The 139,861-nt window shown below is 53.1% G+C and overlaps 3 protein-coding genes and 1 pseudogene across 5 annotated transcripts; all 4 read left to right on the forward strand.

Moving 5' to 3' along the window:
* Positions 1-6,284: 6,284 nt before the first annotated feature.
* On the forward strand, positions 6,285-18,467 carry ARHGEF37 (Rho guanine nucleotide exchange factor 37). 2 transcript variants are annotated; one of them, XM_032197238.1, is made up of 13 exons: positions 6,285-6,590; positions 9,061-9,278; positions 9,730-9,853; positions 10,062-10,209; positions 11,038-11,237; positions 12,165-12,295; positions 12,837-12,941; positions 14,337-14,447; positions 14,815-15,144; positions 15,489-15,617; positions 15,814-16,009; positions 16,400-16,572; positions 16,929-18,467. In XM_032197238.1, exons 2-13 carry the CDS (start codon positions 9,075-9,077, stop codon positions 17,136-17,138), a joined length of 2,061 nt encoding a protein of 686 aa, XP_032053129.1. In that variant the 5' UTR covers positions 6,285-6,590; positions 9,061-9,074; the 3' UTR covers positions 17,139-18,467. The 2 variants fall into 2 exon arrangements, with proteins under 2 accessions (XP_032053129.1, XP_032053130.1); XM_032197239.1 differs by lacking the exon at positions 16,929-18,467 and having other exon boundaries at positions 15,814-15,989; positions 16,400-16,501.
* A 14,223-nt stretch (positions 18,468-32,690) lies between these two features.
* PPARGC1B (PPARG coactivator 1 beta) lies at positions 32,691-76,098 on the forward strand. Of its 2 annotated transcripts, XR_004253907.1 has the most exons (13): positions 32,691-32,793; positions 60,614-60,787; positions 62,683-62,895; positions 64,750-64,866; positions 65,281-66,430; positions 66,856-66,892; positions 67,206-67,270; positions 67,675-68,434; positions 69,067-69,142; positions 69,884-70,005; positions 70,228-70,382; positions 72,143-74,308; positions 74,712-74,722. XR_004253907.1 is itself a non-coding variant. In XM_032197086.1 (12 exons), the coding sequence occupies exons 1-12, from the start codon at positions 32,710-32,712 to the stop codon at positions 72,244-72,246; spliced, it is 3,057 nt and encodes a 1,018-aa protein (XP_032052977.1). In that variant the 5' UTR covers positions 32,691-32,709; the 3' UTR covers positions 72,247-76,098. The 2 variants fall into 2 exon arrangements, 1 of the variants encoding a protein (XP_032052977.1); XM_032197086.1 differs by having other exon boundaries at positions 72,143-76,098.
* A 30,640-nt stretch (positions 76,099-106,738) lies between these two features.
* SLC26A2 (solute carrier family 26 member 2) lies at positions 106,739-112,709 on the forward strand. The gene is given in 8 exon segments (XM_032197258.1): positions 106,739-107,169; positions 107,172-107,380; positions 109,734-110,126; positions 110,128-110,376; positions 110,378-110,452; positions 110,454-110,778; positions 110,781-110,873; positions 110,876-112,709. Coding segments are annotated over 8 exon segments (2,133 nt in total). The 5' UTR covers position 106,739; the 3' UTR covers positions 111,235-112,709.
* An 11,906-nt stretch (positions 112,710-124,615) lies between these two features.
* On the forward strand, positions 124,616-132,125 carry LOC116495046 (annotated as a pseudogene).
* Positions 132,126-139,861: the final 7,736 nt, after the last annotated feature.

Raw genomic sequence — 139,861 nt, forward strand, 5'->3', positions numbered from 1 at the left:
TGCTTGGCTGTGCCGCTAGCCTGGTGCAAAGCCCAGCAGTGCCTGGGGAGCAGATCACAGTGTAGGTGTGACGCAGGCCTGAGACTTGTCACCTCTCCAGGTGACGTCCCTGTGGCTCTGGTAAGGTCCCCGGTGCCCCTGCTCCCAGTGGGGTGCGGAGCCCTCCAGGGCTGCCAGAGGGGAGGCAGCATGGTGCTGGGCCCTGCAGCAAGCCCTGCTGCTCAGCCTGAAGGAGCAAGGCTCCTTGGGGCTGGCACCCAGCCGTGAGCTGAGATAAGCGATGTGCACCAACCGAAGCTTCCTGGGAGAATCCACAAGTGTGGGACCTGCCTCCCCTCTGCAGGGAGGGAGGGGGAAATGAAAGCTTAGAGGAGGAGAAATGAGGGTTTGATGTGCACCCAAGGCTGGATCTGGGGTGCAGCAGGAGGTGAGGAGAGGAGACGCACAGATGCAGGCTGGAGACAGAGGCGGAAGTGAGCCCTAGCAAAATAACTTTTTTAAAAATTATCTTTTGTGACCAGAATACATGTTGTGGTTTCCATGAATTCCTGGACTCTTTCCCCCTCCCCTGTCTCAAGGACATCACAAGATGACTGTTAACAGCAAATTTGTTGCTTCTGCTAGGCTGTATGTTGCCTGAGAATCCAGAGAGAGCACAGAGGGATGCTCCGTGTCATGAGGCATTCCAAAAAACACTTCCAGAAAAATAACTCCAGTTCATTATTACCAACTCTTGTTGTAACTCTGCTCTGTTAAACCCAAAGGCAAGGGAAACACCTTGTGGTGGTCTGGAGCTGATCAGGAGCACGGCATGAGCAGGGCTGAGCCCGCGGTGAGGAGCAGCCTCCCTGTGGTGGCTCTGCCCCCAGGCAGCCCAGCACGTCCTGAAGGCAAGGACATCAGTGCATGGTGTTCCCGGGGAGCTGCCTTGTGCGTGGCTTCACCTCAGTGCCCAGTGTGGCAAATCCAAGAGCCATGGGGCAGCTCCTCCAGGCCAGTGCCCTGGCTCCAGCTATGGCCACCATCAGGTGATGGAGGAGCACAGTCAGGGTGCAGCAATACTTCCCAGTGCAGTCTCAGCTTCCAACAGTCGTGCAGCCTTCAGGAATTGGTGATGGCTCTCTGTGTTTAATAACTGAGTAGAGTTTTTCCCCATGAATTCATCCTGTTTAAATGCTTTGCATCTGTCACATCCTGTGGCCAGGAGCTCCATGGTTTAACTACGCGTTGAAGGAAGAACCACTTCCTTTTCCTTGTGCTAAACTCCCTGCAGGTAGTGTTAGCTGGAGCCCCTATTCCTGCGTCAGAAGAGGCGGTGCACAGTCCCTCCCATGTCTGCATCACAGCCTCCCACTCATTCCTGCTCCTGGCCATGGAGCATTCCTCATACAGAGGCTGCAGTTCCTTCCCTGCTCCATGTCCCCTGTGGGATGCAGACAGTGGGGATAGCCAGACCTGCACACAGCCTCCTAAACTGTTGGCAATCATGGTCACTTTGCTGTTCCTCCCCTTTCTCAGGCGATTCTTTTTTTTTTTTTTTTTCTTTTTTTTTTTTTTTTTTCTGAAAATCCTAAATCAGGCACGTTTGGGCCATTGTTGCCTGCAGCACTGTGGACTCTGGGCATGCAGCAATTTCTCATAAGCAGTGGCTTTTCAACAGTAACCGATCAGCCAGGCTCTGGAAATTGCTCATTGCCAAATCAATGATTGTTCTTCTTCTTGCCTGCTCCTTGAACAGTCCTGAGCAAAATACTCCTGAAAAAAGTCCTGAAAACATAACTGCAGTATCATATGCCAGCACGGTGTGTGGCAGACCCACGGGAAGCCGAGAGCTCCTGTTACCAGTTTGTTTTCTCTTACAGGCTGCTCTCACACCAGCGAGCCTGCCCCAGTGCTGCATTTACCCCGGCCTGACCTGGGACTTCTGTCCACAGAGCTTCTCCGTGGCTCGTGGATAAGGGCAGATTGCCTACGGGATTTGGGTGTGAGGTAGCATGCAGCATCAGTCCTCCAGTGATGGATGCAGTGGTACAGGAGGAAGGAGACCCTGCTGACAGCCCTTTGGAGAGGATCTCAGCTGCAGTGTGGAGCACGGACTGAGCATGAGAAGCCCTGCAAGGCTGGCAGCCAGGAAAACCTGTTGACTTGAAACCTGATAGTGAGAAGAAAGAAAATGTATCCCTCATTATGCATCGGGGCTCCTGGAGGAAAGAAGGGCACACTGTGAGTGGCGGCTCCCTGCTCAATGCTGCTGACCTTTTGTGTGCTTCAGATCTGCTCTCCCAGCACAGAAATACCTGGGGGCAGACCTCTGGTGTGCTTCCCCATGGGGCAACAGCAGGCTGCCTGCTGCAGTGTGCGATGGCAGAAGGACACATCCCCTGCCAAAGGGCCCCTTCCCAAAACCTGGGACGTGCTGGTTTCCTACCAGCCATGGGGTGGTTGGCACAATCCAAAGGCTCCTCCAAGGCCAGCTGTCCTATGAGGAGCATCAGAGTCCATGCCAGTCCACCCTGGAGCCTGGATGGGCTTTGTCTCCTCTCCAGCTCAGGCAGATGTCTGGGGATTCTGGAGAGCCCTGGAGAACCCCATGACCCTCCTTGGCCAAGAGCGGGATCCGAGGCTTGGCAAAGAGTTTTCCAGCTGGGGCGTAGGCTGGTGAGTCAAGGTGGGTGGAAGAGCTACAGCTGGCACCAGGTACCTGGGTTAGCAATGGCGACATCCCTCCTGACGCTGCCATCGTCACGTGGCCGCAGGGAGGCAGTGAGGTAATTGCTGCTGACGCATGAGGGGCCTCGCTCACAGCCAAGAGACTGACAGTGGGCACTGCCACTTAGGCAGGGAGCAGTGCGTCAGTGGAGCTGGAAGTGCCCCCAGTGGAGATGCCTGTTTCTTCCTGACTGGGCATTTATCTGCTCAAGATCCAAAGGGGAAGCCCAGGTATTGGGTTTTTCTCCTGAAAAGGCTCCGTGGGCTTCCTCAGCCCACTGCAGAAAGCCTGGGGGCTGCCCACCCCATCCCTCCTTCATGGCAGGGCACGGAGCTGGTGGCCTACTGCAAAGTCTTCCCTTCAGCCCCCCGTACCGTGCTCTGGGACACAGCACGTGGCTGAGATTCATGGGCGGGGCTGTGCCCCCAGTAGCACTCAACGCCCCATTTCCAAGGGGAAGCTGCTGTACTTGCCTGTGGTGCAGACACAAGCCCTGTCACATCAGAGACACTCCCAGCTGTGTCAGTGGAAAAATGGATGGAGAGCTGGTACACAAACTGGCTTGGCAGCTTCAAAGGCTGCTCCTGCCTTCCACCCACCCTCTGTGCCTCTAATGAGCAAGAAGAGTCACCTCCTGCAATGCAGGAAGCAGCTACTGCGGTGGCTGTGGGGAAACCGCTCCTGCAGGAGCTTGCCTGAGGAGCGGATGCTGGTGGGACTCCAGAGGCAGCTGATCCCAAAGGAGAAGGTGAATCCTGTAGGGGCGTGCCTCTACTGATCTTCTCGTGCCCTCACCTTGTGCAGGACAGCAACTGCACCCTGGGGTGGGGTGCTGACTGCAGGGTGCTGAGTGAAGGCACGGTGTGCTCTGGGACCCCACGATGGCAGCGTGGGGCTCCGATCCTGCAGTGGGTGGAGCAGGAAACTGTACAAAGTCAGGCAGGGAGAAGATATCAGTTTGATCAGTGTTGCTGATGGATCAGCATAAATTAGCCAAATTTTCTTCTTCCTCTTCTCGTGCCTCCTCACAGCCAGCAGAAGGACGGCAGGGCTCGGTGGGACAGAGCTCTCTGCGAGCCGCCCTGTCCCCAAGCACCATGCACAGTTCTGCATGTGGCCAGGCCAGAGGAGGGAGCTATGGCCCTGCAAACACATCCTGCACGGCTGTGGGGCCACCAGAACCCAGGAGGGACCCAGTGTCAGCATTCTTGATGGGCAGGAATGGGATGCAAACCATGGCCCTTACAAAACAACCCACTTGCTACCTGGCTGACCGTGCTCCCCAGCAAACTGCTACCCTCCACCACAGAGGTACCAGCAAGAAAAGGCCCAGAATCACTGGCCTTGGGAGGGCACAGGGGATCTCAGAGCAGGGAAAGCAATGCAGGGCATTAGGGGTGTGGTGGGGTGAGGGAAGGACCACAGAGGCCAGTGGACATGAAGCTTCAGGCACGAAAATGTTGGTACAGGAGACGGGAGCTGCAGCCTTGGAGAGGCAGAGAGGAGCTGAAACTTCCTCCATGAAGCAGGTCTGTCTGACCTTCACCTTCCTCAGGAGGATTGCCTCATGGGGTTGCCTGCAGTGGGGGAGGAAAAACCCACAGGAATGGAGGCTGAAGCCCACAGCCTGGGAGGAAGCAGGAGGGGCAGTGGCAGCAGTCTGTGCGCAGGGAACTGTCATCCAGCCATCATCATGCTTCTTTTCCTGCGGGCACCAGGCACGTGCTGTGGGGAGATGAGAGCAGGGAGGTGATGGCACAGCTGGGGGCAGAGCAGCAATGGAGATTTCTGCCTCTGTCACCAAAGACACCCTCACGCAGAGCAGGGAAGGAGCATATCATGCAACTAAGACAAACAGAGGCCTACAGCCCATTAACAACCCCCTTAGAAATAAAGAGCTGTCTCAGTTTATTCTGCTCGGATCAAGTTCAGTATCTGCTTATTTTTAGCCTCTCCTCTGCCTCATGGTGGAGGCAGTGCCCTGCTGGCATGAGGCTGGAGCCTACAGCTCCTTTCTGACCGCTGGAGCTAAGGCAATCACTGCCTGCTCGGTGCAGCCTGGTGAGCCATGTGGGTGTCAGTACCAGCAGAAGGTGTGCCCAGCCCTCCTTGCTCCTGTGGTGGATTTAAGTACTGGTAGTGTCAACTGGAAGGGGAAGAAGCAGGAAACGAAATGACATCTATATGGAATGGCATCTATGTGGTTTTTCAGGTGGTGCTTTTTCTGATGACCAGCTAGATACGAAGACCTTTAGCTTCACGTCATTTTTCTTCTCTTCCTAGCACCTTGGCTCGAATCCCCTGCTTACACAGCATACACACACAGTGGTGTTGGAGGCAAAGTCCACTTCCTAACCCTGCAGTGTGGGAGGAAGCTCTGTGAGTAGGACACACCTGCCAGCACATTCTTGAGAAAGCTATTTTTTTCCAAGTGTTTTTGTTTCCAACATGAATGGCTGGCTGATAGCAGTGTGTGGTTGTGAAGTCCTTTCAAGACGGGAAAGAAATCCAAAGAAGAGCAATAATAATGGAGAAAGATTGAATAAAGGAAACACAACCTTCCTGTGCGAACACACTGCTCCAAGCAGAACCTCCTGCCTGCCGGTATTGGACATATCCAGAGCTGTCATGCTTTGCATGGCTAGAAGCTGTGTCTGTTTTCAAAGCAAGCCCTGGCTAACTCACACTGCGTCTGCTGCGTTCCCAGAGAGCCCCCTGATGGCTTTGGCATTCACTGATCAGCCTGAGCTTTAAGGTTTTGCATAGCTGCAAAAATCCCTGCACTCTGAGCTGTCAGCAGCAAACAGCCTTGGAGCGAGATGTCAGTGGGCTGTCATCACCCTGCATGGGGGCATCACCCTGTCCCAGAGCAGCCACTGAGCTCCCAGGTAGCAGAGGGTGTGACAGGGCCGGGCAGTGCTGAAGGTGGCTCTAGGAGAAGCTTCCTGGAAAAACAGGCGTGCAGCGAGGCTGCAGCGACCTGGTGCGCAGCAGCAGAAGGCAGCCCTGCCCTGCTGCTCCTGCCGTACTGTGCTCTCCCATGCGTCTCCCCCTCCAAGCTCAGTGGGTGCGGTGTTTCCAGGGTCTGAAGGCTGGCTGGCCATGAGGACAGAACACACGGGGCTCCTGCAGATCGGCTTAATGGGAGCACCAAACCTGGGAACACACTTGTGCTGGGCTAGCCCTCACCTATTTGCTTTTCCCTTGTACCCAGAGCCAAGCAGTGTCAGCTAGCCCGCTCCCTCGCCTTCCTGGCTCCCCAGGGAGCCCTGGGGTGGTGACAGAGCTGTGACACCTGTCACAGAGCCACCCACATGGAGCCACACAGCCCCAGTCCTGGGCTGGATGGGAGGAAAGCAAGAAGGAAACTGCTCACACCAGGGAAAACAACTCGGCAGCATGGTGGTCTTGCAAGGAAAACACCTGAGCCGTGTTACCAAGCCTCTGAAAAAATGGAGTGGAATTGAAAACGTGCCAGGGGGAACGCCCACTGTGTGAGCCAGTCGGGGCGGAGCGGTCAGCCAGGAATGCTGCCCTGCTGTCCTGGCCCATCAGGGCAAGGGACGTAGCCAGGAGGAGAGCACTGCCTGGCCAGGGTGCCATCCGCACCTGGGAGAGCCTGTGCCAGGCCCTGGTGTGATGAGGCAGCCAGTGCTGATGTGGGCAGAGAGGTGGTGAAGTGCCTCGAGGGGCAACGGCTCTGTTGGACGTGGTATCATTGCATCTGCCCAAGGATGGAGCTGGGAAACTCGTGACAGCGCCGCAATGCTGGCCCAAAGGTACCTGGATGGGCACCTCCCTGCTTCACAGCTACCTGGGCAAGGCTAGAGTCGCTGCTGCAGGGGAGGAGGAGCACCTGTGTCCCCGAAGTCCCAGCCAGGTAAAGCCCTCGCTGCCTGTCTGCATGTGGTCAGTTGTGTGTTCCCGTGTCCGTGTCCCCCCCCGGGTGCACCCCTCGGTGGGGCGGTGCGTGAGCCCTTTCTGCCGTGCGGCTTTTGGGACTCCATGTGCCAACCTGGAGAAGTCCCGGTGCGGCTGTCAGCTCCCCGCGGCTGGGCTGGGGATGAGCACAAGGCTGCGGGAGCTGGCCGTGCATTAGGCTCTGCCTTCTCCTAGCTTGTTTGCAGGGCTGCAAGCACGGTGCGAGCAAAAAATAAATACGTACACATACAAAATGAACATCAAACGCCTGTGGTGGCCAGCTGCGCAGTCTGCGGCACCACTTCCTTCGCTTCTGTTTGCTCCAAGCCCTGCCTGCGGCTGAGCAACGGGGCCCGGACAGGGAGCCGAGGGGATGCCCCAGGCCAGGGGGGGCTCTGGGGGGGGGGCTCTGGGGCGGGGGCCGGGCGCCGGCAGCGAGCTGGGAGCCGGGCACACGGGGCTGCAGGAGCGGAGGCGGCGGGGGGAAGCCTGCGCCTACCGCGGGCACAGCTGCTGCCTGGGGGCTCTGCCCCCGGCCCCCCGAAGCCCCCAGCTCCTGGGGAAGCCGGGACCCTGCCGCGCACCCTCGGCCCTGCCGGGGGCCGGCCCTGGCCGCCCGCGGCCCCCCCCGCCGTGACGCAGCGGGTTTATCATTAACGCCCCCCCGGCAGCGGCAGCGCGGAGCCCGGCGCCAGCCCTTGCCTCGGCCGCAGGTAAGAGCCGGGGGGAGCCGGGGGCAGCCGGGGGCTCCCACCGGCTCTGCTCTGCCCCCCGGGGGCAGGGGGACATTTAGGGTGCCGGGCCCGGGGTGCTGCCGGCCCCGGGCGCTGCGGTCAAGGATGCTGCGGGCCGGCGGGGCACTGGGGGAGGCGGGGAGCGGGGGATCAGCCTGCTGGCAGTCTGCTCGCTGCTGAGTTTGGATTTTGTGCGTCCTCCGGGGTGTCAGATGGAGTGGAGGGGAGAGGTTTCCTCAGCCTGGGAATGATCCCCGGGGATGCTGGTATAGGGACCAGTGATGCCCCAAAGCCCGAGGGAAACTAGCACAGGGCAGCAGTGGGGGGTTGGGGAGTGGGGCTGGACCCTCAGCTCTGCCCTCGCCTCAGTCCCCACACCTGCGTGGCCAGCACCACACAGAGCTCGCAGCCAGCTCTGCCAGCCCCAGCCATTCGCTTGTTTAACGATGTTTGGCGGCATCCCTCTGACTGGGCACCTCCATGGCACCCAGAAGGATGCAGGACCCTGCTCCCCATGCCCCCCTGCAGCCCACGTAAAGATGTACCCGATACACAGGGGGCAGAGATGCCTGCTCACGGGGTGCAGTTCTGTAAGGCGGGCAGAGGTGCCATGCCTTCCCTCAGCGTATGTCCGCTGCCAAGCCCAGGGCTCCTCCACAGTAGCTCTAGGTTTGCTAGGCAGGGGCATCCACGCTACCCAGTGCTCACAGCCACAGCACCCGCTGTTTGCTAGAGCAGACCCTGAGCAGAGGCTCCAGTTTGCCTACAGCCCCCTGCTCCCCTGCAGGTGCCTGGGGCTTTCCGCACCCTTGGGGCCACAGTGTCCTGCAGCTGCATGCCGGGGGCCATGCTGGTGTGGGCTGGGCTGTTTCTCTCTCTCTCAAGGCCTTGTGCCTTGCACTGCCAGGTCACAGCACTATCTGTGCTGCCTTGAGAGCTGCACCTTCCTCCTTGGCCTTGGCACGAAGAGAGGACGTTCCCCAGGAAGGGAAATGCCATGAATCAGCTTCCACTTTTCTTGTTCTCTGTGGGCAGAGGAAGCTGGAGCAGGCACCACGGTGCAAAGCACCAGGGGCTTCCAGTGCCTCTGGCAAAGGCACCCATGCCTTCACCCACTTCCTCCCTCCCCTCCTCTCCCCCCCCAGTAAATCAGTAAATCAGCTCTGCCTAGCACAGAAACGCCTGTTGTTCAGGCACTGCAAAAACACTCTTTGTACTTTGAATAGGACTCTTGAATGCGAGGCAGCACGCCAGGCGCTGCCACAGCAGTATCAGCCAGCCCGGGTGGTGCCAGCGTGGACATGGAGGCATTAAAGCCCCAGACTGCTCTCGGGGCAGGGGGGCAGAACTGGTGCTAGGGGTGCGGTGCGGCCCCCTGCCTGCAGCCGGGGCTGCCCCTGTCTGCTCCCAGCTGCTGGAATTTGGGCACGGGTGCTTGGCAAGTCCTCACCTGCCTCATGTGGGTGCCAGCCCTTGACAGCCAGCCTGCTCCTCACCCGCAGTGTTTTTATGGTTTTATGGTTTTGGAGTATGGCACTGCAGCTTGTGTGTCCTGTGCAACAAGCGTGCATCCCAGAGACGTGCCCGGGGATGTGCTCCCTGCCCTGGTACAGGGCGACCGAGCGTGGGCACCAAGCCAGACCCCGTAGAGCAGTCCCTGCTCAGCCCGTGACCTGGACACACCTGCCCTTGCAGAGCATCCCGCTGGCATGGCGAGCCCCCATGCTGAAGAGCTGCCTGCCGAGGGCACAGCCGACCCCGACGCACACATCTACGAGGAGGTGACGCTCTGCGAGAGGATGGAGCTCAGCCAGCGCCTGGCTGTAGAGGAGCTGATCACTACTGAGGCCAGCTATGTGCACAACCTCCAGCTGTGCCTGTCGGACATCCGGGCACACCTCCAGCAGAAGCAGGTGAGGGGGGCTGTTGGCACCTGTGCTGAGGCTGGGGACTGTAGGGTGAGCCCATCAAGAGCAGTGAGGTACCTGAATCCTGGCAAGGCCAGTGCTGAGCATGGCTCCGAGGTCACCGCCTGCTCACCCTGTCCTTCCAGCCTCCCGAAATGCTTCCATCAGCCAAGGTCCTGGGTTGGACGGTCATCAGGTCTGACCCAGTACAGCCATCCTAAGGCACTAAGTGGTACCTCTGTAATGTTAGAAAGGCCTCATTGTCCTGCTTGGGAGCAAAGCCAGCTCTCAGTATCTCCAAATGCCTCCTGGAATGGAGCATTTCCAGCTCCTCAAATGTCATGAGAGGCAGCTGGAAGGATGCTGGTGCTTGGGAGGGTGGGTGTGATTCCGGGATGCAAGGTCCACCTTCACCTCATTTATTTGGCTTGTTCTGGGGCAACTTTGTTCCCTTCAGCTGCCTGATCTTGACCTGGAAGGACTCTTCTCCAACATTGACGACATCCTTCACCTCTCCAGACGGTTCCTCAGGGGACTCGAGGCCACGGCTGCGCAGGAGCACGATCAGCTGCTGGGCATCAGTAAGTAGGACAGTGCCAAGAGCAGATTCATGCCAGCAGCCCCTCTGCAGCCAGGGGTCTCTGCTGGATTTCTGACCTGCAGAAAGCGAGTGCTTGGGGGCAGCGTCAGGCTCAGCCCAGCAGGGGTGCAGAGCTGGCTCAGTGTGTGGGACAAGACTCCTTCCCATGGGAAAGGAGCAGCCTCTCCAGCCCGGCCCTCCTTCCCCAGGCACCCTGTTCCAGGAGTTCAAAGAGGAGATGGAGACTGTCTACAAGACCTACTGCACCAGCTATGACAATGCCCTCCTGCTTGTGGAGAGCTACCGCAAGGACCCCAGGCTGCAGGAGGAGATCATGGATACCCTGAATGCAACAGTGTAGGTACCTGCTGCCGAGGCCACCACCTCCCTCTCCGTGGTTTGCCTCCTGGCCTTGCCCTTCTAAATAAGCAGCCTTCTCGGTGCCCAGGAGCATGCACCCATGCTGAGTGCAGGACCGTCATGGCATTGCCTGCTGTAGTTGCTGGCAGCCTCTCCTGCATCCTCTGGGACCTGCCAAACTGGCGCTACAGCCTGGGGGTCTTTTATGGCAGACCCCAAAGCAAGGGATGGGGTGGCACACACAGCCCCTGCCTGCTCCTCACCCCCACATTGCTCCCATCCAAAGGGCTGTGCCCACAGAGGGCACGGACTCCCCGGCATCACCAGAGAGACAGGCTGGCCCTAGGGGACTGCTGCTGCCCTGTCAGCACGGTCATGAGCACTGCCAGCAGCAGACATGGCAGCGGAGGAGCCGCTGGGGTTTCCTGCTGCTTGGAGCACTGCTGACATGACTCCTCAGGCTGGTTGTGCAGGAAGGAGGGGCACTGCCTGCACACCCCGTGCCTGGCAGCTGGACAAGCCCAGCACTCTTCGGGGAGGCCAGGAACCCTCCTGGGGCTGGCACTGCCTCCGGGATGGGGGGGACAGCAGCCCCTTGCCAGCACTGCCCAGGGGGGCACAGGTGGCGGGGAGCTGGGGTTCATGGCCAGAAACCCCACTGGGGCTGCAGGCACAGCTCACCTGCAGGTTCAAGGCAGCAAATCTCTCCTGGTGCTGGAGAGGCTCCATTTTCTCCCCAAAATGCTTGCAGAGAAGCATGGAGAAGCAGCAGGGCAGGAGGGCTGCTCTTTCCCATCGGCCTCATGAAATTCCCCTCTCCGCCAGGCCTCACACGAGCGCCTCGGACCTCAGCTTCTTCCTGGTGATGCCGGTGCAGAGGGTCACCAAATACCCACTGCTGCTGGGCAAGATCCTGGAGAACACCCCCGCTGGCACCAGTGCCCACCAGGCCCTCGCCGCGGCCGTCAGCGCCATGGCCCAGGCCAATGCCAACATCAACGAGTACAAGCGGCAGCGGGAAGTGGGTGAGTGGGGGCACGGTTAGGGCAGGATACATGGCACTGGCAATGGACTTGGTGCCCGGGAAGCCTCAGTCCAACCTTAGTTGTGTCCTGGTGTTTTTGCGTTAATTCCTGCTCAAGTCCAAGCTCTCCCTTCCTCTTGCCCTTTGGTGGAGCTGCAGCAGGGGCGGTGTGCCGGCAGCTCTTGGCACTGTGATCATTAAGGGGGCTGCAAGGCACCGCTGGTGCTGCTCAGACAAATGCCACCCTGGCCAAGCTGCAGGAGCAGGGTGGCAACCGGGGGGAGCACAGAACTGGTCTGCCTGCATTCCCTGAGCTGGGGAATTGGGAGGAACAGTCCTGTCCTTGGGACAGGAGAAATCAAGCTCCCCACAAACATGAACTTGCTTTTCTTTCTGGTTTTCATGGTAATTTCCCCGGGGCTGCCCTTCTTTGATGTGGGTTGTGCTTATCCTGTTGATCAGCCCCAGCCTCGCTGCTGTTTGCACCTCACAGTTTCCCTGCTTTGCCAGGCTGCCAAGGATGCTCTTACAACTTTTCCAGCCGTGTCTCATTTTCCCCTCATTCCAGCAGCTTCCAACCAGCTGCCCCAGCATGCACCGAGGCCCCTCAGGCTGCGAGGCAGGGCCAGGACAAGGGACACATCTGCCTGCAGCCAAACTGCCAGCACACAGTGCTTCATCAAACCCAGCATGAGCCAGGTCTGCTGTGCTGGGTTAGATCTGTATCTGCCTGGGCTGTGGGCAGGATTTTGGGTCCCTGCTGTCCTATGAACAATGAACAAAGCACCCTCAGGGTCCTGTGGGTGCTGTAGGGGAGGGCAGTTGTGTGAGCAGCCCCTTTGCCCGTTCCCCTGCAGAGCCAATGCTGGGTCCCCGGGGACGCCTGGCCCCTCACCAACTTTTTTCCCTCCCCACATCATGTCTGCAGCGACCAAATACAACAAGGCCGAGCACCTGACGCTGCGGGACCGCCTGGCTCGCCTCAACACCCACTCCATCGCCAAGAAGACCACGCGTCTGAGCCGGCTCTTCATGCACGAGGCCGGCTTTGTGAGCAAGGTGCGAACCTGCCTGTCCGTGGCCAGCACCCGCTGCCCCTTCCCTGGCTGCTTCTGGCACTTTCCTCCCGTCCCCAAGGGGGGGAGAGCCGAGCCTGGCCAATGCTGACTCCCAGTGGCCCGTGCTGCCATACGAGCCTCTGTCCCACTGCCAAGTGACCTAAGGGTGGCTCCTGCTGCCCCATTGCAAGGGTCAGGAATGCAGGTACAGAGCTTCCTGCCTGCCTCTGTGGGAGCTGCAGATGTTAAAGGGGAGCACCTTGACCTCCAGAAGCCCTGGAGATCCTTGGGCATCCCAGCAAAAGCAAACAAACCCAGTGGCAGGGACCACTGCTTGCAGCTGTGGCATTTTCCCCAGCAGCACCACAACCCCATGCAGTGCCTTGTTCCCGTGTGCATCCCACACACCCCAGACCTTGGCCCTTTTCAAACTCCTGCAGCCCCTTAGGGTCTCCCCCTCCTCATCCCCCAGCTTCATTACCCCTGCCTGAACCCTTCCCTGGCCTGCCTGAGCTAGGGACAAGCTGCCCTGTGTCTTGCAGACAGAGGACAAGGAATATGACAACCTGGAGGAGAAGTTCCAGAGCGTGGCATCCAGTGTGGCTGCGCTGAAGGAGAACGTGGCATCCTACATGGCACATTTAGAGGTAAAACCCTGACCACTTGCAGGGGAATGGCCCCATCCAGGCCTCAGAATGCATTTCAGAGGGTTGCAGAACACTTCCAAGCAAGGAAACAGCAGTTGGAGGTGTTCAGGGACTTTCAGCTCTCAGCTAAAATGAATTGTTGTGCTGGGGGCTTGCACAATATCTGAGGATCGCTCCTGTCCAGGGGAGGTTAAAACAAAGACATTGTCGGCAGAGTTGGGTGTCTATTGGGAGCAATCAGTCCTTATGCTGATCATTACTGCAAGGTATCAAACAGCTGAAAGTGCTAAATGTTGTTCAGCCTGGAAACTCTTGCATTAAGAGGCAGAAGGCAGAAGTGTCCCCAAATCAGGCACGACAGCAGACTTCCTTTTGGAGGTGCCCTGGGTCAATAATTGCTATGATTTTCTCATTGAAATCCCTCAGGGCATCTGAAAGAAATGAAAGTATGAGTGATGGCAAAGCTTGCAGTCCCCAGACACTATTATCAGGAAAATCTCAGGAAATTGCAGAGGGTTCAGAGAGCAGAAATGCGAGGGGTGGAAAGATCTTGTCATGAAAATATTGAGAAAGGTTCCCCAGGTTGGATGGGGACAGAGGAAAATGGGACAGGAAGACTCCCTGGAGCCCAAAGAGTGGGTAAAAAGGACAGAAAACAAGAGGATGGCAATCTGCACACCAGTGAGATGTGGCAGGGTCTGACTGTTCCCCAGGACATTGGGTGTGCCTGGAAACCTGCCTGGCACTGCCCCATGGGGAGCTGCATCTCCATAAGTCACCTGCCTGGCTTCAAGCAGGGCATTAGAGGTCTGCAGACAGGCCTGGCAGCCTGGGAAAGAAGCTGGGGTAGGAGTCATGCTGGGCTTGGATGTTGGGGAAGGTGCCTGCTGTATTTGTGCCATGTCTCTTTCCCTCGGAAAGCTTCTTGCAGCCATCCCAGGGAGTCAATGAAGACATTCCCATACCGCAGGGGTGGCCTGGCCTCTCTCCACACTGGCTGGCAGGGCTCTGTGTATGCCTGTGCCCCCAGCACAACGCAGAGGCAAACCTTGCTTCAGACATTGCCAGGAGCACCTCTGCAGGGTTGGGGAGCAGCACACAGAGCAGTGGTCAGAGCTGCCACCTCCTACTCACAGGGTCAGTCCCTTTTGTATTTCCATCTCCAGTCCCTTCTGTGGCAGGGAGGGCCGCAAAGGAGAGGTCACCTTTCCCATCCCACCCCTCGTGCTCTCCATAAATGCTTTGCACACAAACAAAAGGAAGCCCCAAAGCTGCTGGAGCACCAAACCCACATGTCAGGGTGGCGTGCCTTTGGGAACGTGGGTGTAGGTGAAGGTGGTGGGCTGGTGCTGGGCAGTGCCTGGAGGCCAGCCCCCATCGCTCCCTTCCTTTCAGGCGTTCCTGGTGCCGGCCCCACACAAGCAAGAGCTGCAGATGGAGGAGGGCCCTGCCCAGCAGTACCAGCACCTCGCAGAGCACCTCCACCGCGCTGTTTTCCCCGAGTTTGTGAGTGCTCCTTCCCTGCAGGTCTTCAGGGTCACAAGCAAGCAGTGCCAGGGCTGGCTGCTCCCCAGGGGAAGGGGAGCCAGAAATTGAGGGTGGCCCCAGTGCAGGGAGTGTCCTCAGCAGCAGGCGCAGCCCCAGGGGGCCTGTGAAGCCCTGGTTTTGTGTGGTGGCCAGGGTGACTGCTCTACCAAGGGGCTGCTTTGGCAGGCATCCCACGTGGATGGGAAGGACACCTCGGGAGCTCCACACTCCACACAAGCCCTCCACCCAGTCCCCCAGGCCTTTCCTAATGCACAAGACAGTGCCCCATGCAGACTGCTGGGCCTGCTGGGGTTCACATGGAGACTTGGGTCCTCTTGCCCCACAGAAGCAACGCCTGGACAGGCTGGTCTGGCAGCCCCTCTGCAGCCTCTCAGAGATGCTGGTGGGGCCACAGCAGCTGGTCAAGAAGCGCCTGGACAAGCTGCTGGACTACGAGGAGATCCAGGAGCGCAAAAGCGAGCTGGGCAGTGTGACGTACGATGAGGAGGCTGCCATGAACACCTACCTCGCCATCAATGCCCTGCTCGTGGCCGAGCTCCCGCGGTTCAACCAGCTGGTTGTGCAGCTCCTGGGGCAGGTGCTGGGCTCCCTCTGCGTCCTGCACCAGGACCTGGCTGCGGAGGTCCTGCACGAGGCAGAAAAAGAGCTGAAGCAGGTGGGAGAGGCTTTGGCGTGGGGGCACATGCTGGTGTACGTGCTGAGCCTGACCTCCCTTTGGGCCGTGAGGGCTCTGAGGGCTTGCTGCATCCCCAGCCTGGGTGGCTGGGGGCTCAGGACAGGACCTGGGCACTGCTCCTTTGGGCGCAGCCCAAGGGCTCACAGCCAGAGGGCAGCAGCTCTTGTTGCTGAAAGGGGATGGATCTCAACTGCAAGGTGCATCTTCAGCACTCCGTTCTCTTGCTTTGTCACCTCTTTTCTTCTTGCTCCTTCTCTTCTGACCCTACCCACAGCTCTGTGCGTCCCTACAGGCCCCTCTGACCTCAGGGTCTGTCTTCACAGCTGCCCCATGGCCACATGCCTCTGCCCGCTTTCTGGAGGCTGGTGGAGGACACTCTGCAGCAAGCTGGTGCCCAGCTCTGTACGTTCACCCAGGCGTTTGAGACGGTCACACCGAGCCCTGTGACACAGGTAGGAGCTGGGAGGGGTGTCCTGGTTCAGCAGGACTGAGGCTGCATGGTGCAGGACATCTCCCGGGGGGAGGCTGGCTCAGACAGCAGCACAGGAGGTCACCGCAGCCACAGTGTGCAGATGGAGCATGCACACGGAGCACCTCGGCCTACTGCATGTCTGACTAAGAGCTCGTATGTCTCTTGCTCCCCACCAGCCCCTGACCGCTGCCGAGGAGCGGAAGGTCCTTTCCCTCGTGAGCAAACACGGCCCAGACAAACTTTACCAAGTGACAAGCAACGTCAGTGGCAGCAAAGACTTGGACCTGACCTTGCAAAGGGGACAGATTGTGGCTCTGCTGCAACGCGTCGACACCAAGGGCAACACGAGCAGGTGGCTGGTGGATGCTGGAGGTACTGCAAGCACTGCGGGGAGGCTCTCCCTGCCTTGGCACCAGGGTCAGAAAACAAATCTGAACCATTTTCTCAGCTTGGATGAAGCTGGCTCAGACCAAACACAGCTCTGCTTTGCCAGCTACACATGTAGCCTTTAGCTCTAAACCTTGGGTTTCCCCATTTGTTCCCTGTCGTGGGTGGGAAAGCGGAACCCTGTGCATGCAAACATCCTGAAACCCCTTTTTTGGGGTTTTGTTGCTTGATGTTCCCTAGCAATGGGCCAGTTTAAGCAGGGCTCTTGTGCCATGCAAGGCAATAGCCAGGTTATCCTCCCTTTCTCCTCCAGCTAGCCCTACATGTGTCAGGCAGCAGGGCTGCTTGAACAGTGTGTATGTGCATTTCCTCCAGGTCCCCGAGGGTTTGTGCCTGCTGGCAAACTGCAGCCCTATAGCCCAGTGCAAGGCCAGCAGACCGGGATGCAGATGCCAACCCAAGAGAGTGTCCCAGACAGAAGGCGACATTCATACACATCACCCGAGGCTCCCAGGCCCCAGGTGGCCACGTTCACCCCGGCTTTCCAGGTGAGAGTGGGGGACACCCCCTGGGCTGTTTCTCACGACCCTTCTAGCTCAGTGCTTGTCCCTGCATGTGGGTGGGGATGTGGACCTGCTTTTCCAGCACATGGGATTATATATATGTGTAGCTGTTTGCCTGGCTGGAGTGGCACAGCTGGGATTTGCCTTGCTGGGACCTGCTGTGGACAGAGCAAAGCAAGTTGTGCCTGGTGGGATCCCCACCGTCCCTCCACTGATGGCAGGATTGTGCTGCCCTCTTGGAAATAGCCTCTGTGTCCCCTATAGATCCTGCCCTGCCTGTCCCTTCCCCTCTTGCCTCCTGTTCCCAGCAAGGGCTCCCTCCCCTCCTTCACTTTCCACAGATGGTCGCTGGCTTCTCCTTCACCGCCAGGAGTCCGCAGGAGGTCAGCCTGCAGGCTGGGCAGCCCGTGGTGGTGCTGGAGCCACATGACAAGAAAGGCAGCAAGGAGTGGAGCCTGGTGGAGGTGAACGGCCAGAGGGGCTACGTGCCCTCCAGCTACCTGGTGACAGTCCCTGTCCAGGAGCCCATGGGCTGGAGCGTGCCTGTGTGAGCACCACCAGCCCAGCACCCCAGGGCGCAGGCTTCGTGCTGCTCTTAGATGAGAGCCATCTGCTTGGCACCCGAGGAGCTCCTCACAGAGATGCTGGAGGGGGGTGGCTGCATGGCCCTGGGCTGGGGAAGCAGCAGGATATGGCCCAGGGGATGTGGGCACAGGCACGGAGGTGGAGAGATGTGTTTTGTGCCAATGGGCACAAGGGCTGGAAAGCAGGAGGGTGACATGTCCCATGTGTGTTTGCTTACTACTGGGAGACACAGAGGGAAGGCTCGGGATGGAGTGCCAGCAGGTGGCTGCAGGTTTGCAGGGGTTTGTTGAAATTTGTGTCAGTGGGAAAAGTGTCCCTACGGATGGTGAGATGGAACTGTCTATAGGTAGTTCAGGTCCAAGCTGCAAAGGCTGTAGTGCCACAGAGGGGTGAGGGGAGGTAGCTGGTGCTGCTCATTTTCTCTCCCAGCCCCAAGGGGTGAGCTGGGCTCTGCAGTACCAGCTATTCCTGGGCCAAACCTCAATGGCCATGGGACCTTACCTGCAGGCTCTGTCCCCAGGAGGTACCCTTGGACGTGGTGTGAGGCTGTGGAGCACCAACGTCCCTCACTTCTCCCAGAATATTTCCCAAACCCTTTGCACTCATTCCTGTCCCAAGCCTCGAGCTGCTCCCTCAGGGTGAGCAGAGGGCACAGGTCTCTTCCAGCCTAACCACAAGGAAAAATAAAGGGCATAAGAGTGCCTTTAAATAGCACGGTGAGGACACGCTCTCCTAGGAGGAATGCTCTGGCCAGGCAGGTGGAACATGCTTGTGACCAGGGACAGGGGGATGGTGGGCAGGGATGGCTCCTGGCCAGGCGCCGGGGCCAAGGTTAGGCATTGGAGCAGGGTCATGCCTGTGGCAGATGCTCCCAGCCCGGGGTCTCGCCATGCCCAGGGCTTTGCGGGGTGGCTGCTGCTGCCTGCATCCTGCCCGCTGCCCTGCAAGTTGTTTGGTGCTGGTGCAGCACCGGGGCTGATTCACATCCTGGATGTGGAGGCATTTGGATGGTGTCCACACACAGGGTGTGCCAGCAGGGATCAAATCTGACCTGCTGGCCCCTGGCCTACTTGTTTGTGTGCTGGGGGGTGCACAGTGGTCTAGGCAAGGCCGGTGTGGGTTAAACTTCTTGCTGGCACAGAGGGGTGCAGAGCCCTGGGAGGGTCTGCAGAGCCAATATGTTGGCCTAGGATTGCATTAGCTTCATGAGCATGAATTGTGTGCGGAGCAGGAGCTCCCTTTGTCCCCACAGTGGCCCCAGGCAGCATGCTGCAGACGTGCCCTGCCCCATCTTCCTGGAGACGGGTGGCCCAGGAGAAGCAGGACCCCCAGGACCTGCCAGGAAAGCTGGCTGCAGGGCCAGAGGGGGGCTGAGCCCGGCAGAGTGTGGCCCTGGGGCTGGGAGGTGGGAAGGAAGGCACGAGCAGCGCTCCTGGCTCCTGCCTTGCACAGCCAGCACCTGAATTGTCTAATAAAGTGTGAAATTGCTTTCATGCTCTGCTACCTTTGCTGAGATGGACCATCATTAAGGCACCTCCCTTCCCAGCCAGCAGCCGGCTGCTGCCTATGTCCCTGCTGTCACGGCTCTGCCAGATGAGCCATGGGCTCGAGCTGTGCCTGGCTCAGCCCAGCAGCAGTGCTGTGCCTGCTGGTACCTCCAGCCAGTACTGAGCACCCTTGCCTCCTGCTCAGCCCCTGTCCAGAACATTGCGCCCAGCATCCAGCTGGCCGTGAAACCATGCCACAGCGCTGGGACAGGGGCCGCGGACCCTGTCTTTCCCCCTGCCTGCCCTCTGGATGCCCTTGGGGATGCCAGGAGGTGGTGCTCCCTGTGCCAGGTGCCTGGAGCCCTGCTGGACCCTTGCTCTGGCACTGCAGGAGAGCAGGGCTGTCCCCCCACCGTGCAATGACTGATTACCACCGAACCGCCAGCATGTGAGCAGGGACCATTCGCTGGCCTTAATAGCAATAATCAATCATCGCTCTCCTGCTCCAGGCCTGGCTGCTATGCGAGACTCTCTGGGGCTGGGGGGGCTGCTGGGGGCTGCAGTGATAGCAGGGGGACGTCCCCTGGAGGGGACACAGAGGTCTTGTGGTGGCTTTTCTTCCACTGGGAGGGCAGTCCATGTCCCCTGTGGGAGAGGACACGCCAGCTGCTCCACGTCTGTCCGCCTGGATCTCTGCAACCAGCAATTTTGGAGGGAGGATGGGGCTGTGCAAGAGCTGCGGGGGGCTCCCAGCTTGGCCCCCCCAGGTACCTGTGCCCAAGGAGCTGCTGAGTGGGAGCCAGAGGGAGTCGTGCATGGGATTTGTGCATGTGCAACCTGCAGGAAATGCCAGGCAGCCAAGATACTTTGCCCCAGGGAAAAAAAAAAAAAAAAAAAAGTAATGTTTTCCAGGCACTGATAAAGTTAAACCCTTGATCTGATTAAAAGTTTCCTCCCAAAGGAAAGCTGGGATGGGATGTGCTCGTCCTGGGATGGGACGTGGAGGAGGCAAAGCCCTATCTTAACCTGGGTGCTGTCCCCACCATTCCCCCTGAACCTTCACGTAACCCTATACCCCACGCCGCCTCCCCTTGCTGCAGCTCAGCCAAATGCCACCAGCTGAGGGGAGGCTTCTTGCCACCACAAAGCCAGCCTGTCCCCGACATGACGTGAGCCAGCTGGAGCAGCTGGGCAGCACTGCCCACTGCGTGGCGAGCACGACGGCCCCGCACCGCACTGCACCATGCACCCCTGTCCCTGCTGTGCCCCCACAGCATCCCCGGGCACAGAGCCCCTGGGCGATGGCCCCTGCCCCCCACGTTGGGCTTCCCCTGCCCCTCAGTGTGGGTGCTTCACCCTCCTGGCAGCCACCGGCAGGGCCCTGCAGGCCCTCCCATCCCCAAGGTGACTTTGCTGGTGGGTGAGCTCCTGGGACTTTCCAGAGAGCAGAGGCTGGCGCACGTGGTGAGGGGTGTAGGATGAGCAGGGCACGGTCCTGCTGCGTCTGGCAACAACTGCCAAGCTGATAAAAGGGCAGACCCCACAGCCTGAGGTGCTCCTGCACCCTTGGGTGGCTGCTCACAGCTGTCACAGCAATACGTGGGGCTGCAGCAGCAACCTAAATGCCTCTCAGGGTGTCCTCAGGGTGCTGGTGGCCCCCAGGGTGCAAAGGCTGCTCAGCTGGCTGCTCCCACTGGTGCTGGGGGAATCCGCTGTGCAGCTTCCTGCTGGAACAAACACTGATGGTGGGAGATGGAGATGGAGAAGCTCATCCCAGCATGGAGGGGAACATCCCCAGGCATGTCCCTGCCCCTCCTGACTGAGGACAGCCGTGTCACCCTGCCTTTTCCAGGCTCTGGGCTTTTCACGGGTTGCCTGCTGTGTGTGCACAGCATACCTCCTCCAACCACCCCAATGCAGTGCCAGGAGACATTTCAAAGCCTTCTCCTAGCCACAGGCACCTCAAGGAAAAGAAAAGAGCGGTGTAATTCCCACCTCGCTTCCGAATCACCACAAGCCATCCCAGCTGCTAGACAAACCCAGCACCACCTGCAGCCCCAGCTCCCCTTTAGTACTTAACACGGCCGGGACTTGTGAGCACTCCTTCATTAGCATTCCTCCTCCTGGGGCCTGCACAGCCTGTTCCCAAGGCCGGGATGTTAACTGAATTACTTCCCCCAGCACTGCCGCAGCTCTGGGGACTCCAACACCTCCATGTGCCACCGGGCAGCCTCCGCAGAGCCTGCTCTCACCTTCGGGCAGGAGCCAGCTGCGGCCAAGAAAAATACATCCAGGCAAAGGGAAATCCAGGCTGGAGAGAGGGCGCAGCAGCGAGTCACTGCAGGGATTCAGGAATCAGAGCAAATCAAGCCAAAGTGGAAACCAGAAGCCCAATGGGGCTGGGGGAGCAGGGGGTGCCCCTGCCCGAAGGGGGTGATCTGTGGGGTTTGTGCCCCGTGGACTGCTCCTGACCATGGGTACAGGCTGCAGACACAAATCCCTTCTGTGTGCTCAGCTGGCATCCTGGCCAGCATTTACCTAAAACACACCCTGGGGAGGAAAGGATGGGCGGGGGATGGGGAGGGGGAGGAAGGCTGCCTGCTGTTTGTTTTTACTAATGAAGCCCCATAATCAAATCATTTCAATTTTAATTGTAAAGCCAGCAGGCAGATTTCTGTCTCCAGATGGGACGTGACAGGAATAGTTCAAGGTTGGCCATGTTGTACCACTCCACTCAGTGAGTGCCCGGAGCAGCCCCAGGCAGGGATTCCCACCTGGCCTCTGGTCCTGGGGGTGCAGAGACCACACAAGCCCCCCAGGCATCATTCCCTGCAGTAAAAATAAAGCCTTGAGGAAAAAATGAAATAATGAAATGAAATGAAATGAAATGAAATGAAATGAAATGAAATGAAATGAAATGAAATGAAGTAGGAGAGAAGGGGGTTCCAGCTCATGGAGCTGCTCCTGGGTGCAGATGCTCAGCACTGCTGCCTGGCAGCACCCAGCATCTCCCCTGCTGCTTCATCCCATAAGGGGGAAGCCCAGGGATGGATGCATGCCCCAGGTTGGAGCAGTGGAGGCAGGAGCCATTTCCCCTGCTTCTATCTCCCAGCTTGTTCAGAGTACATGGGATTTATTCGTGGCTTGCACCTAGCACATTGTATGCTTGGATTTGGGGAAAGGAGAAAAAAAAAAAAGAAAAAGGGGGGGGGGGCTTTTTTTTTTTTTTTTTTTTTTTTTTAACTAGCTGCAATGTTAGTCCTCCAGCTGCAGAGAGCTCTGCTCAGGAACTTGGAAGCAAATGACTGAGGAGAGGAAAAAGCTGCCCCACACCTAATAAAACATGTGTCTTGCCCAGCCTCTTGTTTGGGCTCCCTAGGGCTGCTGTGCCGCCCGTGTGGCTCACATGGAGCACAAACACCCTGTGCCCTTCCCAGGGTGATGGCACAGCCATACCAGGGCTGAGCCGAGCTCTTACCAGTGCCTGCTGCTTCTGACTGTGCCTCTCCGAGCTGCTGCCCTCTCCTTGCTCGTGCAGCTGGCAGCATTTCTGAAATCCCCTGGGAGGGCTCTGGGCCCGGGGGGTTCCTGGTGCTGAGCAGCTACCAGCATCCCTCCGGCCAGGCTTCTGCGCTCTTATCTGCTTGCAGTTCTCATGCCTGAGTCATCAGGGGCAGGAACATCAGATCAGAAATCAAGCCATTAACTCACTGAGCAGCACTGGCAAAGGACCTCAAATACAGGCAATGGAGCCCCTGCGTCTGGGGCTCCGGGATGGGGGCAGGATGTGTCCCTCTGGGCCCCCTGCAGCACCCTTGTGTGCCACCACCTCAGCACAGTGCCCCTGGGCTGGGCACATTCCACTCCTGCTTCCCACATGGCCTGTGCATGCCCATCCTGGCTGGGCTGTGAGGGTATGTGCTTCTGTGCCTTTACTCCTCCTCCTCCTCTTTCTCCCTTTTTTTTTTTTTTTTTCTTTTATCTTTTTTTTTTTTTTTTTTTTTTTAAAAATGCACAAGTGGGAATTAAATCAAGGCCACTAAACTCATTCGCAGCAGCAGCCCTGCTGGGCTCACAGGCAACGTGTCCCCACCAGTCCCGTGCCACAGCTACCTGTCCCTGGCTGGGACAGCACCGCCTGCTGGCACCCTGTTGGGGATGGGGACCTTGGTGCGACCAAAGGGACAAACCCACCCAAGCCACGCCACCTGCGAGCCATTCCTCTTCCACGTTGGGATCTGAAAATGCAGCACTTAGCAGCTGCTCAGGTGCCCTGGCTGCTGGTGGCCCAAAGCCCCATGGCATCAGGCTTGGGGCTGGGGCTGTGCTGTCAGAGCAGGAGGTGCAGTGCTGGGGGCTGGCTTGTGGCCACCCCCGCAGCACGGCTCAGCCCTGGGGGATGAGGCCAGATGATGAGGAAGGAACAAGTCTGGGAATGCACCGGCAGCCCCTGACCAGATCTCATGTTCGCAGCAGGGAGCAGGAGGGATGCTGCTCGCAGGTGAGCTTCCCTGAAGATGCGGCTTGTCTGCTGCCCAGGGACAAACCCAGAGCAGTGAGGGGATGGGATGGCTGCTGGGAATTTCAATGCCCGCCTGTGAATGCTGGTTTTGTTCTGTCCCAGACATGGCCATGCTCTGCCCAGGAGAAGCAGCATTCAAATGAAGCTGATCATAGGATTCTCGCCTGCAAATAAAGCTGGTCCAGAAAATCCAGGGAGAAATGGAGCTTGAAAGGAGCCCTGGAGTGGCACCCTGCCCCTGCAGGGCCCTGCCAAGAGTGGCAGCCCTGCTGCAGGGAACAGTGAGTAGGCCTGTAGTGGGTTTACATGGCAAGGTTTTGGTAGCAGGGAGCCATAGGAGTGGTTTCTGTGAGAAAGATCTAGAAGCTGCCCCATGTTTGGGAAGGGCCCCATTGTTTTCCAGATCTGAGCCAATAAGCGATGTTGTTTGCGCCTCTGTGAGAGCATATTTAAGACAGGGAAAAAAATGCTGCGCCAGACAGCAGCCGGGAGTGAGAGAACAGCCTTGCAGGTGCCAAGGTCAGTGTAGAAGGAGGGGGAGAGGTGCTCCAGGCGCCGGAGCAGAAGTCCCCTGCGGCCTGTGGTGAGGACCATGGTGAAGCAGGATGTCCCCCTGCAGCCCATGGAGTACCACGGTGGAGCAGGGTTCCATGCTGCAGCCCGTGGAGGAGACCACGGTGGAGCAGGTGGCCCTGCACCGACGGAGGCTGCCGCCTGTGGAAGACCCCTGCCGGAGCAGATTCCAGGCCGGACCTGTAGTCCGTGGAGAGGAGACCATGCAGGAGCAGGTGACCTGGCAGGAGCTGCTGCCCGTAGGGGAGCCAGGTTGGAGCAGTTTTCTCCTGAGGGATGGACCCCGTGGTACGGACCCATATCTGGAGCAGTTCTGGAAGAGCTGCTGCCTGTGGGAAGCACACGCCGGATCAGTTCATCAAGGACTGCATCCCGTGGGTGGGACCCCACAGCACAGGGGACGAGAGTGACCGAGAAGGAGCGGCAGAGAAGAAGTGCTGTAGACTGACCATAACCCCCATTCCCCCGTTCCCCTGCGCCGCTCGGGGGGAGGAGGTGGAAGAGGGTGGATGGGGGGGAAGGTGCTTTTGTTTTTTTTTTCTTTTTTCCTTTGTTTTCTCACTTCTCTCGCTTGTTAGTAATAGGCAATAAATCTTACTATCTCCTTATGCCGAGTCTGTTTTGCCCGTTCCAATAATTATTGCATGATTTTCTCGTCCTTATCTCAACCCTTGAGCCCTTTTCACATATTTTCTCCCCATTCCTCTTTGAGGAGGGGGAGTGAGAGAGCGGCTGTGGTGGTGCTCGGCTGCCCACTCGAGCGGAACCACGACAAGGCCTCAGGGAGGGGGGGGGGGGGGGGCATGCTCAGCGCCACAGGGACATTGTGGGGATGTGGGGATGTGGGAGCCAGACTGGGCTCTCCAAAGAGCCTCCCACTCCTCTGCACCCCCCGGTGTGCTGTCATCATGGGGCTGGGCCCGGGGAGCTGGTGCTGTGCACATGACCAGCAGGGGTGAGCCAGAGAGAGGAGACATCCAGGGACAACCTCAAGGTAAAGATCTCAGCTTGGTCATCAACCTGGGATAGGAAACTCTGTCCTGTGACCGACCACGGCTCTGGGCAAATGGAGATGCCAACAATTGCCACAGTTTGTGTATTGACTATGCACGCTGTCAAAGCCATGCCTCAAAGAGCTAGATTTGTATGGATAACAACATTTCTTATCACTGTTGCTAATGTGATACCAGTCCATTCCAATCTACGTATTTCCATAATTTATTTTAACGAAGTTTAACAAACTAGTTTACTTTTCAACATTTGTATATGTCCTGTTTGCTCATTTATGCGTGCAACAAATGACATTAAAGCTACTAAATATTTAGAAAATAACAAGTGTATGTAAGAAGTGCACTTGTCATAAAAAAAAAAAAATAATAATAATAAATCAGGTTTTGTCTTCTCTGGCACGTGGAGCCTTTCCCAACACTGGATATTTCCCCCCCTTCCCATGCCACCATCGGGCTGGAGTGGGAGCCCAACCTGGCCACTGCCAGGCCCCATTCCCAGGGAATGCTGAGGGTTGTGACCCCTGCTGCTTTTTTATTTTTATCACCCTGACAACACTGCTGCTTAGCTTGGATTTTATTAAAAGTAAGTTGTGCTGTTAAAGGACAGCCCCACGCTGGTCAGGCCCTGTGGGAGGTGCCCCCAGCCTCCCTGCCCTGCACTCCCTGCCCCTGCTCCCATTCCTGCAGCCCCATCCTCCCAAGCCCAGTGGGGAGATGAACACTGTTTGTCTTCGGGGCATTTGCAGCCTCCAGGTGAAGCTGAGCGAACCTCCAGCACCCTGGGAAAGCTGCTGAAGGCTGTGCGAGGCAGCAACCCAGGTGGGCTTCTTAGGTGGGTACGGTGCGTACATACTGGCATGGACAAGTTTTGGGGAACGAAGCTGTGGTGCAATGACAGAGCTGCACCCGCTCATGGCCAAGGGGACTGTGCTGCGGCTGCTGCCCTGCTGTGACAACCCTGGTTGCTGAAAGCCCTGCAGGGAGTGCTGTTTGCAGCTGTAGGGATGCAGCCCTTTGCCTGGAGCCCAGCCAAGAACCGCTCAACGTCTGAGCCTTCCGCCGCTTCCTGCTTGCAGAGAAGGAAGAGTAATGAGTGAAGTCTTGGGCAAATATTTTGGAAATCAAAAGATCTCACTCTCCGAGCGCCGCTGAGCTTAGTGGCTTTACAGGGGGCAGCGTGCAGTCAGCATGCGGGTCATGAGAGAGACGTGGCCCCTCAGAGCTCCCAGTTCCCTGCTTTGGCAAGGAGGAGAAATTGCACTGCTGCACTCTGCCTTGCTCCATTTATTCCGTTGCCCCCCCCTGCTTTGCCAGCTAGGCCATTCCCAAATACAGCTTCACCCCAGCTCTGATGCTTCCTTCTTATATGTATCAGCATGGCTAATAATAACAGCCCCAAATTCTCCCCGCCTGTCGCTTAGTTCACAGAAATGGTGCTGTGCAGTCACGATGCCTCCATTTGGTTTGTGTGCATGCCCTTCACTGCATAAAACGTGTGGGCATGCCGCTCCCCCCTACCCCAGTTGTGCGACTGGGGGATTTGGATGCAATACCCAAACTCCCAGCTCTTTGCTCCTGGGAATATCGTGCCTGTCCCCATGGCAGGCAAATTAGCTACGTGGCTGTATTCCTTACCTTCCTAATGAGCCGAAAGCACGCAGGAGAGATCAAAATAGCCCCAGCTGACACAGATACCTGTGCAAAGCAGTAGGGGCCTGCACTCACCTTTGTAATTGCATGCTGCATGGCGATGAGTCACCCACAGCACCGCTCGGGCAGGCAGCACACCGGCTGCCTGCCTCCCGCTGCAGCATGCAGGCAGCCTTTGCCTCGCTGAATTTGTCACCGTCTGAGAAAGAGCCGTTCCCCTCCGGAAAGGGGGGTCCAAAGCACAGACAGCGAGTGGTGAAAGCAGCAGGGAAAAGGATGGGAACGAGAGCATCTTGCGGCTTTTGAAGCTCTCCAGGCATTTCCAAGCGTCAAGGAGATGGCGCGAGCTGTGATTTTGCTGCATTATTTCTGTTGCTAGCGGGCTTTGCGCAGTGAGCTGCTGTGTGCATGGGAACTGCTGAAAGCGAGCAGCTCGCAGCCCGGCTGGGGGGCTGAGCATCGCCTGCATGGGAGCAGGCAGAGCCCTGGGACCAGCCTGCACCCTGGCTGGGGTGGGGATGCGGAGCCCCAGGACTGGCCCCTTATCCTGGCACAGCTGCAGGTGAAGCAGCCGGAGAAGGGAGCCGCGTGTCAGCTCACACCGAGCTCCCTCGGCCACAGAGAGCTCCAAGCTCCCCACCCTCCTCCCTGTGGTGCAGGGCTTGGGGCTCCCTCACTGCCAGTGATGGTACTGGCAGGAGGAGATGAATAAATCATTAGCCGGCAAACTTCCACCAGGGAGCTGTGCTGCTGCTTCTCCAGCAGCATGAGCGAAAACCAGGGGAGAGCAGCTATCTCCGGGAGGGGGGTGGCATATTCCCCGCCAGCCTGACTACTCACAGAGCTCCTCTGCAGCTGATTCCATGTATCAAAGAGACCAGGGGAGGGAGGAAGAGGAGGAATCGGTAAAATCAATGAAAGCTTATTTGGTGGGATAAAAGAGCCTGATTTTATTTATAGAGCTGGCTGGAGCTAGTGCTGAGGTGCTGGGAGGGCCAGTCATGCAGACCCCCAGGCCCACATCAGTACCTGCTGCCTCCACACCAGGCTCCTGAGCCCCTGACCACCACCCTCCAAGGGCCCCTGGGGAGGAAGGCAGGGGGGAGGAAGGCAGAGGGCTAGAAGGTGGGGCGAGGAAGGCAGGGGTGCAGGTGCTCAGCAGGGCTGGTGGCACGGCGATGGGGACCTGCCAGGCAGCAGCCGGGCAAAGAGCACCACTGGGGCCATTGGCAGCCCGGCAGGCAGAGCTGAGGCAGGGACAGGGGGGGGAACATTGATGGGACATGACAGACACTGAACGCAGTGTGAGAGCTGGAGTTCGTCGGGATTGAGACAATAAGCACGAGGGACACGCACCATACAGCATAGCTCCTGTTGGCACTGGTAAGCAAATATTCCCAGTGTCACTGCTCCACGAGCTGCTGCAGGGGACACACATGGCGAGCTGCAGCCCAAAAGGCAAGGGGAAGGCCTGGCTCCTTGCATCGGGATGCAATGAGGTCAACCTTCCTGGGGCAGCGGGGTGAGTGGCATGCCCTGAGCCCTATTTAGCTGCCATCCCATCCCCGGTGCATGGTGCTGAGGGCTCTGGAGCAGGGCTCAGCCCCAGCTGCACGTGCTGCTTCCCGCAGCGCTGTGAGTCACCGGCACCGCCACGAGGAGGCCATGAGCATTGTGGTGTCCTCGCGCAGCCCACGCAGCTGGCGGGCAGCATGAGCCACCACACAAGAGCCTTCCCTGCCCCGCTCGGCTCTGCATCTCGCCCCAGGAAATTCCCATCTGTTTCAGCAGCTAATCCTCAAGCCCTTCTTGTTCCTCTGCCACAACGTTTCTCTCTCTGTAGGTTTCCTCTGCAGTAACAGCCTGACTTCAGCTCCATGTGCAAGGATGAAGGTTTGGAGAAGAGCAGGATGCAAAAGTAGGCTGACTGGAGCCAGGCTCTGACAAACGCAGAGCATCTCCATTCCTTTGTCTGCTGCAGGGAAAGAGCTGTAGCACGCAGAGACATGGGGCAGGAGGGACATCAGCCCCTTGTGTGCCTGTACGAGGGCTTTGACGGCGCTCCATGCTGATGCTGCTGGGGGCTTGCAGGCAGTAAGGGGCCACATCGCAGCCATGCGGATCATCCCCTGCACTTCTGCAGCAGTGAATCCTTGCTGGCCGTGAAGCTGTGCAAATGCAAGGCAAGCACAGCTGCTCAGGAGCCATTGGACAAAGAAAGCTCTGAGGAAAAGTGATGCTGGGTCCCTGAGCTTGGTGCCTCCTGCTGAAGTGCAGCACTAAGCCGAGAGCCCGGCCGGGCTTAGGAGGAAAAGCAGCAGAGCTTGTGGAAAGGATCCCAGTGAAGAAACCCAGTGCAAAGTGGGGGCACAGCATTGCCAGCCGCTGCCTGCCCCATGGGGAGCAGTGCCGGCCGCTCACAGCCCGTGTGGATGGAGCTGGCTGCGTGGCAGGGCAGCAGCAGAACCCGGGAGAACTCTCCCACTTGCTGCCCCCAGCTTACCCCACCGCCCCACTGTAGAGCCCCTTCCCCGCTGCCCACCAGGACGGCCACCCAGCCCTGCCCCCCAGCTGGGAGCCCTTAGGCTAGTCCTCTTGGGGCCACGTTGAATTTTGGTGACAAGGAGAGCGTGTCACCAGGCGGGGGGCTGGCGAGGTCCCCTGGGGCCACGTGCCCTCACCTGGAGGAGCCCCATTTGCTGCTGCCCCTCACCCCGCACAGCCCAGGTCCCACAACATTTCCAGATCCACAAACAGAGGCGGCTGAAACCCGAGCCCGCAGGCGGGTGCTGGCACAGCACGGGGTGTCTCCGGGCCAGGCTCTGCTCATTGGCTCTGCTCCGGGTCCCACACTTGGCCTTTGGCAGGTGCAGGGCACACTCAGCCCTCGTCCCCTCCTGACCGCAGGCCCCATGACATGGCTCCCTCTGCACTGCTCTGGAAGGGCATTTGCAGATTTTTGCCTTGTTATATTTTACCTAAGGAATATTGTCCCCAGGCTCAGTGCAGGGGACAGCCCCGGGCTGACACCGGCACAAGGGGACAGCCAGGGGGGGTGCAGCGGCAGGGTCAGCACGCCCAGCACTGCCAGAAGGTTGTGAGGCTCGTCCTCTTGCAAATGGGATTGTGCCCCTTTCTTTGGGGTAAATCAGGAAATCTCTGCTGCCTTTGATTATCAGAGGTGCAAGGACCAAAAATGCCTTTCCCAGCTAAGAGCACCCTTGGCTCTCCCTTCCTGGGTGCTGCTGGTGCTCCTCTGACCATGTCACGGGGTGGAAAATCTCATTTCTCAGGGTTGCTCAGCTCTGTCAGGGGAACTGGCTTGGGCTGCAGGATGCAGCAGTCAGTGGAAGGCCAATCTGCTCAGGTGGCCAAGAAGGCCAACGGCATCCTGGCTTGTATCAGGAACAGTGTGACCAGCAGGGCTAGGGAGGTGATCGTCCCCCTGTACTCAGCTCTGGTGAGGCCGCACCTCGAGTACTGTGTTCAGTTTTGGGCCCCTCGCTACAAGAAGGACATGGAGGTGCTTGAGCGGGTCCAGAGAAGGGCGATGAAGCTGGTGAGGGGCCTGGAGAACAAGTCCTACGAGGAGCGGCTGAGGGAGCTGGGCTTGTTCAGCCTGGAGAAAAGGAGGCTCAGGGGCGACCTTATCGCTCTCTATAGGTACCTCAAGGGAGGCTGTAGCGAGGTGGGGGTTGGCCTGTTCTCCCACGTGCCTGATGACAGGACGAGGGGGAATGGGCTTAAGTTGAGCCAGGGGAGTTTTAGGTTGGATGTTAGGGAGAACTTCTTTACCGAAAGGGTTGTTAGACACGGGAACAGGCTGCCCAGGGAAGTGGTGGAGTCACCATCCCTGGAAGTCTTTAAAAGACATTTAGATGTAGAGCTTAGGGATATGGTTTAGTGGGGACTGTTAGCGTTAGGTCAGAGGTTGGACTCAATGATCTTGAGGTCTCTTCCAACCTAGAAATTCTGTGATTCTGTGATTCTGTGATTTCTGCACATCTTTTTGCTCATAAGACACAGCAGGATCCTGAGCTCTGTCAGCTCTTCTGCTTGCAAAACTCAGGTTTTGATTGAGAAGGAAACTCATGAGCAATTAATAATGAAACTGCACAGGTGCTCTGTGTGCAGCAAGAGAAGTGTGCCCGTGTATGGCAAATATAACATCCCACTCACCCCACTGCACTGAAGTACTGTGGACAGGACATGCTCGACACCACCACGGCATTTCTGCACCCACCACATGACTGACCTAAGGAGGTGGGAACAATACCAGCAGTAACATCTTGACCTCCTTTGCCTCTCTCCTGCAGCTTTTGAAGCCCTTTATGAACTTTATTCAGCCACCCCCTCAGCAGCCCTGGGACATGGGGAAGTGCTGTGATCTCTGTTCTGTAGGTGAAAAATACCAACCGGCACAGGAAAGCGCTTGGACTCTGCAAAAGTCCAGAGCAGTCAAGAGCAGAAGCAGGAGCGTGTGAACACTGCCTTGCAGCCACGTGAGCTACTGTACTTCATCCTCCAGGATCCCATCAAAAGCCCGGGACAGATCCAGCAGCAGGTCCACCTCCCTGAGGTGCCCCCGTCTCACCCCCTCTGGGCTTTCCTCTGGTCCCCCCTTGGCACAAGGGCAGCCTGTCCCTATCCAGTTTCATCAGCCTGCCTGAAAGAACCCCAGGCCAGAGGAGAAATCCCCGAGCACAGGCTGGGCTTTGCTTTGCTAATGCTCCCTGGTGCTGTGGGAAGAACTGTGCTTGCCTGCACTACCAGGATAGAAAAGGTGTTTCTGAAACACAAGGCTATGGTGGCCTGATTTCAAACAACCTTTTACAAGCAATTCCCACAAATAGTTACTTCCCATTTGAGTACAGCTCGTTTAAAAGAAATCACAACATACTTGAACAAGAACCTCACTTTTTGTTCATCAAATTCCTCCTGAAAGACTACTTTTATTGCAAAGCCTTCCTGTCCTGCTTCCCCCCCCCCCCCCCCCCCCCCCCCCCCCCCCCCCCCCCCCCCGATGGGGCAAAACCCCCCATTTTCAGCTCCCTGCAGCGTTCAGCACATGTACCACTTGCAGGAGGGGCTGGGGGGAACAAACCCCAGGTCACCACCAGCAGCATCAACGGGGAATCCGAGTCCTGGTCTGCAAGGCACTGCACGTGCCCACAGCAGATTCCCTTGGGGCACTGTTGCACTGCTTGGTGGCAGTAATTAGGGATGAGGCAGGGCAGCCTGAGGAAGAGCTGCGGGTAGCTTCTCCTTGCTTTCTCACCCCCCAGCAGCCAAGCCGCCCCTGCCTCATCTCTCCCCAGCAACACGCAAACACGCATGGTCTGCTGACATCTTTTGGCACAGGGCTCGGAGTCATTGGGAATACCCAATGTTGCTGCATCACACAGTGCTGACGGCAGGTCCTGAAGCAGAGGGAGACTGCAGGGTTTGGAAACGGCCTCTGAAACAAGAACAAGGCGAGAAAGCTGATGGGCAGCAAGGCTTTTGTGCTGGAGGAAAACCCCCTTCTGTTCAGCCATCGGAGCCCAATGCATCCCTCTCCAACTAGGGCGCTTTGTTTTCCTCAGCTGTTTGGGCATATCAGGATCCTGCAGGCCTGCCTGAGCCACCTGGAGGGCTGTGAGGGGGTGGGCTGTGAGGGTATGGGCCCATCAGGCTGCAGGTGTACACTCGTCTGGCCGCACACCAGCTAAGCCAGGCTGTGCTGCCAAGCCCTGCTCTCTCCCTGTAATTGCTTCGGGTAAGCACACAGAGCATCCACAAGATTTGAGGCCCGCCATCAATATTTCTGAGAGGGCTTTTAGCATCTGCACGCCTCCAAACCTGAGACAGCAAACGATGCACGTGACATGAGCTGCTGGCTGGAGCGGGCTGCGGGGGGAGGGGGGCTGAGACAACAGAGGGGACCCGAAGCCCCCCCGTGCTGCTCCTCACTCCCCGCTTACCCCCAGCCCACCCCGAGCACCTCGGGGCACCTCTCGAAGCCGGCCCCCTGCGGTCCCCCTCCCCGCACGCCTCCCCCCCCCGGCCCGATGCCTGCCGTCGGGCCCCCCTCGTCGCAGGCAGCAGCGCTGCGGCTGCTCCCCCCTCACCCCTGCCGTTCGGGGGCCGCTCGGCGACCTGCCCCCCTTTTCCCCCGTCCCCCCCGCGAGCCCCCGGACCCCCCCGGTTCCCTCCCCGGCTCCTGCGGGCGGGGGCTGCGAACGGCTCCGCCCCGGCGGCCGCCCGGCTCCTGCCGCACGCTCGGAGTCGCCTCAGCCCCTGCCGGCGGTGGAAGATGGCGGAGCCGGGGCCGGACTGCGGCGCCCTGCTCGACGAGGCGCTCTCCTCCTTCGTCTTCAACTACCTCGCCGACAGCCAGGTGGGGGGGAGGGGGCGCCGGGGGGGGGGGGGCAGAGCGGGCCGGGGGTCCCGCCGGGGCGCTGCGGGGATGGGGAGGGGAAGGGGGGTAAGGGGGAAGGGCGCCGAGGTGGTCCCGCAGCGGGACGCCGTCGGGTTTGCTGGGGAGGGGTCTCGCGGAGCGACTCCCCCTGCGCCCCGCTCCCAGCCCCGGCCTCTCGCGAGCCCCTGCGGCGCGGGGCCGGCCCCGAGCCGGGGATGGGGGCGTCGAGGCGGGGGACCCCGGAGCGGCTCCCCCCGGCCCTGCTGCAGCCCCCGCTGCGGGGGGGGGGGGGGTGCGGGGGAGGCGGGAGCCGGGCCGGGGGCTGAGTCATGGGCAGCGGCACCCGCACGCCCACGGGCTGCAGGCTGGGGGGGCCGGGGGTGCTTCGTGCCGCACCGCGGCCACGCCGGGCTCCGGCTGCCTTTTGGACGGAGCTGGGCGTGCAAATCGGCTTAAGGCGCCTTGGCAGCTCCCGCACCATCACGAGAGCGAGCCGGGCCGGCTATAGGGCTCGCATGCTTTTCCATTTTGGGGGCTGAAGGCACCGCACAACGAGCCGGGCGGCAGCCGGAGCCGTGGCTGGTGCCGAGCTCCCCAGCGGGTGTTTCGCAGGCAGATTGCCGGGGCTGGTGCAAGCGGGAAGAGTTTTGTGTAGTTATATATCATCCCTCCAGCCCTTCACTTTCATAACCCCTGATTACAAAATAGCTCCGATTGTGCAGCTAGCACGTTCATCCCAACCCATGCTCTCTCACCAATCCAACTTGGGGATTGCACACAGTGGGGTTATGCGTGTGTGTGAGGAGGGACATCCGGCTCTAATCCTGCTGTTTGGGTGCAAAACAACATCTCCAGGCTTGGTCAATCAGATTTGCCCCTGGTCCATGTGCCAGCCAGAACCAGGAAGGTCTTGCCACCAGCTGGACCGGTGGAGTCCCGGCGCTGCTCCTGGTGTGTGCCAGCGCTCCAGCCTGGCACAGGACGCAGGCAGCTTGGTGGGGGCAGAGTGGCGGGGAGGGTCGCGGGCTGCTAACGAAGAACCGATGACAGGCTGATTACAGAAGAAGGGTCAGGAAGGGTGAGAAGTGGGCCAAGAAGGTTTTGTAAGTGGTTTGTGCCTTCTGATTCGGAGGGATTTATTATTGCTGGGGGGAATGCCGGCTGGAGAAAGGAGGCTGGTTTTGCGAGGTGTCATCCCCGCAAAGTGTTTCAGAAAGGCTGAGCTCCCCCCATCCCAATTACTCTCTAGGCAGGTGAAAGTTCCTGGCTCTGCTTCCCAGCAATAACCTGCCAGTTGTCTACGTCTGTAACGTGAAGTGGAAAGCTCGTGTGACTGCAGCACCTATCTGAAGGGTGGCATTGCTTTGCTTTTTTGTCAGCATTTGACGTTTCAGTCTAGGAATCTTATTCCAAAAGGGGACTGGTAAGGCTGAAAAAGAAATCTTGAGAAGTATCATCCTTCTCTGGTGCAAAACCACCATGTTGTGAATACCCTGCAGAATTTGGGACTGTGAAATGGCTTGCAATGAAATAAGACCATTTTTATGGTACCTCGTGAATAAGGCTGGCTGTGTTTGTTGCCTCCGTTCCTCTCCCTCTCCTGTACCTGCACTATGTTGGAGGAGGCACTGTCCATATGTGCATAGGGTCAGTGCTGCTCTGATGCCTGCTGGTGCGTAATCTTACGAGCAGCAAACAGAGCTGGGCAGGCTGCTGCGGGTTCCCTCAGAAGTGCCATGCAGCCTGGGGTTGTTGTACAGTTGTACGGCGCAGTGGCCACTTTAGATAATTGCATTTCCTCCCTGTCCCCCCTGTGCCCTCAAGGGTTAAAGGCTGGTGTGAAAAGGGAGGAAAAGAGAGGGGAAAAAAAAACAAAGCAAACAAACAAACAAAAAAAAGTGTGATTTGCATGCATTTGCTTTAGAAAGGGCTGAAGTTGTAAGTGTGCCTGGTGCTTGTACCTTAACCTCTGATGAAACTGCAGTGGTGGCTCCAGCCCTGGCGCTGTCACATGCTTTCTTCAGAACTATAAACGAGAGGGAGGCGGGTCCCACGCTCCCTCTGACGTCTCTCCCCATTACTACTGTACTAGCCTCTGCTTACAACTGCCTTGCTAACTTCTCAATGAAGCCCCAAAGCTGCTCCCACATGGTCCCCACTGTTCCAGCACGGGATCAGATTATCCTAAGAGGCTGCAGTGTCAGGAGGCCACAAGATTATGAATGTTACCCAGTTCCCCTGTGGAAATGTTGAGGCAGTCTGCTTCTTCCCCCAGCACCTCTCCTGCTGGGTCCCCGCGCTCCTCCCCGCTGCCTCCTTTCGCAGCAGGGTTAGTGCAAGGCACAGCACGACGCGTGCAGGTGCCTGGTGGTCCCTTCCCCTTGGGAGGGCTCTCGTGGAGACGCACGGAGGTTTAACGTGGGCATTTGCATCAGGTCCTTAATTATCTGGGCTTGTGCTGAGGATGCCTGCTAACCTCTATTTACATATCGAGGGCAGTGATGATTCACGTGGTGCATTGCTACAGAGAGAAAATCAGGGTTCTGCACTCAATGCCTGCTTTTTTCCTGCCACCCTCTTTTCCATTTTAACAGCAACGGGAAGGGATTTTAGTTTGCAGCGGCTTGAAACGTGTCATTTCTGGGTCTGTATAATCCATTTTGTGCAATACCACACCCCAGCTGCCTGGGGCTGCTTTGCCCGGTGGCACCAGGCACTGGAAGGGTCTGCAGCAGCTCCACGGAGGGGTCACCAGCCCCGTGTCCTGCAAGAGGCATCAGCATTAGACTCATGGCTTCAATTTGTTTTAAACCCCTAAACAAAGTGCAGCAGGGAAAACAAAACAAAACAAAACAAAAAAACAACCAACAAATAACAATAGGCTGCTTCTCAGAGAGATGCTTGAAGATCACATGAACTGAAATACTACATTCCCTCTCTAAGTTCCGAGCTTCCTGCTAACAGCTTGATCCGTCGATGAGTGCAGAAAGCATGCCAAGGCCCTGGGTTGCGCAGAGGTGCATCAGGCGTCCTGGTATTGTTAGTAATGATGTGGGTACTGTCCCTAATTTCCGATAGTCCTCACTGAGCAGACTGATATTCTGCTTTTTTTGCATGTGGTGGGATCTGGACGATGGAGGCAGCCCAAGGGCCTGGGCAAAGGCTGCAGCGTGGGTCACAGGGCCCCGTGCCACAGAGGCTGGTCTCCTCTCTGGGGGCAGCAGGTGGGCTGCAGCATGGTGGTGGGCACAGAGAGGGGCTGCTGGTGCTGTTTTGTTTGCAAAGCAGGACCCCCGCAGCCGTGCACTCTGCAGCTTTGGGTACAGGAGACGGAGAGTGTGGTGTGCTGCTGAGAACCACGGGAACTGGAGAAGCAGAGGAAGGAGGGCTGGCCTCAGACCCAGCCCCTTGGCAGAGCCTGGGTTTAGACCTGCTGCTTCCAGCCTTGGATCTGAGCGGGTCCTTCTCACCCTGGCAGGACCCCATGCTGTCCCTTGCCTCCGCCCTGCCTGCACATCCCCTCCCTGGTCCCATGCCGTAATGGAAAGGCACCTCTCCAACAGGTGAATAATTAAGGTCTTAACCTCGTGCCTTAAGCAAAGGGAGCTTTGTGAAAGGCACAGATTTCTCTCCCACATTAACCTTTCCAATGTCAAAAGCCTATTTGTAGTTAGAAACTCTGCTTGCTCCGTCACTTAAGTGCTGTCGGTTGAAAATGAAAAATGTCCCTGGGGCTGCAGGACCTTCTTCGCTTTGAGGAGCAGGGCTCCGTGGCCCCTGGAGCAGGGCTGGGGACACGGACACCTGTGGGGCTCTGACAGCACGTGCTGTGTTGGTGGGGTTGGGACCGGGCTCATGGGAGAGCCCACGGTGACTGTGCTAGCAGGTAGTGTGCTAGCAAAAGCGTGCTGACAAGGATGTGCTTGCCCTAGGGCAGCACCCCTGGGAGCCTGGGAACATCACCCACCGGGGCAGGTCAGAGGTGATGTGAGGGGACTTCCCGTGCTTCTGGGACAACAGCCACTGCAGGCACCACTCCTCCTGCCTGTCTGTGAATCTGGGGACACAGCTTCACCGAGACAAGGGGCACTTCCTGGGCCTGCACGCCCTAGGAGAGCACTGCTGGGCTCTCCATCACCCCAATCACCCCAGGGAAGGGCTGTCCCCAAAGATAAGGCCCTGCTGAGCAAGTGGCAAGAGGAGCCTGCATTTCTCAGAGGAACCCCCTCAGGCCCCTGCTCCATGGCTGAGTCCCGCTCCATGGCAACCCCGCACAGGCTTATATATCTCATGACGCTTTGGCAGAGCGAAAGCAGTTGAGCAGAGGGGGAACTCTGCATGCTGCCTGCATGGGGAGGGCCGTGGGGGCATCCCCAAGAGCAGATCTGGTGGGCGCCTGCTGTATGGGTGCAGGTGAGCGGGCGCCCTGCTGCCTGCGCCACGTGCCGGGGATGCAAGTGCCCATCATCGCCGACCAGAGCTGTAACGAGCCAAAGACTAAAGGTTAAAGTTAATGGCGCGGACAGGGAGGTGAGGTACAGGTACACTGACCTACTTCCAGAATCAGCCACACTGCTGTGCCGTTGGCACCCAGGTAAAGGCTCAGCCAATGTGCTCCCTTCCACTTATCGCTCACTTCTTTTGCTTTTCAGCACTTTTCCCGAGCTCCAGCCATGGGACTGTGCAAATTATTATTTATTTATCATTTTTTTTTAATTAATTGGAGCTTCCAAGAAATGCCAAGGACTTTGCACAGATCTGGCAGTGCTCGTGGTCTCGGCAGTGCTCTCCTCACCTGTCTCTGTTTGGCTGTGCCTCCCCAGGCGGAAGGCAGCGACCAGCTCTGAGCTGCTGCTGCGAGTTGTTGCATTAAGCTGGTTCACCTCAGAATTAAGGCAAGGGAAAATAAAAGCTTGAAATCTCCTTTGGTTCTGTAAGAGCTGGAACATCCCCAGGGGGGTCCCGATGTGGTGTCAGCATCCTGAGTGTCTGCTGGTGGGGGTGCAGAGACGGGCACAGCCTCAGGGGCGGTGTGATGGCCCCATCCAGTAGCCAGACTAACCTTTGATCACTCTTGGCTCCTGGGCAGATGTGTGGGGCTTAGGGAAAATGCTTTGCTTATCTGGCCTCCTGCTGTCCTGAGACAAAGCGCTGGGTGCTGGGCACCTCCCTGGCCTGTACCCGGAGAGACCAGTGCTCTGTGGGGAGGATGTCCCTCGGCACCACGGTCTGCAGGAGCCCAGCGAAGACCCTGAAGCAGCACAGGGGCTGCTCACATCCTCCCATGCGCACCACCCTTTCCTCGTGTACCCTTTCTGTCTGGTGAGGGGCCACGCATGTGTTTCCCCTCTAGCAGGGAGCAGAGGGGGAGACCCTGGGCTGTGGGCTGGGGTGGGAGAGACCCCGGTGACCGCGAGGACTGATGTGACACTTCTCTCTTCCCCTGGGATGCAGTGTTACATGCTTTATGTGGATGTTTTTGTGCTGAGGTGGCTGAGGATGAAGCGACTGCCTCTAGCTCTTGCAGCAAATGTGATTGCAGGGCAGCGGATCTTCACTGCGATGCATTTTCTGAATTCTTCCTCTGCGCCGCTTCTGCACTGAGCATGGGCTGCCTGCAGCGACAGGGAGCACGCTGCCTGAAGCAGCCCCTTCTGCTGAGCCAGCACTGCTGGTCAGACACCTCAGTTCCTGTTTCAGTTTGCAGAAAGTTCATCACTGCTGTTGCTTTGCTTCCCTGGCCGTTGTTCAGGGAGGCTACAGGACCCCGTTCAACCCAGGCAGATGGGGCGGTGGGAGTGGGGGCTGGGATGTTTCATCCTTTCCCCCCTGCCAAAAGCTGCTCTCCCCACCTAGTCCCCGAGGAACCCTCATTTCCTAATTTTCACGCACATCAGGAGCAAGGAAATCCTGTGGGGGGGGGGGGGGGGAGATGGAAGGGAGAAGGCAGGCGGGGATCCGGGTTGGGGCTGCAGCATGGCAGGAGCAGCGTGATGGGCGGTTGGCCGTGTGCTGCGTCCAGCAGGGAGCCCAGCTGCCTCCCGTCGCCTTTCTTCTCCCCCCTCCCGCCCGGATGGTGGGGGAGCTGTGAGTTTCACTGCCTGCAAGTGACAGGTGTGGAGCTGGCGAGGGGACCCAGGGCTGGGGCAGCCCTGGGCAGGCAGAGGTGGGGTGCAGGAGAGCAGCACTGGTAGCAGGCAGTATGCTCCATGTCCCCCAGCTGCGGCAGCCTGCTTGCTGAGCTCATCCTCACTTTGCTTTTTGCCAAAGTGCCTAGGTGGGAGCAGGTTACGTTGTTTTCTTTTATGACGAAAGTGCCCATGTAGCTGTGGGGTGTTGCAGGAAGCACCACAGCGACTCTTTGTGCGCACAGGATTCCACTGGGGCTGGATGCGTGGCTGGCTGACAGCATGCAGCCAGAGGTGTAAAGCGTCGCGCTCACACGGCTCCTGTGGAAGGCCATGCAGGGCAGGAGCTGGCTTTCCTTCCTGCTCTGTGAGCACCAGTGCCATTGCCCATCTGCACCATCCAGGGTGTTGCTGGAAGGAAAGCAGCTGCGGTGTGGCCGGTCCTCGGGGGCTCTCCAGGCTGGCAGCCTGGGTGCAGCCCACCTGTGGGGCGATTTTCTGCCCGACCTCAGCACGAGGGGCCAGAGAGCAAAGTGGGACACGGGGAGCGTGGCAGGGATTTGTACCGGCACAGCCAGCACTGCCCTGTCCTGCCACGCACAGGTTGCACACCTGGCACCCAGCGCCGCAGGGCTGGACTTTGTTCCAGCCCTGGTCTCCTGATTTCCTAGGACTTGCATAGCCTCGGTGCAAATGTTTGCAACTTCCACAGCCCTTTGCTTTCGGCTAGTTAAACTTTGCAGCGCCGCTGGCTCCTTTGAAACCACAGCCACTTAGCTGCTCGCCTTCCCCAGCCCTGCCCACGGGATGTGTGTGCAGCTCAGAGGCATGCTCCAGCACCGCGGTGCCAGCGGGGTTTTTAAACCTGCCCCGGAGCTCCGCATAGCAGGAGCTGAGGACTTTAGCCAGCCAGCAACGTGTCTCCTTGTGAGCAGGCTTGCTCACAGGTGGTCACGACCTAACCGTGCTAATAATGAAAAGAAAAAAATGTAACTGCCTTTCTTAAAAAGGAAGTTTCTGTGTATGTGTGGGCCCCACCAGGAGAATGGCACATGGCTTTTTTTGGGTGATAAAACCAATTACTCAGATAAGAGAACTCGGGTCTTATGAAAACTGTGTGGTTTTCTCAGTCTGAGAGGTTTGTTGGTGCTAGAGCTGTTTTTTTTTTTTTTTTTCTTCTTGCTGTTGTGTCCTTTTAGGAAGGAATATGAAGCCTATTTCTATGTATACTGAAAATGAAAGTACTCAATGCGTGTCCCCAGAAACTCCCGCTGTGCCCGCTACCAAACCCACTGGCACGGAGGCTGCTTTTTGGGTGGCTGCAGCAAACAAAACCCCGGGAGCTGGCGCTGGCCCCAGGTTCAGCTCAGAGTGGAGCAGGGACAGCTGCAGCCCTGCGGCTTTGGGATGAGAGGCAGTGGGTGCACGGGACACGCTCCTGCATGCGGCTTCTCTCCTCGCCAGGCGAGAGGCTTCGGGATGTGGAAGGCGGTGCAGGAGGAAGGAAGCCAGCAGCCGAGCGGGTGGGAGGTCGCGGGGAGCTATTAGGACATGCGCGGGAAAGGAGGGCTGGAGCTGCTTGGTTTGTTTGCTGCTGGAGGTACAGTGCTTGGGGTGCCTCCTCACCCCTGTTCGCTCCTCCCTGTGCTTTCAGTCATGCTGCCGACGGGGATGGGTTCCTGTCCTGGTGACCTACTGCTCACTGCAGGGCCAGGCAGCCATGCTGGAGCCACAAGGTGCCACTTGGGCACGTGGTGAGCAGAGTGGGTCCCAGGCAGGGCGCTGGGGCAGGGTGGGTGCCCTCAGCTGCAGCCCCTGCTTTCCTGCCTCTGCAGCAGCCCGCACTGCCTGCCACGTGCCTGCGTGTCCCTGTCCCAGGGACCCAGCCCAGCTCTGGCAGCACATCCCCGAGTCCACCAGAAATGAAACGTGGGGACTGTCCCCGGCTGTGCTGCTCACTTACAGCACTTTGAGGACCTTTGAAGTTTCTCTCTGTCTTTACGTAACCCGAACTAATTCTTTTTGGAAACAGCCACTCTAGCTCATTTAGATACCTAAACATAGGAGCCTCTCCCATGGGAGGATAGCCCGAGAGGGCAGTGGTGGGGCTGGGAGCTCCGTGGGGCTGTGCTGGGCAGTTCAGACCTCTCCCCATGGCTGCCATAGCTCGCAGCATTGTGGGGCAGCGCCGGGCGGTGGGGAGCAGGCAGCCCACTGGCACCCCAACTGCAGGCTTTCCTCTAAATGCCTCCTCCGTGCCTTTAGAGGCAGGAGCCCATCTATGCCCCAACACGCTGCTTGTTAGCTTTCTTTGGAGGAAGGAGCTGGATTGCAAAACACGTGGAGTGGAGCTCGGCTGCAGGAAAAACCTCTGGTCCTGTGCCACGACGGGGGCTGAGGCACCTGAGGGTGGCAATTCAGGGCCGCTGGAGCAGGGCCCTGGAGCGTGACAGGGGCTGGGCAGGTGGGAAGGGAAGGCAAGAGGAGCAAAGGTCCTTCTGTCCTCAGGTGTATGGGGCACTGCACGCATCAAAGTCCTCTGAGCTCGCTTAATGAAGGATGTGGGATCTGCCCCTTTGAAACGCCAAGCCCAGCACACCTCCCAAGAACCATTTCCCCTTGTCAGGGCTGTCCTCACAGGGCCCTGCTGGTGGCCTTCCCTGCACCTGCGATGAGGGTGCCTGGGGTCCCTCCGCAGGGAGCAGGGAGCTGCCCTTTGTGTCAGTGTCCCAGGAACCTGGAGCACGAGGCACACATATGCTGCTCCAGGTTCTTCATATTGATCAGCACTCAGAGGGACAAGCAGCTGCCTTCTGCCTCCTGCAGGACAGCAGCGGGTCCCTCGGGTTTTGAGCCTTCATCTCTGTGCCCACCACCAGGGCACGAGCTGCCTGGTAGGAGGAGATGGCGTGGGTTTGGAGAAGGCCTCTCGCTGTTTTGGGGATGCCCTGCTCCGCAGGGTGCTGCTTGCTCCACGGACATGGTCCTGCAGGGTGAAACAGGGCAGGTTGCAACTGCATGTCCCCGGTGGGAGGTAGTGGCATGGCGCAGAGGGCTTGGAGTGGCCCCAGGATGTCGGTGCTGCTCCAGCAGATGGCTGAAACCATCGCGCCCTGCTCTGAGGAATACAAATGCGCGGCAGATACAGTTACCCATCCCCGAGAGCGGTGTTAGCTTTCATCTAGATCGATATCCCCGCCTGCCTGTGTCTGCTGGAGCACTCAGTTGGCAACCCAACCCCAGCCATAAGGAGACACCCGCCAAGGCTCTGCTGCCTGCCCCAGCTCCCCCTGTCCGCCTGTCCATCTGCCTCAGCATGCAGGCAGCCAGCACCGACCGCAGCGCCGTGGCTGCGCTGCTGGACCCCTTCATGCGTAAAATGTAATAAATAGGGCCATAAGCCTTTTACAAAGTCTATTTCCACCCTTGGATCTGGGATTTAATGCATGGCTGCTTAGTGAGGCTGAGGATTTCAGGGGTCAGCGGGGCTAATTGCACTGCTGCAGGAACAGGGTGTGCGGCAGGGTCCCGCACACGGCCAGAAGGCGGTGGCAGAGACCTAGGGGGGGGACCTGGGTCCCATCCTGCCCCGTCCCCGCACCAGGGCCTGGAAAGCAGCCGCCACACGTGGTGGCTCAGCAGGTGACCCTGGAGAAGAGCTTCTTGGCAGGCACCAGAGACTTTTTGGGTTGGGGGGAGCTTGCTGCCACCCTGCTGGTCCTGGTTCTGGGTCACACAAGCCGGGCTGTGGTGGCACACGTGTGCTCTGAGGTGGTGCCACTGGGAGCTGTCCCCAGGGCCACCAGGAGCGGCCGAGCAGCTCCGGGGCACAGAACCAGCCTGGTGCCGTGGTGTGGGCTATGTGCCTGGCCAGGACGGGGCTGGCTGTCGGGGAAGGCCATGCAGCATGGGGACAACCCACAGGCAGCACGAAGGGACCCAGATGCCCCCAGGTGGGCTGCTCAGCGGGGCCCTGCCAGCGGCCGCAGCAACTGGAGGTGCCAGCTCTGCTCCATCCCTTCCCGGCTGATCCCCAGCTGATCCCGCCATCTCCATCTCACCAAGTGCTGGAGTCTCCATGGAAACAGGCATGGTGGCAGCACCATCACCCGCAGAAACCGTGCGGGATCCTCTGGCCTGCGCCAGGCTGGCTCAGGGCTGCCAGCCCCCTGCTGCTCGTGCCAGATCTCTGCGGGCTGCAGGATGCTGCTGGGCGCCTGCAGTGCCCCTGCCTGTGCTGTTGTGTTCCTGGAGTTGCAGCAGGGTCTGATCCATCAGGGCCTGCCAAGCCCGGAGAGAGCTTTGAAGGATGCACAAAAAAAACCCACACAACAAAAACAACAAAAAGAAACAAAGTGAAAAGCCCTATAGTATTGCTATTAATAGTTCCTTTTGTCAAAGTTATCTTTAGCAGCTTCGTTCCCACCTTCATTCACAACAGTGATTGCACGGGCCTGATGCTTCTCGTGGGTGCCCAGGTGGCTTGGAGGTAGCCCTCCCTGCCACGGCTGATGGAGAGGGATATCTTTCAGGGCTCATTTTTCCCTGGTGACTGCAGCTGTGAACTCTGCTTTGCCTCTCCTCCCACTTCACCCCTGCCTGAGCTCCCAGGCAGCATGGCTGGGCTGTGCCAAAAGCTTTCTTCCTGGAGTATCCCTGCTGGGAGCCGCAGCAGTGCTGGGGTTGAGCTTGGCAGTGGAGGAGGCAGAGCCCAAGCTTGACTGCCTGGGATGGAGCAGATGTTTTCTGCTTGTATCTCAGGGGGTGTTTTCATCGCTTTCAAGCCCTGGTCCTGCTTTCCCTCCACCATCCATCCTCAGAGCTCCTGCAGGTCCTGGGAGGGCTTTGAAGGTGCTTTGAGGCTTGGTGCCGTTCGGCCCCTGCGGCGTGGCAGGATCTTGCAGCACCTGAGAGGGCAGGGCGGCTTTGTCCTGCTCTTGAACTCCGCAGTCACAGAGCGCCTTGGTTCCTGGCCTAATCCGTTCCTGCGTTTAATGAGCTGCCTCATTAGAGTGTCTTTCCCTAATAACCACCCCTCCAGGTTGGGCGAGAGGCTGCTGATGTTCGCTTGTGGATAACTGGAGGCTGCCGAGGGCCTGTCCAGGTGCTGCTGGGGTGCAGGGTGCTCACCACCCCCCTCCACTGGTGCCTGCTCCCTGCCAGGCACGGTGCTGTGTCTTTTTTTGGCATTGCAGTGAGGCTGTGAAGAGGGGCAGCATCCCCAAGCACCCTAAACTTTGCCCCCCTTGCATTCCAGCCCAGGAGCTGCTCCCAGCTGGTGGCAAAAGCACCCAGCTTTACCAGCCCCAAGCCACCAAGGTGCAGGTGGGGAGGAAGGAGAGGGGGTGGCACACAGGTTGCACTGGGAAAGCCATCTGCCCTGCAGGTGGCCAGACTGGGTATACTGGGTCCAAACTGCCCAGCCACCCAGACAGGCTGGTCTGCAGTCTCCCAAGCAAATATACTTACCTGCTGATATCCCGTACTCGGGCTCCTGGCATGAGCCTGCCAGCCAAAGCCACGCGTGCACCATGGGCCAGGCATGCTCAGCGCTGCAGGCCTGGGCGGGTGCGCTGCCAAACCTCAGTGATAGGGTGCCAGCTCGCTGCCACTGTGCTGGGGACCTTAGGCGGCTGCTTTTGGTAAATGGAAATGGAAATCTCCCTCCCAAGGGCCTGCTCTGTGCAGAGTGCCTGTGGTTTGTGGCAATGGGCTCCTCAGGGAGGCCATCTGGGGGATGTCGGTGCCATCTGGTCCCCAGCTCCATGGTGGCTGCCCCAGTCAGCCTGGGAGCCTGGGGCAAGGGGAGGGTTGCTACAAAGGAAAGGGTTCAGCGGTGCCTCTGGCAATGTGACAGCATTTCACATCTGCCACAGCACGTGCTGAGCAGCCCCTGTGTTGGGGCCATGGTTTATAGGGTGGCGATGATGTAAGGAGGAAGGCGCCTGGTGCTGGCACTGCTTATATTTAGCTGACCCACTTGCTAAGTGGGGGCTGCGCCCTGCGGGACAGGGAAGGTCGGGCATGGCTGGCACTTCTCCAGCAGGATTGGTCCCTGGAGGGGGCAGCCCCACCAGGAAATCAGAAGCAGCACTTCGGTGGGAGATGGGGCACATGGGGTGCTTTCCCGAAAAGTGCCACTGCTCACGCTTGTCCTTGCCAAGCTGGAGGGGACATCATGTTCCCGTCCAATGGCCTCCCTGAGGTCCCCTTGGCTCGCTCCAAGCTGGCGGGGCTGTTGTACCTGGAGAAGGGCAAGTCCCCGAGGTGGGTCAAAGCAAAACACGTGCTGCGGAAAAGGAAATTAATTAGAGGAGCTTTGCTTCACTCCAAGCAACTGGAAAGGCTGATGTTTTTTCTGATGGACGATAAACTGATTGTAATGACAAAACCTCAACAAAAGCAACGCTTTTAAATGCTTTCTTAATTAATAATTCTCAATAATTACTTGACGTCAATGACCAATAAACATTTCAGAGAAAGGAAGTTGCAGTTAAGTGCCGATACCTTTGTTCCTCCAATCACTGCGCCTGGCTCCTCAAAGTCTTGATGAATCCAACAATAAAACCCAGGGAGGGCCAAAGCTGATGTTTTTAAAGGAAAAAAATAAGCAGGAAAAAACAGTCAGTAAGGTGTGTGCATAGGCAGAGGGGGGGACAGCTGAGCAGCCACCCCCTCTGCCCATCCGCGGGGTGGCAGCGCCGAGTGGATGGCCCCAGGGGATCCCCTCTCCTGCCCCTCCGGTGCTGCTGAGCTCCGCAAAGCCCCAGTGCCCCCAGCTTTGCCCCTGGGGTGGGCTCTGGGGGCAGCTTTCCCAGGGGAGCTGGGGTTCGAGGGTGAGCGTCATGTGCCCAATGGGGCCACCTCCATGGCTTCATCTTGCAGGTGCCTGCCATGTGCCTCCTCCTCCTCTTCCTCCTCCCAGCGGTCCATCTTTAGGGCAGCATCTCCCAGGCCCTGCCAGCACGGCCAGCTGCATTTTGTCAGGTGGGGGTCAGGGGAACCCCTCTGCATCTGATGTTGAGCAGAGCCTCGGGAAAATGTTGAGCAGAGCCTGCTGCTCATCCCTGTCGCAGTGCCCCTGGCACGAGCACGGTGCTGGGAGGGTTAATATCCTCCTCCTCCTTCTCCTCCTCCTCCTCCCGGCCTCACAGCCATCTTAAATCCACTGAGCTGGAGACCTGCAGTCCCGTTCCCTTTTACAGTATGTGCCAGCCGGGAGCCCTGCCGGCTCCTCCGTCCCGTCCTGCTCCTTTCCTTCTTTGGCTGTCCCCATGCTGCCTGCCCGGTGCCGCTCCCCCCGCGGGGCTGCGGACAGGGCAAGGGGCGAGGTGCCAGGGGGTGCCGGGGCTGGGCCAGGCTGGGGCAGCAGGCACGGGAGGCGAGCTTTGCAGAGGTTTCTCCTGGATGGTCCCTGCCAGGAGCCAAGAGAGATGCCAGCCGGCATGGCAGCAAGCTGCAAATCCCTTGGCAGGCAGCGGTGACATCCTCCTGTGGGGGCTGAGTCCCCGTCCCAAGGGCCAGCAGGGGAAACTGAGGCACGGCCATGGTCAGGAGCTGCTGGAAGTGCACGAGGAGATAACAGAGTGGGGGAGCAGGCAGCTTTGGGAGCCTTTCACAGCAAACCTGCCCTGGGGGGTCATGGTGGTGGGGCGAGGTGGGGAAACCTGTGCACCGATGGAGAATTGGGGTGAGAACACAAGGGTGGGAGCCCCTCGCAGCAGGGCTGGGGTGCTGCTTGCTGCCTGTCCTGCTCTCCTCTAAGGGAGCCGCCGGATGCGTCCCCATCACTGCTTCGAGCGTGTCCCCTGGCTGCCAAGCTGTGTCTGCCTCCTGCCAACTCTTATTTTAGGGCTGTGTTTCTCAGCTGCTCCTGGCTCCATGTCCCTGGCGCTCGGTGGCCTGCTACCCAAATACCAGCAGCAGCACGAGGATCTGTGGCCCTGCAAGCCCAGGGGAAGCAGGGGAAAGGCCCCGGGGCTGGGGAAGGACGGGAGCTCCAGCCTGTCCCTCCCTCTCTCTGCAGACCCTGCCGCAGAGAAGGGCGAGCACCCCAGGGAGCACGTTTCTGGCTTGCTTGGGTTGTTGCAGGCCTGTGCTCGGGACAGGCCCTGGGCAGGGGAAGCAGGGGGAGCAGCCTGTGAAGGCACAGGGATGTTTCCTGATGTGCTTCTGGCCCTGCGAGCTGTTCCTTCTGGCCGGGGCTTACTTCCCAGCATCCACTCTCCCCCAGAAGATGGACTCCTGCCATCTGCAAGGTCTGTCTGAGAAATGGAGCATTTAAACTCCCCCCTCACCCTGAGGGGGCATGCGGGGAGAACCCAATGGCTTCAAGTTTCCCTGCAGGCTCAAAAAAATGAACTGGGTTGTATGTTGGTTGGAAGATGGTAAAACCAGGGGAAAAAGGGCCAAAGCATATCCCCTGTCTCTGGTTCCCAAGGGGACCCTGACTGGGTGGCTTTTCAGCTTCGTTGCATGAGCTGTGTGGCTTGTCTTGCCTGTCCCTATGGGGGAACAGCCTGGGGTGTGATGTCCTTGTGTCTGGGACCCCGAGCCCATGGGGTTTTGGTGGGGGATCCTGGCGAGCTGGGGACCCAGAGGTGTCCTTTGGCCGTACACTGCGGTCACGGGTCAGGAGATATGGCTGTGACATGCTGGCAGTGGTGTGCCTGGGGGCACAGGTGTCCCCGCGTGCCCCGGCAGCGGCGCGGGATGCCCGGAGTTCCCGTCCTCCTTGGCCCTGTCTCAACGGGACTTGGCGCCAGGAGTGGAGGAGGAGGCTGCTGCAGGCAGCCGGCAGCGCCTCATCCCAGCGGGGCAGGGACGGGCTGGCTTGCAGATCACCCCGTCTCTTCCCCATTCTGCCCCATTTTTCCCAGGTGTTGGGACATGGCAGCAAGTGGGCAGCCCTTGGTGTGGCATTTGGTGGCGCTGGCCAGAGCGCAGCCCCCTGCTCTTGTGCAGCAGCTGGGGACATGAAAGTGTCCCCGTGGCAGGCTGGGGGTGCTGCTAGGGGAGCAGGGCCCAAAGCGTGGTGACAGCCAGCATTTGATGGCCTCCAGGTCTTCACCCCTTGTGCTCTCTGCCAGGGAGTCAAGTCAAGGAGGGTGCAGGTCTCTAGAAAATGCTGGGGGGCATCTCCTTCCCTCAGGGCTTCCTGAAACATTTGCCACAAATGTCCGCTCGCCCGGAGCCCCAGGTGGATGGTGAGTGCAGCCAGATTGAGCGCTGGCATCCTTGGCCGTGCTGGCTGGCAGAGCACACCTGCGTTGCATCAGCAGGAGAGCTGCTGAAACCCTGCTCCTGGGGGCTGGATCAGCATCCTGTGCCGGGTGCCCTGCGTCCCACCGCTGCTCGCAGCAGAAGCCTTTCCCACTGAGGCCATGCCCTCTAAAAGAGGTGCTCGTGCGCCTCCAAACCTCCAGGATTCAGAGTGGGGGATTTGGACCCGCAGCATTTTGCCAGCAAACCAATCCCAGGAGACAGCAGGGAGAAGCCTCGTGGTACGTGTGGTGCTTTGCACCCTGTTTGTCTAACCATGCTGCTCCTCCTGCACCTGCTGCAGGCTTTGTCCTGCACAGCTGGGAGGGATTGTGGGCATATGACCAAGCTGTGCTGCAGAGGGCATCCCTCCCAGGAAGGAACAGCGTTTCCATCCTGCTGTCTGCATGACCTGGGACGCAAATTTCCCAGCTTTCTCCAGTCCTTTGTGGCTCTGCTGCAGAAGCCTGAGCTTGATGGGGCTGCTGGGGTGCCCAGCGGTGGGGCGGTGCCACATTGTTGCCTTCTTCCCTCTGCAGCCCTGGCTGGGCTCTGACAGTGGCCTTGGCGGGCCGTCAGCACAGCATCCTGGCTCCTTGCACCAAATCTAGCAGCAGGCACGCTAACAAATGAGGAGTCTATATTTAGATGCAGTCTGGAGAAGTGTCACGGTGTTGCCAGCAGATTTTACTATTCAGCGCAGGCAGGGTTCCCCGCTCCTCCCGTTTGATGCCACCTTTGCAGAAAAGCTCATAAAGGACACCCAGCACGGGCTGGAAAAGCACCCCAAACAAAGCACCCTCTGTCTCTGGAGCTCGGCACCTGGGGGGGAGGTGTGGAGCTGAGCTTCCCAGGGAGCCTGGCACAGGAGCTGCCTCAAGGCCTGTTTGGTTTTGGCACAAGCCTTATTTTTTTTTTTTTTTTCATGGAAGTTGATGGTAAAGAAACACGTTGCAGGGATAGAGCCCATCTTTGGTGCCACCCCAGCCCGGTATCACCTCCTCCCCCTGCACCGCCACTGCTGCAGCCACGTCTCCTTTGCATCGGCTGGGCTGCAGAGCCCGCTGTGTTTTGTGAGGAGCACTGCAGAGGCTGGCTTTGCAGCACTTCTCCCTCCCCACAACCCCCTGGGGCTCCCCAGATTGGACACCCTTGGCAGGAGGAGCCCGGGGTCCAGGTGCAGCCATGCACCTTGGCGTGCCAGCACCGTGCCACTGACACCATGCGGTGCTGGGCCACATGGTGCTTGCAGCACCAGCAGCCTCTGCCCTGGGGCTGGTGCGAGCAGCCAGGGGATTAGGGAAAATTTCCCTGCTGCTGCCAGGGCTGCCAGGCCCCCACTGACTCAAACAGCAGCACGTGAAGTTCCCGCAATCCTGAAACATAAGGAGAGGCAGCGGTGTTGTGCAAAGCAGGAAGATCTTTGCATGGAGCCAGGCTGCTCCAGGTTTCCTGCCCTCCCGAGGGAACATGAGATTGGTGCTGGGATGGGTGGGACGAGATTTGCACAGTGGCGCTCAGATCCTGGGCGTTGCCCCCGTTTTGCAATGCGGCAGAGGTTGTTTGGAGCAGACGTGGGGTCCTCTCTGCTCCTAGGCTGGGGAGGTAGCAGGGGCAGAGCCAAATGCCAAAGCATTCCCTTGGGGCATGAGTGTGGCTGAGAAACCTTGTGACAGATGCGGCGATGCCTCTTTTGTGGCTTGTGATGTCTCTTTTTCCCTGCACCCCTCCAAACTGCGACTGCAGCAGGTCACAGGGAACAGTTTGCTCAGGTTCCTGTACCCCACCGAGGATGCAGACAGGGTGGGAGACCTGAGCACGGCTGTAATGATGGGCAGCACTCACCAGCAATGTGGCAAGCAGCCCCTTTCCACCTGCGCTGCGCCCTGGGGTGTGTGTAGCCAGAGCTCCTTGCTGCCGGTGCTGTGCCGGTGCCAGCTGCGCATGGACAACCTTTCCTCCACTCCCCCATGGTGCACTCTGCATCGGCAGCACGGGGACGTCTGAGGACACCTCAAGGACTGTGAAACCTGCTGACGGGGCTGCTTCACAGCTGCCTTTTGGTGCCTCCATGCAGCATGTGGAGAGATAAGAACATGCCGTGCTGGGGGCTGGCGACCCCCCGGGTCTGCCCTGGGCACCCAAGGGAGGGGGACACCTCAGTGGCAGGGCACAGCGTGCGGAGCTGGGGGGGACAGAGGCACCAGCAGCCGTTTGGGGAGGAGGAAGGAGGCACCTGACTGCGAGGCAGCCGTCCAACTGGTTGAAACGGCTCCTGCTGCTGTTTGCACAAGCAGGCATGGCATGGCCGGGGCTGGGAACGAGCGGCTCCACCCGGGTGCCCATGGCTGGGAGCCCTGTTTGTGCCAGAGCAATGGATGCTGGGACCGAGGGGGCTGCTTGCTGCGGGGGTGGCGTGTTTGCCCCCAGAATTGTTGGGGTTTTGAGGCTGGTTTTACCCATGGCACAGGCAGGGTCCACGCAGGGTGCCCAGCCTGCTGGTTGGAGCCGCAGCACTGCTCCCCAGGGTGACATTGGAGGCGAAGACAGCTCTGCCCAAGGACACCCAGCCCTGCTCCTGTCCCACAGCCCTGACACAGAGCGGAGGCAGCAGGGAGAGGCGGCTGGCCTCCTCTGAGCAGGAGGTGGATTGGATAAAAGGGGCTGGGTAACTGGAGCTGCTCACATGGCTGGGGAGCTCTGCCGAGCACGGGGACCATTCTGCCTTTATGAAGGTGGCACCTGGAGCAGTCACCTTAAGCCCTGCAAGCCCTACCGTGGGGACACGTGGCTGTGAGCAGGGCAAGCTGCCTGCACGAGGAGCCCCTCGGCTCTCATGCTCCCGGTGTTATTCATAGGGAGCTTAGGACTACCCCAGCCTGGTGGTGGCTCTGGGCTAACACTGGTCCCTGGGCACTGAGCTGCTGGACTTGGCTGTCAGGGCTGGGTCGCAAGGCCAGCCTGCCCCAGGGACCCAGCTTTAGGCTGATCCCCAAATTCACTAGATGTGGGGAATGTCAAAAATGGAGGGGACATGGCTTGAGAGCGGACACAGCAGTGAGGGCGGTGGCACAGGAAATGAAGCAGAAGGGGCAGGGGCAGGTCTGGTTGGGCACCAGTGGTGATGCTTCTGGGCTGTGTCTGCACCAGGCAGGGAGGAGGGGACGGGAGCAGCCCCCAGCAGCCCCCAGCAGCCTCAGTGGGGAGCGGCCGGGCCCCACCTGGCGTTTACAGCTCCCTGTATGCCCGCTGGTGCCTCTTGGGCTGGGGTTTTGGGGAGGGGAGAGGTGTGGTCCCTTGCAGGGGGTAATTTTGAGGAGCGCGGAGCTTTGTGTTTGTGTGCGATTGGCCTCGTTAGCATGCACTCCCAAACAAGCATTTTGCCCTTGGAGGGGTTTTTTTATCTGCAGATCTCGGAGCACTTTCTTGCTGGGGTGAGTCACTTTTCTAGGGGGCAGAGCGGGGAGCACCCGCCCCCCACGGGAGCTCTCCAGGAGCAGCCAGGCTGGCGGCACCGGCCCCAGTGCCCTGCGCCCTCTGCAGCTGCCAGCATCGCTCCCTGCAGAGCCCAAACATGGGGCAGACACTTGCCCAGGTGGGATTCTGCCTGCTCCCGGGGTACCAGCACGGTGCAGACACAGGAGAGGCTGCACGTGTTTGGTGGTGTAGCTCTGGGAAATCCCCGGGCCAAACAGGTTACGCCAGTGAAAGTGCGGCTGGGTGGTGCTGGAGTACACCCGCAGCCAGCCCCGCAGTGCTGGTCAGGGATCACACCTTCACCATCGTCTCGCAGAGCTGTGGTCCAGTCATGGGATACGAGTCCTGTTACAACCTGCTCCATTTCACCTTCCCAGGCCTTGCTTTCCCCTGGTACCAGCTGGCACAGTATCGATGCTGTCCATCAGTTAACAGAGCTGATTGCCCAGCAGGGTTTATGCTCACCTGGAGAGCACCAGCCCCTCTCCAGTGCCTTTCCCACCACTGTTGTTGTTGGTTTGAGCCACACGCGGTGGTGCCAGCTCTCTGCAGTTTGGGGTGCAGCAGAGCCCAGAGGTGTTGATGCCCACACTGTGCCCAGGCTCCCCCCACGACTTCCCTGGAGCACCAGCAGGGTCGTACCACAGCAGGACCAAGCGGTGACCCCGTCAGGTGGTGACACATCTGCTCCGGCTGGGCGCTTTGCAGAAAATGGACAGAAACTGAAAAGGGAGAGTGCAGGGCTGAGGGGATGAGCAAGAGTAAGGAGAGAACCCCCGATTCGGGAGATAGGGCAAATGGGGACCCTGCTCCTTGTCTTGTGGGGGGCCTGGCAGTGCAGGCAGGGCAACAGGCATCCTGCAGAGCAGGGGCAGGAGCCAGCATGGGCAGCGCTGCCTGCTCCCTGCAGCTGGGGGATGCAATGAGGGGTGCAGGGGGCTGGGTAAGGAGGGCTGGGCAATGCGGGCGCTGCCACCCCCGCTGGGATATAGGCCTGGGCACGAATGAACAGGTCTGGTGGGAGGGTGCACAGAGATCAGAGTGGTTTTGCTCTCTCCACAGTGGTTTTCATCCTTAGATGCTTTGCAAGAGCTTCGTTTTCCACATGGGAGCTGGGTACAGTGAGGCTCGGAGGCACAGTGTGCTCCCAGGGGCATGCCAGCCCCTGCTCAGCCCCCAAAACCTGCTCTTAAAGGCTGGGATGTGCCGTGCTGTGCCATGCCATGCCATGGGAAGCCAGCGCCTTCCATCCCTGAGGGTGGCTGGGCATGGGGAGAGGGGAAGGGGGTGTCCTGGCCACAGGTATAAAGGCTTGGAGTGCATACTGGCAAGCGTGCTGGGAGGATGCTGGGGTGTTTGAGCCTGCAGGCAGTGGGAGCAGGGCAAGAAATAATATTGTCCCCTCCTTAGAGGGGGCTTTGGTGACCAGCAGGAGAAAGGGTCCATGGAGGCCCGTTTTCGGTGCTGGGTGTCCTGACCATGGCACTGAGCGTGCCCATGGCAGCGATGTGTTGGGGCCAGAGCTGCTCAGGCTAATGCGGGAAGATCTTCCCTGTGCCTTCTTAACCTGGGCTTGAACCTTCCCCGTCTCCCGCCTCATGGTGATTAGTGCTCAGTCAGTGCTTTGCTTCCTTGTGGTGCCAACGGCAACAAACAGTGGCCATTCTCCTGTGCCAAACCCTCTGGCAGGTGGGAGGGAGGTGTCCCTCTGTCCCCTGCCTGCCACCCCCATGGCAGGATGGGCTGGGGACAGGCTGCCCCAGCATTCCAGCTCTGCACAGGGTGAGACAAGGAACATCCTGCACCGCTGGGCACAGACCTAACAACATGATAGTGCAGGGCCAGGCTGTGCAGCAGCCACCAGATTATCTTTGCCCGTTCCTCAGCTCTGTGTGTGAAGGGCCAGGATTTGGGCTGGCATTAGCCTCAGCTTCCATTTCACGGCTGCGGATCTGCTGGCACAGAGATCAGAATGTGCCGAAAATCTGAGCCCTCCACCCACAGTACAGCAGGACTGCACACGGAGGAAGGGCCCCCCGCTTGCTTCCACCCCTCAGGAGCTGTGAGTTGTGTCCTAGGCCAGGAGAGAAGTGTATTTCAATAATTGTAGCTCATCCCCTGCTGTCCTCACTTCTCCTGCCAATTCCCAGCCTCTAGACAGCAAGCACTGCGGCATGCCACTGGATGGAGAGATGGACAGCTGGGTCCCTCGCCATTTCCCAGAGAACCCCAAAAGCCTCCTGGCTTTTCCACACCACCTTTACGAGTCCCTGAGTTCATGGGTTCCCAGGACCACAGGAGCTGGCATGGCCAGGGGAGCTTCACGAGAGCAACAACACAGACACGTGGCTCTGCTTGTGCCTGTAGTGTGGGCAGCTCCGGAGGCAGCTCGGGAACCCGGTGTGGCATGGGACGGGGATTTGTACCACGTTCCCTGTGGGAAGCATCTCTGGTTTCCTCCCCATGCTATTACTGGTTCAACCTCTCTGCCATTCGTGGTGCGGGGAACCGCAGGACAGTTGCTCGCTGCCTCCTGGCAGGGTTTTGCTCTTCCCCGACTGGAGCATCTGTGAGGGGCTCAGGTGAGTGCGTGGTTCCCATAAAGAGCAGTGCCTGTGGAGCCGAGCTGGTGATGGCCACAGGGGGATACACGAGGGGAGGACATCTGCAGTTCCTAGGGGACAGAGCAGGCTGGAGGAGCGAAGCGGTGGCTGGTGGCCAAGGGGCAGGCAGGGCCGCTCCTCCTCCTGGCCCCCCCGCCAACCCCATCCGACCCAGCAGGGCCCTCCCTCTGCCCACAACCGTCATGTGGCCCCTGGCAGCCAGAGCATCTCAAGAGGAAGGGCTGAAAATAATTGCCTGCTCATATTATCCTTTCAAAAGGCAGGAGTTGCTGTGGTGGGGAATTTTGGTGACAAACAGCCTGGCTCAGGGGCAGCTCCCCGCTGAGTCAGGTGCGCGCCCAGTCCCGTGGCACAGCCTGACCCCCGCAGGCCCCACTGCCCCCTGCCCCCGTGGCCATCCTCAGGGGCAGTACCCACACCACCTGGGCCACCTGGTTGGGCACGCGCCATCTGCTGCTCCTAGTTTTGGTTTTGGGGCAGATAGCATGGAGTTCATTAAAACACTGCGGGGGTTCAGGACTGGCTCTACGCTCTGCCGGTTTGCTCCGTGGGTGTGGGATAAAGTCGTGATGGGGGCCAAAGCTGCCTGATAGTGCACTGCCCTGGACAGGACTTCTGTGTCCCAGCTGGGTGCTGAGCACCACTGGCACCCTGCTGTGTGTGCCTGCGCCGGCACAGCTGGCAGCCTCTGCCCAGCAAAGCGCATCCTGCACGCTTGGCAGCAGCCGCGTCTTCATTAACTGGTGCTGAGAGATGAGAGGCCCTCTTGGGGATCATCCTGTCCTCCACTGCATCTGCCTGCTGCCCCTTTTCATCGCATGGGACAAAATAACCTCCCGGCCTGGTTTGCTGCCTGTGCCTGGTGGTGTGGTGGTGGCACAGGGGGTGATGGCAGTGGTGTGGGGCTTTGGGCTCTGCAGTGCCTGCAGCGCATCCAGGCATGGCAGGGGCTTGAGGTCTGTGCCTATCCCACGCAGAAATGAAGTGGCATCTGCACCCTGAGCCCAAATAAACAGCCGTGGGTGCGGAATTAGCATGCAGCTCTGCAAGCTGCGATGTAAGAATTCTGCTGCTGCCCTTCTTCCTAAACTCGACACACCTTTGTTTGAAATGTTCCAGTACACCTTTGTTTACTCAGGGCATTATCACCACTATCTCAGACTCCTTTCTTCTGGATCCATGTTGTGACTCAAGGATAGTTTACTGCAATTTCTTCCATCTTTGCTCCATATCAAAGACACCTTGGCAAGTTCGTGTTTATTGTTTGTAGTTAAAGTTTAATATTTCCTACTACTCGCATCTCGTGGTTGATCTTAATTATACCCCTCTAATGTAAGACAAAAGTCAGTGAATGAGAACACTTTCGTTGTGCTTTTGGCTACGGCCGTGCCCCAGGCCCTGCGCTGAGTGGCCCAGCGGGTGCCTTGTGCTGCCCACACAGCTTCTGGGCACCTTGCCTGGGGAGAGGGGTGCTGTGCGGGGTGCTGGTGCACCGTGCAGTGCAAGGTGTTGGTGCAGGTTGCTGTGCGGGGCACCAGGGCTCCCCCATGCAGCAGCATAGTTTTTCTCCCGACTGGGCTGGATCAATAAAACAGATCGATATTGATTAAAAAAAAAAAAAAGGGAGTGCAGAGGGCAAAATCCCCTGACCCTAGCAGGGCAGTGAGGTGTCGCAAGCCCTGTGCAGAACCGGGAAGATGGGTTCTGCGCTCCTTGCCCCCCCAAAGGTGCTGTTGTGCAAAGTCCCCGATCTCTCTGCCCTGCAGCTCTCCTTTCGTCCCTGTCCCAGGGCCAGGGCTCTGCAGGGAGAGGTCCCATGGGGACCCCAGCATGCTGCCTATAAATATCTCGGGGTGCCGAGGGGTGGCTGGGCCGCAGGCACATCCTGACACTGTGCCTCCTCCTTCAGAGTGACATTTTGTCAAATGCCATGGGGAGGGGGGCTGCTATCTGCAGGCACACGCTCCGGTGACCTTCACAGCTCTGGCCAGGTGCCTCCTTGCTGTATTTGCGCTTATTTATAGCTCTCTCCTCCATCCATCCCCACCTCTGCCCCCTTCCTGGCACCGATGGGGAGCTGCCTACCGCGTGCCGGCACCTCTTATCGGGGGACAGCAAGGGAGCCGGCACATCCCCGCGTGTGACAAGGAGCTGGTGGCAGCTTGGGGACAGGGAGAAGCTGGGTTTGGCGCGAGCTGCAGGGTGCATGCCGGGGCATGGCCAGAGCCCCCCTCGCCTCCCTGCCTCCATGCTGGGACCCAGGGCTGCACACCGGAGCATCAGACATCCGTCCTACAAGGGCCATGGCACCAGGGACAGGTGGCCCTGGGACAGGGGGCAGCCCCTTGCTGCCTGCCCAGTTCACCCCAGTGAAACAATCGCACAGTGTTTGCCTCCCCGCTTGTCTGCAATCCCCATTTCAAGCAGTCTGTAATTACGGATTTCCCTGATAAGCCCATATGGCTGCCTCCAATACCCCTGCCCGAGGATTTTCATTCTTTTTTAGACACAGACTCGGGATGAGGGCATGGAGCGGGAGGCTCCACACCTGCACCTGGCAGGCAGTGGGGCCAGCACTCCCTGAGAGTTCTCTGCATTTTCTCACCAGTTTGAGCTGCAGCCAGGATGCCATGGGCTAATTTGGGGCTCTGCCTCCTGTGTGTGGATGTACATTTATCCCTTAATGCCTTGAGCAGGCACTTAGTGGTGCGGAGGAAGGAGGCTGCTCGTGGGGTGAGTCACGGCCTTGCTCCTCCGCAAGGACGCGGCCTCTGCCCCTGTCCCTTGGCCTCCCCAGGCAGCCCCTGTTTTCCTTCCCTTTTTGTTCGCTGGGTGCAGGGAGCAACGAAGTGGCAGGTGAGCGGCAGGCCGATCACACAGCATCCCAGGGACACAGATACAAGCAGCGGCACAAATCTGGCCTTACAGGCTTACCTGAGATTGAGTTATTGAGAGGCTGCTGTGCCCCGTCCAGCTGCGTCTCTGCGCTGGCAGCCTTCAGAGGCCACCCCTCGTGCAGCCTCGCTGAGCACAGGAACGGGCTGCCCACCTGTCCCCTGTGCCTGGAGCTGGGCTGCAGAGCTCTTGGCTGCTTCTTCAAGGGGCTGGAGGCAGGAGCCTTGTAGAGAAGGGCAGTTCCTACCCGCTCCATCCCGGGGATGAGGAAAATCTCTGCCACAGCCCAGCTGCAGGAATGGTTCACTGGTGCCATGCACAGCAGGCGGGGGACCTGCAGGGCTCACCGCTGTGCATCAAGGGGAGCTGAACTGAAGAGCAGGGTGAGATGAACTCGTCCTCATGCTCATCATCCGCCAGCACCTACGCTGAGCACCGCAGGCACCATCAGACCGAGCCACCTCGCTGGGCGGCTGCTGGGTAGGACTGTCCTGGGGGCATGCCGGCCCGGCCCCAGCCACGCTCACCAGCAGCTGGTTTAGCCCATGGAGCCCAAGTTCACGTTGAAAAAGAGGAAAACATTTCCTGTCTCATGAATCCAATATTTGAATTAGAGCTGGGCTCACTTCTATGCAGAGATAAGACCTACACATGCCCATGCTGGGGTTAGTGTGGCTCCAGCACAGAGGGAGCTTTCCAGGGTGATATCCCACCCGCTGGCCCCACGGCAGCAGGAATTCATGGCTGAGCTCTACCAGGTCCCCTTGGAGGTGCAATAGAGGTGCTCCTGGGATGGCCAGCACCACAAGGACACGAAACAAGCACAAATCCACAAAACGAGCAAAAAGCCTCGGTGTGAGTGAGGGTGCTTGCCTGCTTCCTGGGGCAACCCTCAACGGAGGCTTCAGCTCCCGTGTCCCCAGAGGGTGCAGGTGAGGGGCATGGGGTCCCCTCGCAGCCCTCGTTGGCAGCAAGGTCGGTTGGAGAAGCTGCAGAGCCCCCGGCAGCTATGGCCACAGCCGTGCTGCAGTGCGCACAGGCCAGGTGTCTGGGCTGGAGGATGCCTCCGAATTTTTGAGTGTGTCTCCATGGGTATTTGCTGGCTGCACACCAAGAACCCAGGGCTGATCTTCCTACAAACTCCCGAATAAAATTAGAACAAAAGTTCACTCCTCTCCCAAGGCAGCAGGAAGTGGAAAGGGTGGGAAAACGGAGAACTGGAGCAGATGAGTTCTCGTGCCCACAGCAGCCCCACACTGGTACCGCACTGGCAGTGTCAGCATGTGCTCCCCTCCCGTGCTGCTGGCCTGAAATGAATCCTCCCAGCCGAACAAGTGGTGTGGGGATGCCCTGCCAGGAAGGAAGAAGGTGGATTTTGGGGGTGCTCCTGACCTATGTGAGCCAGGAATCCAGGAGCATCCACGGCCGGGCACTGCCTGGGGACGCCGCGAGCAGCAGGGCACAGTGGGGACACTGACCCCAGTGCCTGCCTCCAGTGTGCCCAGCCAGGGCAGCCCAGCAGCGTTGGTTTGCAGGAGTTTATTTTTACCCAGCCCTGTTGCCAACGGGGACGTGTCACATCTGTGGAGTTGATCAAAAGACGTCCCAAGCACTGCTGTCAGCTGCTCCTTGTGATCTCAGTATCAAGATCTTTTCCCTTGTGGCATATCAAAAGGAGCAGGAGGATTTGACTGCTTTGCTATTTTTAATTGAACACACACACACACGTTTATATATGTGTATGGCTTTTCTAAAAATAGAACCCTTTGCCTGTGTTCCCATGGGAAGATTTGGGGAGAAGGGGGAGCCAAAGTTGTTGCAGGATGTTTTCTGGGGCAGGTGCAGGAGCTGGGGAAGGAAGGGAGGAAGGAGGCACAGCAGGTAACACACGTGCCTGGGAGAGTAGAGGGCACCGAACGTGTAGTAGCAGGGCTGGCTGAGCTGGGCTGAAGGGAGATCTGCATCCCCAGACTTGGCAGCGATGAGAACTGGGACCTTTCATCCCACTGCACATGCTCTGAGCACCCAGTGAGCAAAAATTTTGCTGGGAGGGGTTGAAGACCCCAGTCTTGCTGTGCACAGGACCATCCTTTGGGGGGACACCAAGTTCGTCATCTATGATCCTCAATTATCCCAAGGGGAAAAAAAAAAAAAAAAAAAAAAAAGACAATACAGAGAGAAACCCTATCTTTGCCCTTCCTGGAGCTCGGTTTGAGACCCCTTTCCCCCTGCTGTGTGTCGGAGGAGACTGTGTTAGCTTCTGTGTTAGCACAGCAAAAGTGGAGGCCACCGTGTTTTTCTGCCTCCTCAGCCTCTCACGTGCTCAGATGTTTGCCTGCTCCAAAATCCCTTTGCTGTGTAAATAAACTTGTTTCCCTCATCACCAGAAAACTCCCCCTGGGCAGCCAATACCAGGTGGATCTGCACCAGACCTTTCACCTCTGGGTCTGAGCCCTGGTTTTTTGCTGGGGATGCATCCAGGAGGGAGCTATGTGCTGGGCACGGGGCAGGCAGGGGCTGGCCATGCAGAGAGCTGGGGAGGCAGTGAAGTAGCTAGGTGGAAGCAGGGCAGATCTCAGCTGCTTTTGGTGATTAAATGGGTATTTTTAGCTTGGTTCCTAGAGCTCAGGTCACCCCATGTGCTCCTGGTCGTTGATGTTTTTCCATGCCATTTTCTCTTCCATGTGCAAGAAGTGTGGGGGGCTGCAGTGCCTCTGCGGTGCCGTGGGATGTGCACCTTCCCAAGGATTGTCACCGAGCGTTTCACTGCCATGTAGCAGGGACAGGGATGGGGATGGGAACAGCCAGGCTGAACGGCATGAAGCCACCCCTCAGAGCCTTGCCCCATGCACTGCATCCTGTGTGTGCCCTAAGCCTTTTGCCCCCCTCCATTGCTGCTGATTGCCGGGGCAGCTGCTCGACGAGCCTGGAGGTCAGCCTTGCACCATTGAAGGCAGGAAGGGCTGCTGAGGTTCGTCTGAGGGCACTGGCAGCTGTTTGCTTGCTGGAGCAATGAGGCCCTTCCCATGCAGGCTCCACACGTGCCTGGTGCTGCCGCGAGGGCTCGCTGGTGGCAGCAGGGCAGCTTTCAGTGCCCACTGATGGCAGTGCCAGGCTGCGCAAACCGGTTTGCAAAAAGCACAGTGAGGAGGTGCTCCGTGCTCTCTCAGCTGCTGTGTAATTGGTCTCCCTTGATCCATTTGCCAGTTTTATTCCAAAAAGCTTCGTCTGGGCTCTGAGTAATGTGCTCGAGCAGAGGCAATGGCATGTGGGGACACGGCTCCCCCAGGTCCTAGCCGTCCTGCTGTTGTTGCTGCTGGTTGCAGTCTGTTGCTGCCAGCCTGGGTGTCCCCTGCAAAGCCCCATGTGCTGTGGTGTGGCTGTGAGCTCACCTCCTTTTTCCTCTCTCTGCAGTATGAGGTGTCTGGCGAGGAGCACCTCTACTCTGACTTCCCCGAGATTGATTTGTCCCAGCTGGACGCCAGCGACTTGGACTCCGCCAGCTGCTTCAGCGAGTTGCAGTGGTGTGCGGAGCACTCCGAAACCGAGTCCAGCCAGTACAGCACCGATGACTCCGAGCTCTTCCAGGTACCCCGGGGACACAGGGACGTGGGGAGACATCCCTCTGGCTGCTGGTCCCAGGCCGCTCACTTGCACCTTCCCATGGGCGACTGCCGAGGGCAGAGGCGTGCGGAGTGCAGGGGAGGGGAGAGGAGAGAGGGGAGGTATGGGGGGACAGCTATTAATATCTCCTCCCCAGCTGATTAGTGCTCCCATTAATTTGTGCACTGGGTCTAAATGGAGCTAGCGGAGCAAGGCTAATGAAGAGGTGCCGAGCAGAGCAGGGCTGCTGTGCCAGCCCGCCTGTGCTGTGCTCTCCAGCTTCAGCATCACCTCTGTGCACGCCGGGGAGCACCCGTGGGTGGGGGTGTCCCCAGCACCCACCTCTGCCTCCCTGGAGTGGATGCACCCTACGGCAGGGCATGCACTGCAGCAGCTGCAGGCAGGCAGGGGCTGCTGGAGCCCCAGTGGGGCAGGGGTGACCGAACTACTGAGCGCTGGTGCAAAAAAGCAAGCTGCATGATGTCTGGTCTCCAACGCTGACATTGACAGCTGTGCCTAAGGAGAGCAAACACTCCCTGCTCTCCAGGGCACAGGGCAGCCCTTGGGTGTGGGAGGAAGAGGAGGAGAGCCAGGAGCAGCAGGGCTGCCTTTCCAAAATCCTCCCTCTTCTTGTGCCATGGCCTCAATGTGCCCCATCCTCCTGGGATGGGGCTGCCGTGCACTGCTGAGCATTGCCAGGTGCTTCCTGCTGGTACAAGGAGGCCAGCTTGGTTGTGGCACGCTGGGGCTCTCTGGTCACCAAGCAGTGGGTTGCTTGTTGGGAAGGAAGAGGATTTGTTCTTAAAGAAAGGAGGAAAAAAAAAAAAAAAAGCCCCGATATTTTCTAAACTGGCCATAATAACAGCCCTCTGGCTTTTCTGCTGTGCTGCTGCTGTGCTTGAAAATGGTCCAGTCCAGCTGACAGACCTTCATCACGAGATGCATATTTTCCGCTGAACTTCCTGGGGAAAAGATAAACAGAAAAGAAATGCAAAAGGCAGGCCCGTTAGGAGCAGCAGCGTATAATGATATGTATCCCTCTGAACTTGTGTGCACAGCAGTCTCATGCCAATAACAGGAGAAAAAGAAATGGAGCCAAAAATGGAGTATCCTACTGCCTTTCCCTGGAGCCTGCTCTAGTAACTGCAAGCAAGGTTAGGGCATGGAACTCAAGATATTTAATTTTTAAACAAGAAGAGAGAAATAAGGGAGGCTCTGTGCAGCCCGCAGTCCTCACCGAGAGCCCGAACTTGTCCCGTGCTAATTTTATACCTGAGAGTAGCCTGCTTCTTGTTGGGTATGGTTTACATTGAGCCTATTGAGGAGGAGGACCAAAATGAGCCAAATCCTGGCTCACTTGGGCCATTCCTCTGCTTCTGCACCCTGTCTGGGGCATTTGCACCGTACTGCCAGCAGGAAGGGGCCTCGTGCATGGAGCCTGCCTAGGGTCATGCTCCCCATGCCATGGGGGCTGTCGCCCTTGCCCTCACAGGGGGCTGCGCTCTCTTTTCCCCTGGGCAGCCCTGGGCTGGGCTCTCCACCTTTCCTTCCCCCCACCATCTCCTCCAGCTAGCACCAGGGGGCTCACAGCCCAAAGCTGGGATCATTTGGTCAAGGAGCCTTTTAATCACCGCCCCCGTTCCCACTGTGCTTTGCTTCTAAGGACAGAAGATGCTCTCTATTATTTTTCCCGTGGGGTTTGCTGGGGTTGTGGGTGGGCAGATAACATCCCTGCCCCAGTCATTCTCTCCTGCTCCCATCTCCTTGCCCCAGAGGGGGGTAAATCCCCCCATGGCCCCCTGCCAGCCTGACGTGCCCCCCCGGAGGGAGCGACCACGGGTGCCTCGCTCAGCCTGATTCCCTCTCTTTGCTCCTTTCAGATAATAGACAGCGAGAATGAAGCGCTGCTGGCGGCCCTCACCGAGACTTTGGATGATATTCAGGGAGCTGACGTGGGCCTGGCTGCCTTCCGAGCTCTGGAAGAGGGGGACACGCTCAACCATGCCTACACCTCGCCTGCCCCTTCCCCCAAACCCGCTGCCCCGGTCTCGGGGGGGCCGCCCCTGGCCCCCGAGGTTGATGAGCTGTCTCTAGTAAGAACCCACTTCCTACTGTTTAAGGTGGATTTGGATGAGCCCCTGATAAGCCGGCTGCATGGGTATGATAGGAAGCAAAGGTCTGAATTTTTTCATTCTAGGCTTAAAACTCTCTTTAACCGTCAATACCAAAGCATATACTTGTATTGTATACGTATACATGTTCTGCATCATTGCTGTCACCTCCATTGCCATCCTCACGGGAACAAGCTGCTTGCTGCTGTGTGTATATAAATATCTCTATATATACCCAGGGGGCGGGCGCCGCCTGCAGGGGGTGTCACAGTGCTGGGGGTGGCTTTGGCAGGACCCACACACCTCCTTTTCTCGCAAGGCCAGGCTGTGGGGCTGCCCAGGGCTCTCTGTAGTGCATCCCAGCCTCAGCCCCAAACCCCAGGGAAGGTGCCTGCTCCTGCCTGGCTCTGCCCCGGGTCCCCAGGACTGAGCTCCCTGCTGCCCTCGCAGGAGGGTTGACCACCCCCATGCCCCCACATGTGGCCTCCGGCCCCAATAGCCTTGGTGACCAGAGCATCCCTCTCGGTCCCCTGAGGTGCTGGGGCTCCAGCCCCACTCCTGGTCCTGGCCCGTGCTAAGGGGCAGCATTCGCTGCAGCCCTCCGCTGCTCCTGGGAGGTCCCCTGGGGTGGGGGCACCCAGCCCGCTCCCTCCGGGGACTCACGGTTCCCCCTTAGCCTTTACCCCTTAGCCTTGCCCGGGGTGTTCCCCAAACCACGCTGTGTCGGGGAGGAGTGACATCCAGTGGTGAGAGCGTGCATTTCCACCGCCCCCAGTCCTGTGCACAGGTGGGTGTATATATCACACACAGTACAGATGTGTATATACAGGATGTATACGTTGCAGGGAGGGGAAAGGTGCTGGTTGCTTCCACTGACAGGAGCTGCACGCCCAAAGCTGCAGGCATCCCGGCTGATGTCTCCTGGCAGCCTCTGACCCAGGAACCCCCCCATTCCTATCACCCCTTAAAAATCCCTCAGCCCGACCTGGGGGTCTCCAAACTCACAGGCCAGCACAGGGGGGCCGAGCCCCCAGTCTGTGTCCTCCATGCAGCCCCTCCGCAGTCACCTTGCTGCTGAGCCACTGTCGCCTCTGGTTGATAGTGTGATGGGTGGGACACGAAACGTCATCCTTGCTGGCTGGGGGATAAATTTATTTTATATTTTCCTGACCAAAAAAGTGTTTGAGTAGAAGGGAAGAGTTCTGCTAACCTCGCTGTCAGAACGGATTGCGCTGTGTGTAACCTGAGGAAAACCCTGCTCTGACCACCCCGGGGGACTGCAGGGGAGTCTTTGAATGAAGCAGGCTGGGAAGATCCTCAGCCAGCCCTCAGCACGTCCCGCCGGGCTTTACATCTGCAAAATGCTTTGCAAGCTAATTAATGAAGGGAGGCCCCTTTCTGGATGTCGCAGCTGAACAAGCCTTGCAGGGCGACCCAAGTAAGCTGTCCAAATCAGTCACGCATAGAAACGTGAATCCTGGCACCTAGGGACAAAGCTGATGGACGTTTGGATGCCACGACAGCTCCCACGAGTCTGGTCGGAGCCTGGGAATGGCCCTGGGGAGCACATTCCCCTGCTTCTGCCCCCGTCCCCACCACCCCTGCCCTCTGCAGGGTCCTGGGCAAGGAGGCTGAGCGCTGCTGAGCACTGACAGGTGCCTGCTCGCAGCCCCAGCGTGAAGCCCCTCTGTGCCCTTTTATCAACCCCCCCGGTTTTTGAATTGGACGCTTAGCAGTGGGCACAGCCTGCAGCCCCTGGGGCGCAGGCAGCCCCCGGCAGAGGTGTGGTGCTGTCGCTGCGGTGCCGACGCGCTTTCTCGCCGCTTCTCGTTGCAGCTGAAGAAGTTGCTCCTCTCTCCATCACACGCGCCTCCCAGCTGCGAGGCTCAGAGAGACGGGAGTGCCCGGCGCCCGGGGACCCCTAAGTCCCGACCCTCGAGGCCCTGCACAAAGGTATTTTCAGACCTCTCCGTCTCACCGGGCGCTAGTTCATGAAAGCCGCCCCCTCGCCCCCCCTTACCCTGATGATTTACACCCAAATGTGGGATCACTCGGCCTGGGGAGAGCTGCCTGTCGCACCACAGAGCCTGATCCTAAACTAATCTCCTGCATCCCAGCAGAAGTTGCCATCAAAGATTTTTCTACTTGGCTAATGGTAATTGTGCAGTGCGTTAGGCTGGGCAAATTAGATTGCCTGGGAACAGATGCAAATCCTTCCTGGGGAGGAGGAGCTGCCTCCTGGCATGACTGAGGGAAACCCGCTATCCCCAGCAGCCCCATTACCCTGGGCGGCTCTGTCCCCTCAGCACTGGGGCTGTGTGTGAGGGCGAGGCACGGGGCTTACCATCTCCCCTCTTCTCTCCCAAGGTGGAGGCTCCCCGGGACCGGAGGGCGAGCATCCCGCAGGTGCAGAGCCGCAGCTGCACTGAGCTGCACCGGCACCTCACCTCAGCGGCCCCCTGGACACAGACCTCAGCCCTCCGCGCACCAGAGGAGTGTCCCGGTGGCCGCCACCACTCTGCCGCAGGCAACTGCGCCCACCACGAGGACGACAGCGACTCCAGCGAGGACTCGCTGAGCTCCGGTGATGCAATGACTTCCCCTTCCTCGGCGGAGGATGGCGCCGGCAGCTGGTTCTCCTGCGACGGGGAGATAAACACGGTGGTGGAGCTCATCCGCTACATGCACACCTACTGCCTGCCGCCGCGGAAGCTGCCCGCCCACGATGCCACTGACACCAAGCCCAAGCCCTGCAGCAGCCCCTTCAAGAGAGCCAAACCGGACTGTCCCCCGCAGCCGGGACACCCTGGTGGTGCTGAGAGCCAGCTGGGCTGCACCTGGCAGGCAGCCGGGGGCTGCAAGAAGCCTGCAGCATCCTTCTCCATCCTGAAGGAGCTGCTGGCACGGGACCTGCTGTGTGATGTGAGCAAGCCCTACCGCCTGGGCAAGCCCGTGTATGCCTCCTTTGCCCAGCTGCCCGCTGCCAGCTGCCCCGCCATGCTAGTGCAGGATGGGGCGGACACTGGTGGGACCTGCAAATCCAGAGCCAAAGTGGTGCCAGAGAAAGCGGAGCCAAGGCAGAGCCTCGGGGCCGAGGCGAAGGCTCCACAGGAACCTGGCAGTTTGGAGGAGGAGGCTGGGAAGCACGTGGGCGCCTCAGCTGTGTCCACAGGGAAGGCAGCCCGGCGGCCAGAGAGTACCATTTACGCTGTCCGCCGGTCCAAGAGACTCAATCCCGAGCTGGGCCACTGGCTCTCCTTCCTTGATGAGCCACCGCTCGAGCCTTCTGTGCCCCGGGAAGCCCCAGCCTCCAGGGAGCCCACGCTGTGCCCGTCGCCGGAGGCCTTCTCCACTGAGGAGCCTGTGGCCGAAGTGGAGGTGGGTGGCACGGAGGAGGGAGACGTCGGGAGCATGGCACCGCCACCAGAGCCTCAGCCCCTCGTCCTGGAATCCCCAGGGGGCAGCGAGGAGGGCGAGGGTGCTGAGAGCCAGCGCTGTGCCCCCTGGCAGCAAGCAGGTGAGGGGGCGGGAGGTGACCCCTGGGTGCCACCTGGCTGAGGGGTCCCACGCATGGGGAACCGGCGGCTGTTCTGGTTTTGGGGTTCTGTTCCAATCCACTCCCCCTGTGCCTCCTGCCTCAGTTTCCCCATCCTTGTAGCATGAGGAGGCAGGACTGGGCTGCCCCCTCCCTCAGGGTTTGCCCTGTGCCTACACACTGCAGTTCAGCTGTACCGGTGCCCCAGAAGCGCAGCTGCCATCATACTGTCACTGGCCAGCACTTTGTGCGTGTGAGCAGCTCCAACCTGCCATCCCTCCACTCGTGTGGCTGCTGCCACCTCACCGGCAGTGTCCCCAGCCCCGGCTCCTGCTGTCCCCTGCCTGCCTCGTGGGCGCTGGAGGGAGCCCAGCTCCGCTGTAACTCTGCTTCTCCCTGCCTTTCAGAAACACCCCGGTGTCTCATGCTGTCCTTGGCGCAAACGTAAGTGCACATGGGATTTGTGGGGGCTAAATTAATTGTGCTAGGGCTGGAAAGCCGCATCATGCACCTTGCTCACAGGTGCAAGGCGCTGGGAGAGCTCCAGGCCCTTGGCGAGCGTTGGTGCCAGGGTGGACGTGCCCGGCGACCTCACTGAGGCTCATCCCTGCTGTGGTGGTGGCGAGGGCATGCTGCTCGCCCCCATCTCTGTCAGGCACTAGGCATGCTGGGAGGGTTCATTTGTATGCAGCGTTTTTATCAGCGTCCTTTTTTTTAATTTTCTGTGTTCACCTACACACTTTCCCTCTCCTTTCAGTGACCCGACCTTTGGGAAGAGAAACTTTGAGCCAATGCTGACCGTGGAGCTGTGTGGGACAGCAGGTAGGACAGGCTCTTAATGTTCTCATTTCTCCCTGGGATGGGAAATCTTGAAGCCACTGCTTCATCCCATGGTGCAGGAGCACTTTCTGTGTGCTGGTTTCGTGCTGGAGCACCATGAGCAGCTCACGGGCTGCGTCATGGGCACTGGGGAAAGCGTTTGGGAGTGAGGAGGCTGTTTGGAGGGGCTGCTGCTTGGAGGGAGGCCAGGAGGGAAGGGAGAATTGACGGGTCCCCTTGGGGATGAGGCATCCTTCTTTTTCCCCAAAGTGCCAGTGGGTGGGTAGGGTGGCGGAGGCTGAGCAGCCTCCCTGCCTTGCAGTGTCGGTGCAGCTCAGGCATTGGGATTGGATGAATTGTGATGGAGGGCAGAGCTGACTCCTGTTGTTTGTTCACTCGGGTTTCAGGTCTCACGCCGCCCACCACTCCGCCGTACAAGCCCGCCGAGGAGGACCTGTACAAGCCAGATATCCCCCAGGAGGCTGGCGACGAGGACAGCATGGCCCCCAGCCCTGGGGCCGGGAGCACAGGGGACACAGGAGCCTCCCAGAAAACCCTGAAGAAGCAGCCCGAGAGGACAGAGCTCTTGGCCCACCTGAGCCGTGCCGCCGAGCAGCCGGGCGTGCTCAAGCGGCCCTTCTCATGCTCCTTTGGGGACCATGACTACTGCCAGGTGCTGAAGCCGGAGGCCACCCTGCAGAGGAAGGTGCTCAAGTCATGGGAGCCCCCGGGCCAGATGGAGATGGAGCACAAGAGGAGGGTCCCGGACGCACACTACCAGGGGCTGGACCTCAGCAGCAAGGAGGCGGGCGGCGAGATGGTGTGGAAGGATGGTGTCAAGCAGCTGCGAGACCAGGAGATCAGAGCCAGCTTAACGAAGCACTTTGGCTTCCTGGACAGTGCTCTTGATAGCGAGGATATGGCCTTCTGCAAGACCCCCGAGTATGACACTGTCTTTGATGACAGCTGCAGTGAGAGCGGCTCCCCGGTGGAGGAGGAGGAGGACGAGGAGGAGGAAGAGCACTGTGACAGCCCATTGGATACCAAGCTGTGCTTGCGGAGAAACCCCCTTTCCAGGACCAGTTTGCATTACTGTTCCCGGAGCAGGTCCAGCTCGGGGTCTTCGTGCTGCCGGTCCCGATCCCCCACCAGCAGACGCACCTTCAGGTATGGGTGGGCAGCAGAGGGGCTGGCAGCTTGCAGCAGCTCTGGGGGCACACACTCTTGTAGAAACCTGCTTTTGGCCACTGCAGGGGACGGTCCTGGCATGGCATGGTGGCTGTCCCCTCCCTTGCTGCTGCTGGGAGGTGGTGTGGGAGCCCGGGTGGACCCCGCTCCCAGTTCTGTCCAAAGGCACTGCATGACAGCACTGGCTCTCTCTGGTCTGAGTATAAAGATGCTAATTAGTTAAAGAAAATCCATCGAAATAATTGGTACTACAGCAGCAGCTGCCAAAAACATCAGCCAAGGCCAGAGAAAGCAGCATCTGGGGAAGTAGCTGTGGGTTTCCATCATGCTGGGAGCAACTGACAGGGGCTGGAGCCATTTGTGAGAAGGGCAAACATTGGCTAGGGACTGCTTCTGGCATCAAGGAATGGGCTTTCCAGTATCATAGCAGGTGCAAGAGAGATGATGTGGCCAATAGAAGCTCGAAGCTCTTTGCATGACCTCATCTCCCAATATTTACCAGGCACTTGCCTGTCTCTGCAGAAACCCTCTGCCTCACCTCCCTTTTGCTGGCTGAAGCGTTCCCTGCAGGTTCCCCTTTTGGGGCTGACCTTGTCTCTCGTGCTCCACAGGTGTGAGAATGGTGAACAGTGTCAAGGTGGCAGTGGGAGCCGGGGCCAGCTGGAGAAGAAACGGGAAAAGGCCATCGTAAGTGAGCAGGGAGCAGCGCTGGCCCCGGGGGCAGCAGCCGCTCCCTCCCGCCGGCACCTGCATGCGCACTGGGACAAAGCAACCCGCAGCCTTCAGTAGTGCCCTGCTCCAGAAAAGCAGCGGTGGAGCATTAGCCCTGGCTTCAGCATCCCTTGGTGTGAGGCCAGTGTTAAACAGGGACATGACTGTGGGAGAGAGCAAAGCTAAAGCAAAGTGGAAGCAATCTGCAATTGGCAATACAGAGTCCTTGGCACAGAAATGCCCGGCGCATCCGCGGAACTGGCAGCTGGGGCAGCAAGCTGGGGAATCCCTGGAGCTGCGCAGCCACCAGCACTGCTGCAGGGGCAGCACGGGTGCGGCATGTACAGTGGCATGGGGCTGCGTCTGCAGGGAAATAGCTCTTCTCCGCTGCCATGTCCACACATACATGCTCACGTCTGCCCATCTGGCATTTTTCACCTGCAGCACAGTTGAATTTGTCCTCCATAAGTTCTCAGGAATGTTTCCTGGTGACTTCATTGGGATAAGGTACAAAGGCTGCAGGGACACGGGAGGCATTGACAGGGGAGGAAGGGGTGTGTGGCTGCTTTAACTTGGCCGTGACAGCAACGGGCTGGGGGCCGGGCAGTGCTGTGCAGCCAGGGCAGAGGGCTCCTGGGCACCCCACGTGTCCAGCACCCATGGGCAGTGCTGGAGGCGCGTGTCGGGAGCCTGAGACCTCTCGCTTGGTGCTGGCAGGGGGAAGGCCGGGTGGTGTACATCAGGAACCTCTCCAGCAACATGAGCTCCAGCGAGCTGAAGAAACGCTTTGAGGTGTTTGGTGAGATCGTGGAGTGCCAGGTCCTGTCCAGGACTAACAGGTGGGTGGCGAGATGCTGGGCTCGTGGGGCGTGTGGTCACCTCTACCTCAGCTCTAGGAGTGACAGTGACAGGGCAGTGCTGGGGGAGTGAAGCCTGCACTGCCCCAGCCCACCCCATGGGTGCAGGGGTGGGCGGCAGAATGGTGGCAGGGCACAGGACAGAGCTGTGTGAGCAGGGTTGTGGAGCCTGATGCATCTCTGCTTCTTTCTTTGGTTGCTCAGGGGGGATAAATACGGCTTCATCACCTACCGGTATTCAGAGCACGCTGCCTTATCTCTGAAGAACGGCACCTCACTAAGGAAGAGGAACGAGCCTTCCTTCCAGCTCAGCTCTGGTGGCCTCGGGCACTTCTTCTGGACCAGATACGCTGACTTGGGTAAGAAGGCTTCCTTGGAAGCATCCTGTTCATCAGCATGGCACAGTAACGGTACGTTACACGCGAGGATCTAAAAGCTTTTTTCAGCCTGCAACAAAAGCCCACCTGCTCTGTATGGCTCACACAGCTGCTCCCAGCTTAGCCCAGCCTAGCTGGATGGCTTTGGGCACTGGGGGGAGAGAAGGAAAGCAGCTTGCGTGAGGATCCAGAGCATGTTGGCTGCGAAGCGTAGCATCCTACCCCAGAGCCTTTGGGTTTCAGTGGAGGCACAGCCCATTGTTTCCCAGCTGCATTTCTGCACGGTTCTGGACACTTTCCAGCTGAGAACTCCCTTCCCCATGGTTAGAGAAAGCGGTCAACAACAGCTCATTAGCCCAAGAGGTGATCTGGGTTGTTTGCTGCTCCACAGGACAGATTACCCAGCATTGCATGTGTACTTTCCATCCAAAATGAAGACATTGAGATGCGCTGCAGTTACAGTAACTCTGGTGTCACGTGGATTTCTGCTAGCACACACTGCTCTCCACAGGTCTGCCTCGCTAACTTATCCAGGGCTCACTCAACCTTGTCTCTCAGCCTTCGATAATGGACAGGAGTGAAATCCTATGCTGGTCTTGAAAGAGAAATGTGATCGGGGTGTCACTTGGCCCTCATCACTGTGATCGTCAGGTGTTTCATGAACACCACGCTTTCAGTTTTGCACCCTCTGCAGGCGGCGAAGTGGTTCTGTTTTCCCACTTCATGCATAAGATAAGGCAGCCCACTACATGCCCAGAAAATAAAGCCCTAAGTCTTCATTTACCTCTAGGTGCTAAGTCTGACACAAGTACTGCCTGGTCTCTTAGCACCTGACAATATTTCATGTGCACAGAGCAGCGTTCTCTCTGACTTTGGCTGTGGGTGCAAATGCTCATTATCCGTGTAGTAAGCTAGGATCTGCCATTCTGGGCTCTGAGGAGGTAAGAACCAGCAAGCACCCTGTGACAAAAATGTCAGTTGTGCAGCACTGTGGGGAGGGCAGAGCTGCAGGGGAACCCCCAGCACTGCTCCCAGGTCCTCACCCCCTGGTTTCTGCGAGAAAACAGTTGCCCCTGACTACATGGCATGGTTTGTTCCTAAATCCTGCTTGCCCTGTGCACAGGTTGAGACAGAGAGCCTACAGGAAGAAGTGAAATACAGCCATGCCATTAACAGCTCTATCAAAAATATACACACAAAGGGTTGAGCTGTTGTTCAATTAGGCGGTCTTATTTCTGGCATTTGCTAGATTTCACAGGCTTTGTGATGGCACTCTTTGTTCAGCTTCTGATGCAAGAGCTGGGGAGCTCTACAGGCAGACACCCACGCTTGCCACGACCTGGCTGCTCATGTGGGAAGTGCTGTGTTTCAGCAGCTCAGAATTCACCTGGGTCTGGCAATTTTTGTGAATGTGGGAGTGGGCATCTCTGCCCTCTGACCTGAGCGGTGAGAGCCCCTCTGCCAAACAGCAGTTTGCTCCTTTTCAATGGGGAAAAACAGCACGTTTTCCCATTTTATATTGTTCTTGGACATGGGACAACATCGGTGCCTTCCCAGGAGGAGGCCAGGGCAGGCACACAGCTCAGGGAATGCTCAGCAAAGCCATCACCTGCAAGCACTGCCGGGGTGGCCGGGGCTTCGTGACACCGTGCGCGGGCACGGGGAGCACACAGTGCGCCTTGTGCCTCTGCCCGCCTCCTGCCATCCCTCACCATGCTGTCCTGTGTCCCTGCTGTCCCCAGATTGCAGCGCGGAGGAGTCCTCCCTGGCACCGGTGAAAAGCAAGTACGAGACCATGGATTTTGACAGCTTGCTGCAGGAGGCCCAGCTCAGCCTGCATCGGTAACAGCCTTAACCCTGGAGGAATACCTCAATACCTCAGTCAAGGCACTTCCAATATGTTTACGTTTTCAAAGAAATTATTCAGTCTATGACAAGCGAGAGAGAGCGAGAGAGCGAGAGCACGCACGCGCGAGAGAGAGACTGCTGTCCCTTTCAATTGATGTTTACATTGAACAAAGCTGCTTCTGTCTGTGAGTCCCCATGGTGTTGATGTCTCACTGCCACACATTAGCCTCCCCGCTTCTGACTGGTTGTTTTAGGGTGAGCCTTGAAGCCCCTGCCCCCTCCCCGCCCCGGCCCCGACCCCGCGCTCCCACCGTCAAGTTGCAGCTGTGTTCACCATAACATTTTTTGTCCGTAGTGTGTGATGATGAAATTGTTAATTGTGAATAGAATCAGGATTATAAACTAATTTTTAATAGAAAAGGAAGAAAAAAAAAGTATATACTTAAAAAAATGTATTTATGGCTCAGATGTACTGTAATTCAGATTTATTGTACCGCTTCCTTGATTTTTAACTATGCACTGTAATGAGGCACTTGCCACTGAGCAAATGGGGGGTCAGAGCAGAGTCACAGAGCCAGCATTCAGCCACAGAAGCGCCGGCCTCCCCAGCAGTGCGCTGGGGCCCTCTGCACGCGGGGCTCCCCCACTGCTGACAAAGCCATTTTCCTCACTGGGGGGCGAGCCCCTGGCACCCAGCTGCCGAGCAGGCCCGCTCAGAGGCCCATGGGCCGCTCCTGCCATGGAGCTGGCAGCCCACAGGTGCGAGGGAAAGGGGTGGTGGAAAGAGGCAGCATTGAACCGCTGCCGGGTGGCCTGCGGCTCTGCTGCCTGCCGGCCATCATCGCTGCGGCCCTGCCCTGATAGGCCTGGGGCGCCCGTGGAGGGAGCGGGGCATGAGGATCCTTCTTGTCTCTGCCTGTCCTCTGGCCGGTGTCTGATAAGCCATATGCTCACCTAGCACCTCGTTGGCAATGCGGACCCGCACCCCCCTGTCGGCACGGCACGCTCTCTGCCGTTGCCTGTGCCCCCTCGGCCCAGCTCATGCCCAGCAGTGTGAAGGAAGTGTCATGGCTTTGCTGTGTGTTTGCGGCTCCCGGCTGGCCTGCCGCCACTCGTGCCGTCCCCCCTGCCTCTCGCCAGGGCCCTCAGGCCTCCTGGCAGCGCTGGATGTAAGGCATGCTCAAGCAGCATCCCCGCCAAATTTGCTTGCAAGCTTGCCCCCTGCCTCTGGGAGAGGTGGGAGGAGGAGAGCCCCCACCCCTGGGTGAAGGAGCCCCAACCAAGAGCAGGCCAGAGGCACCATTTCCCAGAGGGAAAGGAAATCTTGCTGGCTCCTCAAGCCATCTCCATCATCTCCATTTACTCCCCAGACACAGAGACCACTAGGGATTCAGCCATTGTATGTAGATAGAATATTATAGCCTTAACTATGCCAATAGATAGATTAGAGTCTTCTGGGGTTTCCCCTGTATGTGACTTAGGGATTTTATTCTCATTCCTCCATGCGGACACCATTTCATCCTGCAGGGAGTATGACTAAAGCCTCCAAAATTGCATGAGGTTCAGTTCCAGAAATCCATACCCTGCCGACACGGCCCTTGGCTCCATGGGCATGTTTGCACCCCTGACAGCCCACACTGAAATCTGGCAGGAGAAGGGGTTCCAGCAGCGACACCAGCATCATTACTTGGTTATTTCATGCTGCTCTTGTGGAACCTGTGGTTCCAACAGCAACCGGTGAGGCAGTGGGACAGCCCCGGTGGGTTGAACGGCAGCTCCCAAATCTGCTGCCGGTGCCAGTCGCTGTCCTTGTGCCACTTCGGTCTCAGCCCAGAGCAGTAGCAAGGATCACTGTCTCTCCTGCTATAGGCTCTCCCCACCTCCACCCCGACTTAGCATATGTGAGTAACCCTGGCCGAGACTGAGCATCTGCTATTGGCAATTGCCTCATTGTAGCTTTGCCTTTTTCTGTCCTAGTATTTCCTCACAACAATGATGTTTACATGTGATTGCTATAGAGCTTACGTAGAATGTATATAGCGACACATTTAGGGTGGGTAGTACTGTCCTGTGCTGTGCTGATGTTTTTCAGAAAACGATCAATCAAAAAAAAAAAAGGAAAAAAAAATGCCAAGTGGAATTCTTCCATCTCCTTGCTCAGCCGCGGTGGGACCGAGCCCCAGGCCGCTCCCAGCTGGAGGATGCATCAAGCGTGGTGGAGGGGAAGGGGCAAGCGCAGCGAGGGCTGCCCGGGCCATGAGGAACCCTCTCCCAGGGCAGCCCTCAGGCGCTTCGCCAGCGTTGGTTTCTGTGTACCCAATCTGCAATTGGACATAGCTTTCCTGTGGCTTCCCGTGCTGGCCAGCAGCCCGCCACCATCGCAGAGCTCTTGTGCAGCGGGTACAGCACTCCCAAGCAGGGAGGTCTTGTAATGCACAGAGCCAATCAGTACCGCAGTCTTAGGATAGGAAGAGATGCAATAAGTGGTCTTCGTGTTGCCTGAAGCCTATAAATGGATTTTTGTTGTTGTTTGGGGTTTTCCCTCCCCCCCCCTTTAAATTTTGACAGCTCTTTTTCCCTCCTCCCTTGAGAAATGTCTCCTGCACTGATGCAATACGCACAGAGGTGCTCAGGATGTGCCACGCAGGGCCAAGGCACCCTCCCTGTGGCCGCCCGCCCCTCGCTGCAGCAGCAGCAGAGCCTGGAGGGGCACGCTGCCCACCCCTGCCTTTAGGACCTGGTGAGTGCAGAGGGCATATCTCAGCTTAAAGAAGCACAGGTGTGACTGCCTGCTGGGTCCAGAATTGCTCACGCGGGGTTAATGGTGAAAAGTAAGTTCCCACTTGACTTTTATTTTTATTTTTTTAGTAGAAAGCTTTCATTAGCTCACAGTGCTCTAGGGGCAAGGGGGGCTGGGCAGGGGTGGGTGAGAGCCCCCCCTGCCTGGGGGGGCTGGATGCAGGGAAGGGAACCTGGCTCCCCTCACCACTGGGGCCCAGCCCTGCCCACAGGTAGGAGCCCCAATCCAAGAGGAACTGGGAGCAAAAGGGTATATTATGGTAGGCAATAAGTATTGAGGAGATCTATTTTTTTAAAAAAAGTATATAACTATAGAATGTCCCCTGATAGTTGCCTGTAAGTACTGTGGGGAAACGCTAAATATGAAGGGTCTGGTGATAAAATGCCTGTTCACTTTTTTTGCACAGAGTTCCCCATAAAATCTCATTGTTCATGGTGGGATACCAGGTTTCCTGGCTGGAATCCGGCAGAATCCTGGGGCTCCGTAGGAAAGGAGCAAATGATTCTGAATGTCTGGGCTGAATGCAGAGGACAATCCCTGGTGTCAGGTTCAATGCTGCCCCAAAGGAAAGTTTTATCCCAACTCCTGCCCAGCGCAGCTTGCTGGGCTGCACGTCTTCCCTATGGAAACAGCAGCTCAGCCACCACATTACAGTCCAAATGTCTGGTTTCAGCACTGGTCCATGCGAAGGAGCATTACAGACCAGCCATTTTTTTTTCTTTTTTTATTTTTTTTCTTGTATTTTTCTTTCTTTTTGGAGTTACACTGAATACCGAGCTACATCATTGTTCATAGAGAGCCCTGAAATCCTTTCTGTTCTATCTTAGCCCGTCCCTGACAATCTGAAGCAATAGAGAACCAAATGCAGCCTTTGGGCCACATTCCTCGTCCCTCCTCAAGCCGCAGCCAGGGATGGCACGGCCAGGGCATTACTGAGCAGAGCCAAACCCAGCGCACACTGACGGGGCAGGGAGTGTGTGTATGCATGTGTGAGAGAGAAAGGTTAAACTGATGCATTTCTTGAGAAAGGTGCAAGAATTTCACCTAAAAAGGGGCACATCTGCTTTGTTATTTATAATAAAAGCTAAACTCTCTTTTTCTTTTCTTTCCTTCTTTTTCTTTTTTCTTTTTTTTTTTTTTTTGTTGAATAAAAGGACACTGCTAATAATTACTAGGGGCCAATTCTGCCTCCTTCCTCACGCTGAGTAAGTACTACTAAACTCTGTGATTTTCTACTTGCAGGGTAAGCAAAAGTGGCAGAATTGATCCCTTTGCGATTAAGAATCTAGTTTTTAATATGTTTTCTTTTTTTTTAATTGGTAGCGGTTTTTTATATTTCACTTAATTTTTTTCCCTCATTCCGTTCCATTGTGTCCTTATTTATGTAATATACTTTAATCTTAAAAGATGGCATGAATTCTTATGCCTTTCCTTTATTATTATTGTTATTATTTTTAAAAAAGAGATTTATTTCTAGTGTGATTTAACTGTCTACCTTCTAAAACGAGAGAACGTTTTCTTGTATTTTTACATTGTCAGATTCTATAGTTTCATAGATAATTTAACCAAATCGCTCAATGTATTATCTATATCTATCCGGTGGGTATAAAAATTCTATTTTAAATTGTGTAAATACTTCAGAACTGGCTTCTTTTTCCAGACTCCCCTGCTGTGGAGTTACTTGTTTACATCACAAAGACTGTAGAATCTCTACGCTCATGTACTGTAAATAGTGAAGTGATCTGCCTATAAATAAACAATAACATATATACTATAAACTGGGAGAAAAAAAAAAAAAAAAAAAAGAGTAACAAGTCTGTGCTGCTGGTGCTTCGGATACCGGTGCAAACTCTGGAGGAGGCGTTTCGCACTGCACAATGCGCTTGTGGCCGGCTGGCAGCAGGATGTCAGGGTGCAGCGCAGCCACTGGCCACAGGGCCATGGTCCCTGTGTGAGCGTTTTGCTAAGGCTGGGCCAGTGCCGGGACAGATGAAAAGCCGAGGAGCTGATGGAAAGCAGTGGCTGGGTGGCCAGGTTGGGGCTGGAGGAGGCTGGGTATGGCTGAGGAGGGGGCACAGGAAGGACCCACCCATGGTCAGCGCTTGTCCTGACCCCAGCGCTCCCAGGGACCAAGGGCTGGTGCTGTTTGTTCTGTAGTATCTTGCAAGCAGACCTAAGGGTTGTGGGGAGCTGCTCGTGAATACATAGCTAAATCCACGATGCAGCTCTGTTAGACCAACAATTAGTTTCATCCATTTGAAAAAAAGATACCAAAAGCCACAATACCAGGGCAGTTCATCCTTTGGGCATAACTTTCTGCTAAAACAACTTTTCACAAGCCTGGGCGCTGCTCTGGTTGTAGCTTGCATGCCTGCTCACCCTGAATAAACAGAAGCGGCCTTATGTCCTGGACCAGGCTCAGCATGCTTTACAGTAGGAGAAAAGAAGTCAAGAGCTGGCTTTTGGGTGTAGGGACAACTGCTGCTGCTGCCCTTGGCTGGCCGGCAGCGTGGGCAACAAGGGTAGCGTGGCCATGCCCCCAGCCGCAGGCAGAGCTGGGCTGGGTGAGATGACGGCTGCCCCTTGGTCCAAGAGGGAGCATCTTCAGCATCTTCTAAATGACTGACCTTCAACAGCATCCCCCTCACGGGGGTCTGTTGGCTCCGTGCCAGCACCTGGAGGATACCCGTGTGATGGAGCAAATGTGTGGTTTGAAGCTGGTTGGTCTCAGAAGTGCCAAGGGCAAGGGACACGAGAACACAGGGACTGAGCGCCAGGTGCTCACACCCGAAGTGGAGGAGTGCAGGGATTGCCGTTAGTGGGAAAGCAGCAGCTCAGTGAGAAGAGCAGAGAGCAGCCCCTTCAGCCACCCAGGATGAAGGTGGGGAGGGAACAAGCATCGCTGGAGGCTTCACAGTGCTGCCACGCTGCTGGGTAAGCAGGGCAGCTCCATCGTGCTGCCCGGTGCCAGCAGCCTCTGCCTCGGGTCAAGCTGTGCAAGTACAACTGCCCCCGGTCTCAAAGCACTGGGCCTGGGGTGCTGGGAAGCACCACCGCTGCTGCCTGGGATTCATTTCACTGTCTGATCAGCTGTCCTGGGCTGCCCTTTTAGTTTCAGCATCTATCCGTGCCTTGGGCAGCAGCATCTGGTGCCTAACGTGCCCTGGCTCTGCGGGGCTGGCTGTGCCGGGATGGGGCTGTCCCAGCTGCAGAGCCCAATGCAGGGCTGCCACCAGCTCAGAGCTTCCCGCTCTCCAGTGTCAGCACTTAGCACCGCCCAAGGTCCTGGGCAGGAGCTCTGGAGGCTTCATGTAATGTAATGTGCACTTGCCCACTCCCAGCATTTCTCCATCCCAGCTCCCTGGCCAGGTCTGGCAGGTGCCTTTGCAGGGAGGAGTGGGGAAAGGTTTGGTGTCTGCCTCCTGCCAGCTCAGGGACATCTGCCCACTCGCCCAGCGGCACCGACCTCTCTGCCTGCAGCAGCTGCCTGGCTCGCTTGCAGGCACTTCCTCCCAGCTTGCTGTTGCTCTTCCTGCCCAGCTTTGCTCTCTCCACACAGCTCCTGCCTTCTGTGCTCACTGTACATCTTTAGGAGCTGGTGCAGAGCTTACTCTAGATGCTACCAGTTTTGGGTTCTACAATCTCTGTTCCCTCTTTCTCTTCTCGTCAGTCCTTGGCTGGATACATTTTATTTTTCCATACATGGTCGGTACCTCCAAGTACCTCTTCAGACTCAGACTTGGATCCCTTGTGTCTCTCAGCAGCCTCCAGCAGGTAAGACACCACTCCCCAACAGATCCCCTCCTCAACTCCCCACCCCGCTGCCAAGCCAGAGTGAGGGTGTCTTGCTCCCTTCATCTGCAGGCTCTGGCTGCCTGCGTTGCACAAGGGGCTGCACTTGGCATGGGCTGAGCAGCCCTTGGTGAGCTTTGTAGCAGGAGCAGACCTGCCCCAGGCAAGCCACAATGGCTGTGCAGCAGCTGCAGTGGGTGAGGTGCAGGTGGAACTCTCCTGCAGACCTTCTGGGGCTCTCTGCATGTCTGAGCATCTCTGCTTCCCTTTCAGTTTGGCAGCCACAAGGACCCCATGTGCACTGAGCACTGAAGAAATTGCAGCTGGGCAGAGAGCTCAGACATGCAGGAAGCTGCCCTTCGTTGGGCACCAGCCTGCAGAGAAGAGGGGAGAGACCTCCCCACCACCAACACCTAAAGGATTCTGTGATCTTATGATCCTATGATTTTAGAGGGAAATTGTGGCACTGCGTACATGCTCAGGACCTGATCCTGCCAAAAAGGGAGTATACAATGCTCCAGGCTCTCGGTAGTACCCTGAAGCACTGAGGATTCGCTGCCCATGCAGAGCCTGCTGGAGAAGGGTACAGAGAGGGATTAGGTTTACCTGCAGCTTGGCACACTCCTTATCTGCTCATGCTGGTTTTCTATCAGAAGGAGTCTTCATGTCAGTGGGTTTGCAAGATATCAGCATCTGCCTGGAGAGAGGCAGGGAAAGGATTCAGCTCACTACTGATAAATGGAAAAACTCTAGGGTTAAAGCCCTTTTGTCATCAGCACCATCTCCAGTCATCACTGCGAGGCATTTGTTTCAGGTCCAGGCAGTAACTCAGCTGTCCAAAGAGAACAGCAAACTCGTGTGGTCCCCATGTGCTGGGGGCTCTCCATTGGATGCTATGGCAGTGGAGGAAGGGACGTGGCTCAGGAAGCATCCTCAGTCCTTCACACTCACATCTGGGAAACACAAGTCCAGTTTTCTTCTGCTGGGTTTCTGCAATCAGTCAAATCCAACCATCTCTGAATTTTTATTTCAAAATTATGTGGAAAAATGAACCCAGCTGGCAACTAAGCTATTGCTCTCTTGTGATGTTAGCTGTACCCTGCTACTGAGTTTAGCCCTCCCTCCAGGAAGAAGGGAGACACGGAAGCTGCCTCTTGTCACAGTTAGGCAGAGCCGGTCACCTCACTGCACACTGTGAGCTGGTACAAACCCAGGGACACAGCCTTGAGAAAATGAGGGACTTTGTGAAGAGCTGCTGGGTTGCAGTGTTTCAAGCTGGAACATTGAAAATCTAACCTGGGAAATTAACATCAGGCCTTCCCCCGTCAGCAGCAAACTCCCCACAAAGGTGTGGGCTGCAGGTGCAGGAGGAGGCTTCCTACAGAATGGTGGGATAAGGCATTGCGGCACCAAAGCGCCCTGTACAAAAGCATTTCTCCCGCAGCCAGCCTGGCTCATGTTTCCACACATGGCTGATCTGGGAGACAGACAAGAAACAAGGGCCTGGACTGTCATTGCCATGGCCAAGGGGAACAGAGTCCAAAGGGAAGAACTAAAAAGCCTGTTTGGCTGAGGGAGCACACCATTATGCCATGCAGGCTGTCTGCAAATGGCTCAGGAGATAGCAGCAGATTATTTACAGTGGTCATTACCTGCAGTTTCCAGCACCTTCTGGCTTTCATCTTCAATGAAAGGATTAATAACTTTAATTAATCAAGGGTAAAGAAACAAGACTTCTGGCCAGTCCGACTGAAGGCAGCATGCCCAGCAGCGTGCACAGCAGCCATGGGGAGCCCCAGCTTGTCTCAGCCTGCAGGGTGCAGTGAGAAACCCACAGCGGCCACAAAACACCCACGGGCTCCTGCAGGGAGCAAACCCTAATGTAGCCCTCTTGGGCTCCACGCAGAGAAGTACCAGGTCTTTTGGTTCAAGGTGCATGCAGCAATGTGGCAGTCAGCTGGTGCCATAGGTACGAAGGGCAGCATTTGCAAATGCAAGTTCTGCCACACTGGAGGTGAGGAAAGGCAACAGAAGGCAGTAGTTTTCTGCATTCTGGGGGAAGCGGACAGCAAGGCCAGGTGAGCACTGAATGCAGTGTTTGTTGTGTCTGACACAGCTGGGGAAAAGCGATCAGCAGTACTGCAGGGTGAAACCACAGACCCCATGGAGGAGATAAAAATAATAGTAAAGGACACACAATGCTTGGCAATAAGAAGAAACAGAACAGAAAATCTCTGAAGCATTAGGTGGGCCAAGGCCATAAGAAAGCATTAGGGAGCAGGCAATGGGCAGCAAGCTAATAAGGAACTTGCCCTCTGTGGTTTGGATTGTGCCCCTCCCCAGCAGGTGCAGCGACAGATAGGACCAAGAAGTGAATATCATCAGGAAGAGGTTTATAAAATAAATTCTTGAAAAATAACTAAAATAACTTTCTCCTCAGGGCATTTAGTCAAGCACAAAAACATTGCCTGGGCACTGGCTCAGAAGTCTTGGTTAGAGCAATACATCTTTCACAAGACCTCAGGAATCCAGGAGCAGCCAAGAGCAGCCCACTACCACCAGCCTTTGCAGACACCTTGGACACAAAGGGCTCTGCGAGAAGGGTCTCACAGGGACAGCTTTTGCTAGGATGCTGTTACTGACAGTAGGACAGTAACTGACAGTAGTAGTCAAAGCTTCTCAGAAGACAGGAAAAGGAAAGCCTTGAACTTTTCAGCCCAGCTTATGAGCTACATGGAGAAACAGTACTAGGGAAAGAGGAAGGCAAAACGTGTGACAGAATGGACATTTCTGCAGAAAGACAGCACTCGTGGAGAGGAAGAAAAGCATAAAGTGCAATGTGAAGAGATGAGAGAAAATTCGGGCCACCAAAACGAGAAGGTCGTGTGATTTCTGCCTTGAGAAGCCCCTGCCAATGGTGCAGAGCCACCTGAGCTGAGAGACGTCCCTGTGCCAAGCCCACCTGGACAAGCACAGCACAAAGGCTTCCCTGAAAGACCACGTCCTGGTGGAGCCCTGTGATGTTGATGTTTGTGCAGAGAGGAGATGCCCCCAGCATGGCAAGCTGCTGGAGTGCTACCATGTGACAGACTCAGTCTGCATCTGCGTACTGTGCTGTGTCACCAGCTCCCACCAGATACACAAGATCATCAGTGTGGAAGAGGCTTTTGGCCAAGTGCAGGTAAGAGGCTACCAGGACAGCTGCCTGGAAAGGGGGTGTTCAGACTGTGTTGTCTGTGGCATGGAGAGATGCCTGCAGCACAGGGATGAAACCTCCTCAGCTTCAGGTGTGCAGGCTCAGGTTGGGGCGAAGCCCCCTTCTTGGGGGTCTGGTTTTGCCTCAGACTGACTCTGGGCTTGCCTCTTGGGATGTAAAACAAGTGTATATAAACCCTTTCTTCCCATCCTGAGGAGCCAGACTGGTGGAAATGAGTGCTTGTGGCTTTGCTTTTAGTTCTTGTTTCATTTTCAAACAGGATAATCATCCTGCATTGCATTTGTGCAACAGAAATTAATGGCGGAGTAACAGAAAGGAATCGGCCACCAATAAAAGTAGCTTTCTGTGTGTCTCTCACACATGAGCAGTTTTTGTTTTGAAAATATCTTTCCCGCACTCAGAATCATGTTTTTTCTTCAGGGACAAAATCTTCCAGTAAAAGCTTTCTGCATTGGTTTGTGTTGAGAGCATGCAGTGAACAAACTTTCAACAGGTTTAGCTTAACCCATTTCCACAAAATTGCTGGTCTCGTGCATGTATGTCTGTCCTGTTCATCTGGTTATTTTCACAGAATGATTTTCCTAAAACTCTGCAATCAGTGAAAAAATATGAAGCTGCAGTGAATAGAAGCTTAGAAAACCTGCTGAAATAAAAGAAGGAAGTAAAGGTTTGTTCCCTGATTCCATATTACTTAGGGGATGGTTTATGCTTGTAGCTGATTAGATAAGGTTTTCTTTCTGTCTTCCCCTGATCATGGATCCCAGTGTTTCTTAGTTCCTGGGTGGTTTCTCAGGTATTTTCAAGGTTTCTTCCTTGTGGGGGTCTGGAGAACAAATTTCTTATCAGACTGAGAAATACATTTTCAGTTTACAAAGGATCTTTAAGCTTGAAAGCTGTTGTTGAGTCCATGCCTCCTGTTTGGTGGTGGTAGGTTTGTTTTTTTTTTTTTCCAGCCTTCTTCCAATTGCAGACCATAAAATATTTGGGGGAAAGACGGAGACAACTTTATAGTGATTTAAATCCTCTTTAGAGGAATCCTATTAGGTCAGCCTGTGAATCTAAAAACTCTGAAGGAACAGGAAGTTTAATACAGATCTCCAAATTTTACTTCGTTCTGCTTAGGCAGAATTGGTATTTGACTTCTTCCAACAGTGGAAATGATGGGATTGGAACTTCTGGCCCCAGGCAAGGCAAATGTTCCTTTCTAGTCTGAAGGCAGAACTGTACCCATTGGCAGTGTCCTGTTTGTGGCAGTGTAGCTGTTTGCCAACACTGAAGGCAGCTTGGTGGAGGCAGTAAGCAGATAAAATGTTTTTCCTCACCCTTCCTTAAAAGGACAAAAGGCAATGGATCCATAGAAAAATACCAGTGCAGAAAAAGGAAAGATATGTATAGGGGAAAGCTTTGAGCAAGCTTCTTGCAAGAACTGCTGCTTTTTCATCTGCAATACAATTCTGGTCCTGCTGAGAGCAGTGAACTTCCCAGCACTGGAAATCCAAGCAGAGAGGAGCTGGGGTTGGTATGTTGCCATGTGGAAAAAGTAGGAATACTTCCTTAAGAACAGAAATGAGCAGGCTCTCTTCTGAGTCAGAGTTCTCAAGGAAAATGTAAGATTCTGTCCCTAACAGCTTTGAAAATGTTTTCTTAAAAGGCTGCGGGGAGTTTGCGAAGGAATCGGCTGGAGAATCTCTTTGATGAAATGTATAAGCAGCTGGGTAGCAGAAAAGGAGAGCTCCTGGAAACCCTCAGTCATGGTGAGGAGCAACAGCTTTCTCAAATTCAGGCACAGATACAAACATACAAAGAGAGGAAGGATGTGACCAGCCATGATATACAGGAGATGGAGGCTCTGAGACATCAGAAAGACCCACTACTTTTCACTGTGGTACCTAACAGCCGCTCCCTTCCCAGTGATACTGCAGCTCTTGAGTTGGCCTTTGCTTGCACTATACTAATTCTGCTTTCAAAATATCTTCTGCAGGGTTTGACAGAGATACAAGCCAGGTAAGCTCCTCTCTGGATGGTCTATTATTGCATTTCACTCTGCTGCTGATGGCTGATCCTCCGTCAGTCCTGGGCTGCTGGCATATTTTGCACACACAGCAGGCCCTGGGCTTGTACTGGTCACCTCTTCAGCACTCTGACTGCACACACAATATGCCTGACTTCATCAGAGATAGCCCCAGAATTTTAATTGAGGTCATGTGTGAACCTCCACCCATCAGCACCTGTTCTTGAGACCAACTCTGAGGGCAATTCTTGAATATTTAGGTCCTTGCATGGTCACGCAAAGGACAGATGAGCTTCTATTCTGAGTCATCCTCCACATCGCATTGCCCTCTGCTTGCCTGAGTTGTTGGCTCAGGGATGGGATTGTGAATGGTCTTCCCATGACTTGCTGCTCTTCTGATGTTTTACTGCATATTTTAGGATAAGGAGGCCAGTTCCTGAAGAAGCTGCTGTAAAACTGCCAAAGCCACCTATTGTTTTAGATGAATCAACAAAAGAGGCTATTCTAACACTTTTCCAGCAATTCGTCTTGGTCATGAAGCTCTCACTGGAAGCATCACCTGGTAAGTGACCAGTTCAGTAAGTGAGAGGGAAGATGGAGAAGTCAACAAAACATATTTGAGAAAGGACTGTAACAAAACAGCAATACACTGAATATCTAGAACTGATTAGTAACGCTGTATTTGGCTTTTGCGTATATATGCATAAAAGAGGAGCTTGTGCTGAGCCTCAGTGCTTTGATATATGATTTGAATGCACCCTGTTAAAACGGTCTGTAGGTAAAGAGGTGCAGAGGTCCCAGGAATTTTCTAGGAGGATGAATGGAAGAGAATAGCAACACCTCTTCTGTCAGTAGCATCAAAGTAGGTTGTGTAACTTTAATTCAAAGCACAAGGAAAGGTGAGCACTCAGCAGCAGCAGGTGGAGTTTGTCTTAAAATGTAAACAATACATTATTTCTATGTAAATAAGTCTACTCTTCTATGCTGTGTACAGTCTTGGTACTGTACACAGTGAGATGCTTGCCTAACTGAATTAAAAAAAATCTGGTTCCCATGCCATCGTGACCTCATGTTATCCTTGCTGACAGTGAGCCTGCAGTCAGGACCCAGCAACAGCTGGGGTGGAAAGGTTTATGCAGGTTGTGTGTGGTAGTGGGCAATGTGCAGACCTAACCAACCCACCGTGTGTACAGCCACGGCAGGTGAAGAAGCACAGCATCGCCACTCCCAGACTGTCACTGTGGTCCCTGTAAGCATTGTCCGGAACTGTTCTGGCTAGAAAGCTATGGATCCATGGTTTTGTAATTGCCTATCCCATTCAAGCAGTTTTAGTTAGTTGCCCAAGTCACTGCCATTGTTTCTGTTCCAGGGCAGAAAATGTCACAATATTGAAATGTATTATTTGTTTGAATAAGAACATTTAGTAAATTCCTGAGGGCAGAATTAACTGCTTGTGAAGGTTTATGCTAAGAAGTTTTGAAAGTTCTATAAAGTGGCTTCACATTGTACTAAGCAAATAACCATTTATAAAATGGCTGTGCTACTGTTCATACAGCTCCTGTGTGTGAAATTTAATCCGTGGAGTTTTTTAAAATGCATAATGAAACTGTGCAGGATAATGATGAAAACTAAAATCTAGGAGTTACTCTAGTTGGAAACAAAAAGCAAAAGATGTGTTAAAATTGTGAAATATCAGCATATATTGAACTGTGTTTTTCACTTCATAGGAGTAGTTGACAGAGGTGCAGAAGGTGTTTTCAATTTATATATACTTCTAATAACTTGGATAAGCTCAAGTTTTTTTTCATCAGCAGAAATACTGTATTTTAGAAATACTGTTTTCACTTTTTTTTTTTTTTTATATATAGTTCATGAACATCTGACTTTTGCACCATCTTGCATGGGTATATTCTACATAAGTGAATATGAACTCACTGCAAACCTCTAGATGCAGCAACAAATATCAATGTACAGAGTGAGGGGTCTCCTGCCTGTGCACAGCACCCAGAGCTTCTCGGAGGGCTGGCACTTCTGGGAGGCTGACATCAGCTGTGCAAGGCACTGGAAGCTGGGGGTCACTCATCAGTGTTTTCATTGCTACCTGCAAATGTATGGCAGTAATCTCAGTGTGTTCCTAGATAATACGAAGATCACAGAAAAGGCTACTACTACAGCTATCAGCACAGTCAGGGTAGAGCTGGACTGCAGAAGAAATACAGTGTTATTTTATAACATCAAGACTAGAGTCCTTGCTAAGAGACATCAGCTCATACAGACGGCAAACATCCCTGCAAACTATCCTGTCCATGCTGGCTTCAGCATCTCTAGCGGCTCCCTGAGACTCCGGTAGAGATGTGGGAGCAGGTCTGTCTTGCCTTTTAAGCTTTGTTTCTCTATGTATCAGGGCTGCTGCTGTATGGGCTCCCCTACCTTGGCACAACAGAAACTGGGCTTTGGGCTGGGCCTGTGAGTGGCCAGCCTGTCCCCAATTATAATCAGGTTCTAGTCTTCAGCAGCAATGGGCTGAATCGAGAGAGAGAATGAGAAAATGAAAACCTACCTCTACATGTTTCTCCTCAGATTTTCAGCATGCTGTGGCTTGCTGCAGGAACTCCTATCTTACTTCTTACTTTTGATAATCATGATGAAAATATTGTGAAGTTGTACTTTAGTTCAGCTGTATAGATTGCTGTGGTGGATGGATGTTATTAAAGTAACATAGTTTGCAAAACTCAATGGTAATCTAGTTTATTAAGAAGCATATGGCACAACACTAACTGCTGCAGCACTCACAAGCAGCAATGTTTTCTCTGCCCTAATGCACCTCCACCTCCTCGCCCTGTCCTGCACAGCAAGAGCATGGCCAGCCTGGGAGACAAGCAGAGACCCCAAGCAAGGATCCTTGGCTACCTGTGGTCTCTGACGCTCTCAGCCCCTGGCCCCTGTGAGCTCTCTGGTGTGTTGCTTGTCTGCTTCTTGCGTCAGTTTTAATATTGTCCTCACCTGTGCAAAGTCTCACAGTAAAGGAAGCAATAGAGAGGAAAAATCCAGTGCCTTCAGTCTGTGCCATGTGGGGTCTGGATTGGCTTGTTTTTAGGATTGTCCAGACACCTTGGAGAGGATGAGGTGATATTCCTGCCTGCTGCCAGTAGCTCTGCTGCTTCAGGCTTCAGACAGGGTGTTTGCTTGAGGAGGTCCAGGAAGGAGCCCTCCACTCTGGCAGGGAAAGTGAAGGACCTTGAGCAACACTGGGGTTTTACACATGCTAAAAACAAGCCCTGTTCAGTCTCAGAAGAAAGTGACTCCTTTTTGCCTTAAGCATGGTATACACCAAAATGATATGGAAAACCACATGGGTAGAGGTGTGTCTCAGAGGCCCCCTTCTCCTGAATGCAGCTGCACTGGTTGTGTCCAGCTCTGTGATGCTCTGACAACTTTTCGGAGATACAAGTGCAATGTGAGGAGAACAAGGCTGGCAGCACAGCACAGGGATGTTCCTACCCTAGCGTGCCTTTCAGAACCTCTGCCAGCCAGATGGAGGTAGGAGAGCAGCCTCAACAACTCCCAGGATAAAACTTTACCCTGGGTTCTCCCTTTTTTACTTCCAGGGGGGTGCGTTCAGCTGCTATGAACATGACAAAACGGGAAACTCCAGGCCTACGCCAGACAGGCCCAGATTCGGCCCATCCCAGGTTCACCTGGGCAGAGGGTGGCAGGTGAAATGTCGGTCCCAGGCCACGTCTGCAGAAGCCTCCCTGGCCCGGAAGGAGCATGGAGCAGGGCAGCTGCCGGCCTTCCCTCACAGCACAGGAGGCTGGGCTGGCAGCCTCCAGGCTTTCGGTTTCATTTCTGACGGGTGGACAAACATGTCAGCGTGGCCACAGCAAAAGCTAAGGAAGAACATAGAAAGTGTTGCAGCCTGGAGGAGGAACTCTGCTGTCCCATCTGCCTGTACAGGAGCCCTGTGTCACGCAACTGTGGTCACAGCTTCTGTGAGCAGTGCATCCAGGAGGCGCTCGGTGCCCAGAAGCAGTCCCAGGCCCCATACCCCAGCCCTCTGTGTCAGGTCCAGCTGGGCCCATCCTGGAGCTGCACGAGCACTTCCAGCTGTGCAGCAGCGTGGAGACGTTTCTGGCCACCAATGGGAAATGGGATGAGGTTTGCAAAAGGTTTTTGGTGCAAGGAGCCTTAGTTAGATTTGATTATTTGGCTTCATTTTTTTCAAAAGCTAAAACTTTCCAGCTATGACAAATATTTTGTGGAAAACCTGAACTTTCTGATACCATTTTTGTTCAAGAGGCATTCGAATCTGGCATGTGTGCCTGTTGAGGCCATTAATGGGTGCTGGAGGTATGAAAACACTACTAGAGGCAGGTGAGGAGTAACCAGAATCCAAGGCACCAAAGCCAGGCTGCAATATCCAGACTGTCTCATCCCTGAAGAACGAGCTCTAACATCACCCCTGAAATCTGCTATCATACATTATAATAGCACTCACTGACTGTGATATCTTTTAAAATAAACAGCTGGGTGAGTAAGTATCAGTATTCTACTGATCTGAAAAGATGGTTGCTTATCACCTTATCCTCAGATGCCACAAATGCTGACAGATATGAAAACCAAGGATTTGGATCACATTAAGCACACACGAAGATCAGCAGGAACAGAATTTAAATGGATAAACTCTGATTTATTCATTTAAAGTGAAATTTACTTATTCAAATTGAATGTTATTTATCTATTAACCTACCACATACAAAGTTGCACATAAAAATTAAACACTGACTTGAAAGACTTCAAGAATTATATTGGTTTTGCATTTATGCCCTATCTTTATGAGGAGGCAAGTAAACACAGTTTATTGTAGAGCTCACTGTAAAGACACTGGTGCTGAAGAAAGCAGACAGGTAAAAAGTACACTTGCCATTTTACCACCTCCATGAATGGCCAGTTTGTTTTAAAACTACTCATGCTGCTTCCATGTTACAAAGTTCAGTGCTCCTTTTTCCTCCTACTAGGATGTCCTGTCTTGCACTATGAATCAGCTGTGGGAACATAAAAATACTCTAGCTATCGCCCTTGGGAAGCTTCAGAGAAATGAGAATCAGCTCAAGGTTTGAGCCCAGGTCACAGCTAATTCAGAGCATCTTCCCTCTGTGTTTTCTAAGAAATAAGTGATGGTCTAAGAAATCAGTGGATGCCACCTTCAGCAAGTTGTTCTGGGAGATGCACCTGCAAAGATACTCCAATAATTGATAAAATTATCAGGCATAGCCCAATATGGGTCTGTGCAGCTGGTGGTGGTCTTGGGACTGCTTTGTGACAGCAGTTTCAAGCCAGGCCTGTACAGGGGTGATGTGGCTGTGTTAGGAGCAGACAAAGACTGCCTGTGCAAGGCTGACTGGCAGCAGGTGACCTCCGCTGACTGCGCTGCTGTGGGCTGCCTTCCTCATCCCATCTCAACCCCCTGGGGAACAGTAAAATCAATAGCCCACAACTCTACTGCATTTTCACTTACATTTATTAAGGTCTCAGGATCTAGCATGGCTCACTCACAATAATTAATTCATTAGGAAGAATGCTCCTTATGAAAAATACTGACTATTATTATTATTAGACCTATAGAATAAATATGTTAAGCAAGGAACATCAAAATTTCTAGCTAGAACAGCAATCAAATCAGGAGGAAAATTCAAGTGTCATCTTGATGCCTAGCTTCTTGGACTATAACTACAATTAGAGAAATAGATAAATAGGAAGAGGTACCATCCAAAGTAGGGAAAACACTGATATAGTAAACTACCAGAAGTCAAGTTTCTCATGACCTCCCAATAGCTCCATAGAAAGAACCAGCTGGGATACTACACCATTTTTTTGTGGTTGACTTCAGTTATTTGCACTTTACAGTTTGTACATAACATTATATATATTTTACAGTTTTCTATCCTTTAAATAAAAGTATACAAAAATAAATAAAGTGGGCTTTTCAGTGCTTACCAATACAGTTCTCACATTGCTAGCTGAATTTTGTCTGATATTGTTACTATAGCAGGATAATATTCATACCTCTCTGCTTAATCCAATAGTCTAAACAAACACTTATTTTAGGCTTCTTTCTAAAGCCAGTGTAAAGATCAGAGACATGCCTAATTAATAGGCTCAAAGCTGAAGTGTTGAGCTCCTGAGCCACTTCACCATTTTGTTATCTGTTCATTTAGACCAATACAAAAAGAGGGACTTCTCAGCTGCAAAAGCTGTTCAAAGAGATGAAGACAGATAAATGAGAAAGAGAAGATCCTCAGTGGCATTCAATCCATTGAGGAATCACAACTGGCAGATATTGTCAAACTGAAGAAGGAAACAGAACAGAAGAGAGGTGAGGCTGTGCAGCATCTTCAATCCTTGCAGAAGATCAGACAACAACCAGACACTTTCCTCTTCCCCAAAGTAAGCAGCTGTTCTTCATGCATATGCCTATTTCTCAGCTAGCTGCCCTTTCTGGAAATCACACTGCAGATTTTTTTTTTCTTTTCAATCCTATTTGTAGGAATTTAAACTGGCACTGAACAGGTATCTTCCTCCTGAAAACATTTGTTCACTTGTTTTCTCAGAGACAAAGACCATAGGGTTCAGTTTATAAGCAGCTGTGTATTTGTGACACTCCCATACTTCAGTTGCAGTGAAGAGTCCTTGGCTACAGAGAAAACTGTCTCAGTTTTGGTTCTGTTTGTGGACAAGCTTAATAGCTTGACAGATTTATTATGCCTTCTCTTGCAAGTGATACATTTAATTTACAGTTTATCACTTCCTAATTGATGTGTGTGTGTCAGCTGTTAATTTGATGGTGCAAAATCATACTGACAATAATTTACAAGTTGACTAGGGATTTTGCTGCAGCAATAAACTCCTCAGTCTTATAAAGGGCTGACTCTAACAGCTACCTGGATTTTAAGATATCATCTCTGTACCTTGCACAAATTAAAGCTGCGTTTGAACTTGGATTGTAAGGATAACTTTGAATCACCATGTACCCAGGGGCTGTGCTGGCAGCAGTGCAGTCCATTACTCACAGCTGTGCCACAAGTCAAAATCTAGCCTGTGGGATTAAAGTCATTTTCCAGAAGCCTGGACACCTTTTAATATGTCTGGCATTTTCTTTCTATCACGATGGCCATTGTGCTAGAACGGTAACAGCCTACCTGCAATAGGTCAAAGCACTGTTCACACAAGAGTGTTAGCTAAATGGCTCCCCCTTTCTCATTTTCAGCATTTCAAAGTTCCTTTGCAAGTCTGGTGAGTAAGTGACAGGTAATGCCAAATAAATTGCTACCTACAGCAATTGTGACTCATTTGACCTTAACAAAGGCCATGCTGCATATTGCCAAAGCACCCTCCTCTTTGCAGAGTCTTTAATGAAGGAGTTTGTTAACTTTCCAATGCTATATGGCTTTCCATGGTGCAATACCTGTTTGCATCCTAGGATTGAGAGTCTGAGTTTCAACACCCGCAGGACAGGCACATCAGTGATGCAGCTGGATCAGGCCAAGACAACAGCTACCAGCTGCTTGCAGCGCCTGGACTTGCTGCAAGCTGGGCACAGCAAGTGCCCTGCCCTGACCCAACGGCAGCATGTGGCCAAGCACTAGCACAGACCCTTCCCTCAGCACCCATTGATGGCTCCTTCCCTCAAGGGTTTGGAGTGAGAGTTCAAGTGGGATTTGGGGGTTTTTCGAGTGCAGTGTGAGTTGACGGAGATGGAAAGGGTAGCAAGACCATTTCTGGGGTTGAAAAATAAGGGCTCCAAACCTGTGTAAGGCCAGCTTTTCCTCCCTCTGCCCTAGTTCCCTGCTCCCACCCGCCTGCCAGGCACTGGATACCCAATCTCGGTTTTGAGAAACATCCTCTTTGTTTGCCTACCACCCTCCCCATCAAATTTATCCCTGCCCATGAGACCCAAGTGCACAGTACCAAATTCCCGCACGTGAATGCATTGCCAGCTTTGTGAAACATTGTTCTCTGTCTTATCTGGGCCAACTCACTAACCAGGTTCAGTGGGACAGGTTAAACCTTTTCTTTATTTATGAAATATTTCTCCAGCAGTTGCTCAGTTAAGGACTGTACATCCTCTGCTTCTGTGCTTTGGTCTCAGGAAGGGCCAGGCAGATCCTAGAAGGTTGTATTTTACCTCAAAAGAGGGGAGTAAAATCCACTGGTGTCTCTTATTTTGTTATTCCCAAGATGTGATTCATGGGTTACAAGGCACTAACATCTACTGCTGTTTCTTTACAGTGGGGTTTCAGCTGCTGGTATCACTTCAAATTGGAAGTGTTCAAAAATACTAGCTATTCCTCAGGTCTCTGGCACTGAGACTGTGAATCTTGCAGAGAAAATCTCTCACCTAAAAATGCCAGCAACATTTTGTTGCATGCTTCTCCTCTCCTTGATAGAGGTGAGACCAGTGGGAGTGCAGCCTCTGGGTACAGGGCACAGTTCACAAAATCTGCAGAAATCTGTGGGAACTCACCAGAGAAATCATTTATCTTCATTTTGAGGGAGAGGCTGGTTTTGCTTCAGTACTTGGTAAAAGCCTGAGTCTGGGAAAGACCAAAGAAGAGTTCCCACTGAGCAAGCCTAGTGCCTGAAAGGATTCCCAGACAAATCCACATGCTACAGGAGATGTTAAATCTGTGAGCACTATTACTTTTCAAATATCAGTAAGACTCAAACAGATTTCTGCTGGGTAGGATATGTTACTTTTTTTTTTTTTTCTGTAAGCTTTTCTGAAGAAAACCTATTAAGAACTTATTTGAAAGACTTAATTGCTGTTTTTCTGCAACTAAAATTCAGTTCACAAAAAAAGTTTTATTTATTTATTTATTTATTTATTTTAATTCAGAAAAGATGTGGTGCTTTCTTTTCCACTTTTTAATTTTTGGAGAGGAAAAAAGTCCATTCTGACAAATATTTCCTATGGTATGATTGATGGTAAATCTTTATTTTACTTTGGAAGGGATATGTTTGAGAACAGCTATATAATGGGGGATTGAGGACAATGTCATCTTGCCCTAACTGCAAACATATTTGTTTTACCACACACATGTAAGAGACCACAAAAAAAAAAAACAAACCAAACCAAACCAAACCAAAACAAAAACAACACTACTATTAAATGGAGTTTGAATTACACAGTGCAGCTTAACTTTGGCTAGTTGCTTTGACGTTAAAAGAGCCAGCCTCAAATCTAGAGATATATCTTCAAGTCACGGTACATCGCCATTTGTTCGTCTTGTGAGCTTAGTCTTTTACTGACTATTTTTTAATGTCTATGTTGTGTACAGAACTAGGCTCAAAACAGAAGGGGGAGAAGATTTTTTTTTTTCCAAGGGAATGTTAAACTGTAATTGGAGGCAACTTGTCAAATACATTATTAGTACAGCAAGAAAATATTGCTTTATTGTTTCACTAAGTAAATCTTTTCCATCTCATGTACTTCTACAGTATAAAACCAACTGAAAGGACAAAATGGCAAACATGAACAAAATGAATGGTTCACATAGGTAATGGTCCACAGGGAAAAAAAAGCCAAAAAAAGTCAGAACTGAGGGGGAAAGGAAAAGTTAAACGTTGTTTAAAATGTCCTCTAATTCCAGGTACCTGCCAAGTGCCTTGGCTTCCCCGGCATACCTACTAAAGCAATTCCATAGCACATGCACATCTTGTAAAGAAGGATTAACACAAATATAAGAAAATCTGCAACAGCTGCTGGCTTCCAGACCATGGTCCACATTGCTGCTGGTCTCCACTTAGAGGGTTTACAAATGATATGCGGTGCCCTCAACACTCCCAGTAAAATGAGAATAGTTTGCCTGGTGAGTTCACACAAGATAAATAACTGAAAATAAGAACACTTAGCATAAATAAAATAAAATTTGACATGTAAGGAATGAAACTCATTTAACATCACAAATGGCCTTGGGAAAGGGACTCAGCAGATGCACCCGGTCTTCTCAAGGAGTTGTTGTAGGAACAGTAATAATGTCTGTGTAAAGAGCCACTCCCTTCATTATTTCCATGGCCTTGCTTTCCTTTGCCTCTTCCAAGGACTGGAAGGTGGGGAACTTGGCTGGAGCGGCACGGGGCTGAATCCACAGTGGGGCTGTACGTGGGGCAGTGCACGGCTGGCAGCAAACATCCCACATACAGTGCAGCTCCCAGCACAGTTCCCAATGGGCTCAGATTCTAGTGCTCTTCCTGCACGACCACTACATTTTTGAAGCATCCTGGACTGGAGGGATGGGTACAACTTACTACTTGCAATAATCAATATACATGTATACTTAATTGTATGTAGTAAAAACAATAAAAGCAGCAAAACCAATTTCAGATTTAAAGTGACATATCTGCTCAGTGTTTAAAGGGGCTGACGAACTGTGGTGGATCTGCAGCCCTTGCTCTGCCACACACTTCAGCTGTCAGCATAACAGAAAGCACATGGCCACATTTTGGGAGCTCAGCAGCAGCTCAAGGTGACTTTGCAAATATTCCCTACTGCTTCAAGCCAGTGGGACACGAAGGACAGCTGCTCTCAACCATTCAAATGAAGCAGAAGAAATGAGCCTGTTCCTCGGCTCTTTCATTACCTAGGCTTCTCCCTGACTGCCAGGTACTTATTGCTTTCACCCTGGGTGAACGAACCATGACCAGCCAATGCAGCCCCCCTCTGCTGCTGCAAATCAGCACAGAGTGAGGGGTTTACTTGCTGCCATATTTGAAGTAACTCCTCCCCTCCTTGTCTCTCTGCATCTCTTATGTAGGCTACACTTAGGAAATGTCAGCACCTCTGTATCCCAATCTGCCATACCACTTCAGCATTTTCCTGGCATAAACCCATGTTACAAACACATATTCCCGTGCCTCCAGCCACAGGATGCTGTGGGAGAGCCAGGGTACAGCTTTTCCCCTCTCTAGCAGAGTGAAAGGCAACTAGCTGCAGGATGCTGAGAAGCTCCTGCTCTCCTGCATGTTCAGGATAGATAGCTACCTCCTCGCTTGCAAGCTGCTCTCATTTTTTAAACATCATTTCTGACAGTCTTGGAGGAAAAATGATGCTACTGTCCCCAGGAAGGATGAGGCACTGACTCTGCCTTTCCTCTAATGCCAGCAGTTGGCTTCCAGAAACTCCAAGCCCCTGGTAGAAATTTCTGTGACCTGTTTAGAGAAGGGTCCTCCCAGAAACCCTTACCATACACAGCTGTCCAGTTCTCACGAGTGGAGTCAGATTCACAAGAGGTGTTCAGAACAGCTAGGAGCAGAAGCCAAGACGAGTACTTCCAAACCAGGCCGGGAAAAAGCTGTTTGTGCTTCAATGAAGAGCTCTGCAGCCCTCACTAGGCAGTCCTAATGCTGCCTTTGAAGCATTGATCACAGATAATACAGTACCCCACTAAGATTAAAATACTTTAAACTAAACCAATTACTAAAACCAATAACTAAAACCAATGGGATTTATTGACCAAAACAAAGACAATAGTTTTCTGGAACTTGAAAATCATCTAATTTGAAGGGAAAAGTCCATGGAGCTCTTCATTGCTCAGCTTACTGGACTTGAATTTGTGGCTGATGTAAATGGTTGCCAAAATGACGCAGAAAGAGGTGGCTCTATCGTAGGCTAAATTAACGTGATGGAGGAGATAAGGACTTTATAACAGCCGCTATATGGCAAAAGCAAAGGATTTCAAGTAGCTTGGAAAAAATTACATTTTTCGATACTGCCACAGGCTCACAAAGCTTGGGGATGAAAATTAATATTTAGGGATGCATTTTTTCTGAGTTAGATAAAAGGCTGATGCTACAGTTTATTTCCCCATATATTTGACCTGCTATAGGATTAGCAAAAATGGACTCCTCTGAATTTCAGACTAGTCATACTTTTAATATTCCTCGGATTAGCATTGAAGAAGCAAAGAGAAGTGAAAGACTTGATGAAAGCAGTGTAAGAAAATACACTGGAGTCCAGTAATTATTTAACTAGGCCTTCTATCCCACAACAATGCAAAAAATTGAATACCTAATTAATTGTTGATTCTAGGAGACCTTATTGGACTATGGCATACATTGAGGGTGAAGCAGTTCTGCACGGCTATTTGTGCAGAACACTCTTGATAGCAACACAGCACAGTGTGATATGTAGTCCTGAGATACGGACAGAGCTAATTTCTTTCTAGTATCTTTATGGCCCAAGTATTTAGATTACTTACAGACTCTGATTAATTACAACTTCGATTATTTATTATGCTCTCTTCACTCCACCCACATCAGTTTACTTGGCATTGTCACATTTTTGATGGAAATCTTTAGAGGAGAGTGAAGTAGCTGATTTTATGGCTCTTTTTTTGGTTTTGCCAAGCATTGTGTGATGTGGCTGAATTTATAATCAAATACATAAATAAAGTGCATTTCAAAAGCTAGAACACACATTTTTCTGTTACTTAGTCTGATGGGTTTTCTAAACAAGTCAGACATGCCATATTGACACCTTCATGTGTCTGGCACTAGGGCTTGCTCTGACCAGCAGGTTGGACACCAGACCCCATGGGTGCCACTTGGGTTTTGCACACAGAATTCAGGTTGTCTTGCAGAACGTTGTTATTAGCCCCTCAGTTGTTCCCCCAAAAGGCTCATGTTCGAGAAGCTCAGGGTGACTTAACATTACTTTTGCTTTTTGTCCCTATTCTCCTTTCCATTGCCTACCGATGTTTACTATAGTAGCACCAGCATGGTGGTGTTCAGTTAATGAGGAATTAAAGCCTGCTGAACAGGGCTTCCTTGCTGGCGAGCCTGGAGACCCGCAAGCAGCTGCTGGCACCCCTGTGCCTAGCCTCCTCCTTTCAGCTCCTGATGCTCAACCAGGTAGTTTGGCCACGCTCCTCGTCCCCAGTTAGACTGGCTCCTAGCTCCTAGCTGGCTGCCTCGGCTCCTTCTCCTGCTATCCCATCCTGTGGGGAGGAGCAGAGAGCAATGTGGCACAGCTGCTGCAGGAACTCCTCCACTCTCTGCAGGCAGGGGAGTGTCTCCAGGGCTGATGTTCGTGTCTGTGCAACCTGGCAGCAAAGAGGCAGGAGAGGCTGAGCCCTGCCGCTGTGATCCTACACCCACTGCTGCACCAGCAAGCTGGTGAAGGGAAGTGAGACCTTGCTGAAAGAGAACAGCAGAGGGTGCATGGGTGGGCGCTAACTGTGTCTTTTATCTCCGGCTGGTCTCTCACAAGCAATACCTGTCCTCTTGTGGGAGACCAGACAGGCTGCCCATGTGGGGAGGCAGGTCTGCACAAGCTGTGAAAAGCAGATCCAGACCTAAGTCTCTGGGAAGCAAGTTTGGCACTGCCCATCTTCCTCATCTCCAAATTTCATCAACATTTTGCAAAAGCAGGCCTGAACCCCAGTGAATGACAAGGAAGCAAGGATAAAGAGAGAAAAGAAGACACATTTTTAGCAGCTTTCACCATAGCCCACCTGTCCCACACTGGAGCTGCAGGCATGGCAAGCCTGCTGAGGACAGGACAGGGAGTGAGGAGGTGGCAGGAGGATAGAGCTGAGCTAGAAGCTGAGCAAGGACTGAAAAGAATTGGGAGACTTGCTACACAGCATTGTTTTTTACAGGGCAGAGAGAGAAGACAAAGTCTTTGCATGTAGCCTGTCTAGCGGGGTGCTGAGGAGACCAGGATACAGCAGGACTATACGAGAGCTGCTGAGCAAAAGGGGACCAGGAGTGCTGTGTGCAGGGCTGTGCAGGATTACGTGCATGCTGGAACAAGATGGAGTGGTCCACCGGGGTTTTTCAGGTTATTTAGCAGGCCAACAAACTGCTCTCTGGAGATCTGCTATCACAAAAATGATGGGGCAAATTGGAGAAACAGAGGCAGCAGGTTGGACATGTAGACTAGGTGGGATGGGGAGGTGGCACATATTGGTGTTCGTACATCAGCAAGCCTCAGACCAAGTTTCTTGGCAAGATTCTTGGCATGAGAAATCCCCAGACACATTTCTCCAAGGCCAAAGGTTCCCTAAGCACAGAAATGAATTAACCACAAAACTTAATATACCTTAGGAAAAGAAAAGCAGTTGGAAGTTACTCATTTTAAATACTTAGTTGAATTTTGTACCCACTTTTTAGAAAATCAGCGTACAATAAAAAGGAAAGAAGAAAAAACACAATCCAACAATTGTCCATATCCAGTTAAAAGGACAAAAATAACAATAGTGATGATTCTGAAAAAAAAAAAAAAAAAAAAAAAAGTACTTGGGAATTATTTCTTTAATAACATTTTTTTTTTATTTGTGTTCCATGAAGCTACTATTGCCTTGTTTTTTTCAAGATGACATGATATATTTGATGATCCAAATTGTTCCACAGCCAATGCCACTAAAGACAATGAAAAGGCTATAAAGACCGTCTCTTTGTTTTGTGGTATTGGGTTTCTGCAGAGCTCCTACACAAAGGCAGTCTCTTAATGCTTTTATAATAGCTGTCAGTCCGCACAATGGTTTGCTCTGATGGTATTGGAGTCACCATATACTTCAAACTCCATTAAACCTCCTGTGTTAATCCCTAAAAAGATTGGGAAGTTAGAGCTGCTGATGATTTTGACAGCAGATAGCTAGTGGAGAGGAAGGTAACTTTTTTTTTTTTCCTTTTCAACTTGCATCTTCCACTTACCATCATTTCTAGTTAAAATCTTGTTTTAACTAGATGTTTACCATGTGAAGTATGCTGTTTTCTACAGAATGACAGCCCTCGAAAACAAGATTTTTATCATCTGTGTAGCACCAAAACACATGGAATCTACAGGTTTGACGTTAGTGTCGCTTTCTCCAGTCATACACTGATGTGCTATTTGGTGGATCAAGGTTTCACATGAAATGCAAATATTAGGCAATGTTCGATTTCAGATAATGTATGTTTTTCTGTGCAAACAGTGAAGGAAAGGTAAGCGGGGCTGGGTACAGCTCATCTGACCATGACTCTTTAGTTCAGAAGGAAAAAAAAAAAAAAAGAGTATGGAACATTTGACTGGACAACTAGTACTTTTAAATACAGAAATGGCCAGAGATCCTGTGTTCGTCGCAGCTGAACATACTTCCCAGATAGATCTGGATACTGAAGTAAGTAATATGAAGGTCTTCAAAAGACTGGCTATTTTTTTAATGAGTATTAGTGGTACCCCAAAGCACAGCGAGGTCATTTTCTCCTTAAGAAATTGTTACGGTATCCCTAACAGTTATAGCCGTGACAAGTTTTAGGTCAGTTTACCTGAAGTTACCAACAGATTATAAATCTTTCAATTTTAAAGTTGGTGTGACTTAATTAACTAAAGCATGGATTCTTCACTAGAATTCCTTTTTTGTTTGTTTCTGTTTTTTTTTTTTTTTTTTTTTTTTTTTTTTTTTTTTCTTTTTGTGGAAAGGATTAATATGAGTCACTCTTTGCACTAGACTTTTTCAGGCCTCTCATAATTCAAAACATACTTGGAAAGAATTAGAAAGTAAAAACTGAAGCATTACTAGTGCCTTTGCCATGGAAAAAGCCAATTAAGTAAAAGCGCACATTTTTAACTCCTTATACTCATGGCAGAGCAGGCAGGTGCTTGGCTCTTAAAGCGTAACCCAGCACACAAAATACCGTTACCTCTATGCCACAGGTGGAATACACTGGAAGACGAGGTTTTCAGCCACTTCCAGTCTTGTGTTAGCACTACGCGTGCTCCTTTGTAGTTTCAGAATTTCTCCCCTTCGTGTCCTCTAGCCGTCTTCCCGCACCTCAGGCCCTCTGGCCATCCCACCAGGAGGCTCAGAACCACACAGCCCCACAGTGCGGCCCCCAAATCTCATGCTGACAACCCCTAGGCCTGCTCTGATCTCCTTGCTGCCAGCATAGCCCTGGTTGTTTCCAAGAGCAAGACTTCTGCTTTCCCACACGCCTTGTGCGTGTGAGGGTTCCAACAACCCCCCACACGGATCAACCAACGTCCCCACACGGTGTCCCTACACACTATCCCTACAGCCCACGCAGGACCACCAGGGCAGGGCCCTCACGGTGGGACCGAAGGGCAGCAGGAGGGAGCCGGGGGTGGGGTGGGAAGCTCAGCCCGGGCGCTGCTAACACCCGGCGGGGCTGGGCCGCGGCTCGCAACTGCCATTTTGTCCGGGTTCCTCGCCCTCAGCGGCCCCGTCCTGCCGAGCGGGGCACTCGGCTGTCCCGGCCGGCTCCGACCTCCCCGCCGCCCCCTCGGGTCTCCTCGGCCGGTGGCCCCGGGGGCCGGGCGCCGCTGGCAGCAAGGACGGCCCTGCCCGGCCGGCGGCTCCCGGTCCCGGCCCCTCGGCGGGGAGGCGGCTCGGGGGCGAGGCGTGGGGCCGGGCCGGCGCTGCCGAGCCTCCAGCAGCTGCCGGAGCCCAGCCGAGCCGAGCCGAGCCCGTCCTGCCCGCGGCCGCCGGCGGCCCCGTGGTGAGTGCGGCGCAGCGGAGGGGCTGAGGGCAAAGGGTTGAGGGCAGGGGGCTGGCGGTGTGAGATCGCCCCGGCTCTTCCAGGGGGCTCGGTGTTCGCAACCTCGCTTCCCGGAGCATCTCTTGGTGCGGGGTTTTAAATAATGCGAGGCGGCAGGAAAGAGAAAATGAAAGCCGCGGAGCTGCGAGCGGGGCAGGGAGCGCGGCCAGAGCGAGGCGAAACGCGGCTGAGGTCGGGGGGTGGCACTGAGCCCCCCGGGGACAGCACGGTTCCCTTCGTGATCCTGGCAGCTCAGACCTTCCTTGGCTTCCACACCGCTACACGCGTTCTCAGCAGAAATCGCAATTTCAGGAGTGTGACGAGTGCGTGGATATTCCTTTTTTTTTTTTTTTTTTTCCTTTTTTTTTTTTTTTTTTTTTTCAGTGAGTATTTTTTTACAGGTTTTCAGTTTTACTCTCAGCTACTTGCACCGTCCGCCCGGGCCCAGGGAGCCCCCCGTGCCGTGCTGGGGTGGCAGGGCTGCAGGCTGAGCCACTCAGGGAGCGGGTTCCTCATGAGCTGGCGTTAGCTGCTGCGGAAATTCCTTCGGGGCAGAGCTTCCTCTGCGTGCCCAGCTCAATGTCTGGCCCTGAGCGCAGCCCCTGGGTGCTCTGACCTCGCAGACTAATGGTAAGGGCAGACGGAGGGGCCCGACACAGAAGCGAGTTGCTGGAAATGCTCCGTGCCAAAGTAGAAGGCTGTTGGGGTTATGTGGGAGGCAGCTGTTGGCTATCTCCGAGGGGATCTGCGGCGTGAGGGCAGGGCAGGCAGCGCGTGTTTCGCCCGGGACACACAGCTGCCTGGCAGAGATGGGTGGCTCTTCTCTCCACAGAGTGGGCCCAGCACCTAGGGGCATTGTCACCTGGCTGAACTGTCGTTGACATAGGAAGAGATCCCATATTTCATGCAAGCAGTGTTTTATTATCCGTCTTCACGTGTGGCAGCATGTTTTCCTGTGCATGAGCTCAAGTTTGGTGATTATCCTGGTAGCTTGGTCCCCAGCTGTGCTGGTTAAGCATGGTAAAGGTGGTATGTCTTTTTACGCTCCTCAGAAAGATCTCAGTAGAAATGAATGTTTGTATCTTGAACGTGTTGTTTGAAAGTGTTAAGGATTATGCAGTGCTGCTTTGGTGCCTATCTTGGCGTTATCATGGCAGTATTGAATTTCCTTGTTGCTCCACAACAGTGAGGAAGTTATTTGCTAACAGCTGAGTCTATTGTCCAAAAGGAGTAAGTATGAAGATTTCGTTATCAAAATGTAGTGATATGCTTTCCTCTTATATTCTTAGGGTGAAATTTTGCAGGGACCTTGAGGTAGTATCCCTGCTCCTGTTCAGTTCATATTGAGCTTGGATTTCTAATTTACTCATTTCTCTTCTACGTCTCTTCAAAAATGATCATGCCTCTTCAAATGATGTGTTTATGCATTAGTTTTCAAGTGCATGCCTGAAACTTCTTACATCTAGCAGGTGGGTACATGAGGCTGGATAGTGAGAGCATACAGTGGCAATACATTCAAATGAAATTTAGAGAAATAATCTGGAAAACTAATATCGGTGTTATAGAAATGACGCTTTTATTTTCATTTATTTTCTACTCTTAATTACTCAGGTCTTACATTTAAGCTTGAAGTAAGTTATTCCAGACCTCGAGTGAGCTTCACAGTCCATTAGTCTCTTACTGTAAGGGTGACTGTGTTCTGGGACACAGTCCCAGGCATCCAAGTCCTGTGCTGCAGGTAGTTTCCAGTAAGACAAGCATTAGGCAGATGTTAATTCACCTCTAACATATAAAGGGATCGGTAAGAGAGGCCCACATGGGATTCAGAAATAGTCTGTAAAAGTCATTGGATCTCAGGAGTGCAGTACCTCCCCATATCTTGATTTTATGGCAGTTGCTTGATAACATGATGGAGAGATACTGGAAATTTCCACAGTTCTGTGCCGTATCCTTTGCTTATGTAGAGCTTTCATGGCAATCAGACAACCCCTGAAGATCTTACTGAGGCCAAAAGGAGCAGATAAAAGTGAATTCTAGGCATACAAATAACCTGTATGAAAATAGCAATTTTCAAAATAAAAAACACAGTAGTATCTTTTCCAGATTAAATATGCAGAATATCATTCAGCATACAGATCTTATTTTTTATTTTTTTTTAAGAACAAAATCCATTTTTATTCAGTGTGGTTGGGCTAAATGGTTTCAGGAGTAATGCTTTCAAACAGAATCAGGTGAAACAGTGTTGAAAATTGTGTCATTTCATAGTGTCCTGACACCCTGAGAGGCTGTGACTGTGTGATGAAAGGCCCTTTTCATGCCTCGTACAGAAAGCTGTTATGCAGGTGAACACAAAAATCCAGTATATGCCTGCAATTTGGTAGCCAAGAAGATTTTCACTTAGAGCATTTTTGTATGGTTGAGACAACCAAAAAAAACAGGTACCATCTACTGTGCAGACATTTTATGACACTACACAGAGCTAAATTGAACTAGCTGGGTTTCATGTTTGAGTTTCCTGGTGGATTAAGAAAAATTCTCACATTTCAGTAAGCTGCCTGGAAGTCCTGTGTAAGGTAAGAGGTATCAGAAGGCTTTTCATTGCTTTTTTTTTTTTTTTTTTTTTTACTAAAATGTCAGAAGATGAAATAATCTAACTAATTTGCTACACGTAAAAAATAGCGTGGAGGTGAGTTTCCCCCTGGCTTTTCAGTATGCTGAGCATTGGATGAAGGCTTTTTGATTTGTAACTCTGTGCTTGTGAAATGAATAAAACTGCTTGAGCAAATACAAATACAGAATGTGCTTGTGCTGGGTGCTGCAGACACTTGCTTTTGCATGCTATATTCATTTTTTTCTCTTTTCTTGTATGTGCTATAAAAAATTCCTAAGTGGACTTTGCAATAACTATTGGGTGGGTCAGATTAGATATCTGGATTGTGAGGATGTGTGCTGGGAGTTTGCATTGTCCTCGAAGTGATCCTTGCATGAGCTTGAGTAAGTCACTTCTTGCACCATAAAGTTCTCATTGTAAAGATCCAAGTCCTTCATACAGCTATGCTAACCATATAATTATTCTAAAGCATGCTATAGATAGTGGACTGTAAGATGTTAATCAAAGGACGTTTGTCGTTATGCGGTGTATTTAGGTATGTGGTACAGCAATTCCTTGTGGCTAGGCGGCACTAAGATGGAATTCTGGAATAATTAGGACCACAGATAGGCAAAACTAATGCTTTCTTCTCTTTCTGTGTATTATACTAGGTGATTGACTTGTCCAAGAAGAGCAGATAAGAAGGCTAATAAGTGCATTTGGAAACTTACCCCTAGAAATGTAAATATATTACAGTTCTGGGTGGACTAATCTTCGGATGCAGAACTCACAGTTCTTTAACTTATAAGGGTCAGGACCAATAGAAAGACATAGATGCCAAAAATAGGACTTGAGTTCAAATTGTGACGTTTTCCACTTAGGTCTCACCTAACACAGGAGTGCATTAGCCTTCTTTTTTTTTTTTTTTTTTTTTTTAAATGTGAATTTTCCAAAGCTGCTGTTCAGCCTGCTCTCAGTACTGCAACCACAAAGAGGCACGCTCTCCTTGGTTGTTGTGCTAAGTCTTCTTTCTGGTTTGAAGATCCTGCCCTGCAGACCCCATGTGGCTTTCAGATGGGGTAGGCATAGAGTTGAAGGTGTGGGAGTACAGAACAGGGCAGGAGCAGGAGAAAAGCATTGACACCTTGCTGTAAGTATCTGCTGGGTGGGGAGAGCAGGAGCCAGGTGTTAGTGAAGTGTCTGAGACCAGGCAATGCTGCTCTGTCTGCCCCAAAGTATAACAGAGTATGGGTTATATAGGTCATGATAACAGGAAAGCATACAGTCCCCACCTTGTGCAGCAAATCCACCCCTCCTGATACAACGGCGTTACTTACAGTTCTGGGGCTAGGGAGGTCTCAGTTCAAAACAAAGCTGCCTTTCAGTAGCGTCCAGGGGCCTCCAGCAAAAAGGGAGCAGTGTTTGGCTATGTGAAAGGATGTAGGAGCTTACCTGTCAGAGAGATGCTCTCTGTCTCTGGGTTTGGAGTGAACGAAAGCACCTTTTGGGGTTAAAATACCAGCCCCTGGTATTTCTTGTTGGCTATCTATCCGCATTATGTAGTGTGTATTGATTTTAAGTAGCCCTGTACAAGCTGTAGCCTGGTAGGACAGTCTTGGGAATTTGGGCTGCTAATAACTGTTCAGAACAGTGGGGAAGGTTGACCTGGTTCAATATAATTGTAAAGCTTTGTTTTGACAGGCTTTTTTTGCAACCAAACAGGTACCTCAGGCTTGAACTTCCAGGAAACTGGGGCATAGACTGCAAAACAGAGACTCTAAGGAGAAGTACGCTGTGGCGTAATGTGGAAGAATTGGATCAGTCAGGTTGAGTTGCTTTCTAATTAGGAGGTTACTATAGAAATCCATGAATGCTTTTGTCTGGAAAGAGAAGTGGGTCTGTAGCTGCTCCTACTGTCTTGTGGGTCCTTTGATAAGCTTAGTATTCTATGCTTTGGGTGTTTTAAGATAGTGACTACTTGGGTTGCTGTTTCTAGCCAGAAGAACCAAAAGCTGTTCATCTCTTGAGCAAACAGACTGTTAGAGATGTGGCTGTTTGTAAACCATTATGTGTGTGGTCCACATCTGGATACCCCCTTGTGACAGTGTGCTAACCTAGAACAGAAGAAGAAAAATTGAACACTCAGTTGATTAGAACAAAGTCTAAGAGAAGTAATTTCCTCTCTGCACAGCTCTGAAGATCAGTTTCAGGCTGCAGGAGAAGCCGGCAGTTTAAGCACCACACATAAATTCTCTCACTTCTCCCCACACACATTTTTCAGAGGTTCATTCTGAAGTGATAGTAGCAGTAAATGTTTTATAGCTACTTGTGAGATGTTGATTAAGTGAATAAATTTGGAGATGTATACTTAAAATGCTCAGTGTGGCTAGCTCTGATAGATGTGATAGTTAATTCAGTTGTAAACATTGCATCAAATATTAGTTTGGTTGATGTTTGCACTGCATAGAGAAGGTATAATTAATACCTAAGTGGCAGGTTGTTATTAGCACTCAGTGACTACAAAGGCAGCGTTCAAAAAGACTTTCAGAGTTCTGCTGCAGTGTCTGACCTTGACTTTCAGCACCAGAGTGTGTTTCTGGATGAAATTTGATGACTTCAACATACTGGTGGTAACAGGTATTGTGATGGAAAGAGAGTTTTCTGGACCATACTGGATGTTTTCCAGAAACTGACAGTGCTGTATGACAACACAGCAGTGCAGGCAATCACAGTTGGGATCGTAAAGTTTCATTAGGACTTGTCTCATCAAGAATTTGGTCTCTCACATTCAGGCAATTTGTTTCTGTTCCTAAATGTGCTTTGATATAATCACCTTGCTTTATGGTATGTAAACAGTCTGTATTAGAGCATGTGTTCTGGCAGAAATGTGCTGCCTGCCTTACACTGTCCCCCTTAATATGCCTTCCACTTGTTTGTATTCTTTTGGTTAGATGTAATTTACTTGAAAACTAGCATTTAAAAAATGTGATTAGATGAAATAAAGTCATTGTGTAAGCATTAAATCTTTTCAGGTGGCAAATCTTTACAATATTTGGCAAGTGTAATCACTGTGTTTAAATACATTAATAAATGCGTAAATAAATGAGGTTTAGACCAAGCTATGCAATACAAAAAATACACTAATTGTAGTTAATTTTCAGCAACTGAATTGAAGTGACTGTTGTACCACAATAAAACTCCTTGTCTGTCGTTGGACTGTGGAACAGACTGCAAAGAGCATTGTTATCAAGGAAGCCTCTCTAAGAATGCTCTTGCATTCTTTTCCATTTCACAACTTTACCAGCAGCAGGTTTATTCTACAGGATATCAGCTTCCTTCCTAGAGAAGATGATTCCTTGTTTTAGGGGTTGTAACGAGGAGGCTCTTTCCAAGTTTGATTGGAACTTGCTTTCTCTGTGCTTAACCAAGACTATTGGCCCTTGCTTTTCGTATCTACTGATCCGACTCCATTTAAAAAGTCTGACGTAACACATTCATTTAGTCAAAATGTTCCTTCTTTGTGTTCCTAGGCAGTCCTCAAGATGGCAGCCACGGCAGAATTCAGCAGTGTCCAGTCAGTGGCAGAAGTGCCAGAGGGAGATGATACTAAGCATGTTTTCCATCACAGAATGTTCTTGGAACCTCAGGAGGAGAAGAAGGACTTGAAGGCTCTGATGGTTAAGCGAGCAAAGGAAATTTGCAGCTGCACTCCAGCCAAAGTTAAAGACTGTGTTTTCAGTCTCTTTCCCATCTTGCAATGGCTTCCTAAATACAAACTAAAAGAGTGCCTTCTGGGAGACTTAATGTCTGGTGTGATTGTGGGAGTCTTACTAGTCCCACAGTCAATTGCCTATTCTCTCTGGCTGGACAGGAGCCTATCTACGGCCTTTTATACGTCCTTTTTCGCAGGCATTATTTATTCCATATTTGGAACCTCTCACCACATCTCCGTTGGTATCTTTGGTGCACTTTGCTGATGGTGGGCCAAGTAGTGGATCGTGAAGTGCAGAGAGCTGGCTACGACTTGGAGGCAGCCACTGTTAGTGCCCACACGGATACAGTCATGCAGGTAAACACCACCATTGTGCCTCTGAACCAGACGTCGCAGATCCTGCTCTGTGATAAAACCTGCTATGCAATAAAAGTGGGAGCCACCATGACCTTCATAGCTGGAGTTTATCAGGTGAGAGAAGGAGGACAAACAGGTATTCTGTGGAAACAGTTTTAATTCTCTAAGTGATTGTTCCTGTGGGCTGTCTGCTGGGGTTGCACATGTTCCCTGCATCTCAGGCGAGTGGACGAAGGGTAGGCTGGTGGTCTCAAGTTACTGTGGTGCAAGAAACTTGTCTTTGTCCTCTCCTTTTCTAAACAGCATTTTGTGCTTGCTTTGTTACCATAGTGGGAACTGTAAGGACTTGCACTGGAGCATTGCCTGACAACACCTGCTGTTCCTGTAGCTTTCTGCTCACCACCTTCCTTGCCTTGCCCTGGAACTGGCTTATGTCTTGGGCCTCCATTTTGTTGGGCCAAAATGTGGTGTGTCAGCTTTTAATTCCAGACTTGGGTCATTTGGCTTTTCTTTTATCGAAAAATAATCTGAACAGAAAAGCTATTTCCAGTTTCTTTTCATTTGTTGATGTGCTTGTAAAACTTTGCTGTCTGCCCTTTCAAAGCCAAATTGATGTCATTGTATGAAAAGGATGCTACTGAGATAAAATAGTGTTGTATTGAAACAAAACTTTTAGTTATTACCATATCAAAATACATTATTTAACAATATTTTACTATTTTGTCTCTGCTTACTTCATAGAATTGCGTGCTTGCTGAAATTAAAGCAGATATCTTTGTTTTTAGACTGTCAGGCATTAACTAGGATGGATTTAATTTTAACAGTACTGCAGAGCTGTGATATTTCATTTCGTGAGTTCACATTCATTTCTTCCTGCAGTGGCATCCCTGCTGGTAGCTAATCAAATTGTAGAGGAGAGGAAAAGGAGACATACCTTTGATACTCTAAACCGTTGCTTTTAGGCATTACCTAGGACTTTTTCTTGTACTGAAAGATAGTGTTGAATAATTTCACAAATGTTCTATGTCGCTTGGTGTACAGTGGATTTATCACTGTAGGATGTAAGCAGTTTTGGAGCTGTGATTTGCACTGAACTTTGAAGGTACAGTTAAGTTTCTTTATTTGAAAGTCAAATATTTTATCTTCAGTCACTCTGAATGTTAAGCATACTTTACTTGCTGTCTCTCAGCCTGCCAACCAATAGATCTTCACACACTCGATTTTTATTAGTTTAATTTTAATGGGAAGCTCCAAACAAACTCACATTCTCTTTGTATTCATAACTTTACAATCAAATTACAAAAAGCAAACCTGGTCACATCAGTTGCCTACAACACAGTTAGGTAAGATGATTATCACTACTTTGGTTTTACAGCTGGGAAAACCTTGAATTAAATGAATTACCTAGACTGTGGAGGAGCCTGCTATAGGTCTGGAGCTGAACCCATGTCTATTCAGTCCAGGCTCCAAACTTGCCTTCTCTTCAGTAATGTTTTGAGATTCTTAGGAAGTTTCCAGCCATGATTAGCCTTAACTACCTAATGAAATATATCAAGATGACACTGCTTAATGTTTAATATGTGTAAGTTCTGGCCTGCTGTCTTCAGATAACAGTGTAGGCAGCCCTGTTGGCCATCTCGGGAAGTTAAAGGTTTCTAGAAAACCTGTTGAGATTTCAAAAAGTTTCTGTAGCTGCTGTGAGAAAGTCTGTGCTCTGTTTTGCATGAAGGGTGGTGGGAAGGAAGGGAAGTTTACCAGGTGTGAAGACACACAGGGTAGGTATCCATAAAACCACTCATTCCTGTGGAAGAGCACCAAGGATTTTTCCGTTTGACTAACATTAATAAAAAATGAATGACAAATGACAAAAAATTATCTCTATTCATATATATGTATTTTCATATATTTTATATATTCATATATAATCTGCATCACAAGGGCAGCTCATATACTTTCTGAGCCAGATGGGCCAAGCTTTATACAGTGCAAGGGGCAGCTGGTATGCCATAAGCTGTATTTTTATAGCAGGTTGTGAGCTTGAGTGGGAGACAGACAAAAGCATAGGTTTTGGATCCCTGAAAAGTACATAGAAATCAAAAGAACTTGTGAGAGAAATGGCAAAAGTGGCTAGTATTTCAAATGCTTTTTCCCTTGTGTTCCTTTTTTGCCCACTAAGGCAGGCAGAGGTACGTTGAGCCAATGGGTAAACAGTAGGCACATGTTCAGAGTATGGAGACCTCCGTGACCTCTAAAAAAGCCTTCTCTGTGTTGGAAATGCAGTTCGTTTAAGTGCAGTGCAAAAAGAGCAGCTGAATAATGGAGACTCTCTGCTCCATGTTGACACCATGCCTTGTTCTCCAAGGCCACATATGCTGCTCTTTTTATCCCACTTTCCTCCAGAGCCCCACAGGGATGACTTGTGCAAGGTTTGGATCCTAATCTGTTTTGTGTGGTTGATTCCTTGCAGGTGGCCATGGGTTTCTTTCAAGTGGGCTTTGTCTCAGTGTACCTCTCCGATTCGTTGCTCAGCGGATTTGTCACGGGTGCCTCCTTTACCATCCTGACTTCACAAGCTAAGTATCTTCTGGGTCTGGACATTCCACGGAGCAGTGGTGTTGGCTCCGTCATAACCACATGGATAAACATCTTCAGAAACATACACAAAACCAACATCTGTGATCTCATCACCAGCTTCTTGTGCTTTCTTGTTCTTATCCCAACCAAAGAGCTTAACGAACACTTTAAATCCAGGCTTAAGGCTCCAATACCAATTGAATTAGCTGTGGTTGTGGCAGCTACTCTGGCATCTCACTTAGGGAAGCTGAGAGAAACATATGGCTCGAGCATTGCTGGAGAGATCCCCAACTGGGTTTCTGCCACCCAGACCTCCAGAATGGAACCTGATTCCTAATGTGGCTTTGGATGCAATCCCCATAGCCATCATTGGCTTTGCCATCACAGTCTCCCTCTCAGAGATGTTTGCCAAGAAGCATGGTTATACCGTGAGGGCCAACCAGGAAATGTATGCCATTGGCTTCTGCAACATCATTCCCTCTTTCTTCCATTGCTTCACAACAAGTGCAGCTCTTGCCAAGACTCTTGTCAAAGATGTCAACAGGCTGTAGGACCCAGATTTCTGGCATAGTGACTAGTTTGTTAATCCTAATAGTCCTCCTTGTGATTGCCACCATTGTTTTATTCCCTTCAGAAATGTGTCCTTGCTGTCATAACTATTGTAAACCTCAGAGGAGCCCTGCGAAAGTTCAAAGACCTGCCAAAAATGTGGCATTTGAGCAGGGTGGACACAATAATCTGGATAGTTACTATGGTGTCCTCAGCACTCATCAGTACTGAGATTGGTCTTTTGGTTGGCGTTTGCTTCTCTATGCTCTGTGTCATTTTCCGAACTCAGAAACCAGAGGCACCCTTGCTTGGCTGGGTGGCAGAGTCTGAAACATACGAATCCCTGTCTGCTTACAAGAACTTGCAAACTAAGCCAGGAGTCATGGTGTTCCGTTCGAAGCACCCCTCTACTATATCAACAAAGAGTGCTTCAAATCCACACTGTACAAGCAAACTGGAGTTAACCCAGCCCAGGTGAAGGCAGCAAAGAAAAGGCAGCAAAAAGAATGCTTAGACACAAAGAGGTGGGTTCTGGTGGCAACCAAACTGGCATCTCCTTGGAGCTTGTCTCTGAACCCTTGGGGTTTCACACAATAGTGATCGACTGCTGTGCAGTACAGTTCCTGGACACGGCAGGAATACGCACGCTCAAAGAGGTCTGCAAGGACTACAAGGAGATAGATGTCCAGGTGCTACTGGCTCAGTGCAATCCTTCGGTGAGGAGTTCCCTGATCCGCGGAGAATTCTTCAAAGAGGGCGAGGACCACCTTCTCTTCCACAGCGTGCACCATGCTGTGGACTTCGCATTGGGTCGTGCAGGAGCACAGTGGGACCTCTGCTTCTAAAAACTAGCTGGAGGAAGGCAGGAAATTGGAACAAAGTCTGGAAAAAAATGGGTGTGGTCTGTGTGTTTGTGTATGAACATATGTGCACTCAGATGGAAAGAGGCAGGGTTGTTGGTAACACATTGGTTACTGTGCAAGTGTGTTTTAATGCTTTCCTTTGTCTGCCAGGTGTAATGATTCAATAGGTGGTACTGAGTGAGGCAATTCTTAACTTGATTGTGACCAGTCTGTGAAACTGAAGAGTTTTCATGTGGATTTTCATCTCTTTTCTCTTCTGTCATCAAATTTCCGTTTCTGTTCGCCCCCCGAGTTTAATCATCAGCATTGAAGTCTGTCTGGATGGGACAAGATCCTGAAGGAGCCTGGGCATCCTGGTCTAGCAAAGTGCTACAAAGCAACATATTTTTTGTCTCTAGTTGTGGTATTGCTTTTTCATATCATCACACCTTTATATTTTTAAGGAATGACTGACGGGGACTGTTGGCTCTGGTCTGTAATGTGTAGTCCTTAGCTGGTGATTCTGAGACAGCTAGGTAAGTAAAATCTAGACATGCAGGAAAAAGTCTTGACGAATAGCTTATAACTACCTATCACCTCTAAATGCTTTTGTCGTCATCTTCTGACAGACTAATGCAGCCAAATCAACAGGGACATGATTTTCTAATTTCTACGCAGGTTTTTACATGCCAGTCAAGATTGTCTCTTTAGCTTGGTTCTCTTTGGATAATCTGGAAGGGTTTTTTTATTCAGAGAAGATTGTTTAGAAGTATGATTCATGCTTATGGTCAATCATTCATTTTCCTAATGTTTAGGAGCACTTCAGAATTGTGAACATTAGATATGGAGATCTGTAATTCATGGGTCTCAACATACTGCAGCTCTTCATAGCCAGTTTTACAAGCCAGGCAGAGTCACAGGAGCCAAAATGAAAAGGGCCTCATAGACTAGCCAGCATCTGTCTATGTCACACAGACTTTATGTGTGAATACAGGTTTTATGGACCATAAACCCTTTACACATGTTCAGTCATGGACGTTTTGGAATGGGGATGGTAGGCCAGAAAGTACAGAAAAGAGCCAGAGAGGATTCTGCTGAAAGCTGTTCACCATGTTAGTGTAAATAAAACTTTGTATTTTGCTTTTAAATTATGCAGAACTGTAAAGAGTGTCTGTTGTTCACTCTAAAATAGAAGCACTGAGTAGGAAGGCTCTTCTCTGTTCTTACAGCAATAGAATACAATTATGAAAGTATAATTGAAAGATTAACTTTTTTTTTATTTTTTTTATTTTTTTTTTTAACTGAGTGCCAACTATACCTAGCACACCCTACACATTTGGAAGAGGGTGGTTTCTCCCAGGGAAGTTTGCAGTCTGTAGTCTGTGCTGCGGTTTCTTGACAGCTTTTACAAAGGAGAAGATGTTTTTATACGGACCAATATGCTTAGTCTTAATCATTGAAAAATAATGAATCAAGAATCAAAAGGGTAATAAAATGCAATATAAGTCATTGAAACATCTTCTAAATAAAAATCTATTGTCTTTTTTTTTTAGGATTATTTTCTACTTTTTTTTCCTGAGCAACTAATAACTGTTCACTTCTTTCAATGAAAGCTGAAATGTCACACGTCACTTCATTGTAGGAGCCCTAGACCTCAAGAGAATGAATAGATAGCAGAAAGATGAGTCCCAGGACCTAGCAACATTTGTATGTTAAGTGTGTCCTACATTTTTTAGGACATTGTAGAAGCATGTAGAAATATTGAGGAGATGGGCAGAGGGACACACTGTAGCATATAACTGAGATCCTAGAATTATGTGTTCTAGAACTGGCATTATTAAGGCAAAAACAGGTCTCAAATACCAGAGATAAAATTGTAATGCTTCTGCAGTGTTCAAAAAGCACAAATATTTTTCTTTCATAGCCTTAGGGTGTGTTTATACAAGGAGATGAATCCCAAACAGCTAGTTTTGCTTTTTTTTTTTTTTTTGCATGAACTTTTTTATCTCTGTGCTGAGAATCCCTTATGCAGTTTGGATAATTATAATTAGCAAGCTTATGTTACCAAAGTGGGGGCCAGCGTCGGGAGGGAGCAGCCATGTCCTCAGCAGCTTCAGCAGCCAGGGCTTCTGCTTCAGGAGGGCTTTTCACTTTAAGCAAAATCCTCCATGCCATTTTTAAACACTGATTGTAGCTATTATTTTTCAAGACAGCAGAATAGTGCTAGAAGTGCCCTCTCCTCAAAGTCGTGATGAAAAATTAAATCACAACAACCAATAAACGGTTGCACCCTGTTGAGGCAAATTTTCGTGCTTACCCCCAGCCACTCTTTCTCACTCTCTTGCCCTCGGGCTTGTAGCTGAGAGGGAGAGGAGGACGAGAAGCTGCTCTGGCCCACCAGGAGACATCCTCTGAAGCAGGGATAAAGTAAAGTAGAAGTGTTTTGGGTGAGTTTTTCCTCTCTACACTCTCATGATGACTTTCTACCCTTTCCATGCTGCCCAGGTGAAGATTTTTTTGACCTGTAACTGTACAGTAGGGTAACAGAAGGAGAAATCAGAAAATATTAACATTTCTTTCAAATTCATTTCCCACTTGTGCCAGGGAAGGGAGGAATAAGAGTGTTACTTCCAAGATGCAGTAGTTCCACGGCTGTCAGGATGCATATTTGTAGCACCTGGGTATTTGTTTGCATTAAAGCACAATAAAACAGCCATAAATTGATTTTCAAAGAATTAATTTGGATTACAGCTAAAAGATACACTAAAGTGATTTATGTTCAGGTAGAGCACATCATGCTTGGCTGCAGTGCTGTTTGTGTAGCCGCAACTGGCAATGTAGCTTCCAAATTCCATTTCAAACAAAACATTAAAAAAGCATAGTAAAGTCCAGTGGTGAAAGCAGCCAGCCAAACAGAAGAACAACTTCTGATGTTCTTATTTAAGATAATATCCGGAGGCCACAGTTTATCCTCTGTATAAACTCACACAGCCCTGGTTAAAAGGGAACAGAAATAAATACCAGTTGTCAGAGAGTTTAGTGTAATAGAGAGTCACTGGACGTTAACTGGAGATTAGAGCTTATCATGGCAGGGATTTCTTTAAACTGTGATTTTAACCATTTTCTTTTTAGGCCAATATTTTCTTTTTAATGGAGATGCGAGTCTAAGCAAAAGCAAGCCTCCTCGTAAGAGGAGTATGCTTCAGTGTGTTTATGGACCCTTTAGAAGTAATCCAACTTCATATTTAGGAATCAGGGACCACAGCTGAAAACTGTTTCCCTAAAAAATTTGATTAATAAAGGAATTTCAGACACGCGTACGTGCCTTTTGCAGCTGTTTGACGAATGCAGCAGCTGTATTTCACAGTGTGTTTCTGTGACGTGGCTGTTTTCTGTTCTGGAAGGGGCTCTTCTGCCGTCTGCTGTCTAAAATAGACAGGGGAATGCATGTACTGGATTTTAAAAGAAAAGTCTGCCATACCACTGCCATCTAGCCCTTCTCTCATCCCTGTCTCAGCGTAATGTGTAATCTATGGGAAGAAGGAATCCCAGAATGATTGTTTTTGGGAACACTCCTCTGACCAGAGAGCAGTGACGTTTGTCCTAGCCGCAGCTTTCAGAGCGCTGGGCCAGCCTGGAATGTTGTGTAAACCCCCTGATCTCTAGCAACTCTGCTCCCAAAGGCATTAATCCAGCAATTACCCGTCTAAATGAGGAATTAAGAGATAATTAACGAATTCATTAATGATAACAACACAGCATTATGGAAATGAATACTCACAGTCTCAGCCATGTTAAATGCTCCTGGAAATGTCTTTAGTATTCTCCTGCAAAATGTCAGACTTTCTGCATTTATTGCTGCTGTATATAGCAGGTTCAACTCCTCCTAATGTGCCAGTTGCCAGTAATAAATGTTAACTTGTGTAAATGTTTTGATGCAGAAACAGTTTTCAGTCTACTTCGTAAAGTGGGAAGGTGCTGCCACTATGCACATGGTGCTTATCTTTGGATTTATGATGACATGGTGAGCCCCAGTCTTGTGCGATTTAGTGATCCTGATTTCCTAGTAAGTCATTGCAGCTACAGCTGCTGCTCCCTAATTCGCTGCCAGATCCACCTCATCACCTTCTTCCACGCCTCTTTTTGTGTTTTGCTTACAGTCAAACACATACAATGACTGTAAGCAGAAGAATTGTTGTATATTTTGCTATTGCCTTTGAACTGCTACTTAGTTTTTGCACCAAGGCTAAAGCAAAAAGCTATAAAACAGCCCCAAAATATCCCGGTCCTCTGGGCTCTGAGCCTGGGATGAAGGGAGCTGTGGGCAGCCAGTGTGCCTTTTTCCATAATGAGTGTAATAGTAACGCAGGGACCAAGTTCCTGCTCAGTGCTGCTGCATGAGTCAGTGTCATGTACTAGGTATTATCAGGGATTTCTGGTTTTGTGCTTATTTATTTTTATGTAATTTTAATCTAATTCTGTACTGGGCTCCCCCAGCCAGGGCAGCTGAGCTGCCATGACTTCCTCACTCCCTCCCCACCGGGCTGCAGTGATGAACGGAGGGATCCTCTCTCTTGAGAAAAAAACACAGCAGTTCCTTCATCTCTGCTTGCTTCTGCTGGCTTGTGCTGAGAGGCAATAAAATCCATCGCTGACAGGCCTGGCATACAGACGGGAGGTTCTGCAGGCAGAAGAGCATCCTGGCTGCCACTCTGTGCTGGATCCTAGATCTACATCTCAAACCTTACTTGAAAAGACCAGCAACACTGCACATCTCCCCAGATCCAGTTCTTTGAATCTTCCGCCCAAGGGCTGTGCAACCTCACTGTGCCTAGCTGCCTGCTGCCATCACCCTGGTGTTGATGCTACGAGTTTTTAAGGAAGTCAAAGGCATCACCCACGCGACTGGACTGTCATAGACTGCTGGTCTACCAGAAGATCATAGAACAAACTGGAACAAGAGGAAACCCTGTTAGTTGAGGGTGAAACTCTTCAGGCAGATAGTTTGTTTCAGGGCATTATCTTCTGGGTTTTCTTTCACATGCTTTGGAAAGGTGATTAAGTGATCAAGGTGATTTAAACTTTGTTTTAATAGCATTAGCTGAGCTAATGAAGCTGCCATGGAGGTAGCAGTCGTCTACTGCTAATGCCATACAACGTGCTTTGTATCTGTGGAGCTTGTTGTGCTTTGTGTCTCAGTCTAGGATGCTAATAATGATGTAAGTGTTTGCACTAGAGGGTTTTACACGTCTGCTATGCTGGCATAGCTAAAGGGTCAATCTCTTCAGTGCAGATGAGGCACTGTGCCTTTGCACTTTAAATAACGTTGTTACGTCCCAAGAATTACTTGCACTCAGTTGTCATGTTTGTAAGCCTTTGGTGGAGCAGCTGCACATGTGAGAAGCCACCTGTCTTTATTATTTCAATCAAATTCTACCTGAGGTGGAAATCATTTTGGGTCTTGCTTTTTCTTTTGAGATGACTACAATGCTAAAAGTGAGGCCTCTGGCTAAGTAAAATTTCAAATATTTAATACATATATATGTATTTAGTGCATAATATAATTAGTACCTTTCTATTGTGTTTTATAAATAGGCACATTGCTATTTTTCTAATGTGCAAATACATAAAATATTACAACATTTGATGGAGAATCAAATCCCTGTTGTGGAAATGTACTGCCTAAAATACTTGGATTGCCAATCTCTGCAGCAATGAAAGCACTTCGTTCTTAGTCCAGCTCCCTGGTGATCTCCAGACTCCACAGGACAATAGGGAACCAAACATTTTGCTGGACTTGGGTCCAAGTTTTTAATGTCTAATCTTTGTCTTTAGGAATAAAATTTTGTGTATATTTGAAGTGCAGCTGAAATGTGCTTAGAGGGGTGAAGCTTCCCTTTTTCTGGTAAGCACACGGTGATTTGATTTCATCACCTCTGGTTGCTAACAATCATTTCTGGTACCATAGTATGCTATGGATATGATTTCTGAATTATTTTAAATTCAGAGTGATTTTAGATATTATTCATGACATAATGTTTTGCAGAATAATAATATGGCAAAAATTGCCTGGAGCAGCTTTTTCACATTTGGGAATCCATTTAAACAAACGTGACTTCATGAATGGAACAGGCCACGTTGGCTAGCTGACCTGAGCAGTTTACAGTAGTTTATTCCCAAATAGTTTGCAGAAATTGCATAGCACATATAAGAGATTGCCTTTTTACTGATTTATCTGTGCGGTACAAATGAAGTGTAACATTTCCCCCAGTCTGGTGCTGGGATCCATGGTGCTGGGGAAGCTGCCTGCTGCGTGGCTTTGCTCCGTGCTGGGTGTGTTTGCTAATGCATACTTCACTTTGCCTTGGGCACAGCCTGAGAAGGGATGCGATGCCATCAGCTCCTCGCTGAGGGCTGTACTAGCTGACCAAAATTTGCCATGAGAGTTGTATTGTGTCAGTGTTGTCATACCAAAAAAATGTAACAGTGGGTTATATCCTCTGCTATTGTTGCCTTTCCTTTACACTGTCTCCATCTGCTAGTTCTTTATCAATTGTCATTTTTAAATACTAATGTGCCTTATTGTCATTGTATAAGATGTTAGCACAGCAATTTTTATCAAATGTGGTAAAATCTTTGTGATTTCTTTACCATCATTAAAAGATATTTATGGTTTTTTTTTTTGTTTTTTTTTTTTTTTTCTTCCTGCTGTCAGACACATGCCTGATGCCTTAGCAGATGTCGCAGCTATAAACTTTAAGAGGAAAAACCACACATACCTGAACAGTGAACCCCTAATCCCTGTTTCTCTTGATAGATGCAGCAGACCCTGTGGTGAAGCCTGGTGTACACACAGCTGTGTGCACATCCTTATTTCCTAAGCTAGAGATAACATATATCATAAACCAGAGCATAGTGTTCTCCTGGACTTGTGTGTATTTGGTACACGGTGGCACATGTGGAAGTTTCCTGCCAGCATAGAACAGGGCACTGGCTGACAATACACGGACAGCAGCAGGCTTCATCTTTTTTTGGTGCTCTGAGCATCTCGGCTGTTGTTTGTGTCCTGAAGGGAGCAGTAAGAAAAGCGATGCCAACCCTGTGCTGTGTCAGGGTGAGCAGCACCCTCCTGTGGGCCAGGTGCAAATTCCTAAGCTGCAGGAAACAGCTTTGCTCAGGTTTGGTGCTGTGCTGTAAGAAATGTGTGCTTGCAGCACATGGTATCCACCTTTGTGGCCATAATAAATCGCTGCAATGTGTTTTGGGGTTATTTGACATAGCAGTTATATGCCCTGGTCAGGTCACGGCCAGTAAGAGTCAGAGCAAAAATAGACCAGCTCCGGGAGCAGCTCTGGGCAGTTACTGTAAACGTGTGTGCCCTTGTGTTACACAGGATTTTATTGATCCAGCTTTTACCTGAGGGCACCTTTTACCTTAGGAAACCTCAGAGCACTGCTGTAGTTCCTGCATCGGTGCCAAGAGTGGTAGGAGCATTCAGTTTCAGGTAGTGCTGGCAGGAGCTTTGCACTCTCCTGAAAAGCAGAGGACAGCTGTTGCCTTTAGCAGAGCAATGCTGGTGCCTGCTGATGCAGAGCCCAGACGATGGGCTTCAATTAGGAGCACCCTTTTTGCTGGTGCCACATGAGGCTCTGTCTTCCCTGCAGACAACCATAATTGTCTCCATATGTGCTCCTGTGCCAGAGGAGACTCCCCAGCCACGTCTCCTTCTGTTAAAAATCTGTTGGCAGATCCAGTCTCATCATACGGTGGGTGGTTAGAGATGTGCTCCAGTTTCTGTGCTTCTTACCTCCTGATGGGGCATCTTTGATTCCTGGGGCACAGAGATGTGACTTCTGCAGGGTCCCTCCCCGTGGCCATGGTGCAGGGAGCTCAGGAACCACACTGAGGCTGCTGTGGAGCCGTGGGGCATGGCTGTGGTGGTGGCAAAGTTGGGTTCATCTCAAATAGGGTGACCTTGTGGGCCGGCCAGCAGCTAAAGGGGCCGGTGGCAGCCAGCACAGCCTCGGGAGCATGGAGGGCTCACAGGTAAAACACACGGGCCCAGCCTGAAATGATGCCAAACAACCTGGGCCAAATGCCAATGCGGTATGAAATAGTAATGTGTTTCCCTGCTTTTATTTCATTGCATGCATCTCTAATCAATTTAATCAGCTTACAGAGCCATTATAGAATTTTCAATTATTAGCTGGATAATTTGGAAAAGGGACATAAGCACTGGACGTTTATCACGCAGGAAAAAGCAGGAAAACAGCAACAACCTGCTGTGAAGTTCGCAAGGCATTGTTTTCATGTTCCTTACATAGGCTGAGATTGCTCCCCAAATCCTCTAGCTGCTGTGAAGTGCTGGTTTCTTTCTGTGTCCTACAAGTGGGCATCCATGTTGGGGAAGGGACCTGGGGCAGGGCATGTCAGGGGGGACCCAATCTGTGGGGTCCTTGATAGGCTGCCAGGTGGTGTTTGACCTCTGTGGCCAAAGATGCTCTTCTGCATCCATTTAGCTCTGCTTTCCCTATGCCAAATCCCTTTCCAAGGACATAAGCTCCATTTTGTATCTTCCAAAATACACTAAAAAAAAGCATTCCTTGCATGTCTGTCTTCACAGCTAATTGCTGGCAGAGAGCAGTAGTCCAAATTATCATTAGCAGTCCTCTTTATCATTGTTTATTTGTAGGCTCCTTGGACCTTCTCAAGCTTTAGAGCGGAGTGACTGCATTAACAGGTGCAGTCAGTGCAGCAGCGACAGTTCTGGCCTCACATTGTCTGAAGATAACTTTTCTCTTTGTCTTGCATGCTCTGCTGTGACCCCTGCACATTATCATAAACTCCCCTGCAAAATAACAGGAGGCTGCAAAAAGTGTTTTATTTTCTGGGATGACCTAATGTACTGCTTCCACATTCTCTGGCATTACCTCTTGCAAAAAAAAGAGTGAGTAGTTTATTTCTAGGAAACCATAGGAGAGGTTCTGTTCATCTTTTTTGTCCCCTGCTTTTGTTGCAACTCGCCATGTCTCAGCAGTGTGACCAGTTCAGGGTTGTCTCCTTTTTCTCGTGTTTCCCTTAAAAAAAATAATAAAAAGTGTTATTGCAAATGACTACATCTTGAAATTCATTTCCACGTGGAACTGAATCAGCAGCATTTTGAAAAGACAGTTAAGCCCCAAATCTGAAGGGAAAGAAAAGCACCTCTCTCAGCTACCTGGCACCGTTTCTTGGCCCTTGCTGTGTTTTGTGGAAGTGGGCTGTGCAGAGCAGGGGGTGCCCCCTGTGCAAAGGCAGGCTGGTCCAGTTCTGGGGCCAAGACACTGGGGATGCTGCTTGAAGTGCTTCCAGGAGCCAAACAGTCGTAAGTGCATTCACGAGCCTTAAAACAGTTAAATCACTGTGCAGTGCTGTTAGCTCTGTTCCAAAGAAACTGCTGTATTAACCAAGATGTCAGCTTGTCCTGCTAACCATAAAGGTTGCACTGGTGCAGCTCTGGTGAACTCGCTACGTTTGCCCATTGCAAGATATCTGGGTAACAATCACGGACCCGGAGAATTTTATGTTATGTTTTTTACTACAGGACAGAAACACATCACCACCCCCTGTAAGAATGAAGTCGGTCTCCTCTGTACTTGGAGTGTGGGTTTCCACTGCTCTGGTTCTAGCTGCTTGCGGTGGAGTTGCATAGATGGATGTCACATTGCTCACATACCATGCTATGAATGACATTTCTGAATTTTGTCCTTCCTGCTTGTCTTAGAAAGAGGGTAAAGTGTTGCTGATGGGCAAAGTCCTGCCTACGCTTGCAAGGTTAATACTCACTGTCCGTTCAACCCAACCTTTCCCATAATGGAGTTAAACAGTTAGGTGAGTTTATGGTGCCAATAAAGATCCACTCTGGAATATGCATTTGAAAACAAATTATTTCAGAAGTTTAGCTATAGTGACCTTGCGTTTGGAAGACTTTGCAGCCTCAGCCAGCTCAAGGTCACATGAAGTGCTGTGGGTTTTTTTTTAAGCTTGTCTGTTACATATTTTCCAGAGTAAATGTGAAATATTTCCAGCTCCTACCCTTACCCCACCTCATGCAGCAGAAGTGATTTCAGAGGTGTATGCAGTGTTAGTGTGAGCAAGGATGCTCCTCCATCCTCTCTGCTGGGAGGGAGGATGCAGAACGGCCTCTCCTCAGTGCCCCCAGCTGGAGGGGCCAAGCAGAAGCTGCCCTCGCACAAAGAGCTTCCACTTCAAAGAGATCAGTGCAGAGAACCAAAGCCCACAGGGAAGCCAGCTGGGACGAGGAGCTCAAGAATGTAATAGCAGGGAAAGTATGGAATATTTTAAAATCGAGTATGAAAAGTCAACTGAGAATTTGCACACAAGAAAGGGAAAAAATGTAGGGTAGGCTTCAGACAATTAAAAAATCATGTTCACAAAGGATGGCAGAGGAAGTACAGAGACAGAGGAATGGAAAAAGAACTGCACACTGAGAGTTATACCTGTGAGAAGCAAAAGAGAATGGGTAAATCAAGACTTACCAACTTATGCCAAGTGGGAAAGGAAATGATAACACACCAAAGAGAGCCAATACATGGAACAAGATGGAACTTGGAGAAGAATTGCCATGCAGTGAGGGCGGGGTTCACGTTAAAGGTAGCCTAGATATTGTCACAGTTGGAAAATATGCTTTGTCCCATTTCTTCGGAGGACAGTAATGCGGAAGATACGGACAAGATCAGAGATCCAGAATTAGAAAGGAACGCTTCCTAAATAAGATCCAAATTCAAAGGATGGATTGTGCTTAGACATGTTTCATCCCAACAAATAAGCCAACTTAAAAGACTGGCCAGCTCCTAAGTGACAGGATTTCAAGATGAAGGAATCATACAAAAGGTGGAGATCTGGGTCCTTTGCTAAAGAAGGAGATTGAAAAAAAAAAAAAAAGGAAAATCAATGGAGATGATATCAGACAGGCCAAGATACAAAATGAGCTGTAACTTTGAAGGACTATAAAGCATATGAAGGGATCATCTTTTAAGGACAAGGGGAATGAAGAGGCTGAGGAAAGAAATAGTCCACTCCTGAAAGAAGGGAGGGGGAAATGAGCTGTGGAGCAATAGCAGAGAAAAAGAATGAGTATAAGTAGCTAAATACATTGAGCAGCTGTCTCCCCTGCCATATGCTCTAATTTTTTTCCTGCTGCCAGAGAGCACTGATGTTTCTTGTTTATTTACTCCTAATTACTGAGATACAGCCTTGCACTAATGAGATAAACATAACTCAGGATGCTGATCTTCCCCTCCTCTTCCCTCAGGGTGTCTCCCTAACATCTAAATCACAGACCTGTGACAGTGCCATCTCTCTGTGCCCTCCACCATCTCCCCAAACCCCATGGGCCCCAGTCACCCCCCCAGGCCCAGAACAAAGCCAGTGCCAGGAGCAGGGGTTGGGACCAGGCTGCTCCCTGCCAGGCAGCGCTGCTGTCCTGCTCCAGGGGCAGCAGCACATCCAACAAGGTCTGAGGCTAGGTCGATGGAAACAAGATGGAAAAGAGTCAGCGGAAGCTGAGATGTTACTGGCAAGCAGAAATATGTGCTGAGAGGTCTCATGTAGGTTGTTGGCATGGATTGCAAGGGAAGAAGTGTTTATAAGACTGCTGGTTTAATTCAGGGTGATGAGACATTGCCTTTTTCCTTGCCACTAATGCAATTGCTCAACTTTACCTCTGAAGGCAGTGCAGCCCTGCTCTTCTGCAAAGTAAAATCCCTTGTTACTTTTCCACAAAATCCCTTGTTCTTTTGCTACAAAATCCCTTGTTCCTTTGCCACGCTCTTTAAAAGGCACATGCAGAATGCGGGCTACGCAGATTTGCCACATGCCACTTTCTCTCTCTGCCCAGAAATAACGATGCCATCACACCCCCGCTTGCAGTGCATGAAGGCTTTGTGAAGGCACGCACAAATGGTGCATGCAGTGTGGCAGAGCAGGGATGGGAGCACTCGGGGAGCAGCCCAGCACGTGGCTGCGGCATGCATGGGGCAGAGCCTGGGGTGAAAATGCGGTGGTGGAGCACGTTGGTAGAAAAGCTACCAGCAAAGAGCAGTGTTGTTGTTTGATTGTTTTTATGGAGCAAAAAGATGCTCAGAATAGATGAAGATCTGCATAGAGAAGCCCAGCAGGACTTGAGCCCCAGCGAGGGCAGTGTCACAGCACATGCAGGAAGATTTCTGTGTGGTGTTGCCGTTGTTTAGCCATGTCCCCAGATACCAGCAATGCTGTTATCTGGCAGGAGCACTTCTCCAAAACCCCTTCAATCATTCTTAATGGGCAGAACAAGTTTTCATCAAAAATACTCTCCCCAAACAATGTTTGTTTTCAAAACACAGCTCTGTTTGGCTGGCTGCACAGCCTTCCTCAGCTGCAGCAAGAAAAGGGCCAGTTGCTTGGCTGAATAATTCCGTTTTCTCAAGAGAAGCAACACATGATACAGAAAGAAGGCAAAGGAAGCAGGTTTGCTGTTGTTTGGCATGTGCTTTCTCTGCTCAGTGTGTGCTGTGAGGTGAGGAGACAGGTCTGCCAGCAGGAGGGGGACCTGAGGAAAACACCCCCAGTCACTTGGCTCCTGCAGCCAGAGGTAAGAGACTGCGGTCAGGCCCAGGGATGTGAAATGAACCCGTAGGGCTGGAGAATGGGCATTGCCTCAATTCATTACCCCAGTTCAATTTCCAGAGCCTAGGTCTACACTCAGGAGAATTTTCTCTTTGTGTATTGATCAGTTTTGACAATAAGGTGTGTTTTGTTGCAACTCTATTTTGACTGAAAAACTTGGAGTAGCTCTGGTAAATATCTTATTTAATCATATGGAAGAGGTTGAATGCTTTCATTCTGCAGGTATCAGCCTCTGTAATGGGCTTGTTTGACGCAAGCCAGCAAGGTAATTTAAAATGTTTTTTTTTTTTTTTTTTGTTAAAAAAAAAACAATGTTAAAGGAAAACATATTTTGCAAATAACTTCCCTTACCCATACGTTGCATTCCTAAAACATCACTTGGAATGCCTTAACAGTTTCAAAATAGGTTTTGTTTAAGTGGTAGCATTGTCAGGAAATGCAGGGTTGCTGGAGAAGTTTTAGTTCAGTGAAATGACATTGATCATAAGCCACTCTGCTGTCCTATTAGCCAAGAGCACGGCAGTTGCCGTAGCTTTGTCTGATGTGGCCCTCTGTGCCAGTGGGAATGCCATGTGAGAGCTGTGGTCTCGGGGCTGTGCTTAATTAGGTCCATAACTGATAGCAAACAAATCAACTGGCACCGCAGGAAGGTGCTTTTCTTTTATTTGTTTATCCATGCAATCTGCACAAGCCCCGTAGCTAAGTAAAGCACTTTATGCACATGAATGCAACTCTTCGTGGCATGCCTGCTCTCCTTCCAGAGCTCTCCTGGTGCAATGGAAGGCACACTGAGCCAGATATCAGGACAGAGCAAAGATGTACCGAGCTCCCTAACCCCAGGAGAGCCTCCTATCAATTTTACATGTGTCAGGTTGGAGGAGAATGAGCCCACAGACTTCAGCACCAAGGATTTCATCCTGAAGAAAGCCAGAGAGGTCTGCAAATGCAATCATCAAACCACCATCACCTTCTTCTGTCGGCTGTTCCCAGTGCTGGACTGGCTGCCCCGGTACAATGTCAGGACTCAGTTCCTTGGGGGTGACATATCTGGGCTCCTGGTGGGGACAGTTACCATCCCTCAGTCCATCTCGTACTCACTGCCATGAGTGTACATGAGCCAGGATCTCATCTACGGAATCTACACCAACTTCTTCTGCAATATCATCTATGTGGGGCCACTTCACGACACAACTTCGTCGGATCCTTCGGGGTCCTTTGCCTGATAATCAGGCAGTCTGTGAACCGGCACCTCCAGCTAGCAGGGTACAATGACAGCAGCACTGGCTCTCTGCTGGTGGACAATTCCACCTTCCCTGGGAACGGGATGGCTACCTGTGACAGAAGCTGCTACTGTGGCCCTTTCCCTGAGCTTCCTGGTTGGCCTTTACCAGGTACGGATGTTCACTGCTGTGCTGTTTCCTCTCTGTCCTTTCCCTGCTAGGAACTTCTGAGCTTAACAGCTCTAAGTCCCAGTCTCACTTCAGACTTAAAAGCCATGAGCAATGTTTCCTAACGTAACTAGACCCTTGACCCAACTGTAGTGATTTGGAAAGCCCAAACACAGCTGAATTTGGGGGTTTGCTTCCCCCGTGTGATAGGCCAGGTGTCTGGATGTGTCTGAAACATGCTTAGGAGCAGATGCGAGGGAAGAAAGGGAACCGTGAACCACCTTCCCACCACCCCAGTCCTACCTGAGCTGATGACTGGGCAGGTCAGAGCAAGTTAGGGTGGGCAAGAACAGCCCTCAAGGACCCCACCATCAGCAGGGCCTCCATTAAAGGCCGCACAGTGTCCCCAGTGGAAGGGTCTTGTGGTCAGTGGACAGCTTCAGGCCCTCCCACTGTGACAATTAAAGTCACTGCGCTGCACTGTCTTGATGCCACTGAGAGATGCTAATGGCTGTTTGGATGTGGCTGCTCCCTGCACCTTCAGAGTTAACTGTGAGCCCTTATTACCTGAAGGAGACAGCAACCAGGATCATGTAGGCTTCTTTGTATGGCATCTCCAGCCACAGACAAGTCTTCTAGGTAGCTCTTTAGTTCTTCGTACCACAGATTAACTCCTTAAGAAAGAGGCCTCAGTCTCACGCAGAATGCTCAGCAGGCTGGAGAGCTGGACGGGTTGAAGTGGAAGCAGACTGCCAGAAGTTGCCCACCACCTCTTCTATCCCTTCTCATGGATCCTAATGATACAGCTGGCTTGCATTTCAGATCCTGCTGGGGGTTTTACAGCTGTGCTTTGTGGCTGTCTACCGGTCAGAACCTCTCCTCAGTAGCTTTGTGACCTGCTCCAGCCTCACCATTATCACCTCCCAGATGAAATACCTCCTGGGACTGAAAATCCCTTGGCACGAAGGTGTGGGCTCCTTCATCCTGATGTGGCTTGACCTTTTCAGGTACATCCAGAACACCAACATAGAATCATAGAATCATAGAATATCCTGAGTTGGAAGGGACCCTTAAGGATCATCAAGTCCAACTCTTGACACCGCACAGGTCTACCCAAAAGTTCAGACCATGTGCCTAAGTGCACAGTCCAATCTCTTCTTAAATTCAGACAGGCTCGGTGCAGTGACCACTTCCCTGGGGAGCCTGTTCCAGTGTGCAACCACCCTCTCTGTGAAGAACCCCCTCCTGACGTCCAGCCTAAATTTCCCCTGCCTCAGCTTAACCCCGTTCCCGCGGGTCCTGTCACTGGTGTTAATGGAGAAAAGGTCTCCTGCCTCTCGACACCCCCTTACGAGGAAGTTGTAGACTGTGATGAGGTCTCCCCTCATCCTCCTCTTCTCCAGGCTGAACAGGCCCAGTGACCTCAGCCGTTCTTCGTACGTCTTCCCCTCAAGGCCTTTCACCATCTTCGTAGCCCTCCTCTGGACACTTTCCAACAGTTTCATGTCCTTTTTATACTGTGCCCAGAACTGCACACAGTACTCGAGGTGAGGCCGCACCAGCGCAGAGTAGAGCGGGACAATCACCTCCCTTGACCTACTAGCGATGCCGTGCTTGATGCACCCCAGGACACGATTGGCCCTCCTGGCTGCCAGGGCACACTGCTGGCTCATATTCAACTTGCTGTCTACCACGACCCCCAGATCCCTCTCTTCTAGGCTGCTCTCCAGCGTCTCATCGCCCAGTCTGTACATGCAGCCAGGGTTTCCCCGTCCCAGGTGCAGGACCCGGCACTTGCTCTTATTGAACTTCATGTGGTTGGTGATCGCCCAGCTCTCCAACCTGTCCAGATCCCTCTGTAAGGCCTTTACGCCCTCATTTGAGTCCACAACTCCTCCAAGTTTGGTGTCATCAGCAAACTTGCTCAAAATACCCTCTATTCCTACATCCAGATCGTTTATAAAAATATTGAAAAGTACCGGCCCTAAAATGGAGCCTTGAGGGACCCCACTGGTGACCGCCCGCCAGCCTGACGCAGCCCCATTTACCATAACCCTTTGGGCCCTGCCCGTTAGCCAATTGCTCACCCATCGTATGATGTTTTTATTTAGCTGTATGGTGGACATTTTGTCCAGTAGGATCCTATGGGAAACCGTGTCAAAAGCCTTGCTGAAGTCCAAAAAAATCACATCAGCTGGTTTCCCTTGGTCCACCATACGGGTGATCTTATCATAAAAGGAAATCAGGTTAGTTAGGCAGGACCTACCCTTCACAAACCCATGCTGGCTGGGACCAATGACTGCTTTGTCCCCCAGGTGCGCCTCAATAAGTTCGAGAACCAACTTCTCCATGATTTTACCAGGCACTGACGTGAGACTGACAGGCCTGTAATTGCTAGGGTCTTCTTTCTGACCCTTCTTGAAAATTGGCACAACATTTGCCAGCTTCCAGTCTACTGGGACCTCTCCAAATTCCCAGGATCGTTGAAAAATAATTGAAAGAGGTTCCGCGATGATGTCCGCCAGCTCTTTCAGCACCCGGGGATGAATCCCATCCGGACCCATGGACTTGTAGGGATCCAGGTGGAGTAGCAAATCCCGCACACGTTCAGGGTCAGTTGGGAGTTTGTCATCCCCACCGTCCCGGTCCTCCAGCTCAGGGCACCCTGGGTCCCGAAGCCCATCATCGGCATTGAAGACAGAGGCAAAGAAGGCGTTAAGCGTCTCTGCTTTGCCTATGTCATCGTCTGTGAGGAGACCTTCCCTATCAAGGAGCGGCCCTATGTATTCTTTAGTTCTCCTTTTTCCATTTACATATCTAAAAAAACCCTTTTTATTTTCTCTCACAGACACAGCCAGCTTCAACTCTAGCTGTGCTTTGGCCACACGAACTTTCTCCCTACAAACACGAACAGCATCCCTGTATTCTTTCCATGACACCTGGCCCTCCTTCCAGTAGCGAAACACTCTCTGTTTCCGCCTAATCTCCATTAGAACGTTCCTGTTCAGCCACGCCGGCCTCCTGCCCCGCCTGCCTGACTTGCGATATTTAGGAATTGCCTTATCTTGTGCTTCTAGGAGGCATCGCTTAAAGAGTGACCAGCACTGGTGGACATCGAGGCCTTCAAGAGCAGTTTCCCAGGGGACCTTGCTTACTAGTTCCCTGAGCAGCCTGAAGTCCGCTTTCCCCATATCTAGGGATGAGGTTTTGGTGGCACTTTTCCTTCTGTCACCATAAATTTTGAACTCAACCACTTCATGGTCCCTATGACCGAGGCGGCCACCAATCACCACATCTCCCACCAGACCCTCTCTGTTTTCTAGCAACAGGTCTAGGAGGGCACCTTTCCTAGTTGGCTCCGTTAGCACCTGCACCAAGAAGTTATCATCTGGGTGCTTCATGAACCTCCTGGACTTGCTCGTGTCAGCCATGTGGCACTCCCAGTTAACGTCCGGCAAGTTGAAGTCCCCCATAAGGACAAGGGGAGTTAATCTCGAGGCCTCTCTTAGTTCTGTAAAGAATAATTTATCGGCGCTATCGTCCTGGCCAGGCGGTCTGTAATAGACTCCCACAACGACATCCCCTTTATTCGTTCGTCCCTTGATCCTTACCCAGAGGCTCTCAACTTTGCCATTGCCGACCTGAAGTTCCACACAGTCCAGCCCCTGCTTCACATACATCGCCACCCCACCACCTCGCCTACTCTGCCTGTCCCTCCTGAAGAGCCTGTAACCATCTATCGTAACACCCCAGTCACAGGACTCATCCCACCAGGTTTCGCTTATGCCGATGATGTAGTTGCGGGACTGGGCCAGGACTTCTAGCTCATCTATTTTATTCCTCATACTGCGTGCGTTTGTGTAAAAGCATTTCAAGTGCGTCTCCTTACACTCAGCACCTTGTGGATCTGACCGAAGGACCTCACTGGCACACAGCCCCTCTGATTCTAGCGTACCATCCCTTAGGTCTTCACCGGCACGCCTGGTTTTAGCCCCTTCCCCCTTCGACTCTAGTTTAAAGCCCTATCTATCAGCCCTGCCAACTCCTGACCCGAGAGAGGCGCATCCCATCCGGTGCCATCAGGCCCGGTGTAGCATAGACCTTCCCGTGATCAAAGAAACCGAAATTCTGCCGGTCACACCAGTCTCGAAGCCACGAGTTTATGTGAACAGCACGCCTTTCAGCTTCGATCCCCCCTATCGGAAGGACAGAGGCAAACACCACCTGCGCCCCTGATCCTCTAAGTAGTCACCCCGAATCCCTAAAGTCTCTTTTGATCGCCTTCGGACTTCTCGTTGCTACTTCATCGCTACTAGCCTGAAAGACCAGTAGCGGGTAGTAGTCAGTGGGCCGTACCAGGCGCTTGACTTTCTTGGCAAAGTCTCTCACCCGAGCCCCAGGGACGCAACAGACTTCTCTGCGGGTTGGGTCCGGTTGGCATATCGGTCCCTCTGTCCCTTTCAGGAGGGAGCCCCCCATAACAATAGCCCTTCTTTCTTTTTTGAAGGATGATGTGGCAATGCGACGTGTAGGTCGCCTTGTCTTAGGCGCCCCCTCCAACTGGGACGGGTTTTTGTCTACTTTGTCATTTAGATTGTCTTGCTCTAGTCCTTCATATCGATTATTTAAGGGTAGATGAGAAGGTGAGGTGGGCAGAGAGAGGGCTCGCCTACCACCCCGAATAGGCACCTGCCTCCATTCCCCCCCTTGATCTAGGTCTCCTCCCGCTGCCTGGCAGGAGGAGGGAACCTCCGTCTTCTGCATAACAGGAGACGCCTGTGCTGTGGCAGGCTCGTGAGCCGGCCTCAGAGAGGGTAGAGCGCACCTCCACCAGTCAATTTCCCTCTCTGATTCCCTGATGCTCCTGAGCCTGTTCACCTCCTCCCGGAGCTCTGCTACCTGGCTGAGCAGTTCTTCAACCTGGGCACACCTCCCACAGGCATACCCACCACTGCTGTCGGAGACCGACAGAAGGCTGGGGCACACTCTGCAGCCCAGGACCTGGACGGCTGCGTGTTTCCCCGAGCCCTCCGTCTGAGTAGCCACACTGGCGACCGTGGCTGGAGATGCCGCACGAGATGCGGAGGCCACGGTTTTCTGCCTGGTTGATACCATGGTCAGGTTCTGCGCAAGCAGGTTACAAGAACCGAAGGGAGAGGCAGCTGCAACAGAGCGACGATGGGCCCCCCGCTCGCCCTGCCCACGCGAACTGCCGCGCAAACTGCCACGCCCTTCGACGTGCCACGCCCTGTTTGCCTGTCCTGGTCGCCGCGCTCCTGGTCGCTCGCGCTCGGGAGCTAGGGAGCTAGGGGCAACTTTTAAACAGCCGGGGAGGGGACACTGCTGGCTCCGCCCTCGCCTCGTCAGCCTCCCTCGCGAGGACTGCCGGGTCCCGGCGGCTCCCCCGAGTGGCCTCGATGCCGGACAAAAAGCCCTGCCCGCCTCAGTCCCCTGCTCCGCTGCAGAACACGTCTGCCCCGGAGCCGATCGCCTCAGCAAATCTGCGACCTGCTCACCAGCCTCATTGCTTTGGCCATCATAGTGCCTGTCAAAGAGCTCAATGATCGGTGTGAGGACAGGATGAAAGCCCCGTTCCCCATACAGCTGCTTGTGGTCATTGTAGCCACGGTGGTATCTTACTACTTCAACTTTCAAGAGCGATACAAGTCGGCTGTTTGTGGGGCTATCCCCACTGGTTTCAGGAAACCCACTCTGCCAGATACGAAGCCGTTCTCCAGCTTGGCAGTCGATGCCCTGCCCATTGCTATTATTGGCTTTGCTATGACTGTCTCCCTGGCAGAAATCTTTGGCAAAAAGCATGGCTACACCATCTGTGCCAACCAAGAGATGATCGCCATTGGCATGTGCAACCTGATCCCGGCTTTCTTCTACTGCTTTGCCAGCTCCGTGGCCTTGACCAAGACTCTGCTGAAGGAGTCCACGGGGACGCAAACCCCGATCTTTGGCCTGGTCACCTCACTGGTGCTGCTACTAGTGTTGCTGTGAATCATGCCACTCTTCTACTCGCTGCAGACCTCCATCCTGGGGGTGGGCACCATTGCCAACCTGCGGGGGGCCTGAGGAGGTTCTGCAACATCCCTGACATGTGGCAGCTCAGCAAGCTGGACAGAGTGGTGTGGTAGACAACCATGCTGGCCTCCACGCTGACCACCACGGAGATCAGGCTCCTCGTGGGCATCTGCTTTGCTCTGCTCTGCATCATCTTCCACATGCAGAGACCCAGGGCCACGCTCCTGGGCAAGGTCAGCAACACAGATCTATGAGGACCAGGCCACCTACAAGCAACTCAGCAGTATTGCCAACATCAAAATCTTCCGCTTCGAGTTGTCCCTTTACTATGCCAACAAAGATTATTTCAAGACTGTTCTCTACCAGAAAACTGGGTTAAATCCCATCCTGCTGGCTGCTAGGCATCAAAGGGTGGAAAGCCAGGCAAATGCAGACACAGGCAACGGTGAGAGATTTTTTGGCACTGGGTTTGTCTGCCTGAAACCTGCCAAGACGAGGGCCGAGAAGTCACCCCCAGATGTCTGCCCTCCCTCCGTAGATACACACACCTTAATCATTGACTGTGGGGCGATGCAGTTCGTAGATACCGTGGGTTTCTTCATGTTGAAGGACACACATCATGACAACAAGGAGATTGGTGTCCAGGTGCTCCTGGCCAACTGCAGCCCTTCCATCCGCCACCGCTTTCCACAGCGTCCTGATGCAGCACAGGTTGCTGAGCAGTGGTATCAGGTTCATCAAGAGAGCAGGGAGAAAAAGGATCCGCTCCTGGACCCTGAAGACCCACACATCCAGATGTCTTTGTAGATCTGTGCATGAGGAATGGTTTCTAATGAGGGTGGGCTTAGTACGTGCTTCAGAGCAATTTCAGTTTTCATGTGATAAGAGCATGAAAAAAAACAAAGGAACTGTGAGCAACAAGCAAGGGGCAAAAGTACTGGGGATGGAGGGGGTTCAGCAGAGATTGCCCCTAGCCTGAGAGGCATTTCAGGGTTGGTTGTGTGGGCTGGGAGCCTGGCTGGCTTTTACCCTTCTCCCTTTGGAAAGGGCTGATGGCAAGAGACAGTGAGCAGTGACGTGGGCCTCCCGGCTTCCCCAGGGGTCGTCCACATGAGATGCCACCCTGCGGTGCCTCTCCCACTGGCTGTCTGCTCCTTCCCGACCCACCCAGCACACCTGCCGCCACCTGGCTCCCGCTCTGTCGCCGGGCTTGTGTGGGCACTGGGTGGCAAGCGTGAGCTGCGCTGCACAGCCCGCAGCCTTTGCACAGGCCCCCAGGTGCTGCCCTGGTCCCTTTGCCGGCTGAATCTGCAGGCAGGCCCTGCCTGCCCCTCTGGAAGGAAGGGTCTGCGTGTATTCCCTCTGACCCTTCTGCTTGCAGTCATCCATGAGAGCAGACCCCAGCCCCGCTGAGTGCAAGGGGACCCCAGCCAACTGCGGCATGCATTTCCAAAGGCCTGGGGAGCCCCTGGGTGCTATCACAAGGGAGCACTTGGCCACCTCCCGGCTGGGGCTGTGTCCCTTGGAGCCTGGCTGATGTTTGGAGGTGGCCTGGACCCCACATTGACCACTGGGGCCAGCAGTATGGGACATCCTTGTCCCTTACAGCTGCAGTCCTCGGGCAGCAGCATCTCTAACTGTGCTGTGTGTGCAGTGGAAATCACAGCAGAGGCTTTGCACGGGCTTGTGGAGAGAAGCCTGGGGTGGGGGGGCAGGCTTGATGCAGGAGAAAAGGGAAGTGCAGAAGGTCGGATTCATAAAAGACAAGAGTGGAGCCTGCTAAATCTGGAACTGTCTTGATCCTCCTTTTTGTCCTCAGTGACAACAACAAACAAACAAATGAAAAAACACCACCAATGGCAATGTTCTCCAACCCAGCACCAAGGAAAAGCTGCTCTACGGAGCACACTTAGGAGCATTCATAATGCAATTATAGCTTAGGGAGTTTCGTTCTAGGTGCAACTCCAGTGTCCATACCCAGAATAATTAGGGAAAGGGCTGCAAGAATCCCCTCTTGTGCAATCTCTTGAAAATCGCACAGTGGAGAAATGTACATCCCAAGGCATCTTTGGGTGCCAGACTGCGAGGCCACTCATGAACCTCCTGAAACATGGGGAGTTTGGGCCCAGCTGAACAAGGGGTGACACCGAACATTCCCCCTTGCTCCTTCCCTGACTGACACACATCCGTTTGTTGCCACTTTCATTTTGGACTGGCCTTCTCCACGCTACATCCACCCCGAGTCAGTGTGGGAAATAAATCACAGAGGCTCATTTGTCTTCCAAACACCCTACGGCAGAGAGTTTAATAGCCCCTCAGTGGCCACAAAACAAAAGCAGCAAACACAGCAACAGCAAAGCACTTCCCTTAAAAGCAAACTAGTTTTAGAAGACTGCTGTGATTTGCCCCAGCCAGCAGCTCTTGCTCAGCCGCTGTGTGGGGCTCAGGACGTTCTGCTACAGGGCAGGACGGGTGCCTTGCTCTGCTGTGGTTCCATGATAGATTGCAAAGAACTCCCACTGCTGAAAGTGCAGCTGGGACAGGCAGCATGCTGCTGGTTCTGCGTCCCCACGGGGGAGTCCTTGCTCTGAGCAGCGAGGCTCAGCAGCATTGTCAAGTGCAAAAATAGCTTTTTGGTGAGCACCATCTGTAAAAACACTGTGTATGTTTTGGTTTAATCTGGGACTATTTCCATGCCACCTCTAAGAAACGTGGCACCAAAGATGTTTGCTGAAGTGAACTCTAGCTTGGACAACCCTTTGGAAGCCCAATGATGGAGACTGTTGTGAATAAAGTACATGGAAAAGGAGAGCTGCTGCCTCTGCTCAGGATGCTATCTCCTTGTGGTCTGAGACTCCTTCAAGCAAATTGAGGAGCACAGCATGCCCGGCTGCTTGCTGGAGCAGGGTTGGAAGTGTCGGCTGAAACTAACTGGACTGAGGAGGTCAGTACCAGCCACGCAGGGCCGAATGGCAAGGAGCGTGTGGCAGAGGGTGCAGGCAGGAGTGGGGTGCAGCTCTTGGAGCACCTCCTGAGTTCTCGCGGGCTGTGAGAGCATGAGGCAGCCCTCAGGGAGCTGCATCAGGCACCCAGTGGTGGGTTGTGGTGTGTCTGAGCAGGAGGGACTCAGCAGGCTGGCAGAGAAAGGAAGCCTTGTGAAGATTGTGGCTTTCTTCCTTTTTGGAGTAGCACTGCCATCATTTTCTTTACAAAACTGTTTACAAGGAAAATTAAATGGTTTTAGTTAGACTTTAGATGCATTTACAATCTCAGTGGGGTGAGTAAAGCCGCAGCAGGAAGTGAAACCAAGTCTCAGGTATCACCGGCGGTGGTAACTCCTGGGCACTGCCCGGTGTGAGATAGCAGGGGCAGGGTTACCCTCGGAGCAGGGGCTCCTGCAGCCCCCTGCCACAGGAAGAGGCTTGGGAGCCCCAGAGAGCGGTGAACGTGCCAAAGCACTACCTGGCAGTTGTTGCAGGATACCATCCCTGGACAGGAGCGAGGTGACAACCCCCTTCCCAGTCCCAGAGCAGCGGGATCTCTCTGGCAGCTCCTGCACACTCCGCTTGCCCGGAGCCCCCTGTTGCTTTCCAGCCACTGCCACCAGCGCTGGTGACACAGCCTTTCTGTTCCTGCAGCTCTCCAAGGTAGCTCAAGGACATTTTCCACTTTCATATCAATTCCTGTGAAGAGGTCCTGGGTTGTAAATGACACAGACGAGATAGGACACAAATGATACAGTCCAAGGGTAGCTAATAATCAGCATGGGAGATGCATCTGGCTCCTCACAGCCTGCCTCTGCTGGCCCAGGCGGACAGCAGTGTGAAGGGGCAGCAACAGCTGTGGGACAATTCCTGGGGACAAAAGGGCTCCTGGAGGGGGCATGGGGCATCCATCTGCCCCCAGCACCCAACCACAACAGCCCAGGTCCCTTCGTTTGCGCCATTTCCTCCACGTTCACCTGGGGCTGGGGGGAAACACGTCTCCATCCCTAGCATGGATGTGCCAGGCTGTTGGACTCAGCTGCAGGGACCCCGTGCTGGGCTGTCAGCCACAGGGGCTGCCGGGCTGTGTACAGGAGGTGCAGGAAGTGCTGGGAGGTCTCGGCCCCCTCCCAGGGCCCTGCAGCCCCTTGCTACCCCCCAGCTCCCACTGCCCAGATGCCGCTGCGGGGCGCCGTGCGTGCCTTCCCCTGCCGCTCCGCCAGCGAGCAAGGAAATGCCATGCAGATGAAAGTAAATGTTATCTCTCCCAGTAAGCAGCTCACCTGTTATTCTCTTTCTCTCTCTTCACCCTGCCTTGCTGAGGAGCTATAAATACTCCACGAGTGTGATAAATAGAGGCTTGCTGCTAAGGCTGTGTCAGCTGAGGTTGGAGCTGACTGTGCAGCTGTTAATTATGCCTCAGCGGCAGCCTGAGCTTTAAATCTTTTTATGCTTTGAAATGCTCCCTTTGGGGAAGTTTAAGGAATAAAGGTTGTTGTGGCTGATAGGTGTTTGCTTCACCTTCTGGAAAGCCTATGAGACACTGATTGCTGCACGGATTGCTCGCTCCCATTGCCTGCTCCTGGAAACACTCTTTGTATACTGGCAAGGAGTTGCTTCTGCAGCTCTGTGGCTGCAATAAAGCAGTCTGCGTGCTCCCAGCACAGGCACAGTGCTTACCTATGTCAACCTTCCCTGGCGGATAAAACTCAGCTGGCAGAAGGCAGGGAGCTGCAGGTGGAGGCATTAGATTTCCTAAAAACAAGATTAGAGGCAGCTTTAGTGCTACCCTGGAGGTAGCCTGGTGATGAAGGAGCCACCGGGCAGGGTCTGGGCTAACAGTCTGGCTGCAGGTGAAAAGCTCTGGCGGGGCTCAGCACAACCCAGGGATGCTGCTGGGCCCCCTCTCCCCGAGGAGTGTCCTGGGCAGGGTGGTGGGTGTCCATGTGCTCAGCTGGGAGCTTGCTGCTCTCGCTTTTCTATGGCTTTGCCATACCATATTTCTATCTGCATTTCTCAGAAGAGAGGCTTTGCTCTGACACATTCGTGTCAGCTTCTAAATTCTTCCACCAAGTGGGGTGCACGCAATCCTCCATTTAAATCCTGGTCTAAAACATTCAAAGTCAGGGAACAGCCACATCATTAACCCTTCCTCAGCCATGGGAGGGAAATCCCTTCCTTTTTCTGCCCTTTGCCCATACCCTTTACTCCAGAGTGCCCTGGGTGCTGTGTGGGTGCCCTGTGTGGAGGAACATCACCGATGGTGGATGGTGCCCTGACAGCCTGAAAGAAGCATGGAAGCTGCAACCAGCAGACAGAGACTGTGGGCAAATGCACAGAGCTTGGGCAGAGCCGGGCCCTTAGCCGAGGGGCTGTGCCCGGGCACCCTGCTCGGGCCGCGTGCTTGAGGGAGAGCTGGGGAGAGGGAAGAGGACAGTTCTTCTCTACTGGTGGCTTCTGCAGCACTTGCAGGGCAAGCAGGCGATCGAGCCCAGTCAGCATGGGTTTATGAAAGGCAGGTCCTGCTTGACGAACCTGATCTCCTTCTATGACAAAGTGACGCGCTGGGTGGATGAGGGAAAGGCTGTGGATGTGGTCTACCTTGACTTCAGCAAGGCTTTTGACACCGTCTCCCACAGCATTCTCCTCAAGAAACTGGCTGCTCTTGGCTTGGACTGGCGCACGCTTCGTTGGGTTAGAAACTGGTTGGATAGCCGGGCCCAAAGAGTCGTGGTGAAAGGAGTCAAGTCCAGTTGGAGGCCAGTCACTAGTGGCGTCCCCCAGGGCTCGGTGCTGGGGCCGGTCCTCTTTAATATCTTCATCGATGATCTGGACGAGGGGATCGAGTGCACCCTCAGTAAGTTTGCAGATGACACCAAGTTAGGTGTGTGTGTCGATCTGCTTGAGGGTAGGAAAGCTCTGCAGGAGGATCTGGATAGGCTGCACTGATGGGCTGAGGTCAACTGCATGAAGTTCAACAAGGCCAAGTGCCGGGTCCTGCACCTGGGGTGCAATAACCCCAAGCAGAGCTACAGGCTGGGAGAGGAATGGTTGGAGAGCTGCCAGGCAGAGAAGGACCTGGGAGTGATGGTTGATAGTCAGCTGAATATGAGCCAGCAGTGTGCTCAGGTGGCCAAGAAGGCCAACAGCATCCTGGCTTGCGTAAGAAGCAGTGTGGCCAGCAGGGCTAGGGAAGTGATTGTCCCCCTGTACTCGGCTCTGGTGAGGCCGCACCTCGAGTACTGTGTTCAGTTTTGGGCCCCTCGCTACAAGAAGGACACGGAGGTGCTTGAGCGGGTCCAGAGAAGGGCGACGAAGCTGGTGAGGGGCCTGGAGAACAAGTCCTACAAGGAGTGGCTGAGGGAGGAGGGCTTGTTCAGCCTGGAGAAGAGGAGGCTCAGGGGCGACCTTATTGCTCTCTACAGGTACATTAAAGGAGGCTGTAGTGAGGTGGGGGTTGGTCTGTTCTCCCACGTGCCTGGTGACAGGACGAGGGGGAATGGGCTTAAGTTGTGTCAGGGGAGTTTTAGGTTAGATGTTAGGAAGAACTTCTATACCAAAAGGGTTGTTAGACATCGGAACAGGCTGCCCAGGGAAGTGGTGGAGTCACCATCCCTGGAAGTCTTTAAAAGACGTTTAGATGTAGAGCTTAGGGATAAGGTTTAGTGGGGACTGTTAGCGTTAGGTCAGAGGTTGGACTCAATGATCTTGAGGTCTCTTCCAACCTAGAAATTCTGTGATTCTGTGATTCTGCAGTACGTGTGCTAAGCTCACCCTGCATGCACCATGTTTGCTGCTAACTTGAGCACCACGCTGTGCTTAAAAAGCGTCTTCCTCACTTGTTCTCCTCTTAGAAGATTGCTTCAAGGAACTGTAATGTCCTTGCCACAAGCAATAGTCTGCTTGCAAGGATATTTACAACCACGAAGACTGCAGGTCAAAGGCTGGCTGGGATTTCTGCTGAGGGAATAGCAACCAAAGGTGTTGTGTCAGTGGCAGAGGATGCTGCCCTCACTGAGCTGGCCGTGTGTGCTGGCACAATGTGGCTTCACCTTTCCCAAGCCACAGCCCTCCCATGGCCGTTCCCTCATGCAGAGCTGGCAGAGTGGCTGGGTTGAGATACTTCATCCACAAAGGCTGGGGTCTTCTGCTGCAGTCACACGGAGAAGAGCTTTCGTCCACCTGTGTCTTCAAGGTGCCCCATGACGTGGGCAGCTCAGCAGGACCGTGCTGCACAGCCTGGAGGGGGGTCCCCAGGGAGGGGGGACAGGACCACAACAAGCTGGTTCCTGCTCCATCAGTGGCAAGTCACTGAGCACCCAAACCTCGTGGCCAGGAGTTCATTCCCTCCCTCCACCTGCTGTGAAATGGAAGCGATGAGTCTCACAGCCCTGAAGGGAACTGCTGGGGCTCACAGCAGACAGCTTGCAAGTGAAGTTTATGGCATTGTTTCCAGATGTTCAAACAGAAGACCAGTGGCTGGGAACAGCAAGGGGAAGAGACACACACCAGCTTTTGGGATGCAAAATCCCCCAAATCGCATAACTAGGAACGTGCTCAATTTGTTCTTTGCACAGTGCGTCAAAGAGATGGGACTCCTCTGAGTGATATTCTTGTGAAAACAAGACTTCTTTGTCTTTCTTAATGCTGTGGCTCATATCCTCTGCATAATCTGCCACCTGGCACCCGGGGGAGCCCTGGAGAAGCACGACTGGCAGCCGTCCGTCAGCACCACTGGGCTCTTAGCAATCCTTTACTCTGCCGCTCAGCAGCAACCTCTAACCTCTGCACTAAAGGAGCGCAGATTTGCATTAACAGCAGGAGTGGCACCTCTTATCTCAGCAGCACCTTGAGCAAGAAGGGCAGTTGCATGACAGATTAGCATTAATGTCTAACGAAGCAGGGGGGGAAGGGGGAGTGGGAGCGAGATGCTGCTCAAGCCTTGCAGGGTGCTGGCAGTGGGCTCCTGCACCCCGTGGCCTGACAGCGTCAGGGTGGGCAGTGGTGCTGAGGCTGCAGTTTGCGGGGCACAGCCATGTCCTCTGGTTTTGGACATGCAACAGAGTCTGATCTTCTCAGGCCTGCTGATTAACGGAGGTGTTTCTTCATAAGGGGAGGTGTTTCTCTGGAAAGGAGCTCAGTGACCTATGCTGCCCCAAGGGACAAGCTACCAGTGTCAGGGAGGGAAGAAGAAGGAAGAAGGACAGGGGTGAAATGATCCAGAGAGGAAAATCTCTCAGGGATAAATTCTTGTAGTGTCCAGGATAGCCACAAGCAGCTGCTGGTCTCTGCCATCTCCCACAAAATACGAAGCCAGCCTGTGGCTTTGGGAACCTTTCTCTACTTGCTGTTCTGCTGTTGAACTGGCTCTGCTCTTTGCCCTTTTATCACCCTTGCCTGGAGAGAAATCAGACGGAGTCAATTTGCTTCACTTGGCATCTGATCATTTTCTGTCTGTTAATCAGAAAGTCCATCAGGGAGGGGAGAGCGATCAAAAGGACCCTCTTTTACTTGCCCAGGGCCCCATGCTCCCGGTGCAGGCCCTGTAGTGACAATAAC

The sequence above is a fragment of the Aythya fuligula genome, chromosome 14 (assembly GCF_009819795.1).
Source record: "Aythya fuligula isolate bAytFul2 chromosome 14, bAytFul2.pri, whole genome shotgun sequence".
Taxonomy (NCBI): Eukaryota; Metazoa; Chordata; class Aves; order Anseriformes; family Anatidae; genus Aythya; species Aythya fuligula.

Excerpts from the sequence above, each read along its gene's own strand:
- PPARGC1B (XM_032197086.1), top strand. The coding sequence starts at position 32,710 with ATGGCGGAGCCGGGGCCGGACTGCGGCGCCCTGCTCGACGAGGCGCTC. Across the intron at positions 62,896-64,749 it reads AGGTTGATGAGCTGTCTCTA|CTGAAGAAGTTGCTCCTCTC; the intron begins GTAAGAACCCAC and ends TTCTCGTTGCAG. Across the intron at positions 69,143-69,883 it reads AGAAACGGGAAAAGGCCATC|GGGGAAGGCCGGGTGGTGTA; the intron begins GTAAGTGAGCAG and ends TGGTGCTGGCAG.
- ARHGEF37 (XM_032197238.1), top strand. The coding sequence starts at position 9,075 with ATGGCGAGCCCCCATGCTGAAGAGCTGCCTGCCGAGGGCACAGCCGAC. Across the intron at positions 12,296-12,836 it reads AGGCCGGCTTTGTGAGCAAG|ACAGAGGACAAGGAATATGA; the intron begins GTGCGAACCTGC and ends TGTGTCTTGCAG. Across the intron at positions 14,448-14,814 it reads GCGCTGTTTTCCCCGAGTTT|AAGCAACGCCTGGACAGGCT; the intron begins GTGAGTGCTCCT and ends CTTGCCCCACAG.